Here is a 144,179-nt window from a genome sequence, read left to right on the forward strand (position 1 = left end):
ATACCCAAGTAAGACACACAAATTGCAGAATTGTCAACAGGACAGTTTATTAGTTAAACTCTGGCTTATGAAGTCTGATATATGTCACGTGTTTCTAAATAGCAGTCAGCAAATTAGAAGGCTGTTGTGAAGTAACCCAATAATCCATCCAACCAGCAAAAGTAATTTAACTAAGATGGAGTGAGGGCTTACTACGGAACAATCTATCACTAATGACTGGAACAGGTGCACAAAGTGTCTTAATAAATCAGTAACCTGAAAAGCACATAAATTACTTTGAAGGTTAATGTATTTTCCTCCTTGTTTCCCAAACATCTTGGAGGTATTTTCATGAATATTTCAGACACTGCACAGAAAACCTCTGCGGAATATGCTTGAGGTACTAGATAAAGGAAGAAATAGAAATGATGATACTTTCCTAAGTGAGGATCATTATGGACCATTGCCTTGCAGATCTTCCTAGTAGTGAAACCTACTGAACTATAAACTTTAAAGAAGACTGTTGGATTCACATTATTAACTTCGTTTAAAATCGGATTTTTCAGAACCTTTCGATTGGTAGTCTAGAAATATTTTTTAAAATAAAAATATGCTGAAGTTTAAATGAGGTTCAGCTGAGCACCTTTCTCCCACTCCCCCATGAAGGAACTGGAATATTCTGAGATTGTCTGCATTCACATGTCTGAATGTTAACATTCTGGCGGGATGACATTCCTTTCAACATTTATATTTACCACTTTCTAGTCCACTGCATACATCTGATTAAGTAGGCTGTTTCCTGAAAAACACAAGGCCAAACATAAATTAGTTAGTCTCTTAGGAGCTGCCTGGGCAAAAATGGACAACCTTGGGAACTCTGAAAGGATGTCCCATATGATGAGCTGCAGAACTGTGCACTGGAACATCTGCTTGTGCAATATGGTATTTCCAGGATCTGGCCTGGCCCCCTCCATCCCAACTGCCCATTGAGAGCCAGTGTGGCAATTGTTACATTCTATGCTACATTATAATTAGAGTGAACATTTTTATAGGGGCTTGCTGCATTGATGAGTAATTTTAACTTATGTCTTCCATATTGAACCTATAGCAGCATTATACGCTATGTGGTAAGCCCAAAATTGTATTGAGGTTTAAATGGAAAAGTGGAGAATTATACGTTTTTAGCTTAATAAAAGCCTCTCCTTTTTTGTACTTTTAAGAATATCTAAGTTCACACACAAGCAAGAGCTCTCCAAATAGATGCCACTGAAGAAGACGGAGTCAAAACACATTTGACAAGCCATTTGGAATGCAGCTTTTGTAATCAATGTGTTTCAAGACTTTGGACACAAACAACTTTGTTCGTGTGAGATAATACACCGTGTGTTGCATGTAAATGTTGGAAAGCCACACAAGATTATGCAGTTATTATTGCATATTCTATTGGCTATCAGCCATAGATTGCAATTTGGTATACTTTAGTTTTAAATCCTTGCATATATAGCTTAAAGAAAGATATTATGTTCAACTAGACCTTGACTTCACTTGTTTGTCTCAAATCCCCACTCAGCCATGAAACTAAGTAGGTGACCTAAAATGGAAAGGAGGGGGGAACCACCTATGGCACCTTGAGCTCCTGAGACAACAAAAATAAGAATAAGAAGTAATGGCCTTCTGGAAAAGAAGGGCTATAAAAGCCTTCATGTTTGTGCTGGGATGTTCTTGAGTAACTAGCCTGGTTCTGGTGTGTTCTCATGTGATCTTCAGCTCTGCCCTTTGGTCATCTTCCTTACATCTTGCTTGCCTGCTCGTTCTGGTTCAGGGGTAGGCAACCTAAGGCCCGTGGGCCGGATGCGGCCCAATCGCCTTCTCAATCCGGCCCGCGGACGGTCCAGGAATCAGCATGTTTTTACATGAGTAGAATGTGCCCTTTTATTTAAAATGCATCTCTGGGTTATTTGTGGGGCCTGCCTGGTGTTTTTACATGAGTAGAATGTGTGCTTTTATTCAAAATGCATCTCTGGGTTATTTGTGGGGCATAGGAATTCATTCATTTCCCCCCCCCCAAAAAAAAAAATATAGTCCGGCCCACCACATGGTCTGAGGAACAGCGGACTGGCCCCCTGCTGAAAAAGCTTGCTGACCCCTGTTCTAGTTTCTGCTTGTTCTTCAACTCTGTCACCTACATAGCTGTCAACTCCCCCCCCCCCCCCTTTTAAGGGAAATTCCCTTATTCTGAATAGGATTCCTCGCAAGAAAAGGGAAAAGTTGACAGCTATGGTCACCTAACTGGTTCCTCAGCTTGGATTTCCTGGCTTGTTCCTCAGCTTTAGTTTCCTGCCTCAACTTCTTGCTCCTGGTTCATGACTCCTGAGTCATCTTCTACAGCAGCCCACAACTTACCTCTGACAGACTGCCAGGGGCAATTTCTGTATAGAGCCAGCTTCTTATCAATGAAATAGTAAAAAGAACAAAACTCTAATGGAGAATCTGGGTCAAATATGATGTCAGCAATCATAAGCAGAAGAGCTACAACTGTCTGGCTTTACATATATTATATATATAAGACTGCAAGACCAGTCTTATAAGGAGAAATTAGTCCCAGTGTCCATTTTTGCCTCTAGATGGTTCTGCCTTATTTAGTTTTAACAATAATAAATATATTTCGCCTAGTAAACTTTTCATCTTATCAGAGGTAGGAATACTCTGGAATTCTGTCTTCCCCCAAATATGATGATATATTTAATATTTCTTGAGGGTGCACAAAGTATCCTATGTTAGAAAATATTGAAACGGAGAAAGTCAATTTCCACCCTGCTTTTCACCACTTCTCAAAGTGATATTGTCCGATTATCAATTATTAAGGGACCAAACTTTAAGAAATTGCACATATACTATATTTGCCAATATATTCCTGAGAGGGATTTGCTTATAACAGAAGACAAAAACGTGGGCTCAATTTGTTTTAAACTTATATTACACCAATAAAATACTTATAGCAGAGGATACATTACAATTTTCAATATCTATTCTCTTATTGTCATACCGTAGGAAACTTAATAATGGATGAGCAAATTTCTCTTGTTCAGCAGAAAAAAAACTTTCCTACTTTTCTAAAGTAAACCAATTTGTTATAGCTGATAACTTTATTGCCTAATACTGCAGGAAAATACAACTAGAAGAAGTAGGTAAACCCACTTCGTCATCTGACTTGTGTTTGAATAGGGAGTTTGCCAATGTTCTCAAGGAGTTTACCCTGCCAAATGAACTTCAAAATTTTCTTAAAAGACTCCAGCTCTCTTTGAAGTTATTTGAGTCAGGCCCTAAATTAGTGGGAGGATAAAAGTAAACAATAGGCTCTAAACATAATGAAGCTGTCAATAAAATAATCAGACTAGCCATCCGCAAGAAAAAATAGACATTAAAAGAACATTAAGGTTGTGATGCAAAAACAATAGACGTGGAAAAAAATAGTTAAGGGCGACACTTACCATATGTTTTTGCAATGTATTGTCATGCTGAAGTAAATTTTAAAGGTAGTTAAGGAGAAACCCTGCTGTGCCTAGGTGCAAAGTGCCATTTGTTAATTCTTCTTTCACATCACAATGGGGGTGCCATCTTGTCCTTTGCCTCAGACACGCTGGCCCTGACTGCGCCATAGAGTTGTATAATGGCTTTATAAAACCTTTTGGGTTTTATCTGCCCCTATTAAACAGTGCACATTGATTTTGTTAGGCTCCAGCACTCTCCCTAAATTTTGAGGGCATGTTAAAAAAAAAAAGTGAACGCTTTAAAAGCAAGCTGGTTAAAGATCAATTTGTTTTTCATTCAACTTGTTGCTCAATCTCTCACTGCCTATGGAGATTGTTTGTCTATGTTTAAAATCAAACGGCACAAAGCATGGCTCCACGGAGCCCTCAGGCACAGGAGCCAACTCTTAGGGGCCGAAGGGGTCTTCGCCCCCCACATAAAATATTTTAGGGGGCTGCCCCCCAAGGTTGATGGCTACAGGTCATTATTTTCCATGCAGAAGGTCCAAGGTACAAACGCTGACATTACTGTTACTGATGGGTCCAGGACAATTGCAGCAGAAAGATGAAATTAATCTTACTTTGAATTGCTCACCAAGTGGCCCCCACAGGCTGGACACAGCAGTCTACAGGGCATTGATATTAGAGATGAAATTTTAGTGGCCCTTGAGAGGCCCGGTAAAAGAAGGACATTTGATCAAGACCATGGGTAGGCAAACTAAGTCCTGGGGGCAAGATCCGGCCCAATCGCCTTCTAAATCAAGCCCGTGGACAGTCCTGGAATCAGCGTGATTTTACATGAGTATAATGTGTCCTTTTATTTAAAATGCATGTCTGGGTTATTTGCGGGGCCTGCCTGGTGTTTTTACATGAGCGTTCATTCCCCCCCCAAAAAAAAATAGTCCAGCCCCCCATGAGGTCTGAGGGACAGTGGACCGGCCCCCTGCTGAAAAAGTTTGCTGACCCCTTATCAAGACCATAGGTGCTAACTCCCTGGGTCCCTGAGTACCCAAGCACCCACAAAATTCTTCATGAAGGGGCTGGGCACTCACAAAATTTCTCTCAAAATATGCATTTCCAAATGTATATTCACCACAAATACACATTTTAGAATGCTTTTTTTTAAAAAAAAATTTTATTATTAATATGCATTTTGATACAGTCAAGAACTGTGCTGGACTATCTGATTTCCCAATTCTGATTGTCATATTAGTCCTGAAGACAAGGATCATGTTGGCTCCTATCAGAATCCCCAAAGATCAAATTCCTCAAGCATCCTGTGTTGGAAATCCTTCTTAGCAATACATCTAAAACTTTTGCATTCAAGGTGACTCCTGTTGAGACGAGTTATCATTCACATGCCTACTATCTGACGGAAGGCCCCTTCCATCTTTGCAGCATTTCAGAATTTTGGACCTTTCTGAGCTGCAGTGGAAATATATCTAAGGACTGCTGTTCCACGGCTTTTCTTCTTTCCCATTTCCTCAGAGGGATCAGTGCATCTTCACACAGTAAATATCTTTCTCAGATGTGAAGACACAAAATTTTTAGCAGAGCTGCCAGAACCAAACATCACCTATTTTCTTTTTTATCATTGTGATAACAGACCCTAACAACTCGGTATAGCTTCTGGGTTCTCAACTGCAGCATAAACTTCCAGCTAGGCATTAAAAATAACAATTGTATGGTGTTTGTCTAGCACCTTGTATCCAGTCTGATTAAAAATCATTTGTCTAACCTGAAAATGTGCTTTGTGTTATTGAAGTTTATCTTATTGTATCGTATTTATTAGTTGGTCCCCCCCCCCCCCTAAAAAAAAGCAACTTACAAAAATGATGAGAGCCAATTATAATCATGGATTTATCTGTCATCACCCCACATTCAACAAAGCAACTAGTTGCAAAATGACCCACCATTATTATTTCTCTAACTAAATTAAGAATCTAACCTAGTGGTTACCAGAGCATAGGCAACCTAAGTTAGGGCATAACTCGGCAACCAGTTGAAGGCACTTCATGCCACCAAAATCACTTGAGCCTTCAAGCAAAAATAATCGATCCAGAGGTACTCCTAAGCAATGCATCTGCTCCTTCAGGAAGAGCATAGCTTCCTCCAGAACAGGCCATGTACCACCCATCCAGTGTAGATTAAACTTCAATTTATTGGCTCTCTCATCCATTCCATTACCAAGCTCAGACATTACTCTAATACATTCTATGCCACACCTACAAATGTAAAGGAAAAACAGAGGTGTCTATAATCAGCAAAATGTTGACAATGCACACCAAAACTCATGATGGTCCTAACCATGGGGTAGCGGTTTCCTGCTGATGTTTCCTGTAGATGTTAAAGCCTCTCCTCTTCCCTTGTGTCACTGGAGTCCTATGCCCGCGTCATGCACCCTAGCCAGCCAATCCAGCTGGCTGGTGTGTGTGTGGTTTAGCTGTTTAAAAATGGCCATGGGCACACGAGCGCTGCCTTGTTGTTCCAGTTTCCTCGGATCACCCTCCCTCCCTCCCTCACTCTAGGTTTTGCTTCTGTGCCTGACATTGCTATGGACCTCAGTTGGTGGCCTTGGTTGTCCAAGGGGCCTGGCAGGATTTTTTTTCCCACTTGGCAGATTGGCACCAGCCACTTGGTTTTTCGCCTACCTCGTAGCAAATTGTCACAACTTTGTAAGGTTTGGTGGTTAGGCATTGGAAATGTGTTGTGTGTTGGAGAGGAGATTGTGGCCATCACCTACTCCTCCCCTTGAAGTGTATTCCATTAAAGGAATCCGGCGATCATGGTTCCTGTCTGATGCCCAGGTGGTGGTTAGGGCCATGGCCCGACCCTCCGGTGACTCTAGGGGAAAGCTTCCAGTTGATTTGCATCAACAAGATCCCCCTACAGGTTGTTAACCCTTGTGTGACTCCCTGCAGAGTGGGCAGGAGTCATGTATAGTCTGTTCAGATCCAGTGCCTAAGCCAATACCACTCACATTCTGTAACCAATAAAGTTGTGGCCATTTTTAGCCCATTAACCTAAAATACTTGTGTCCATCTGTCTTAAGGTAAAGGGAGCCCTGACCGTTAGGTCCAGTCACGAACAACTCTGGGGTTGTGGCACTCATCCCGCTTTACTGGCCGAGGGAGCCGACTTTTGTCCGCAGACAGTTTTTCCGGGCCATGTGGCCAGCATGACTAAGCCACTTCTGGCGAAACCAGAGCAGCGCACAGAAATGCCGTTTACCTTCCTGCCGGAGTGGTACCTATTTATCTACTTGCACTTTGATATGCCTTCAAACTGCTAGGTTGGCAGGAGCAGGGACCGAGCAACAGGAGCTAACCCCACCGCGGAGATTCGAACCGCCGACCTTCTGATCAGCAAGCCTACAAGCAGGGCCTCGACTCAAAAACAGCATGGGGAATGTAATCAAACCCTGTGGCACCTTAAACACTGAAGGCTCCACAGGATTGATCAAAACTCCCCAAGCATCATTCAAGTAGGATTGGAACTGCCACAAAGCAGTGGTGCCCACTCTCACCTCAGGCAGCCCCTTCAGAAGACTATCATGGTCAATGGAACTAAAAGTCACTGAGAGACCAAGGAAGATCAACAAGGTCATACTTCTGCCTCCTGTCCATAGGTCATTGTGACCAAGGCAACTTCCATAATATGTGGCTATATATTTAGATGGATCAAAATATTGTAGCTTGGAATTGCAGGAGGAACTTACAGGTCTTCCTTATACAGGTCTTCCTTAGATAACCACGCATCTGCATCAATATTTTTTTTCATAATAAAATAAATAAAATAATTATTTTAAAAAATAAAATAGAATGAATGGGTTGTTTGTGTCCACCACTCCGCTCTTCCACTAATACTGGAATGAGGGTCAAATTAGATGTTAAGTGGAGAGATCCAAAATCTGTCCACATGATTTCCTTTCATCAAAAGCTTCCATGAGGGAATGATGTGAACTGGGGGCAAGGTGCGCAGGGGAGAGGAGGTTACCTTTTGCTCCTGTGCCTTTGTACAAATCCAAATTGTTCCTTCCTGCTGTGAATAGATTTTCTGCCGCACGTCCATTAGAACTTGATATCAATGCACAGAGACCAGATTCAACCAATGCAGGAAAGTTTTCCTATTCAGTAGTCTTGATTAACACATCACACTGCTCTGTATATATATAAAAATTAGTGTTAATAATTTTATTAAAACTATAAACCCTTGGGTTATATTAAATGCAAAAGTTGTGCCCTTTCTTTTATTTTCTAACAAAGATGAAAGAGGAAGTGGCTCTGTAGATATTTTATTAAAAAATATTAACTACCCCTTAATTTGGACTGGAAGCATCATTAATATTCATTTGTATATAATTGTCTTAATTTTTTGTAATAATGACTTCAGTAACCAACTGTTTGATTGATGGAACTCATGTCTTCTCTGTGAAGGAAATAGGTTGTCTTATAAATTAAAAAAAGGCAAGGAAACTGCCATATATTCATGCATGATATTTTTAGCTGCCCTTAATTACAAGCTAGCTAAATACGCATGCAAACAGTGCTGTGATTGATAGGCTCTTTCTGCTGAAGTGATTGTTTGTCATAAAATGGGAAGGTGTGCAAGTCAACTGTGTTCTAAAATAAATTGGACTGGAATCAGCCAGGTCCTCAAATCACCGCCTGCAAAACCAAATGGCACCAGCTAAGATAAGGACACCTGGGGTAGGATCACACAATGCATGGTCTGCCATGCCACATACAACCTACTCAATACATTTTGAAGTCTGCTAGTGTCACAGGGGGGCTGATAGCTCAGGGCTGTGACTTCTACTATTCCTCGCCCCCCTGACTCCCAACTTCCAGTATTTCCCAGCTCTTTTCCTCCTCGGGCGTGTGTCCTGTTTCCCACCACCACGAACCTGGGTCCAGACTACCTTCTTCTGCACTCTCCCTGGAAGCTTCTTGGCAAGGCGGTCTCCACCACTCCATCTCATCTAGCCAGTCCCTGACAGCTAGGTCCTTGACAAACAAATATATGCAGTGCCAGAGGGACAACTGAAATAGGAGATGTATCAAATCCCTGGTGGCGGGTAGCCAAATATGACTAGTGCTCTGACTTCAGCTGGATGTAACCCAAGTGACCATCTGTGACCAATGGGTGAGATGAGTGTCACCTTTGAATACGGGAAGCTCAGATTCAAACTTTTGCTCCATCACTGTACTGACCTTGTGCAAGCCAGCATTGTACCTAAGTCTAATCTACATTTCAGGATTGGTGCAAAGATCAAAAAAAATACCATATATACTTGAGTATAAGCCTAGTTTTTCAGCACACTTTTTGTGCTTTAAAAGCTGCCCTCGGCTTATACTCAAGTCAACAATTCCTTAAGAAGTGTACAAGAACGGTGGTTCTTTACTCTCCCCAGGCAGCTTGTTCCATTCCTGAACTGCTCACATAAATGCAAACTTTAGACCCCAGAAGGCAGAAAGCCTATCAGTTAAGGAAGTATTAAAACCCCACAGGTGCTCACTTTCCATGGCTCCTGCTTAAACAGGACAGGATCCCAGCCTTCTCTGTATAACACAAGGGAACATTGCGCTGTGGGTTAAACCACAGAGCCCTAGGGCTTGCTGATCAGAAGAATGGCGGTTCGAAACCCTGCGACGGGGTGAGCTCCACAGAAGCAAAGGAGGAAGAGGAAGGAGAAGCCCAAAGGGCTACTTTGGGCTGCTCGTTCCTCCTCTACCACAGTGGCAAAGGTGAACCGGCTTATACCTGAGTCAATAAGCTTTCCCACATTTTTGTAGGGGAATTAGGTGCCTCGGCTTATATTTGGGTCGACTTATACTCGAGTATATACAGTAGACAATTCCATGAAACCACCACGAGCTCCTTGAAGAAGGAGGGAGGGATACAAGTGTGAAAAACAATACATAACTCAGCATTGCCATGCTCAGCATTATATCTCCTCTCAATCAATAAGACTAATAAGAATGAAAGGGATAAAATAACACAGAGAGAAAGAAATATGCTATAATGTGTCGCGGTTTAGTTAATGATGCTGGCTGGATAGCTCTGTTGTTTAGAGTGTGGTGCTGATAACTGCCAAGGTTGCAGGTTCGATCCCCATAAGGGGCAGCTGCATAATAATAATAATAATTAATAATAATAATTTATTTATTATTTATACCCAGCCCATCTGGCTGGACTTTCCCAGCCACACTGGGTGGCTTCCAACAAAATATTAAAATACAGTAATCCATCAAACATTAAAAGCTTCCATAAACAGGGCTGCCTTCAGATGTCTTCTAAAAGTCTGATAGTTGTTGTTCTATTTGACATCTGGTAGGAGGCTGTTCCACAGGGCGGGTGCCACTACCAAGAAGGCCCTCTGCCTGGTACCCTGTAACTTGGCTTCTCGCAGTGAGGGAACAGCCAGAAGGCCCTTGGAGCTGGACCTCAGTGTCCGGGTAGAACGATGGGGGTGGAGACGCTCCTTCAGGTATACTGGACCGAGACCGTTTAGGGCTTTAAATGTCAGCACCAACACTTTGAATTGTGCTCGGAATCGTACTAGGAGCCAATGTAGGTCTAGCTGCCACATTCTGGATTAATTGTAGTTCCTGGGTCACCTTCAAAGGTAGCATAGTCCTGCATTGCAGGGGGTTCGAATAGATGATCCTTAGAGTCCCTCCCAACTTTATGATTCTATACTAATAAAGTCTGCAAAGTAGATGTCTGTACCACACATTTTTCTTGGCTCACAGTACTAGATGATGGCGGCGGCGACAAGTTATCTGAGATCTGGAGGTTGTATGTTGCTTCAGTTAATTCTGCAGGTTTTGTGTAATTGGTCTGTAACGACAATAGCAATAGATGATTGGTGTCTACTAGTTTTTATTATGAGTCAGGCATTTGTACTCTGAAACTCTTACTGAATTTATAATGAATAACAAGACATTTCTCAAGCCAGTGCCTGCCATTTGTCCCTGCACATCACAAACCATCAGATCAGATGGCACCATGGCTGGTACATACTCAGTTTTACGCAACCTTGTTGAGAAACTACTATTCCTTCCTCGCAGCTGCATTTTAGTCCAGCTTTAGCAGCCACATTGGGGGGGGGGGGCTTCCCAAACTAATTCAAGGCTCATCTGCATTATACATTTAAAGCAGTATCATTTTGAACAGTTATGGCGTTTTCTAAAGAATCCTGAGAACTTTAGTGTGTTAAGGGTGCTGAAAATTACTGTATTAGAAAACCCTTATTCTCCTCACGAAGCTACAATTCCTAGAGTTCTCTGGGGAGAGGAATTGATTGTTAAACCAGTCTTGACAATACCAGGGTGCCTGCATTCGCCATCGTTACAAGACAGAAAAGAACTACTGGAACCTTCCCCAATGCTAAAAAGTACCACGCTAATTCCATGTCAAGTTAAGAATAGTTTGTGCATCACTATCTCCAAGTCAGAATGGGGTGTATTATGAAATAATGGCCCCTTTTAATTTTCCATTGGTTCTTCTGCGGAACAACGATGAGAAAAGAGTAGTCAAAATGATCAAGAGGCTTGTGAACCTTCTCCATGGCTGAAGGTGCCTGAAGCATTTCCACTGAGGAGAAATGGGAACCAAGGAGGGAAAAGACAAAAGTTTTTGGGTGCCATATCATAAGACTGGAATTTGGGCTCTTAAATTAATTAGGAGCCGTTTAGGAGCAGAAAATGGGAATTATTATGTCAGACAGCATATAGTTAATGTATGGAATCCATTGCCCTAGTTTAGGGGCTCTTTAAATTTTACTCAAGCTGTGCAAAGCAACATTTCCATGAGTGGCTCATCTGTGGGCAGGGGTGATGCTTGAGTGAATCAGCCAACCACATAGCTGAGGGCCAATGGCAAGTCTTACCCATTCTGAATCTATCATTGTATCCCATGTAATCAGTGTGATCCAGCAGGGCTCTTTTTTATGTTCTTGTGCTAGCAAGGAAGCAGAGCCTGAATGTTCTACTAATTTCTATTGGAATTGCAGGAAGTGACTCGCAAGTGTTCTGATGGCCCTGTGTTCATGCCTCCTGGAAAATATCACTTGCAATGCATGAATATGTTATTGAGATCGGTTGGGGGGGGGGATATTCATGCAATCAGGACCTTTGTGGGTGAGGATCCTAGCCTCCCCAGCTGCTTGCTGTTTCTTTCTTCCTCGTCTAAAATATCACATCATCGTGCTTGTGACACCCAAATCAGCTTGTACAAAAGGAGTTGATGATGGATGATGATGAAGGTAGCATATAACTTTATAAGGAGAAGATTACTCAAAAGAACAGGTGAGCACTTTTAAATGTGAGGCTCTGGATCTGTGGAACCTTCCTCTCCTTTGAGTTGTTGTAAAACTTATCAAAACTTCTTCACTTCCTGCGAAATTCTTTGTATTTGTTTGCCTGAGCAGGAATTCCCACTTCTAGGTCATGATTAGTAAAATCCTAGGGATATGCATTATCCACCTGAGAAATTTGGCATAGATGATAGATGATAGATAGATAGATAGATAGATGACAGACAGATAGATAGATAGATAGATGATTGATAGATGATTGATAGATAGTCTAAAGGTGACTTAAAATACCAATTAACAAAATCCAGTCACATATAAAAAAACAAGAGCTATGCTAAATATCTAAACTCACAATCACCACAAAATTATCAACTGAAGAATAAGAAATGCCCCCAACAGCACAAATTAGATGTCAACAATCAAATGTTTGGGAAAGAGAAAAGTCTTCGCTGAAAATATGTCAATAAAGTTATCATAGAGGAAAGATCTCAATGTCTCTCTCATTCTAACTCTTCCTTTCTGTCTTGCAACATTCTCCTTCTTTGTCCCCAAACACAGAAGCGCCACACCAGAGCTTTGATTTACTGCCACCTTACCTCACTCAGTGTCTCTTTCCCTCCCTCCTTGTCTCTCCCCTTCCTTCTCAGATGATTACCAGTAATTACAGTGGTGGCTGCTGCCGATTAGGACTGCTGGGGTGAAAGGCAGGGAGACCATGGTGGAATCTACATCCATATATATATATATATATATAGCTGTGAAAATGCTTTATTTTAAAACGTTTTAAAAATACATTGAATTTTGTCACATTTGTATGTTGCACTTTACAACACCTTTAAAACGTTTTATCTGCATCTGTGCAGCTGAGTCCCAGGAGCAGGTAGAACAAGGGTCAATGACAGGCAAATTCTAATTCTAGTTTAGTTCCCATGCCTCTCACTGCTGAGTCGAGCCAGGGCTGTCTCTTCTAGTCACTGCTGTTCCCAAAGGGCTCATTTTCTGAGTACAGACGAGTAGGTTGCTGTCAGTTGTAGAGATAGTGTGTCCTGAGCAAGTGTTGTTCCAGATTCGTGTAGTGATGTAGGTTTCAATATTAACATCAGAGGTACCCCCTTGATCTTCCTGTGTAAATGAACCTCAAGTGTCTCAAAAAATAATTGTGGTCTGAGTTATGTACAGGCAAGTATGAACTGCTTCTGTGTTTTTAATAGCTCATTATGAGATCTCTAACAAAAACATACAGGACTTTGTTGTTGACTTATCCTTGTTGAATGAAACAGAAGGGGGCATCATCTTTGTATTTGCTTGCAAAGAAACACAGAAAGAGGTCTATAAACCAGAGTCCTCCAAGATATAATTGAGATTAATGCAATTTAAGCCTCTGCAGCCCTCTGAGAATTGAAAACTCTAGCTCAGATCACTTGAAGAAGGCACAGCCTTTCACAGGTCAAATAGTGTGCCACATGGGAAATCCATGTGGGTAATGTCATTAATGGAGGGTATTCACACTGATAAAACTTATGGCTGCAAAAATAAAACAGACACAACAACAACAACAACACCACCACCACCACCACCACCACCACCAACAACAACAACAACATGCAAGCCAGCTTGATACTTTCCCAGTTATTGCTTACATTATTCCAAAAGAGAATGGAGCCATTTATACATTAGTATCACCATCACTAATACTATTGACATTATTGCCCACCATTACTAAAGCTACATACTTGTGTTTTGCACCTAGGATTTGTATCCTCAAGTATAGAATGTCACCTGTGAAGTGCCTCCCATACCTAGGTCCACAGTTATGTTATGATATGATATGCCACACTTTTTCTGATCAGATGCATGAGACTAACATGCAGCATAAGTGACGTCCACGGGCTGATTGTGAAGTGCACCTTGTCACCAATTAACAGCAGAGTTTGATGTAAATATATCACCTAAAGTCAGCACATTACAATGATGAGACAGAGAAATATCAGGCTGAAGGTTACATGAAAAATAAATTTATTATAAAATGTATTAACTCAGCCTTAGGGAAATCCATGTGCAACTAAAACATGTACACATTGGAATTTTACAATAAATGTATCTATATTTCACGTACACCCATTTTTTTCCTTGTGGATAAATGTACTTGCAAAAGCTCTTGCCAATGATTAGTCTTTCTCCTCCAACACTGATTTATTCACCTACACAAGCCCTGTACTTTTGCCTTCCCTTGTATTAGATTTTCTCCGGCAATATTTGTTGGCCTTGCTCTTTGAAACCTCACAAGAATAATAAGGGTCAATATCGCACATTAAGTACCTTGAAAAGTTGGCAGCCATGTTGTCGATTCTCTCTCTGAGTTATGAGAGCGCAGAATGAAACAGATGTGGCTTCATAAAATGTGTGCTACATTACATACCGAAGTCCTGAAGAGCTAAGGTGAAGTCATAAAGATATTCTCCATCACAAAGAATCAAAATATGAGGATAACAGGTATAGGGGTCCAACACAAGGTCTAGGCAAAATTCCAGGTACTCAAAAGTTACAGCTTGCAGTCAAATGGTCAGAGGCAATGGTCGTTGTCCAGGTAAGCAAGGATCAGGTCCTCAAGGCAGAAGCAGCATTGGGGGAGGAGGGGAGAGACCTAGCAAGGTCTTCTCACTAAGAGACAAGTGGCTTAGAGTATGATGCAGGTTCCAGGCTTTATAGCAGTGGCAGTGGAAAACGTGTGGTCCTCCAGTTGTTGTTGGACTCCAGCTCTCATCTGTCCTAGCCAACAAAGCTAATGGTCAAGGATGGTGCTAGCTGGAGTCCAATAACATCTGGAGGGCCACGGGTTACCCTTTCCTGCTTTACAGAGTCAAGTGAAATGACAGTGGTTACCTGACCAGAGGTGAGTTAGCTAGTGTGGTCTAGGCAGTGCCTAGATATCAAGATTCTGCCTTCAATTCCTTTTGATAAACTTGATGACTGAACAGGTAAGGTGTTGAAACTAGAGATGTGTGCAAATTGCCTCTCAAAATTCCCCACCTTATTTGTGGATATCCTATTTTGGGAGTCTATTACAGGCTTCCTCAACCTCAGCCCTCCAAATGTTTTGAAACTTCAATTCCCATCATCCCTGACCACTGGTCCTGCTAGCTAGGGATCATGGGAGTTGTAGGCCAAAATCATTTGGAGGGCCGAGGTTGAGGAAGCCTGGTCTATTATATCAAATTTCCCCAGTTTGTGGGGAGGGGAAGTTTCTTGGCAGTGGGGCTCACCATTGGCAGTGACACCAAAATGGTGACAAAATGGTGACGGCAACAAAAAGTCTGAAGAACATTTGAAGAAATTTATCTAGAGTGGTCTTCTTTTCCTGGGGAAGGGTAAAAAAGGGAAGATATCAGAAATTTTGAGCCAGCTCTTGTCAAAGCATGCTTGAAGCGTATTAAGAGATCCCTGGCACCTCGTTTTTCTCTTCTCGTGACTTCTAGACACTTTGAGCAATAAAACACAGCTTTCATGAAATCTGTTTGAATGTCGAAAACAAATGTAATGCTCAGAATAATCTCCATATTTTTGTGAGCTTTCCCAGTAGGTGTCCTCCACAGGAGTTGCAGTGTTAAGGTATATCATTCAAGGGAGGGAGAGAGAGAGAGAGAAATAGCACACTGCATTACAAAATGGCAGAGAATCTAGTAATATGAAATGCTTGAAAATAGCATCTCTGTTAGCTTTGCCATTTAACAGAGATGCTTGTTGTTGTTGTTCAGTCGTTCAGTCGTGGGGTCACGAAGAGTCGGACACGACTGAACGACTGAACAACAACAACAAGCATCTCTGTTAAATGGCAAAGCTATCAGCTGAAACAGGCTCAGCCGACAAGGATAATTTGAATCCACAATGGCTCTGTACTTTACACCACAGCTCCTGAGGCCATTAGTTCCCCTTGACTGTCCTGCCATAACCATCATGACCAGACCAAAGCTTCAGAAATAAGGAACAATCTGATGAAGAGGTGTTTGCAAAAACAAGCGCTGATTTATATTTATTTTAAGGAAGCTGATGCTTCCTTAAAATAAACATAAATAAATAAATATTCTCCCCGCCAGGAGCTGGAGACTTCTATCCACTGTATCTTTTGAGGCTGGGATGCTAGGGCAGGAGGGCAATGCCGTCAAATGCAAAGCAACTCTTAGAATAGGCAACAAGCAAATGGCAGGGATATGTGACCAGTCATGGAACAAGTTCCACGAGTAGCCATGGGGAGCCTATGTTTGTTTGTTTCATTTATCTACCACTTTCATCTGAGGATCACAGGGCATTTGTGTTTATCCATCGAAGGGTTAGCATTCCCTCATGGGAAATCTACTGGGGGCCACATGCCAGGGGTGAGTAAGGCCAGAGACAAAAAGTGGGTGGGGCCAAGGCTAAAGTGGATGCAACTCTTACTCAGTAGCAATCTGTGGGATGGTCGGGGGGGGGGTTGCCACTGTTTTCCTGGCTTCCAAATGCAGCATGGTGCTGGCTCTCACCCAGAGAAGCAGAGGGGTGAGAAGCAGAGAGGCATATGAACCTCATCCTACTATGGGCACAAAGCAATGTGTGCCATTGGTGTTTCGTCTGGAAATTTATATGACCGGAAGTCTGGTTTAGGCAATCTTTCCCTTCATTTTAAGGAGGAGGACTCACATGAATCAGGTCTGTACATAAATGGCATGGGACACATACAATGTCTCTTAAGGCAAAAGGTAAAGGACCCCTGGACGGTTAAGTCCAGTCAAAGGCGACTATGGGGTTGTGGTGCTCATCTCACTTTCAGGCCAAGGGATCTGGCGTTTGTCCACAGAAGCTTTCTGTGTCATGTGGCCAGCATGACTAAACCGTTTCTGGCGCAACAGAACACCGTGACGGAAACCAGAGTGCACAGGAACGCCGTTTACCTTCCCACCACAGCGGTACCTATTTACCTACTTGCACTGGCATGCTTTCGAACTGCTAGGTTGGCAGAAGCTGGGACAGAGCGACGGGAGCTCACCCCATCATGGGGATCCGAACTGCCGACCTTCCGATCGGCAAGCCCAAGAGGTTTAGTGGTTTAAACCACTGTGCCACCTGTGTCCCCACTGTCAATTACGTTAAGTGTGACAGAGAGGATTGAATTTGTGCTTCTCCACCACACAATAAACAAAATTGGCCATGTAAACATAACTATTTGTTACTGCACTGTTAGAGGCAAAGGAAAGAACGATAAAGGAAAGAACATTGTCAGAGTAACTTCACGTGCATTGCAAAGATGGCAACACTGGTAGTCAATGGCAACAACGGACCACATAATTTATTTTGTTCTGAAGGTGTTTTCATGGGTATACTTGACCATCTTCAATAGGTACAATTGGCGGTACACCAAACTGGGTTCATACTAATTCCCAAATGCCTTCAGTAAAGTCACAGCTTCTGTGTTGTCCTGATCAGTGATAAATTGGCAGGTTACTTAAGTTCCCACAAGCAGTCTTTATGTTGCTTTTTCATCTTCAACAATAGTCCGATCAGTGAGCCTTTTTTCTCTCCCTTACTACCCTATGGTTTTATGTATTATTTCAGGGACACTATTTTCTTCACAGCATGACAGCCATGATTAAGATCAGAGAGAGAAAAGAGATAATTAGATCAAAAACGAGTATCATTTGAAACGAAAAGGGGGATTTGCTTTTTCCCCAGCTAGCCTAGATACCCTTAATGGCTCCCAGAGTTGTTGCTTGATGTTTCCTGAGATTCTTCCTTCTTAAGGCACATGAGCTCCGGGTGCTTGGTTAATTATTTTTACTGGCTCAGAAAGCCTGAGGTGCACATGGATACACATGTATGCATTCATCTCTATTTATAAGATCCAGGCTTAGATGTTAACCAATTCCCCTTGCATACAAATACCTCCAAACAAACTCAAATTACAACACCATCTAAAGACCCAAGGAGCAGATAAACAAACCGCCAACCATATGCAAATCCACCCTTAGCCCTGGGGAATTTGAAGACCAAAAAATGAGCAACATCAGAGGAGGAAGAGCAAGTCTCGGCTTAGGAGGCAGATTGGAATTTTTCAGCAAGATAATGAAAAGCCCGACGAATAAACAGATCATGGAGGGGGGAGAAAAAAACAGAAGGGGGGGAGAGGAGGAGGAGGAAGAAGAAGGGAGTAGAAGCACAAGCAAAATAAATATTCAGCACACAGCTCTATATCTTGCAATCTAGTAAACAGGGGGCAGAATCAGCAGCACTGAAGTCACACTGCACAAAGTAAGAAATCAAATGGGTTAGTGCGTACTGGGAGGCATGCCAAACCACAGTGGAGAGCAATGTGTGAAGTGGCAAGCATCAGGACATCGGGACTAGTTAGCGTGTGAGCAGCCTGAGATGGAGCTTTACCAGCAAGCCTGGGAGTCGGAATTGCAGATTGCAAGCATTTGAAGTCACACTTCAGAGACTTTAAAATGATGTGAGACACTGAGTGAGAACCACCTCTTTCTATGTGCTGCAATACCCTCTCTCGCAATTGGCAGAGGGTCTGCTTCTCCCTGGCCCTGTTGCCAACTGAGCATTCCTTTCTGCCATCTCTTATTTCAGTGTTCAGATTCTTTTGCCATTGATATTGTCACACAGAGACCCAAATAGCTTTTTCACTTCTCCTTTGGGCTTTCATTCCCAGACCTGCCACCATCACATGTTCCACTAAGAATATATCCTCTTTTTTAGCTCTGTTTTCCCAGTGTATTTATTTTGTCAACTCATCCCTTGATTTGATTTCTCCTTCTGGAGCTACTTTTTCATGCACTTAAAATATTGTCATGCCAGTCTACTTTTCCTATAAATTAAAGGTAGCCATCCTAAGGATATTGTTACACACCACCCCAATCTCTAAGCGGTGTGAGAATCTGGTGCTTACTCTGGTGCGAGTTCCAGGCGCTTAATCAGGGTTCATGTTTCCTTTGGAATGAGGAACAGCAAAGACTGTTGTGATTTAGGATCTATGGTTTACTTACACATATATACAACCTGAGCCTATGATGGAGGAGCTCACAGCATTTACAAACCCAAGAGGGTCTTGTTTTTCCCATAGCCACAGCCTTGGATCCCAACAGAAATCAGGTGTGGCTCTAAGTTTGTTCTTGGTATGAGCTTTTGTGTGCATGCACACTTCTTCAGATCTGAAGAAGTGTGCATGCACACGAAAGCTCATACCAAGAACAAACTTAGTTGGTCTCTAAGGTGCCACTGGAAGGAATTTATTTTTATTTTTATTTTGTTTTGACTATGGCAGACCAACACGGCTACCTACCTGTAACAGGCATGGCTCTGTCACCCAGCTGGCCAGCCTACAGCCCTGCTTCTTCATTCTAGCTCAAATAGATCAACTCTCCACTCTGGCCTTTGTCTTTCTAACTACCAGCAAGCTAGGGGAGGAAATCCCAACCATTTGCCATCCGGTGCAGAGCCACTTCCTTTGTTAATCACAAATACTTAGGCCATTGGCTTACCAGGAAGCTAGCCTGGCTATTCCAGGAATTGAATCCATGCAGGATCAGGAATAAGAAGGGGGCTGAAGCTTACACAGCCTAACCCCCTCTCTCTGCCCAACTCTTAACAATATTTAATGAGGATTAAATCCCACTGGACTCAGCAAGGATTGCTTCCACATTAATATGCTGCTAAGATTATGCTGCTAATAAATAATACCCCCTTAAAAGAGAAACGAATCACCTTATTTTTCCATGTATAAGACAAAGCTACTGACTTTGGGTAAATACTAATAGAATGAAGTTTAGGGGTACCCGTACCCCTACGTACCCCCAGGAAAAAAGCACTGACTTTGCTGATAACTTTGGCTAATTTTTAGTGATGATTTTACAACATAATATCAGCTACAGGACTATGCTCAAGATCTTGTCACTAACGCAGTACAGCACTCAACAACCTGGGGCCAGGTGACTGGGAAGGCTTGGTGCAGATCTGTAAGTTCATTTAGACCACCTGAATAAATTTTACTCAACAGTACCCACACTGTATACAATATCACAGGGCAGTGATTTGAAAGCATGTGTTTTCTGCCATTGCCCCGGTGCTGTGGAATGGCCTTCTCTATGCATTAGTGCCTTCCAACAGCTGAGCAGAGACATCGATCCTGTGGGGTGCAGGTGCTATTTCGGGGAGATGCTGCTTTGAGCAGAAGTTGTGTTTGGAGGCTGGTCCTGGTGGCTGCCATTTTTCCCTAGAATCTTCCAGATACTGAGTTGTCTCAGGACATTCTGGAGGGGAAATGACAGTTGCCACTAGAGGACACCCCCCCAAAAAAATAATGCTTTGGAATATTGGACATTGTTGGCAAATACAATGTCAGCATGTTTGAAAAAAGATTTGCTGCAGCAACAAAAAAGAAACAAAATAACAGCAATTTCAAATAATGAAGCAAGTGTAAATTTTACAAGGAATAGTATATATATTTATTGCGTGTGTGTGCGTGTGATTTTTTTAAAAAGAAATGAATAAAATCTGTAGGAATGGAAACCAATAGCATTACAGCATTCCTTGCATACTTCTAGTTTTGGAATGCATATGTTTCATAAGAAATCCACACTTCTTACCCATTTCTGTTTTGTTCCTGTTTACGTGGTGGCCTAAAACTTGCATGTTTTCTAGACAGTTAACTTTTTGTGTTGTAATTCCATACAAGTTACTTATCGCCCCAATGCGAGTGAAATCTCTGCTGAAAATTAATTTGGAGAGCCTGGAAACATATTCTGTCTGTTCACCTGTTTGTAAACGATAAGGCCAATAAACAGCCCTTTAAATCGCTTGGTACGGTACTTAGTTCTCTTACATTTTATGGTCCTAAGCACACCTATGATAATGCATCCCTTTTAATCTAATGCACGCTCCACACTGTGAAGCTCAGTGGGCCATCCTGATTGAATGCAGTTTGTTTCATACGGAATATGTGCAGAGAAAGAGAATCCAAGCTGTGCATTCCGAGTCGCAATAAGTTGACTTGTAATATTAAAATCTGTCTCTCGGGGAACTGGTTTTAAAGAACTGTCCTTGGTCACATTTTCAGACTTTTAGAAAATGTGGCCTACTTGTGGGAAATGGACTATTTAGACCAGCCTTTCTCAGCCTTGGGTCCCCAGGTGTTGTTGGACTACAACTCCCATCATCCTTGACCACTGGTCCTGCTACCTAGGGATGATGGGAGTTGTAGTCCAACAACATCTGGGGACCCAAGGTTGAGAAAGGCTGATTTAGATGAAAGTGATAGGTAGTAAACTAGGTGCACATGAGAGGCATGCTCCAAACGCAATATATGGCTTAGATTCTGCGATATGGAAATCTGTCTAATTTGACTAGAGTTGACTGAGAGGCTTCCCACTTTGCCTCAGGTCAGAACCTCACTGCGGAAAAACCGTAAAAGGCGAAAGATTTGTATGATCTGAAGAGAAACCAGAGTATTTACTGCAGAAAAACCAAAGCTCTGTGTCTCCCTATTTAGTAGTGTGGGTAATTTTTTAAAAAATAAAAATAGCTAAAACCTCTTTACTTTCAGAAAAAAATAATGACTATTGCAGGCCTAGTAGCCAATTCTCAGAAAATACCTGAAGGCAGCCCTTTTCAGGGAAGTTTTTAATGTGTGATATTTTTGTATCTGATTTTTGTTGGAAGCCACCCAGAGGGGCTGGGGAAATCCAGCCAGATGGGCGGGGTACAAATTATTATTATTATTATTATTATTATTATTATTATTATTATTATTATTAGACAACACCTGTAAAAGTTCTGGGAGGTGGGAATGCAGGGAGTTGTACTGCATAGCTTCGAATGTTTAGTTTGTTATAAACTGACAATACCTTTTTTCCTCATTTTTTGGCAGAAATGGATAATTTTTTCAGGAAAATGTGGTGAGTGGGATTTTGGCGCAGTCTTATTTCAAACTCCCAGAGGCAGAATGAAAAGAGAGCAAGGAATGGAGTCAGCCACTATCGGTCCCTGCACTTTGCGCATCTCCTGTGTAGAATACAATACTGAGTTGAGTTGTGATTAATGAATGCGCCCCACACTGTGAATGGCAGAAAAACTAATGGCATCTCTAGACAGGCTATAATAATAGGGGGAAATTCTTGACAAGTTTCATAAGATTTTAAGAAATGCCACATTGGATCAGACTAAAAGTTCCCCTAGTTCGATGTCCACTTTGTCACAGTGGTCCTCCAGATGTTCTCAAGAAGTCCAGAAGCAACAGGTCTTCAGCTGCATTCTGGCTGCTGAACAAAAGTTGACCTACTTACTCATTCAGCATTCATCCTGAATCGTTTGCACAAACTTTACATGGTCGTCTGGTCTTTATTTGGCATTTGTTCCAATCTGTTTACAGGCAGTTACCTGATAACGAGCATTCATCCTGCATTCATCCAAATTTGCTTGCCGGGCATTTGCTTGTCTTCTTGTCAATCATTCATTTGGACCACATTTTGCAATGCATTTCCCTGTCATGTTCCAAAACGCCTTAGTCTGTTTCTCTCTCTCTCTTGCTCTCTTTTTGGAAAGTGCATTTCTTGCCGTAGGATTACAGAGCACTTCAGCTCACTTTTGACACACCAGCTTGGAGTACCTACATGTGCCTGAATCCCTCCTGCAAAATGTTGACTGTCTAGAGTAGCGAAGGCCTGCTTGGTTCTGGTAGGGGTTGCTCTGGCGGCAGTGAGGGCGGGGCTGGCATGGTGAGCTTCATTCACCCTCTGTGCCCAGCCCCCCCCCCAGCGCACCCAGCCACCCCAGCCACTGGCAAACCACGCTATGCCACTGCATAGGGCAGAGTGGTATTGTGTTTGCCCTGCAGCTTTCTCCTGGAAAACTATCTTTTTACCACTGAACCAAATCATATGTCAATCTGCGGGAAATCTGAGTTTACCTGAGGGAAAACGGATCTGTGGACAAGCCCTTCATTTCCCTGATCCTACCTTTTTGGACCCTGATTGAGCTAAGCGACTGACTCTCGTCCTGATATGCATAACTGCATCTTGGTGCACAGATCCACTAAGCCCACATTGTTCATGCCCCAAAAGAGTTTAATGCATTGGACCTGAGACTAAAGGAATTCTTGTAGGTGTGGGCAAAAGAAAGAGAAAGTTGTCTTAAATATGCAAGGTGTAAGTAACAAAATAAATAAGGCTACTTCAGTAAAATGCATACAATCAGACATCAAGTTTAAATTACCTGCATTACGAGGTGTCCATTCCCTCGAGACATTCTGATTATTATTACACTTGGAATTTTTTTAAAGAAAAAGAAGTATTAATCACATTGTTGTGAAATATTAATAATCTTGCTAATGATGTATGGTTTCTCCCTCCGTCCTGAAGTTCTGCTGCAATTGTATTATTTTGCAAGGCTAAACTCAATTAGAAAAATGTATTAAACAATGCATTATGTACCTGTTTTAGGGAAGGATATGTCTCCAGATTTATAAATATTTCACTTTAGAATAAAGGCTAGCATCCTTTGCAGATCCTTTCTTGTCACTGTCCTACTTTTCACATTGTCTGCCTGCCAAAAAAAAAAAAAATTCTGTACCTTCCCTACCTGATTTTATAGCACACCCCACCCCAAAATAAAACCCCTTTTGGGATTAATTAGGATTTTTAGAGCAAAGTAATGAGAGAGATTTTCTATCTCTCCTCCCTGCCACCCGCTTCTCTCTACTGATTTGTGCCTTGGGTTATTCTTAGGGCTCATACAGTCAGTTTCAATTTACAGAACTACATGTGTTGCTCTCTGACATTAATAGAGTGAATAGAACAATAGGGTTTGCAGCATGGATCTCGATAAGATTTCATATTTTTGGTTGTTCTTGAGCGAAACAGCAACAACAACCCAAACTTCCTTTAACGGAGGCTCAGCACAACAATAACTAAAGAGTCTGGCTGATCTTGATTTGTAGTCCTGCTTATTCTGTAGGCCCCAAATGGGTAGGCAGAGGTAGAACATAGCAATCTGCCTTATTATCAGGGCAGGTTATTTTTTTTTGTCTGGTCCAATATCTGTATTCTCCAGAGTACTTAGGTTGAAGTCTTCTTCATCACCCCAAACCTGATATTTTTAACTGGAGATGCCAAGGGTTGCATACTCTCCAACATTTCTCTGATGAAAATAAGAACTTCCTGTTTAACAACAACAACAACAACAACAACAACAACAACAACAACAACAACAACCCATAATAGTAATTTATTGTTTCTACCCCACCCATCTGGCTGGGTTTCCCCAGCCACTCTGGGCCACTTCCAACATATGTAAAAACATAATCTAACATCGAACATTTTTTTAAAAAAAAAACTTCCCTATACAGAGCTGCCTTCAGATGTCTTCTAAAGGTTGTATAGTTACTTATCTCCCTGTCTTGGGGAGGTTGCATAACTCTATACTCACCAACATTTCTCCGATGAAAATAGGGATGTCCTAAGGAAAAGCAGGACATTTTGGGATCAAATCAGAAACAGGGATGACTTCTGTAAGTTCTTGGCTGTCCCTGGAAAATAGGGACACTTGGAAGGTCTGCAGGAAAGAGCATACCCTCCAAATTTTCTCCGATGAAAATAGGGATGTCCCATTCCATAATGATAATTTTACAATTTATACCCCACACATCTTACTGGATTGCCCCAGCTACTCTGGGCAGCTTCCAACATATATAAAAAACATAATAAAACCTTAAACATTTTTTTTAAAAAAACCCTTCCCTATACAGAATTGCCTTCAGATGGCTTAGGGGTTGGATAACTCCATGTCCTCCAACATTTCCTCAATGAAAATAGGGACATCCTATTCCATACTGTACCTTTCAACATTTCTCTGATGCAAATAGGAACATCCTAAGGAAAACCAGGATGTCCCTGGAAAATAGGGACACTTGGAGGGTCTGAGAGAGCAGACCCTTGCTCCCCCTAGAGACTATGCAACAATTTGCAACCAGCTCCTGATGGGATGAAGCTTGCAAGCTGCAAACACGGTCAGAGAGGGAGGGAGGGAGGGAGAGATGGAGAGAGAGAATACATGCAAAAAAAGGACACTCTTACTCACCTGGAGTTCAAGCCCCCATCTGCAACCAGGAGGAAAACAGGCAAACCTAGAGAGTCCAAGTCAGCCCTGGAGGTCTGTCAATTCTACCAGTATAGTCTCCATAGCTTATTCCTGGCCAGCTCACAAACTCAGCCATTCCTGTATCCTCAGACAGCTCTTGACACTACTTGCCTATTTTTAACTTGTCCATTATCAGCTTTCATTCCTCCAGGTCTGTCTGTGCTCTCTCTCTTTTTCTGATTCTCTCATATGTGTGTGCTCCCCTTCGTTTAGCCAAGACTGCAGTGTTAAATCATGTTAAACTGTGGAGATCTTATGATATGAACCAACACCCTGCAGGGAATGAGCTGAGACCCAATAGAGACATTTGCACTTGACATCAGGTTTCCACCAGATACAAGCCATCAAACCCGCTGTGGGAAGCTTCTGCTAATTATGACATCCCCTTTCCAACCACCCCAGCAACTGCTGGTCACAGGCAGGTCACTAAAAATAAACATTAAAAAATTCCTTCCAGTAGCACCTTAGGGATCAACTAAGTTTGTTCTTGGTATGAGCTTTCGTGTGCATGCACACTTCTTCAGATACATAGATATGTGTATCTGAAGAAGTGTGCATGCACACTTCGAAAGCTCATACCAAGAACAAACTTAGTTGATCTCTAAGGTGCTACTGGAAGGATTTTTTTATTTTTTATTTTGTTTTGACTATGGCAGACCAACACGGCTACCTACCTGTAACTAAAAATAAACATGTTTGAAGTCAATTTAATCCTGAGAATACAGTATGCGGAAAAGACACATAGAAAACAATGAAGGACCCCCAGTTTCTTTTAATGGGAAGTTCAGAGTGAACTCCAATGTCCATAACACCTTATGGATAGCTGCATACCTATTAATGCAGAAAAAGACAACTGAAAAGATCAATGGGATTGAGAGACATCCCTATGAGGAAAAGTTTCGGCACGGGGAACTTTTTAGCTTTGAGAAAAGATAAGAAGAAAAGGTGACATGATAGACGTTTATAAAAGTATGCATGGAATAGAAAAAGTGGAGAGAGAAACACACACACATATCTCTCACAGAATCGCAGATCTTGTAGAGCTGGAAGGGACCCAAATGGTCAACAATACTGTAGAATTCAATAGAATTCATGGATGTGAAAGTTTGGGCAGATTTGGGACAGATGAAAGAAAGTATTTCTTTATCCAGTGCATAGTTAAAATATGGAATTTCCACCCATAAAAAACAGCGATGGCTACCAACCTAAAGTAGATGGTTTCAGTAGAGGATTAGAAACAGTGAATTTTTTTTCTAGAAAAAGAGGTACCAGAACTCATCATAAACACGTCCCTCCCTCTCTTATAATGGCCAGAATTGAGTTCCAGTGAGTTCCAGTGGAGGGGGGGGCTCTGATTAGACAAATTTGTGGAGGAGAGGGCTATCAATTGCTACAAGCCTCCACAGTGTAGTCTGGATGGGAGACCACTATAAATCTATGGAATTACAGAGGAAGTTGCCTTATCTGTCCACCTAGCTTTCTTGACTCATTGGTCCTTCAGAAAGTCCTGCAGAGGTACAAAGAAAGGGGTGGGCAAACACTTTCCATAGAAAGTTTTATTACATAAAGAATTATTTTTTATGAAAGCCCATCATGAGTAGGAACCCTTCTTGAGCACTATATTTCACAAGTATTAATTATTTCACCACTTGCTTTTGCATTCGTGCCCATTTTAATATGTTGCATGCAAACGTGAAATTATCTCATCTTCATTCCCAGGGCATCTGATTGCAACACAGGAGAGTCCTTTTCCCGCTGCTGGCACCCCCTCCTACTTCTATGACTGCAACAAATATCAATATGAATCTCATTTAAGCATTAGCTTTGGCCTGAGATGATTGACGCTTGCTAGTACCAGATGGCGACTATGGGAGATTTTGCACTCAAGCCTTGCATATCTACACTAGTTAGTAAATGAAGGGTTAAAAACCACAGAGCTAGAAATTGATAAAGAAGGCTTGACCAGGGCTGGATCTACATTAACCTGTTTAACATGATTAGAACGATATTAGATATATCATTCTAAAACATCACAGGGCATACTTGTAAATTATTATTATTATTTTTTTTAAAACAACCTTTGTTTCTTTCATCAAAATGCTGTATTCCTACTGCTGGTTGCTCTGCAGTAGCCTCTGGTGTCACATTTGAATAACACATTGTGAACTTTAAAAATAGGATGTCTTGTGTCCATATAACCCTTCCTTAACATTAAAAACCATGAGTGCAGATCTGCCCTAGTTTACACCTCCTCAGCTTCGGGAAATGAGGAAATAAGTGTCATTTCCTATTCATTCCTCTTTCTCTCTTCTCTTTGAAGCATGTAACTGAGAAGCCGCAGGATGCAGTGACTCCATCCCCAGACCACATGTTTGAGACTAACTTCTGAATTTTGTAAGCAAGAATGTTGTTGTTGTTCAGTCGTTCAGTCGTGTCCGACTCTTCGTGACCCCATGGACCAGAGCACGCCAGGCACGCCTATCCTACACTGCCTCTCGCAGTTTGGCCAAACTCATGTTAGTAGCTTCGAGAACACTGTCCAACCATCTCATCCTCTGTCGTCCCCTTCTCCTTGTGCCCTCCATCTTTCCCAACATGAAGGTCTTTTCTAGGGAGTCTTCTCTTCTCATGCGGTGGCCAAAGTACTGGAGCCTCAACTTCAGGATCTGTCCTTCTAGTGAGCACTCAGGGCTGATTTCTTTGAGAATGGATAGGTTTGATCTTCTTGCAGTCCATGGGACTCTCGAGAGTCTCCTCCAGCACCATAATTCAAAAGCATCAATTCTTTGGCGATCAGCCTTCTTTATGGTCCAGCTCTCACTTCCAAACTGTGAGAGGCAGTGAAGGATAGGCGTGCCTGGCGTGCTCTGGTCCATGGGGTCACAAAGAGTCGGACACGACTGAACGACTGAACAACAACAACAATGAGTTTCAACACGGCTACCTACCTGTAACTCTCTTTTTTTAAGATTAGCTTAGCACTGTCACCACAGCAGTTTACTCTATATGCTGATAAAGCTTAGTTCCGCTAGTAGGTGTGCAGAAAGCCAGGTTGGAGGAGTCTGCTGTCCTATCTACCAGAGCTACTGGATCTGCTTAAAACAATTCAGCCGGGGGCCATGGTAGAGACGGAGAAATACTTAAACAGGATATTTCCCTGAAGACTTATGTTTCCTGTCTCTCCATTCCACCCCGGACCTAGTTATAGGCTGCATGCATTAGCTAGGTTGGAGGTGCAAATCCACCCCGTAGGAATACTCTTATTTATTTTTCATGGGATAATTGCTAAGTTTGAATAATGCATGCTGCAGCTAGGTTAATGAGTGGGAAAACAATGTCTAAACATGATCTGGTAGCACTTTCTCATTGTTTCTGTGATTTGACAGAAGGAGCAAATTGGAATCGGCGTCACCAGATAAGATACATCTCCCCTTCCCTCCAGTGGATTATTATTATTTTTTTTAAAAAAAGAAAACTTCCCATTTCCCACACTCCCCTCAAAATAATTAATGTAAATATGTGAAAGTCACAATAACAACTTGTTTTCTAAGGTTAAAGACTGTGTCCTTCACAGCTAGATACTGTGATCCAAAATAAGAAAGCAACGTACTAATATACTTAAACTTTGTAAAAATGAGAACATTTGATTAAATGCCAAGTCACCAGTGCTTAATGTAGGCGACTATATCAGTCCTATAATAGCTTTTATTCTCCTGCAGTCCGTCCGTCCGCCCATGCCATAACTAGTTTGATATTGTGTAGGGTTGCCATATTTCAAATAGTGAAAATCCGGACGCAAAAGGTGTTGAGCTTTTTTTATTTTTGAAAAATCTCTCCCTTCCCCCTTCCTGAAAAAGGTTTTTGAGCTATTGGGGGGGATTCACAACAAACAACAACAACAACAACAACAACAACAACAACAACAACAGCACTTTCAATATGGGCTGCCATACGGCTGGATTTTCCTGGACATTTTAACCGATTTCTGAAAATTCTGACTGGATGCTATTTTCGGCGGACGAATCCCGGACACGTCTGGGAAATTCTGGACGTATGGCAGCCCTAATATTGTGCAAATAGTTTGAGTAGAGTCAATGGAGTTCAGAGTAAACACTGCTTTAACAGCTGTGCAGAAAGGGGGATTTTTACAGGTGCCGCTTTATAGTAATTATTATTATTATTAATTAGATTTATGCACCACTCTTCATCATAAGATCTCAGGACGGTTCACTTCTTAAACACCTGTGGAAGCCCCTGTTAAAGGTACAGATGTGTGCCCCCTTCTAAGCATCTACAGTAAGAGTAGCAAACATCACTGGACTCCCATCAACCCCTGCTGGCATGGCTAGGGCAGTGTTTTTCAACCTTTTTTGGGCAAAGGCACACTTGTTTCATGAAAAAAATCACGAGGCACACCACCATTAGAAAATGTTAAAAATTTTAACTCTGTGCCTATATTGACTATATATAAAGTAATTCTCTTGAATTTTTCAATTTTTCCCACGGCACACCAGGCAACATCTCGCGGCACACTAGTGTGCCACGGAACAGTGGTTGAAAAACACTGGGCTAGGGGTCAGGCATGATCAGAGTTGCAATCCAAAGTGTCCAGAGGGCATTCCATTGACTACTCCTGCCCCGTCGTCCAGCCCAGTAACTGGGGTCCACTTCTGAGGGCCTTTTGGCAGTTCCCTCACTGCAAGAAGTGAGGTTACAGGTGACCAGGCAGATTGCCTTCTCGGTAGTGGCTCCCACCCTGTGGGACGCCCTCCTATCAGATGTCAAGGAGATAAACAACCACACAACCTTTAGAAGACATCTGAAGACAGCCCTGTATAGGGAAGCTTTAATGTTTGATGTTTTATTATGCTTTTATATTCGTCGCAAGCAACTCATAGTGGGCGGGGCACTGTTGTCTTGGGTTGGATACCCACAGACGTGCCCAGCTCAGTTTGGGCTTTGGCCAAACTTGGTGCACAGCAAGTCACTTCCCGCATGACCACAGCTCTTTGCAATACATCGAGCTCCCACATGGTGCTCTATAGAGTCTCTTGCATTTTTTTTTTCATTCTTATCAAACCTTTTATTAGGCATTTACATGTAAAATCGCGAGAGCAAGAATCACGTACTGGAACTTTAAAATATATATACACAAAGAAACAACATTTAAACTCATAGGCTGATTGTATGTGTGTGTTAGTAAAATCTAGAATTTCCTCCTGTTAGTACTCCTTGAAGCACTGCTGCCAAAAACTCGGCTACCCCCGCAGTCACCCCTTGGTCAATGTCAGAGAGACAGAATCCAACACTTCCACCATGCTGCGGTTTCAAACCGTCCAAAAGGGGGGACAACACACGTTCACGCAGCGTACTGTGTAGTGGACAATAAAAGAGAATATGCTCCACAGTGTCCGGGACATTCAGGGAACATCTGCAGTATCTCTTGTTTCTGGGAATATTCTGATATCTACCCCTGACAAATGCCGAGGGAAAGATATTCAGTCGGGCGAACATAAATGCCCTATGTTGGGCTGGTATTATTTGTTTAGTAACATAGTTGACCCTGCTATCTAGGATATTTAAATCATAGAATATAGGAGAGCAAATTTTGTTTACTGCTGCCACAATATTTTGTCTCTCAACATGCTTTAGTCTAATTAGGACATTGTGAAAGATGTGTTGCTCGCTTGAATTATACAAGGGCTCCAGCTCGATGCCTATCGATCTGACTTTATTTTCTAGGAGTTGGTACCATCTAGATTTATAGGAGTCCTTAAGCAGGTCAGAGAGCAAGCTTGATGGTGGACAGCGGAAATGGCAGCGCAGCCAGTATTTTATAGCGGTGGTCCAGGCCCAGTATTCCATTGTGTGTATGCCTAATTCTGCACACATTGTTTCATATTTAATAACATTTGGGAGTCCAAGGATACGTCTCAAGAAACTAGAGTGAATCTTTTCTAAGTCACTGTTAAATGCTTGTACCCATAGTGGGATCCCATAAAATATCTGGGATAGCACTTTTGCTTGGTATATCTGGTTGGCCGCAGGGATAAATTGATTTCCCTTCTTGCATGCCCGCAGTGGCAACTGTCAGTTTCGTATGCATGCTTGCAATTACCGCAGGCAGATTCAATCAGCCTCACCTTTCCTAGTATACATGTGTGCTCAATACCACCTGCACATGCTACAGAAATCTTGATAAACGAATGGTCCATGTGCTCATCATCCGGTAGATTTTATCTACACTTTGATCATTTTTATTATGTCTGCTTGTTTTCAACTTTATCGTTGACTTTATCGATATTTTAGCATGAAAAGTTTGTATTCTTTTATGTTAACCACTTATACTGTATAAACATTGTTATATAAATGAAATATTATATATATAGAATGAACTAAAATTACTGTGTGAAAATCCTTTAGGGGGAGCGACGGAAAAGAGATGAGATAGGACTACCTATTTTGTCTGGTGGTCTTCCCCTTCTCTCCCTCTCCAGCCCCTGGCCCCTGGGCAACGGCTCTTTCTGTACCTGTATCTACCTGTACCAGAAGCAGATTCCATTTTTGAAAGCTAGCTTTTGGGATATGAAACCTAACGCTCATTAAAAGTGTGAAATATTCCCCAGGAAAAACATGTGGCAAACATTGTAAGGATTTTAGCTTTTTTAAATTTTAGTTTATGTAGCGCTGTATCAGCGCTAAATCTCTGGTGGATTTTGTGATATGAAATGAATATGCAGTGTGGGAATTCAAAGACACACACACACACAGACACCACCTTAATTTTCAGAAATTGGTACTATATAACACACTATTCCAATTTCATCTGACTACAAGGTTGGGTTGGGGGGGGGAAGGAAGAAATCAACATCAGTATTCACTTAATTGCCAAAGGGAAATAAAATTACAAAGTTTAGTAATCCTATAAAAATCTGCACTGTTAGGTAACAGCTTAAAAAATCCAGGCTCTCCAATGTGAGGTTATTATACTCCGGAGTCTCACAAAAGCTTTCGGAAGAAAGCAATACAATCAAACTGCAAGAAGCTGCGACTTGGGGATGAGCAAAGGAATATCAGGCAACAAAAATGGAATAGCTATCAGGACAAAAGAGGGGAGCACATAATGCTGTTGAGCTACTGTGCTTTGCACTTGATAAGAAGAAATAAAAGGGTTCTGAGATGCACTGGATGAGTTCTTTATATTTTGTTATGCAGATCTATGAATTACATTTGAATGCCTTACGAGCCAGGGTGTCCACCAAATCTCTGACAGCTCAGGGACCCGTTTCTCTCATGGACTAAAAAAAGGAAGCTCCTTTTACTTTTGCACCCCAAACAATTTCCTTTCAACGCCTATTCGTGCATTATTTCGATGTACGCATAAGTGCAGAGAGCCACAGTAGGGAACCTCCAGCCATTTGGCCCACGCAATGGTTTGGCCCCAACCACGCCCACCTGCCAATCACCTAGCACTGCTAAGTGCTTTCCTTTCCAGCCGCTGATATAATTCAGTTGTTGTTTTAATCTGACGCTTTCTTCCTGTCACCCCGCTGTGACAGAAAAAAGTGCCAAATTCGAAAAGCGGCAAATGACAGCTGGAAAGGAACAATTGGCAGTGTACTGAGAGCGCACTCCTGATTCTACCTCTGCATCCATAGCATGGATTCAAGCTGGGCTTGAAAGGGGAACAACAATCACTGGCAGGTACATCTTGAGCTAGGGGCATCTGCAAAGGAAGAAAGTAAGAGGAGGGAGCACTTACTTAAAGTTCAGTAATCTTGGGTTGCCATATTTCAAACAGTGAAAATCCAAACACAAAAGTTGTTTTTGAGCATATGGGTTGCCATACGTCCGGATTTTCCCAGGCATTTTTAGTGATTTCCACCTAGACACTGCTTCCAGCTCCAGTACAGTGGTACCTCGGGTTACATACGCTTCAGGTTACAAACTCCGCTAACCCAGAAATAATGCTTCAGGTTAAGAACTTTGCTTCAGGATAAGAACAGAAATCGTGCTCTGGCGGTGCAGCGGCAGCAGGAGGTCCCATTAGCTAATGTGGTGCTTCAGGTTAAGAACAGTTTCAGGTTAAGAATGGACCTCTGGAATGAATTAAGTACTTAACCAGAGGTACCACTGTATGCCGGATTTGTCTGGGAAATTCTGGACATAGGGCATCCCTAAATAATCTGATGTCAGAAGATGAACAGTTGGGCAGACTCATCCAAGAACTGGCCAGCCCAATCCATTTTCCCATCCCTAGTGCTGAGTAAGGAGCAGGGCTGTGCATGTAATCTCCAACATCACATTTCTTTCTTTCTTTCAGTGACTATGTGTTGTGCACAACTGCGTGCAAAGAAAGCCCAGCACATGAGCCTGAGTGAAGGCATCTTTCTGATTGGGATAGCTTTGTACAACTGATTGGGATTTTCTACAACCAGAGCATCTACTCAAGCAGATGTCACAATCATGTGAGGCCACTGATTGTGAAGCAGGAGCCCACTCGTTGAGTTTTCTTTTCATACAGCTTGTGTGAACAGAACCCCACAGGCGATGTGAGCATACGGTATGATCAAATTTACTTCTAAACACATGTAATTAGCATGAGCAAATTTTATGCAACCCTATGACTTCCTTTGCCATCTTCTTCAGTGAGACATTTCCTCTTTGTTGGCAATGCATAAGTGGGTACCCTAATTCTGCAAGATAATCCAATTTCAGGTGTCCAACTGCCCCTTCCCTTGAACTGAAAAGGAAGGCCCTGTGGGCAGGGCTTTATTTCAGCCAGAACTTTCCAGAACTCAGTTCCGGCACCTCTCTGGTGCCTTTGCCATTCTAAGAGAATGAGGGAGGTGTTCATGGCATGGCTGTCAACCTGTCCCCATTTTTAAGGGAAATTCCCTTATTCTGAATAGGATTCCTCACAAGAAAAGGGAAAAGTTGACAGCTATGGGTCATTGTGAGTTCTGGTACTTCTTTTTATAGAAAAGTAGCACTGTGCATGGATAGTTGTGGGTTGTCAGAGTGCATATTGGAGCATTAATTCTCAAAAGAAACCAGCAGGTTGAGGAGTATGTATGTATCATTCATTGTATTTATATTTGTCCATAACCTTTATTTTCCACCTCTACATTCTGATGTATTACTTTTATTTTAGAGCCCACACTTTGAATACTACAGAGTCGTAAAAATCCATTTATGATGCTGTTGCTTCGCAAGTTTAGTGGACCATCTAATCAGCCATATAAGGCTTTTCAGTAGGTTTCTGAGCCCGGGAATGTATAGCACACATAAAATAGCAGTTCTCAGTAGGGAATATTACAATCTTTAGAATCACACATACTTTTTATTACACCCTTTAAAATTTTATGCTATGTATATACGCCAAGGAAAAAAAATGCAAGAGAATTGTATAGCATTAACCTATTAATTTTTCTTTAAAATTTCTACTTCATGACTTCAATTTTGAAGCTGTGGGGAAAAGAACTCCTTATTCCCCGGACTGAAACCATTCCTACCTTTCAAGATGGTTTTGGGTCATTTAAAAAATAAGTTTGTTGCTACTTGAAATAACAAAGTGAGCTTCCTAGAAATAGGTGGAACTATATATATATATATATATATATATATATATATATATATATATATATATATATATATTTTAAAAAAATGAAGATTCTTTCTTCCCAGGCAGCTGGAGAACATATGAGTGGGGAACCTTCCAGAATTCTCTTCATCAAAAATTTATCCTTGAAGTTTGGAGTTCTGAATTACCTGGGTCTTGGAACCAATTTGTTAAAATCTTCAACTGTTCCTTTAAAAAAATAAATAAAAAATAAAAAAATAAATGTGTTGCACATGTGCTATTTGCCGTAGCTTTCATTTCTTTCATGCCCTTTCCCTCTTTCTATGTAACCAGTGGAGACATGTTCAATGGACTGGCACTTAATTTAGAGTGGTGCAAGAAGTTCTGCCTCACAGGGCGCTGAGCCGAGGGCGTGCAAAATTGAGAAGATCCATAATCGAGAAGATCCATTTAGGGATGTCAAATTTTGGTCTTGCATAGGCCAAAAAGTTACCAAACTTTGCCTCTGAATCTAGAACTAATAATCTAGAACTAACAGCAGGGCTTATGCAGATGCAAGAAGCAAGAAGCAAAGGACAGGGAACAACGGAGAGAACTTGAAGAGGCATATATCCAAAGATGGATGTAAAAGAATAGGGTTGAAAACTGATGATTTGCAGATGCGAAAGACTCATGTCTCTCTGGATTCCTCCCCCACTTTAATGATAGAGATGGAGCAGAAAGTTCTGGAGATGTCTCACATACTGGTGTTTCAGTCCCTAAGAGGCTATCCATGTTGAGACGACCTTGTGTAGCAATAGAGCACACTAGTGGAATTGCCACAGATAGCAGCATCAACACAGTAGGATAGATTTCCTGATCTTTCCTTGTGCCAGATGGCAGCATAATTGCATTGGCTGAGGTCACCCTATGCTCTGATTTGGACGTTCATATCTCCAAGGTTGGGAATACCACTGGTGAAGAAGCATAACTGAAATGCTTGCCTTTACCCTTTCAGGTTTTTCATTTTGGCCAGAGAAAATGCTGAACAGCTGAAAAGCAATTTTGCTTTTGTTCCCTGACTGGCTGCAATAAACTACACACCGAAGGAGGACCTCGAAAAACCAAGGGTTTGATTACTTTAGGAGTTTGAAGGGAGAGAGGAAGAGAGAGAGAGAGAGAGAAGCAAGTTGGCCAGAAAGGCAGGCAGACAGAAACAAGGAATAATGGAATCTTAATATAGCTTTCAGTTTCTTCCCCCACAGGTAAGAACATTACATATAGCTACGGCCCTGGACTTGAAATGAGATGGCCTTTAGACCAGACCATTATAACAGATGGCAGAAAGTTGCATGACAGATTTATCGATCATCTACAATGTTCTCTCGGGTTAATAAGCACAGGTCATGTAGGAGCACTGTGAAGTTGGTGTTTCCCCCCTGGCACTGCCTCTCATTTCCTATGTAACTTCACTGCATTAAAAGATACCTGTCTTCTTTCTAGGGATGCTTGAATAATTCTACCTTTATTTTGCATACTTATTCTGTTTTATTGGGCTTCTGTACCATTCTTCGGGCAAGGCTGGCTCTCAAAGCGATTCACAATAAAATAAACATATAACAATAAAGCATTTAGAACTAGCACGAAGCAAAGCAGGTCAGTTAAAACTGGGACCTAACTTGAGGCATCCTAAATATTTGCGAATTTCATCGTAAACTGACCTGATCTGCAACCCCTCCACCACACCAACCGATCTGTAGGTCAGAACATAGTTATCCTTCAGGGTGTTGTATTTCTCCAAATTTTGTGATGCAGTTTTAAGCTAAAAAAGGGGGGGCATTGCGCTGCATTTTAAAATGTGTATTTGGAGAGAACATATGTTTAGAGATGTTTACAACATTGCGGGTGCAGGGGATATTTGAAGATATGCACTTAAATGAGATTTTTGTGTGTGTGCATTTTTAAAAATAAAACAATCAAGGATTAATGCTGAAAGAGGATGGAATGGACTTATCGGTGAAGACGTGTAAAAGTGACATCATCAAACCGTGCTTTAAGTAGGAACTGAAATTCTTTTTCAATAACCAGCTCTGCAAGAAGATCAAACCTATCCATTCTCAAAGAAATCAGCCCTGAGTGCTCACTAGAAGGACAGATCCTGAAGTTGAGGCTCCAGTACTTTGGCCACCTCATGAGAAGAGAAGACTCCCTAGAAAAGACCCTGATGTTGGGAAAGATGGAGGGCACAAGGAGAAGGGGACGACAGAGGATGAGATGGTTGGACAGTGTTCTCAAAGCTACTAACATGAGTTTGGCCAAACTGCGAGAGGCAGTGAAGGATAGGCGTGCCTGGCGTGCTCTGGTCCATGGGGTCACGAAGAGTCGGACACGACTGAACGACTGAACAACAACAAAGCCTTAGGTGAGAAAATAGCTTTGTTTAAAGGGGCCCATCACTTCTAATAGGTAGAGAAGATTGTGGTGAGCTGGAGTTCTCTGGGTCAGAGGGAGTCAATGAGCCATCCTCAAGCAAGAGAAGCAATGGCAATATGGGTTACTCTAGTGCAAATGTTTCTTGTTGCTTATATACCTCTTCCACTCTGAATCTCTGGCCTCATCCCCTGATGGAGGGGAGTCTGGTCCTGGGGTCATTACAGAAACCAGGATTGTCTTTTTTCTCAATTCTTCCTATCTCCTGGAGCCCAGGTATACCTTACAGTGAGTGGTCAGAGCCATCTGCTAGGTTTGAAGCTTCATGTTGACCACCAATTGGCTCTCACCATTCTCCATTAAATATGCACCCTTGCATTTTACCTTCTAGGTGTGTAAGAAGAAGAGGGAAATGTTGCATCTTTTCCATAGTGCTTTAGTCACAGCTGGAAATGAAAACCTGAAAGATAAACTTTATGATAGCAACTAATATTACAAATTGTAATACCGCCGGGTAATTCATAGAAGCCATGGAAAAGAACATACGGTAAGCCTGTTTTTCGAGCAAATGACTTATTCATGAGTGTTCCTAATTCAAACTCTTTGTCCATGAATATTCATGGATTATGCCTGTGTAACTGGATATTGTAAAGAAATCTGGGTTAATTACAACAGAGGGTCTCTGCTGGCATTTACACAGTGGTCGTTGGGAACAAGTTGGAAAGCCTTCTCCGAGCCCCAGCTGCAAGTGCTTCATGTGATTCGGAAACCGTGCAGAGGTCAACAAAGCAAACATGTGGAAGTGTTTTGATGGCTGCAGATTACTGGCACCCACCCGATCGATTTGTAAAAAGGACATCATTACGCTGCAAATATTGCACAATATTTTTCCCCCCCGTGAGCTGGATAGCAGGCATTTGTGGACAGACAGTCCTAGGTGCACTGAGATCAAAGAGGCCTTACAGCTATGTGCCATTGGAAGCTGAGTCAAATCCTTACCCCTGTAGCCTTGGCGTGACTCCATGAATTTTGTCTGGAGAAAAAGGAAAAAAGAGCCTTTGCTATAAATGTGAGCAGAGGTTGGCACTCTGAAGGCTTGCTGGCCCAATGTTCTCAACCGGAGGCAGGGTTACACAATTAGCAAATGAAAATTTCTAATCAGTTCTCCATCTGTTCTCAATCCTATTAGGACCTCCCATCTCACTTGGGAATATTATGCATTTGGCACTGCTTTCTCTTTGAGTCAGACTGCATGCCCATGCCGTAGATTTGAGCTCCCATGGCTCCAAACCCCACATGACAACTCCCATAATGTTTTTAAGAATAAGAAAAGGTGAGATTTTTTTCCCCCACCCCTATCCCCACACACAGGTGGGAAAGAGACATTTTGGGGCAAAGAACTTTACATTGCAAAAAAAAAAATAAAAAATAACGAGCACTCACACTATATTGTGGGTGCCTTTTGTGGGATCGCGTGCGGTGCTACAGTTCCCAGGGAACTTGCTAGTCGAAGGGGGCTGGCCTGCTTCTCAGTGTATTATTCAGAGGTTCGTGCCCAGCCTCAGCTTTAAGTTTCGTTTCCTGGGAAGTGGGGCCAGACCCATTATAAACAGGGGGAGGAGCCGGTATTAGCCAGGCTCTGGAGATTCACCCTCCCTACCTTCCCTTTGTTAATGTTTTCTTGTTTACAGGTTAACTTTTTCTTCCTGTTTAGCGGGTGCTGCTATGGGCTTTGGCTGGTTGCTGTTGAAGGACCGGGAAGAAATTTTCCTGCATTGGCAGGTTTTGTCTTCCCCGTAGCAATTGGTCACAACTTTGGCGGTTATGGCCTTGGGTGGAATCCTTTAGTCTTTTCTTCCCTATAATGGGGTGTGTGTGTGTGTGTGTGTGTGTGAGTGAAGTGGTGACTCACCCCCCTGTGGAAGCAATTCCAGCGTCCCCTCTTACAGGGGTTACATAAATGGGTGTCACTGGCCATACACTGAAAGGTTATCAGTGAACTACCCTATGTGGGGGGATATGGGCTTAGCTGCCTGCTACACTTACATCTCACAGAGCACCCCCATATCCCATTTACTCTGATGTGCCCCAGTTCCCCGGCTGGGGGGCTGGGAGGGATACACACCCAAGGCCTAAGCCAAGGTCTTCCTACATTCAGAAGTTTAATAAAGTTGTGGCCTAATTTTAATTCCATAACATTGTCAGAGTCTTTATTTCCTTTCCCACGTTCCCTGGGGGCTGGGGCTGTCGCGCCTGGTCACGCAACAACCTTTTAAAGCTGCAGATATTCTGTATTGGGGGGGGAGAGAATCCTTTTGGGGTCATTCAGAAGGTGGTGGACTGAGATTTTCATCCATAGGCATATTTATGGTGCAATCATGTCTACACAGAAGTAAATCAAATTTAATTCCATGAGACTCCAAAGTGAATGCACATAGGACTACAACCTTAGGGGTTCGCCCCTACTAAAAGAAACAAAATGTGCTTTGTGGCCCAATCTTTCACATGTTTACTCACTGTGGCGGTTCGCTCAACCTGCACAGGACCCCCAGACGTTTAACGGTCCGTTGATACCTGCGCTCACCACTTTGTTAATTAACCGCTGCCACCAACCAGTCTGTCTGGTATTTACTTCACTCAGTTCAGTCAAGGAGAATATTGGAACAAAACTGTTTTATTTGAAGTTTGGTACATAAGCATGTGGTTTCTGAATAAACAGTTCTTTCTTGGTTGTGTTCTTGTTAACAACAGTGCCCAACAATTTCTCCCACCCCTGTTCCTACTCCTTCCCTTGCCACCCTCCTTCCAACCTCTCAATGCCCACTACAAGCCCCCAAGACAAAGACCAAGACCCTGACAAAAGACAAGACCCTTTACCTTCCCCGGGAGGGGTTTATATAGCCCACATAACTCCGCCCCCCAAAAGGTTCTTACTGGTTATTCCCTTTTAACTCCTTCTATGCTAATCCTAAATTTGGGTGATCATCACACTCACCCCTGCCCATTTTGAATAAGAGACGTGGTCATTATGCAGATAGTAAACAACTAATTTTGCACTATTTTTGCAGCACACACCCATAGCATAATCACAATCTTTCTTCTTTGTTGTTTACCAGCTTCAACACATCCTGGGATCTATCACAGACTTCCGCTAATCTAGGCCAAATGTTGTGTTAAGTGACAGCAACTTAAAAGCGGGATTATATTTCTAATACGAATATTGAGCCACATGGTTGTTCAGTGCCACCAGTGAGCGACATCTGGCTCATCTAAGGCTTTGCAGAACCTTTATTCTCAGTAGTAAGAGAACTCACAGGTGGGGAATATTTTTCTTTTTACACATCTTCATTACTTGTAAAGGGAATATTTGCATGAGTTAATACTTCATTATCCCTTTGGAGCTGTGCGTTATCTTTGGATGTCCATTCTTCCAGGCTGTGACACTTTGTGACTTATTTTTTCCCCGTTCTTCATTTTCTTTCTTTTCATTATGCTTGCATTTTTTAAAAAAACAAATCAATAAAAAAATTGTTAAAAAATAGGGATTGCTCTTTTGGGGGAAGGGGAAGACTGTGGTCGGAGTGCTAAGAACATCATTCCATGCAGTCTAATTTATGCTACCTGTAGTATAAAGAGTCAACATGTGGATTCCGAGGTTTTTTAAAATGTTAATATATCATTGTTTCCCAAGGGATGCTACAGGAGGTCTTGCATTTCCACTATATGTTCTTGTAACCTAAGACTGTGAAAGCATGAGCAGACTTTGTTATTCAATTTTTGTTTGTTTTGTCAGGTGTGTGTGCTTAAAAAATGAATCAATAGTAAAAGTAGAAGAAATGAGAGAGGACATCCAGTGAGCTGGCTCCAGAGGAGCTATTCCATTCATGGAGTGAGTCCTTTCAAATACAGTGGTGCCTCGCAAGACGAAATTAATTCATTCTGCGAGTGCTGTCGTCTAGCGAAAATTTCGTCTTGCGAAGCACAGATGGGGGAAGAGCGGTTTGACAGGGGGGAATCGCGAATTTTTTTCGTCTTGCGAGTCAGCCTTTTGTTAGCGAATGCCTTTCATCTAGCGAGTTTTGCGTCTAGCGAGGCATTCGTCTTGTGAGGTACCACTGTAAGTGAAGCCCCTTGAATCCAGCAAAGGCCTCCAATCTTTGGAGGGGGTGGGAGAACAAATGCCTCTACCCTTCTGGTTGACTGTGCATATGAACACTTCGTCTGGGGTTGTCAGAATTCACATGTTGCTCTCTGTGCAGTGGAACCTTGGTTCTCGAACTTAATCTGTTCTGGAAGTCTGTTTGACTCACAAAATGGTTCAAAAACCAAGACGCAACTTCCAATTGGCTGCAGGAGCTTCCTGCACTCAAGCAGAAGCCAAGTTGGATGTTCAGCTTCTGAAAAACATTCGAAAAATGAAACACTTACTTTCGGGAGCCAAAATGTATGAGTACCAAGGTGTTCAAGAACCAAGGTACGACTGTATTCTCATTCTGGACTTTCAGTATAACATATTGATGAAAGCCCAGTAGCAGAAAGATTTAAAGTGCCAATTCTACTGTGTTTGTTGATGTGATGCAGTACTTTTATTTCTGAGTGGTTTTATTGAAATGAGGGTTACCACTCATACCAAAAAAAAGTGCCACTGTGTGCTGAAATGAAGTTAAAAATATTCATAAGTGGCTCTTTGCTTGATTGGGTGCCAGTTTTAAAGCCAATTAAGATACTTACTTTGAAATATTTAACTGGGCGTTCAAAACTGAAGTTATCACCAAAAGGCCGTATTGCTTTTCTCATTTTTATCAATGTTTCTGTATAGTCTCTTGCTGTAGCCACGAACAGTCGAAGGCACCGCTCACATTTTGCGCCGTTGGTAAAAGTCGTATGAATTCCTAAGCAGCATATGGCAGATCTATAAATGCTTATAAACAAAACTGTTGTGCATTGAAGTTATTAATAACTGATCAAGTCTGGATGAAGCCTCTCACCAAGCGCAGCCTAGTGGGATTGCAAAACACACTAGAGATGTGTGAAGGACGGCAGTGTTGCCACCACCCAAGAATGTAGTGTGGAACCAGCTGCCTCTCATTGTCCTTGGGGATTTGTATCTCTCATCACGGATTGCTGTCATAACAGACAAGAGTGAAGCCATACAAACTGAACAACTTTATTCATAGGGGTGGGGAGTGGTGGGATCAACTTTGACAGGTGCTTGCTGCCTTCCATTAGAAGATCTCCTGTGTGTCCCATGAAAGAGGGTTATAAAATTATGCATGGTGTATGGAGATAGATAGATAGATAGATAGAGAGAGAGAGAGAGAGAGAGATCCATCCCCCTCCCTTCCTCATAACAGAACAGGTCAGGGTCATAAATGGATTGGAAGTAGATTTGAGACAAACAAAATAATGTACTTCTTCACTCAATGCATCATTCCTTTATAGAATATGAGTAGGGAAAAAAATAAGAGTACCCCTAAACGATAGATGATAGATAGATAGATAGCACTGCATCTATCTGTTACTCTTCCTTGGGTTATGAGAAATACTCAAACACAACATATTCAACCCTACCCCTTCTTACAAATGCAGCTTCTGGCATAAAATAAATTGTGCATCTAAAGCCATTATCAGAACCTTAATGACAGCTCTTGATATCACACATACACACACTTGTAATGAAGATACTGACTCCAGTTTCAAGATGTAGAAGTGGGGTTTTGTGTGGTGTTTTTTTGTTTGTTTTTTGGTATTTGAGCATTCTCTGCAGCCCGCCTAATAATTTCACACACACTCAGTCGTTTTAGGAAACACTTGTAAGTCATTTGACATTTAGTGCACCATACTTCAAGCATCTTTTGATGCTTATTTGCAAAGCTGAAATGCCATGCTGATTGTCGTGGAAGAATAACCAGGAAACATCTGAACTGTACAAGGAGATATCAAGAAATAGGGGTGGAAGCCAACATAGTACTAAGGCAATTGTTTCATCACCAGCATTTCTGCTTCTGCAACAGAATGCTATCCCTGTATCCTCCTGCTGAATGCCCCCACGAATCTATTTAACAGGTACCACCAACCCTCTAGAGCAGATTAGGGGAGGGCGCAAGATGTGTGTGAAATGGGAGGAGATGGGGAAGAGTCTCATTGCACAAGCAGAAAACCAAACACTGGCAGAACTTGTTAGCAGAATGCCATGCTCTTAATTTAAGTATAAGCCTATACCCACTCCCTGTGTTAAAGGTAGATACATCACCTATAAAAGTATCCACACACTCTTCACCTCCCTTTCAGAGCAGGAAGAATCACGAAGGAAAAGCAGAAAAGAAGTCCAACTTTTGTTTACCATTCATGGGCACAAAACCCAGGGAATGGTTCTCAGGGGATGCAGAGCTGTGAATTCAATATTTAATTCTGTGTTTTTAAATTAGTTTCAGCTCCAGCGAAGGCTACTGGGTATTTCCACATTACTGAAAGCAGGGATGCTTCCTGAGAACATTAACATGGAAGCGAGCCCATCGATTCTGAGTCGGTATGCTTAGGACTGTAGCTTTAAACATAATACCTTTATTGCTTCATTGATCCATCGGTCCGAAGTTAAACAAGAAGTTAATTGTCTGAATGCCAGGATCTTTGATAACAAACAAACAAACAAACAAACAAACAGGTAAGTGAAGAGAATCAAAACAGAAATGAAATAAAGTGTGCCAGTAAGGTGCAATGGTGGAAACAAGCCTAATGAATTGTATACATTGATGGATTTGAATTGGCTGGTATAGTCCAGAAAGAAACTTTATGGGCAAGACAGCTTCCAAAGTAGCTGAATTAGTGAACTGCAGTCCTGTTAGTTTGTTCTTCTGTCTCACCGTGTGAGAGGGATAGCATGCATGAACCTGTTGGCCACCCCTCATCAATGGACTGTGAAACTTCACAGTTTTTGATTATTTCTTTAAGTCCATAAAAACTGATGCAATAATAAATTGGTTACTCTTTGTTATAACTTATCCCATGTCTTCTTTTTGGAGGGAAGGAATCTCCAACTTTGGGAACGACATCAGGGAACCCAATCACCATACAATGTATATGGCCTAAAATTTTGCACAAGTTCCTGTTTAGGATATTGACCAAGGCTGAAAGACAAAAGCAACTAGCTCTGTATGTGCTTCTCAAACAGCAGCCTTCCATATTGCATGGCAGACTCTTGCTTGAGGTCTGACTTAATATAAAGCAGATGCCTATGCTCCTAATGATTCACAGCAAGGAAATATCCATTCTCTCTCTCTAAAAAAGAAACAAACTGAGAAATGAAGGATCATCTGCTAAAATGGAAGGCTTAAGGGAAAACACAAAGAAAGACTTTTTCATATGATGTATGCACACTTTTGATGAAGCTCCCTGAAATAGGATAAATGGCAAGCAACGTAAATAGTTTTTCGAAAAGGATTGTTGCAAATATTCCATCTAAGAGGAAAGAAAAAGAAATCCTCCTCTTATTAATGGATTGCTCATTCAGTTACTGTGAAAATGACATCAACACATTACTTCCAGATGATGCAAAACAGAAGCAAGGAAGATAACTTTTTTAAAAGTTAAAAACCCTTTCAGCATTTTTTTTTCTGGGTAGAGAGGCATAAGGTGAATGAGTGGCTGGGCATGTATTTGCTACCATGAGCACGACTCACGTAAGTGATGTAAAAAGGTGAGGTGCTGTATTGTTTATTTCTAACTCTAAATTTTATTTAGTTCTTATAAAGATACATGTCAAGACATACGATTCATGCAGAGAACACAACATTTTGCTGGAGGAATTCAAGTTCATATCAGAAACTTAGGTTCACATGGTCAAAGTGGATTAAAACATTTTGGTGCCCTGGCAGGGGGAAAAAAAACCCTTTTTTTAAAAAATGGACTTTTCTAACTGAGAAGTGAAAGAGTGACAGAGAAATGCCCTGACAAGTGTGGGGTCAATGAACAATTAATGGAAAGATATAAGCAGCCTGCAAATTAGTCGGGATGGAGGCCTGTTCACCTATAAATGTCTCACAGCCAAACCAAAACAAATGCTCACCAAAGACTAAGTATAGCCTAACCACCCCATAAGTGTGAGTGGCAGCTGATAACACACGAGTCCGGTTAATTAAAAAGGGTTGGTTTATTGCCAAACAAACACATCAGCTCAGAGCTCTCTCTCCGAGCAGCTTCCATCACAGTCATGATGACTCGACTGGAGTTTGACTTTCTTTCTTCCTCCGTCTCTACTGGCATGTCTTCAACAGAAAACTGCCTATTCTGCATACTGCTGTCATGTCTTCAACATAAAACTGCTTATTCTGCACTGGGGGTTCTTCTATCCTGACAATAAGCTTTGCACAAGCCCATCAGAATGAATGTTCAATAAACAGGTTACCCAGAGGAGCCCTCAAATAAGCAAATAATCTTCAAACCACAACACAAGCAATTCACATATATAACCCACGGTTATAGGTATATAGTGGTACCTCGGGTTAAGAACTTAATTCGTTCCGTAGGTCCGTTCTTAACCTGAAACTGTTCTTAACCTGAGGTACCACTTTAGCTAATGGGGCCTCCCGCTGCTGCCGCACTGCTGGCGCGTGATTTCTGTTCTCATCCTGAAGCAAAGTTCTTAACCCAAGGTAATATTTCTGGGTTAGCGGAGTCTGTAACCTGAAGTGTCTGTAACCCGAGGTACCACTGTAGTTACAGGTAGGTAGCCATGTTGGTCTGCCATAGTCGAAACAAAATTTAAAAAAATTCCCTCCAGTAGCGGATGTGAGGGCGATCTGGCTGCGACATCTGTCACCCCATTGATCGCCAGGGTTGATTCGGCTGATCTGGCTGGCTAGATCCCTTCCTCCCTCACCGCTCCATGTGCGTCCCTCCCGAAGCTGCGCGCTCGGTGGAAGAGGACGACCATCCCAGATAGAAGGAGTGTACCGTTTTTCGGTCAAGGGTATACGATAGCTGTGTTCCCCTGCTAGAACCTCCAAACAAGCACAAGCTCCCTCCAGTAGCACCTTAGAGACCAACTAAGTTTGTTATTGGTACGAGCTTTCGTGTGCATGCATAGGTATGTAATTGCAAGAAAATGGAAAGTTAGACCAGAAAGAAAATGGAGTTACACCAGATCGCCAGCCAGAAAGATACAATGATCAATAAAGCATTAGTCTCTCTCAGTCAATGCCCTCTCCTACCCCATTACCCATTAGCAAAGACATGCCAGTCTTCTCCAATCCGATGGCCTCCAAAAGTTGATGGAATACAGATCCCATCATCCAAGCCTTATGAGGAATGGTTGGAGGAAGCTGGGCATGTTTAGCCTGGAAAAGAGGAGACTAAGAGGAGATATGATAGTCATCTTCAAATATCTCAAGGACTGGATGCTGTCTTCAACCTATGGTTGTCTTCACCCCATTTCCACTTACCTGGGAATAAGCCTCACTGACCTCTATGGGACAAACTTCTAAATCAACATGGATGGAATAGTGTTGTAAATTTTGTGCCAATGCATCCCAAATTCACATCTCCATCTTCCTTCCTTACATCATAATCTGCATACTTCTAATCAAGTGTCTAGAGATCAAGTCTTATGAAGGATAGTTGAGAGAGTTGGGTATGTTTAGCCTGGAAAAGAGGAGACTGAGAGGGAGATATGAAAGCCGGCTTCAAATATCTCAAGGGCTGTCACATGGAAGAGTGCCTGTTTTCTCCTGCTCTGGAGGGTAGGACTCAATCCAATGGCTTCAAGTTACAAGAAAGGAGATTCTGACTAAACACCAGGAAAAACTTTCTGACTGTAAGAGCTGTTTGACAGTGGAGTGCTCTCCCTTGGGAGGTGGTGGGCTCTCCTTCCTTGGAGGTTTTTAACCAGAGGTTGGATGGCCATCTGTCATGGATGCTTCAGTTGAGATTCCTACATTGCAAGGGGTTGGACTAGATGATCCTTGGGATCCTTTCCAACTCTTCAAATCTATGATTTTATGATCCCTGACCTTTGATCTTCAGAGGCTGATAGGAGTTGGTGTCCAAGAACACCTGGAAAGCCCCGGGTTGCAGGAGATGGGCTCGTGCACTGATATTGCTTTAGTATATTTTCTTTTTCTTCCAGAGACATCACACGGGAAGGCGGAGGAATGTTTCCTTCTTACAAGGAAAAGAATGGATGTGGTTAATTAGAATAAGCCCGTCAGTGGCTACTAGGGATGGCAATCAAAAGTGTAACCTCCATTTTTATTTTTTTATTTTTTGCAGACACTTTACTTCTGAATACTGGATGCTAGGGGTTCGCAGCAGGAGATGCATATCACTGTTCATGCCCTATTTGTGAACCTCCTTGGGACATTTGCCTGGCCATTGTCAGCAGAAGACAGAAAGCTGAGCTAAATGGACCATTGATCCAACCCAGCATGGCAATTTTTATGGTCTTAAAATAGACACATTGTACAGCTTCAGACTACAATTTATAGAGAACATTTGCCAGGGGAGAGGGTAGATGGAGAGGAGGAAAGCTGCCCATAAGAACTGTCACATTTCTGCATACCTTACAAAAATAAAATATTGTTTATTTATTGGTAATAAATCCATCATTGTGTCTTTTGCAGATCATGGTGGCCAGTGCGCCTTTAAACAAATGCATGCATGAGAGACTCAGCTTGCTTGATATTCATGATAAATCCAAAGCATTGTTGGGGTTCCTGGTGTAGCTAATTTCTGTTTCAAATGGAGAAATATAATGGAGAAAAATGCTTGTTTGCTGGAAATGTCATAAGGAACTGCTTGTGTGTATTACACTCTTTCAGCATCTATGATTTATGTGATGGAAGTTAGAGGCATGCTGAGAGAAGTGAAGCCCAGGCATTGAAACAAACATGAAGCCTGAAATACTACTAAGGACTTTTCCATCCAAGTTGCTTGGGGAAATGTTTTTTTTTTTTTTAATTATTATAATTATTATTCCAGGGCCAAGGAAGAGGTGAAGACAGAATAGGTGAAGCTTTGAAACCCAGTTCTGACAAATGTAGATGAGAACGCAATGATAATCAAATCATTTACACACTTTAAGTGATTTTAACATGTGTTCAGGCATATTTTGACTCCTTTGGGTCCTGATATGGGGAAAGTTCAGGAAATGGTGATGGCAGAAATGTTACTAGAAGACACCACCAAAGGTGGGCATGCTTCATGTTACACAATAGTTGGTTTGGAGACAGGACTTTTGATTCATTTTGGAGTTCAGTGTGCATTTTTATATACGATCAGAGATGCTGAGTATGTAAACTCCCCTGTTTCTGCCAATGGAGAAAGAACTGGATACACTCTCAGAGGCGGAGAGTGTATGGCAAGCCCAACAGAATTCTTTTGAGTTTCGTCCTTTATGTGACATCTGTGCTTTATGGGAAAAAAAAGAAAAGAAAAAAAGTTAATTTGCTTTTTCAGGTCAGGACACACTCTTAAGAGAAGCTATGCATATAGTTAGCATACCCCATCACATGGATTCGAACTGCCGACCTTATGATTGGCAAGCCCAAGAGGCTTGATGGTTTAGACCACAGCACCACCTGTGTCCCCGTTGCTTTGTCCCAGCTTCTGCAAACCTAGCAGTTTGAAAGCATACCAGCGTAGGTAGATAAATAGGTACCGCTGCAGTGGGAAGGTAAACAGTGTTTCTGTGTGCTCTGGCTTCCGTCACGGTGTCCCATTGCGCCAGAAGCGGTTTAGTCCTGCTGGCCACGTGACCCAGAAAAATGTCTGTGGACAAATGCCAGCTCCCTTGGCCTGAAAAGCGAGATGAGCACCGTAACCCCATAGTCACCTTTGACTGGACTTAACCATACAGGGGTCTTTTACCTTTAGCTTTTACTACGCATACAGGAAAGCAAGTAGCTTCACTAGCACAGGAGGTTACATGTGGATAAATATTGTTATGTCAAAAGTCTTTTTATATAATACCATTAGAATTTTGATCTATGCAAGCTTCCTGATAATCTCATGGACTTCATATACAAGCACTGTGGTTGGATTAAAATAAAACCATGGCACCATTACGTAGCTGGTCCCAGTTGTGATGGAATGATGGGGTATGACCATTTTCATAAACAAATAAACAAACAAATGCAAAGCCCCTGTGCAAATGGTAAAATGACATTGTTCCTGAGGCTTAAGGCAATAAGAGATTAGATCAGATATACTGTAGATAGACTTCATTTCTGACAGGCAAATTCTCCTCCACACCCTGCCAGTAATATAGCAGCCCAAATGGTAGAGTAGTTTTGGATTGCGTTGATGTGGGTTCAAGGATTCATTTTAATTGGGTTTTTCTTTTTCCACATAAGGACATAATTCTCGGTTATAGCAGTTCTTTGCTTCCTAAGAACCATCTGTGCATATTTGACAAAGCCCATTTCCCACTTGATTGTACCCTGGAGATGCTCAGAACATGCTGGATAGGCAACTAATTTTCTTAACTATCTCACTTTAACACAACTAAACATTCTTAATTATGATATCTTAATTTTATATTTAATATATCGATCATATATTTGTATTGCATTGAAAAGCCCAAAGCTTCTTTTTCAATTCCATTCAATATCCAAAATTTACACATCATACTGGGGGGGGAGGGGGAGAGAAAGGGTTAATAGGCTGACCAATAAGAAAGTCCAGGGGTTTTGGCAGTTAGTTCAGTTGGTTTCTTATGGGTGGGAGGCATAGGAGTCAGAGTGAGTTAGAGACAGAGGGGAGACAAAGAGAGTGAATCGGATTAGAGTTTTTCAAAGTATTTAAGACTGTTTGCCTTCACAATGAACTGGAATCTTTGTTAATACGTTACAACCTGACTGAGTCTGAATATTTTACCGGGGAAACCTGGTTGGTGGCAGTGGAAGAGATAAGACATAGTGGTGCAGGGTCAATAGTCCGTGGAACGACCGGGGGGCTCTGTGCGAACGCCACATTGGTCCATGTTACTTTTGGGAAGGACAAAGTGCAATGAACATCTAAGTTCCAATCCATACATTAGTTGGGAAGTTGCTGTTCAAGCGAGGCCAATTCATGCCAGATTTTGCAAAGACTGAATTCCTCCATTAGCACAATGCTAGAGATACTTCTCCATTTCAAGTTAAAAAGAGAGAGACTACTTTGACTTTCTCATAGGGAGGAAAGGGATAAGGCATTTCCTCTCTTGACAATTGACAGACCAGTATGACCAGTGTGCCCACAGAGGGTACTGTGTGCCATTTCAAATGAGCCGTTTAACTATTGAACCTCTTCCCAAAGCAATATTACACTTTACTAGCATAATTTATCTTACAACAGTTTGTAACATAGTTTGCTTTCGCAATGAAATTGAGGCACGTACAAAAAAAACCAACCCTCTACAGTTAACTCTTTGGGGATGTGGAGATGGTGATTCTAGAAAGATGAAGGATAAATCTACTTCATACCTCCATTGGTTTAATTATAATCCATTTGGAAACCAAACTCCCCCAGACTAATTATTGTAAAAACAGCTTTATGGTATCAATGGTGATATCAATGTCAATAAGTGGAAACAAACGAATCAAAAGTTGGAAATGTATTAATGCCTAAATAGAAAAACAGGAACTTAAAATAAACTTGCTAATTATTTCTGAGCAGCCTTCGAAGCAGACAAAAAAATGCACTTTGATTTTTAACACCACAACGCTGTGGAAACAAGCACATGTAATAATATTTTTCAGTAAGTTTTTTTTTTCCCTTTCCAAATTAGCTGACTTACCCGGCTCCTAAAATATAAGTCCTATTTTAATAATTTGTCTCCCAGTATGAACTCTCAACATACTTTGATATACGGATATTAAAAGCAGTCACATCCTTGGTATAAAATAAAATTCTAATAAATTAAAGGGTGACTGAAAAATCTCATACTACAGCTTGTAATGAAAGCAGAGGTGCCAATTTAAATCTGCTTCAGCAAATATGTTATTTTCACTGAAAATGAAAAATGTACTGTGAGAATAGATCTAGATGTTGGCAATAAACCTGTCTGAACTTAGGGTCCTTGATATTGCTCTGATACATTTCCCCCCATTAAAAATAAGGGACTTTGACCTGGAAATTATGAAAGGGATTAAGATATGCATCGGTAGAAAGATTTATGTCTCATGTTGACAAATTATTCATTAAATTTTTATGTAACTTGCCCAGTGGGATTATTAAATAAGATTATTGTGGCAGTTCCTATCAATGGACTCATCTTGATTGGTGAGAGTCAGAATGGGAGTTTGGACTGTTAATCTAAACTAGTGGAATAATTGAGTGGGGTGGTGGAAGTAAAGACAGATCCTTTTACACTTGGTTAATTTCATAGGTTTTAATCTCTTTATTATCTTCCTTGGTCCTCCGGTAGACAATAACATATTTTCGATGCAAGCTCATTTGCACAGCTGGAACGTGGCTTAGACAATTTCTGTCCATCACAGCCACTTCTGTAATTTGCCTTGTCACTTTTAGTCAAATTCAGTAATCCAAAACACCCCCAGAATGGAGATGTGGGAGATAGTGAGTGGCTTGAATTAGGGGGGTCACGTCTTAATAGCACCCCATTGCTTGATGTGCACCGTAAAAACTAGGTCATAACCACACCATGCATATACAGCAAATTTAAACCATGTGGCTTCTCCAAAGAATGCTGAGAACAGTAGTTTGTTAAAGGTGCTGATAACAGTAGCTCTGTGAATTTCCATGATTCTTTGGGGAAAGCCATGTTTTTAAAAGCTACAGCAAACGTTTCTAGTTCTGTGTGCTGCTAACTGGGTGCAAAGATGAGAGCTGGGGACACAGGCTGCTGCTGCTTCCGTTGTGTGGTTGAACCTACCCCAGATTTAAGAAATGGTTTGTGCTGCAACTGGTCTTGGTTCTTCTCAGTCCATCCAAGACCCAAAACAATTCCCACCCACCCTTTTCTTTTCAAACAGAGACCAAACATGATTTGGCCTTGAATGTGTTTGTGGGAGCAGGGTTATTGGTTTGTTTTTATTTTATTTTGTATTTTGTGTTCCCATTTTGTGTTTTTATGCGATGAACCACCCCTGGGATCCTCGGCTGAAGGGTGGTATACAATTTTAAGAACAAACAGACAGACAGACAGACAGACAGACAAATAATCTAACATATGGATTAGGTATTAGACTATTCTGATAGCATCACTACATACCCTCCAACTCCGATGAAAATAGGGCCGTCCTATTCAATACTAATACTAATACTAATACTAATGCAGTCACATCTTGTAAGTCGAATGGAATCCATTCCGGAAGTCTGTTCGACTTCCAAAACGTTCAGAAACCAAGGCATAGCTTCTGATTGGCTGCAGGAAGCTCCTGCAGCCAATCGGAAGCCGCAGAAGCCCCATTGAACATTCGACTTCCAAAAATATTTCAAAAACCAGAACACTCACTTCTGGGTTTCTATCAATTTGTTCGGGAGGCAAGGCATTTGAGATCCAAGGTATGACTGTACTACTACTACTACTACTACTACTACTACTACTACTACCCTGCCCATCTGCTATGTCCACCCACTACTTAATAGTCCCAGCCACTCTAGATGGCTTCCAACACATATAAAACCATAATAAAACATTGAACATTTAAAAAAAAACTTCCCGAGTTTAGCAATGTCTGCAACTTCTCCCTAGGTTTTCGGTCAACCCTATCTAGTTATACTGGAGATTAAACTTGGGACCTCAGGTGCTCTACCACTGAGCTATGGCTCTACTACTGAGCTACAGAGGGGGAAAAAGCAAGAGAGGGAGCCAACCACTCTTCACTGGGAATCTCTTTCATAGCCTGTGTGCAGCTACTGAAGAGACCTTTCCTCTTGCCCATCCACCCATGCTTCCACCACAATGGGGCACAGAGAAGGACCTCTCTTTATTATCTTAGGGAGCAGGCAGGATGATACAAGATGAGGTCCCTAAACCAGAAATTAATCTGACTTACCCGTTGATTTCAATGGGTTAGTTAGAGGCAGCCCATTGTTACAAATAATAGCAGTAACAAATTATCTCCAGTTTTGAGAGAGAGAGCTATTTCGAGGCCTTCATTTTCAGGTTTTTTTTTAATCGTTGTTGAATTTTCACAATGACTCAAGTAAGACGGAGATAAAGCATTTAACCAGCTTGAACTTAAATATGTGTTCTTAGTAGAACAGGCAACTGGCTTTGAAGGGAAATTTGCAAAAGCAGGCTGGAGCACTAAATGCTTGACCCAAAGCGACAACATAGATGAGCAGAGATAAAACAGATATTCTTAGCCTACTGAGTTGATTGAGGTATTCTCTCTTCCTTTGCATTTATACTCAAACATTTTCCATCACAAAACCTCAGCTTCACACCACATACCGGTACATTTGCAGACTTTCACATTCTCTCAGATGACAACGGAAACTGACAAAGATGTCATTTGCCTTCCACATGGGACATCAGCACAATAGCTGCTTCTCTTACCATCTCTCAACAGGTAGATATATTCTGAGAAAGAGTGCATTGTGGAGCTATAGTTATTTGAATATGAAGACATCAGGTTTCCTGATTAAAAATACACAGATACACACACACAGTCTAGATCTTCATGTCAATATCTTTTCCATTTTTGAATATTCTATGATCTGTGTAATTTAGATCTTACCTTAACTTTTCTTTACTCCTTCACTTCCAGATCCCTCCCTGCACCTGTGATCTCCAAACACAGCCCTTCTTCCACTGATTTGATGGGTTGGGGGTGAGGAAGTCTCTTAGCCTAATAGTGGACCCCTTTTTGTAAGGGTTCCCCAAAAGAATATGGCTATCCTGCCACTGCAGGTTAAACTTACTCTGAAAAACAAAACAAAAACCTTACTTGATCAGATGTATTCAACCTTTTTCAGACCCAGGGTCATTTGAACCCAAACACAAATGTCAGGCTTCAGGGAATCAGTTTCCTTCCCCATGGCAAAAGATAAGCAGAACAAAAAGGAAATTAGTCTTCTTACCAGTTAGAATCTTTAATAATCACAGCGAGAGACAACACAACAGAATGGCGGTGCTCCCAATTAAGGCTGACTCCCCATCTGTCCCTATTAATCTACGTCACTCTTTCATTTTGTAACCTGAGCTTGTGCCCTCTGTGCTTTCTGTTCAGAGACTTTCTGAGCTCTTCTAGATGGGGGGAGGATGGGGGGGAGTAATGCTACCTAGCGACTGTGAATCTGTTAACCCACTCTTGTCCACTTTCTTCTCCTAGCTGCTCCCCATCCAGTATTACCCAGCTTCTGCCTTCTGAACTATGCCCCTCTACAAACCACTGTTCTAAATCTATACTGTTCTCCTGCTCCTGGGGAGATTCAGTGTCAGGGGGAGGAGGTGTCTCCCACCATGCCTCCTCATTGTAGCCCTCCTCAGCACAGTCCCCAACAACACATTAGGAGACTCATTTCCTAATCTTTTACCCTACATTTTCATGGTAGTAGTGCTCCCGTGACCCACCTTGCTCACCATGACCAACTAGTGGGCACCAACTCACCAGCTGAAGACCATTGCTCTAGGTTGTCCAATTATTTGGTGAGGGGTTCAAAGTCTCCTCCCTGAAGTCCGACTCTAGAAATAATTACAAAGAAAGGAGCTTTGCATCCCCTCCGCCCCAAAGTACAGAGGAAGTGAATCTTATAGAACTATATTCAGAATACTGTGCAGCTAACACACATGGGGAAGATTTTAGCAACAAATTCCAGAGAAATATTTTTGTAAGCCAATGGAGCTAAATGCCAAAGTGAATAACATCTACTTGAGGTGGGGATTGGGGGGGGGGGATACAAAACCCAATATTTTTTAATGAAATAAAAAAGTCAACTGAAATTAGGACATTCTATCTTGAGCAGTGTATTCGGTTTCAGAGTGAAGTGTTTTTGATTGTTGGAAACACTTCAAACCAACCTTAGTACACCTTGGAGCCCGGCACGCTTCCTCTGCGCGTGAAGCGTTTTCCTTGCTGCCGTCTCCTGTGCTATTCAGCAGAGTTATCTTCTCTTATCTTCTCTCACGCAGCGGGGTTGTGTATGCCAGCATATTACAGACAACAGAGTCCGGCTTCTTTCTAATCTAGAAGCTTTATTTTACAAGGCATAAATCTACATTCCTGGAGAGTCGCAAGCCATGTTGGTGGCTTCTCCCTTCTCTCCGTTCTCCGGACAACAGAAACAGAAAGTATCACATTACACAGTACAACAGTACACAGAGCATCCGGTGACGCTCTTCCTCCTGTGGGTGGGACAATCTGGTTGAGCTTGTTAACTCTAAAAGCTCCAAACCTCTACACCCCCTCTTGTCCCGCACACAGGGGCGTTGTAAGCTTGCAGCTTACCTCACACAAACCCTCACAGAACTCCCCATGACGTTGGAAGCTCAGGGGCTTCGTGAACCCAACCCTCTGGTTCACCTGACCAGGACAGTACTTCAGCTTCTCCCAGCTGGTCTGAACGCACACGTCTCGAAAGAGAACGTCTAGGTGTTTGGGTCTGGCCTTGACTTGTCCAGACTCTGCCACCAACAAACAAAATTGGTTGTCCTCCCAAACCATCACGGGCAGGCAACTCTGAACGCAGATCTCTTGGACCAAACACCTATAGAACTCCAGTTCCCTGCAAAGCACTGACAACGCACTGTATCTGGCTTCTGCACGAGAACGAGCAATGAGGCTCTGGCACCGGGACTTCAGCCCGCCCAGAGCTCCTCCACACTGTACAACCATTTCAGACACAGATTTCCTGTCCTCGGAATTTGCCCAACCGCCGTTGCACCAGCGCGTGAGCTGGGGCTCACCGGTAGCTGACAACTCCGGGCAAAACTCCTTAGTCTCCTGCAAACTCTGGAGCACTCTCACCATGCCATTCCAGGCATGCATACTGGGATTTGCAGCCTCTTTGCTGAACAGATCCACAGCAACTGCTATGTCAGTTTTGCTCAACTGTGAAGGAAACAACAGCCTCCCAGGAGCTGACCTAAACACCTCGGGGCTCTCGAACTCAGAGCGTTCCCCGGTCTGACTGTCCTCACCTAGACACGTCTCCATGGGTGTTCTGACACTAGCACATTCAGACACTCTGAACTTCTCCAACAACTGCACTACCTCAGCAGTCTGACTGAGCAAGACACTACCATCTTCGGCTCTGTCTACCTGCACACCTAGGTAAACACCAACAGGGCTTAGGTTCCTGAGCTGGAAAGACTGACCAAGCTCCTCTGCGAACCGTTGCACCTGTCCCCTGGTCTCCACCAGGTAAAGCATGTCCGCACCGGACTGCAGAACTAGCTCCTGCTCTGGGCTTACTCCTGCCAGAAACAGGCAGCTATCAGCACAACTCTGGCTGACACCTAGCTTTCTCAAAGCTTCTTGCACGCCTGAGGACCAATCTCTGGCTGACTCCTTCAAGCCAGTGATTGCCTCGTGCAAACTCCACACCTGATTTGGCCCGTTGTCCTCGAACCCTGGCGGAGGTACCTCGTACCTCTCCTCATCCAGGTCGGAATCCAAACAGGCATCCAAACCAAAGTGGCTTGCCTCAAAACTGCTTTGAGTTGCGACCGCTAACAGCATGCGCGTGGTTTCGCTTCTGAGAGAGGACGCGTCCAGTACCTCGTAACAATGGACCTCCTCCTCCTGAGTGAAACCTCTGGCTACTGACCTAGCCTCGCACTGCAACTCGCCAGTTGCTGCCGTCTTGAGTCTGCACGCCCAACGACCTTCTGACAGCGTCGTGGTTGTGCACACACCCAAAGACCTCATTGAGCTTACCTGCTCTACCATGGCATCCTGCCATTTCTGGGCCTCACCTTGAGATACCCATTGAACCTTCACAAGGCTCTCCGGTTCACACTGAACCAAACAAGCACTCACGCTAGTGGCCGTGAACCTTTCGGGCAGAATCCCTTCAGTGGATCGTGCAGACTGCTGTGATACCACTTCAGATTCTCCCTCTGCTCCAGTTGCACTGGATTCCACCTGCACGTCCTTGACGTCAGGCATCTCACCTACAGACTTGCTGCGCCTGTGCATCCTAACTGAACCACCTAAGGATGACATTGGCGCGCCTTTGGGCTCCTGCTTCACTCCCAAAGAACCCCCCTCTTGCCCCAGGACGAGACCTGCGCCAGGCTCTCCTGGAGAAGAGTTGCCACACAAAGAGTCGCCAAGCGTGGCCTGCCTCCTAGTCCGTGACATAGGAGTTGCGGGTGCACTCCCAGGCTGCTGCCTTGGAGTCACCACTAGCTGCGCTGCACCCTGGTGATGACCGGGAACTCGGCCCGAGCCACCAGCAGGTGCTAAAGCCACAGCGATACCCCCTCTTGGGGCTGATCCACCTGGACCACCACCGCCACCAGCAGGTGGCGTATCTGCCTGTCCATCACTGACAGGACCATCCAGAACATCAGGGCTTCTAGGGATGTGTTCCAATCCATTCTGCTCAAAGAATTCAGCACTCCTGCTGACTAGAACCTGGGTCTGGTCACTATCTGGGCTAACTAACCTCCAGCTACGCAAGCTGGGTTCGTACCCACAGAAAAACACTTTCGGAACCTTGGTATCACCCAGTTCCACCCGGAACCCTTGTGGAAGCTCTGCATCCAAGAGTGTGTCTTCAGTGGCAGCATGCAGCATCCTTTGCTGCCTCTCTGCAAGACCACATACCTGTGAAGAAAGCAGGTTAGACACACTGTGCTTACTCCCCCTCTCACTGAGGACCTGGGAACAGTCTACTCCAGTAGAAACCTGCTGTTCCACTGCAACCAGTGGTGCTGCCTCAGTTGCCTCCTTGAGCAATGCAGACCACATGTGGTGAGAGAAAACATCAGCCAAACACTCAGAACAACACGCTCCCCCCAGGTTAGCTTCTGGCATCCCTTCAGAAACAGCCACATGAACCAGGGAAAAGGGACGCGTGGTTTCCCTTTCAGACTTGGGGTAGCAGGATGTCGACTCCTCGACCTTGCAAACCCTGCAATCAAGAAAGCTGTTACATGCCCTTAACTTGCACCCTTCAGAGAACTCAGGCTGCTTCAGCACACTGTCCCAGTGGCGACTTGCCAGCCTTTGGTACCACTGACACAAACATAAGTGGTGCATGGGCACATTGGCGCATTGAGCAAACATTCCATCAGTGCCACCTCCCCCTGTTCTGGATTGAGGCTTCTTAACAGCAAACAGCCCGTCCTGGCTGCATTCCATGCGTAGCAGCATCTTCTGGCCCCTGCAATCAGAACAGGTGATAATCACAAAGCAAACAGCAAAAACATTGGACAGAAGGTTTGACATAAACAAACAATACACAGTTATGTCAACAGCCACAGAAAACGCCAGTTCTGTCCCTTGGATCTGTCCCTTGACTGTTAGCAAAAAGTCAAGCCTTTTCTTGCCTCCAACAGTCAGTTCTCCAAACTGCTCTATAGGAAAAGATATGCAGTTCCTCACAAGTCCACCAGGAGGAACGACGACGACGACGGCAACCATCACACGCAGCCCACCAGGGTTGGCCTCTCTCAGCGTTGCCTCGGTGACTGCATCACAACAGTAGGGCTTATCTTCTTCCGCCTGGGCTGTGGTAGAGCTGTTGCGATTCTCATGGCCAGTACCACACGTCATGTCCTTGGCCTTATCTTCAGCCATGCACGTCAACAAAAGACCAGGTGCAGGCTACGTGCCAAAACACAGATCCACAATCAAGGCCTTTACGCTGGCTTCAGACTTGGAAACAGCCCCTCCCTTTCTGGGAGCAAAGCCCACGGCGATCTGGCCCCCCTCCTGCTTTCCATGGCACTGTTGCTTCTCAACAGCCATAAGCCGAGCTGGGGGCGAGCTTTCCAAAGCCACTGCAGCCAGTCCCTCAGCCCCAGGAAACTGGGCTAGGGTCTTCTTCCAGGCTTCACAAGCACTGGCCAGACCTTCCTCCTCACAGGCGTTGGCCAGAACATCAACGCTCTCAGGGAACAGCCCTCTGCATTGAAGCTGTGAGGCTGGAGGTGCTTGCAAACAAAAGCTTCCCTCCTCCTTGCTGGGAATGCTATGGCTCCCTCCATCTTGCCCAGGGGTAGCGTACTTACGAATCTGTAGCTTCTCACCCGGCTCCACAGATGGGGGTTTCACCAGAGAGGGTACACTGCTTGGGCACACCTCGATCTGGACTTCCCTGCTGCCTTCCAACCTCTGGCAGCAGGTTTTAGGCTCCTGAGCCATTCAGCAGACTGCTGAATGCTCCTGCTGGCAAAGCAAACTTCCCTGGATGCTCCATCACAGTCCAAACCAGGGAGGCACTTCTCAGCTTGGCACACACGTTCTGGATCCTTGGAACTGCTCCAGAATCAATCCAGAATGGGGAAAAGCTTGGATCCATAACCTGAAGTGTTTTTGATTGTTGGAAACACTTCAAACCAACCTTAGTACACCTTGGAGCCCGGCACGCTTCCTCTGCGCGTGAAGCGTTTTCCTTGCTGCCGTCTCCTGTGCTATTCAGCAGAGTTATCTTCTCTTATCTTCTCTCACGCAGCGGGGTTGTGTATGCCAGCATATTACAGACAACAGAGTCCGGCTTCTTTCTAATCTAGAAGCTTTATTTTACAAGGCATAAATCTACATTCCTGGAGAGTCGCAAGCCATGTTGGTGGCTTCTCCCTTCTCTCCGTTCTCCGGACAACAGAAACAGAAAGTATCACATTACACAGTACAACAGTACACAGAGCATCCGGTGACGCTCTTCCTCCTGTGGGTGGGACAATTGGTTGAGCTTGTTAACTCTAAAGCTCCAAACCTCTACACAGAGCATGCATAAAATTCCTTACAAGAAAGAGGTTCCGAGACAATATATTTCCTTTCATAACATCTTTGGTTGCCTGGTTGTATGGATCCAAGCAGACAAGGCAACCGTCATAGACTGGCTGGACACAGAGGATTGGAAGGAAAAATTAGTTGGGGAACTACCAAGGGAAAAAGGCTCAGAGCCTAGGGAATGGTGGTGGAACAATGATGAGTGGTCAAAGGGAGAAGACTAGGAAGAGGAGGTGTTGGAAGCTGAAAGGATAACAGGTCTTAGTGAACTGGGAGAGTCTGTGGCAGAGAGAAGTCCAGAATCAAGGACAGAAGAGGAAGCAGATGAGTGGGAGGAGGGAGGTCAAGAGGCAGAGATGAGTCAGGGTGGTGAAGAGTCACTAGTGTCTTCACCTGCTGCGACCAGCTCCCCCCCCCTTGTCTCCCAGAACCAGAAGTGGGCTGAAATGGGCAGAGGAGTGACAGACTGCACGCGGCCACAGTCTCTGATTGCTTGGGGGAAAGCCTTGGAGAGGAGGGGACTTAGGCAACCATGGGGGTGGGGCAGATTTCAGTTTTGGCATCCTGACAACTGTTTCATAGAGTAAGACCTACCAGGCACGAGCTGCTGTGCTCATTTGGCCCAACACTCAACCAAGTCTGTGAAGACTGTGTTTCTGCAAATAAAGTGTTAAGTCCAGCTTACTAACTGGCACACTCTGTGACAGCAAGTGAGTGAATGCCTCAGTTATGGATGGGAATTTTGGACTATGAATGGGCAGACTGCTCTAAGTCCATTTTGCTTTGGATTCCATCTCATTTATTCAGTTAAAGCATGGACTTTTTTTTAAAGGCAAAATGTTAACTGAAATAGCCTCCCCTATAACAGGTAGTCACTGGGAGTGGCTAGAAAGCATGGATGGGATGTCCCTATCCCTCATGGGAACAATGCCATGCCTGCTCGTTTCCCTCTCCAAAAATTTCCACCAACATGCTGCACAAATCAGTTCCAACTTTCACTGCATTTGATTCTGGCCCATGCGGCGAAAATGGCCTTTTGCCTTCTCTAACTTTCCATGGCTAATCAGCCAGTTGTTTTGAAATAATGGCTCTCCCTGCAACAAAAAAAAGGAGGGGGGAGTGCTGGAGTGTTCAGCACGAGGAAAATGGAATCCTGAGACGAGTAATTCACAAACCCCTGTTAAAAGAACCAGGCTTTCATATTGCTGGCAAATTGCATGATATCCCCAAGGGGCTCAATTTAACAACAGTGATCATCAGCCATTTAGCTCAACCTTCTCTCCCCCCCCCCCCGGAACTTTTCTGGATGCACACACACAGACACATTTCTTCAGCTATATTGCCTTAACTTTGGAGCCCTTGAACTTAACAAGTGCTGCTCAGCATGCCTATGAAATTTTCAGCAGATTTTTCTCCCTTACAATGCCTTGCACTAGCTTCCGTCTTCAACTTTGGCCCCATCTGCACCGTGCATTTAAAGCACAATCATACCACTTTGAACAACCGTGGCTTCCCTAAAGAGTCCTGGAAACTGTAGTTTGTTGAGGCTGCTGTGAATGATTAGGTGACCCCTAGTTCCCTCACAGAGCTACCATTCCCAGAGTGGTTTAACAATCAATCCTTCTTCCCGGGGGAACTGAATGAATGCTCACTAAATAGCCAGTTACAGGTAGGTAGCCGTGTTGGTCTGCCATAGTCCAAACAAAATAAAAAAATAAAAAAATTCCTTCCAGTAGCACCTTAAAGACCAACTAAATTTGTTCTTGGTATGTGCTTTCATGGGCATGCACACTTCACAAAAGCTCATACCAAGAACAAACTTAGTTGGTCTTTAAGGTGCTACTGGAATGATTTTTTTGTTTTTGTTTTTGTTTTAAATAGCCAGTGTAATCCAACCTCGCTGAAAACAAATCGGATTGCATATTCAATAAAGAAGTCTTCTGGAGGCACCCATGATGCTGGAGACAGGTGGAGAAGACCTTATAGAAGCATTTGGATATGCCTTGAAGTCTGACCATTGGACACCTCAGCTTTAGAATAGTTACAACCCCTCTCCAAGTTTCCTGTTCACCCTTTCCTTTTATTCTTTTACCGGTATTCTTAATTTAACTCTTTATGAAATTTATATTTCACCTTCCTCCCAAAGCAGTCATTTGGAGAAGATGACCAAGCAGATCAGCTAACCTTTACTCTTGTTAGGGGCACACCGGCCAACTGGAAACTGGAAATGTGATCTATACAGGGAACCTAGGAAGCTGCCTTATACCAGTGTCCCCTTTTTTTCCAGGGACAGTCCTGGATTTACAGAAGCCATCCCAGTTTCTGATTTGACCCCAGAATGTCCTGCTTTTCCTCAGGACATCCCAGAGAAATGTTGGAGGGTACGGAGTTACGCGACCCCCGAGCCAAGGGGATAAGTAACTATACAACATTTAGAAGACATCTGAAGGCAGCCCTGTATAGGGAAGCTTTAAAAAAATGTTTTATTATGTTTTTATATATGATGGAAGCCGCCCGAGTGGTTGGGGCAACCCTGCCAGATGGACAGGGAATAATAATAATAATAATAATAATAATAATAATAATAATAATAATACAGTGGTACCTCAGGTTAAGAACTTAATTCGTTCTGGGGTCTGCTCTTAACCTGAAACTGTTCTTAACCTGAGGTACCACTTTAGTTAATGGGGCCTCCCGCTGCCGCCGCGCCGCTACCACATGATTTCTGTTCTCATCCTGGGGCAAAGTTCTTAACCCGAGGTACTATTTCTGGGTTAGCAGAGTCTGTAACCTGAAGCGTTTGTAACCTGAAGTGTCTTTAACCTGAGGTACCACTGTAATGATGATGATGATGATAATGATGATGATGATGATGGGACATCCCCGTTTTCATTGAAGAAATATTGGAGAGTATGTTATACTGAATACAGTGGTACCCCCAGTTACAAACTTAATTCGTTCCGGAGGTCCATTCTCAACCCGAAATCGCTTGTAACATGAGGTGCGCTTTCACTAATGGCACCTCCCGCTACTGCCGTGCTGCTGGCGCGCGACTTCCGCTCGCATCCCAGGGCAAAGGTCGCAACAAGTGCGTCTACTTCCGGGTTAGCAGAGTTCGTAACCCACAGCATTTGCAAGGGGGACAGTACATAACACAAAGTTCCACTGTATTGTGTAGAAGGGCCAATGGTCTGGTGGACCTGTAAAAGGGTAAAAGAGTATTGGGAAATGAATTTATTCATAATGAATTTTAAAAAATGTTTAAAAGTACTCCCCTCCCAAAAAAACCAAACAGAGTCCTTTTGTTGGGGATAATTCAGATGGAAATTCTCAGGTGTAAAAAAAAGAAGAAGATTATTTATGTATGCCACTACTGCGGTCCATGTTTTGTTAGCTCAGAAATAGAAAACAAGCAAAGTACCAACTTCAGTGGTACCTCTGGTTACGTACTTAATTCGTTCTGGAGGTCCATTCTTAACCTGAAACTGTTCTTAACCTGAAGCACCACTTTAACTAATGGGACTTCCTGCTGCTGCTGCGCCGCCAGAGCACGATTTCTGTTCTTATCCTGAAGCAAAGTTCTTAACCTGAAGCGTTATTTCTGGGTTAGCAAAGTATGTAACCTGAAGCATATGTAACCTGAAGCGTATGTAACCCGAGATACCACTGTAATGACAACTTAAACTGATGGAATATGCACAGATTGTGGACCTTATATAGAATAAGAGAACGAGAAGAACATAGGTTTAAAGAAGATTGGAAAATGTGGAGGAATTGTGTACATTTGGAAACGTGGGCAGCATTAAGATATATTCAATTGTGTAAATAAGTTTTGATGGATGTAATAATGGAATACTGAATGGCTTAGTTTATAAAAATTATGCAGGGATTTATGTTATGTAAAATGAACCATAGAAAGAGAAGAAGGGACACCATTGATATTTTAAGGTTGTTCAAATGAATATTCTAAAATGTAAAACAGAAAATTTAATATAAATTATAGGGGTGGGGGAACCAGAAAAGCCAATGGTCTGATTCAGTATAACATAATATCCAGTGGTTTTCCAGGATTTTCATCAGAGGACCCTCCTGTTCCTCTGGAGGTGCTGGGGATTAAATCAGGGAACTTTTTGCATGCAAAACAGATGCTCTACCACTGAGCACTGCGCCTGCTCCGCCATCAGCAGGGGAGAGAAAGTTTGTTTCTGTCCTATTCCAGAAGTTAGGCATGTTAACAAGTAGGCCGAGTAGTCAGTAATAAAAGACGAACCTGAAGCAAGACTGAAAGCAATCCCAGGAAGGGCACAGCAGGTGGGCCAGCACACCATCCACTTTCCTCGCTGTTGTGGGACTTTGATAAACCCTCTAATCTTTTAAGCTGAAGGAACTGTTCTTGCCAATTGCCAGCCTCTCATCTAGCTGCTTTTAACATCATTAAAGTAGCAATCCGCTTCCCCGCACCCTCTTCTCCTCCAGTCAGATGGTGTCACTGAGAAATATTATGCCGTTTCCTGTCTGGATCTAAATGCAGCGACGTTTCACCTTGTCGCATTGTCCTGACCCCATTCCCCACCCCACCTCCCAAACACACACACAAGCAACCCACCAGGAACCTCGGGGCATATGCAATTCAGGAGAGGCACAGGCAGGCAAGGCACACTTAGGATTGAAGGCAGAAGCTAGCCTATTTTACTAGCAAAATCAATCCAGGAGTACAAAAGTAATGCACTCCCAGACGTGAGGATGAGAGACCTTCCTCCAGGCTATGGATTATATAGCTCATGTATTTGGGTTACATTAGCATTTCACACTACGAAGTCTGGATTTCAGTCACATCTTCCAGCAGCGTAATAGCACAAAATGGAGAGCCTCCAGAGGCAGAAAGCTCTTCCTGCATGGCACTCGCTTTATACCTTGCTGGTGGACTTGGAGTTTGAAACTTTCGCAATTTGCAGCACTCACCTTCGTTTTGATCAGTCGGCTTGCAGTTCATTTTCTCAGTTACTTTCAGAAAACAAGAAGACCAGCCCAGCTGGGCCAGACAAAAAGTCCATCTTGCACAAGGCTCTTTATGTAGTGGCTGCATAGCTCTGGCATACCCTCCTAACTGGCTTTGAGGTTGGCTCTAAATACCTTTTTATTCCTGTTGGCTTTGGGGTGATTTATGGTGCTTTGTTTTGATAACTGATTTATCTGTTATCATGATTTGCATGTTGTTCCATCAGACCCTCCAAGTGTCCCTATTTTCCACGGACATCCCTGATTTAGAGAAGCTGTCCTGATTTCTGATTTGATCCCGGAATGTGCCAGTTTTCCTTAAGCTGTTCCTATTTTCATTGGAGAAATGTTGGAGGATATGGAGTATGGAGTTATCTGACCCCCGAGCCATCTGAAGGCAATCCTGTATAGAGTATATATATATATATATATATATATATATATATATATATATATATATGTGTGTGTGTGTGTGTGTGTGTGTGTGTGTGTGTGTGTGTATGAATGATTCATGTTTTATTATGTTTTTATATATGTTGGAAGCTGCCCAGAATGGCTGGGGCAACCTAGTATGATATGTGGGGTATAAATAGTAAAATCATTATGGAATGGGATGTCCCTATTTCCATCGTTGGTCCTGTATACCTGAAGGAGCATCTCCACCCCCACCGTTCAGCCCGGACACTGAGATCCAGCACCGAGGGCCTTCTGGCGGTTCCCTCACTGTGAGAAGCAAAGCTACAAGGAACCAGGCAGAGGGCCTTCTCGGTAGTGGCGCCTGCCCTGTGGAACACCCTCCCATCAGGGGTCAGAGAGATAAACAACTACCTGTCATTTAGAAAATACCTGAAGACAGCCCTGTTTAGGGAAGTTTTTAATTTGTGACTTTGTATTGTATTTTAATATTTGTTGGAGGCCGCCCAGAGTGGCCGGGCAGACCCAGCCAGATGGGCGGGGTATAAATAATAAATTATTATTATTATTATTATTATTATTATTATTATTATTATTATTATCATTATCGGAGAAATCTTGGAGGGTATGCTCTATCTGCTGCCAATATTTTGTTTTGTTTGATTGTTTTACAATACTTATCTAATTGATGCTGTTGTCTTAATATTGCTGTTTGTAACTTTATTATTTTGCTTTACTGACTGATGTAAACAGTCTTGAGATGATATTCTATCCTGAAAAACAGTTTTGTGTGTGTGTGTGTGTGTGTGTGTGTGTGTGTAGTTCAACCCAACGCTTTCCATTCTAACAAACAAAGAAGTGGCAACTCTTGCCTCTATACCAGCCAGATGGAACCAATGACCCATGAATTTGATTCTACTATCTGGCCCACAAAGTCTTCTCTTTGCCTCCCCATGCAGACTAACTGATGGCATTTTCAGGGGGGACATTTTCGGGGCGTCTACAGCTGGGGAGGGATGAGTCAACCCCTGCTTCCCTATGTGCTAAATTCCTATCTATTGAAAATAACTCCTTTGCAGCAATTAGGTTGGAAAAAAGGCCTCCCATTGGCTTTAAGAGAAGGCTTTATTCAATCTTAATTCCTACATTTAAGCCTTAACTGAAAACAAATGATCTTATATGAGACCTCCTTATAGTTCAGTCAGTACAGCATGGGTCATGAGTTCAAGTGTCATGAGTTCAAGCCCCAATATTCCTTCATTCCAAGGGGCTGGACCTCATGGTCCCTTCCAACTCTACAATTCTCTGATTCCATGATTGTTTTATTTAAATTGTCTTGAGACATTGGTAAATCAACAGCAGCAACAATAGCAATAATTACTGATGGTGGGGTTGCAGCTCGAAAGGGAGGGTTAACTTGCTGCTATCACCACCGTCGTCACTATTACTACCTTTGTCTTAACCCTTTAACAACTACAGTTTTAGTGGAGGTATAAAGGGGGAGTCATCTGTACTTTGAAAAGAGAGAGATAAAGAAAACCAGATGAGAAACGGGTGATGCTTTATAAGTTTAAAACTTGGCTCTTCAAAACTTTGGACTGTGAACCCCCAAAATGCTAAGTGCGCATCTACAAATGTTGTTGTTGTTGTTTTTCTAGTTTGCCCTAGATAATCACTTTGGCGCTTGAAACAGAATGAAGAGCTGGAGAGAGGGGAAAGAAAGAGAGAGAGAAAAAGAGACTGACAAAGGAAGTCCACATTTCCACCCTGACAACCCACGAGCACAGCCCGCGACACGTTGTGCAACAAAAAATAAACAAACATAGATCAGAGCCTCAGGAATCGCTGGGCCATTAAAACAGTTTACACAGCATCACAGATAATTACAATTATCCACCTCTCAGGGATATTGCAAGTGCCAATTTTCCCCCTGCAAAGGAAAATATATAAATAATCCAGAGCAGATGTTGACAACTCAAACTGGTTTAGGAGGGAGCTTTAGGCAGTGCTGTCAGCAGTCTCTGTGCAAAATGCTGATAGAACTAGAAAATATGCTTGTGATGTTGTGTTTCCTTCATTTTTAAGCAACAAAAATGTGCTTACCAGTGGACGATTCATTTGAGAGAGATACAAAAAGAATAAGGGGGGAATATCCTATCATGTCAGCTTGGATCGTTAAAAGCCTTGGTTTGTGGCCAGGGAAAGGGTGGATGGGGAGAACAGATGAGATGTGGTCACAGATCCAGAAAGCCAGATTTTCTTTTATTTAGTACTGTTATCGTTTGTCTCACTTTACTATAGGCTACCACAGATCTGCACAGCCTGTGTCCCTGTACACACAACTCACCATCCTGTTTCCCTCTTCCCTTGACCTAGGGGTAGGGGTAGGGTTGCCATATGTCCAGATTTTCCTGGACATGTTTGATATTCCAGTGATGGAATTGGAATCCGGGGGTAGTTTTGGGAAATCGGCAAAATGACCAGACTTTTACTTCTTGAAATATGGCAACCCTTCCTAGGGTAGGTACAACTTTTTTGAACCAGTAGGCCTACTTGTAATTTTGAGAAAGTGCCCTGGGCATTGAGTCACAAAATGGCTGCCATGGTGTGCGTGATATAATACAAAATGGCTTCCACATCCGAAAGAACAGGAAAAGAAAATGGAAAGAGAGGTGAACTTAATGAGTAAGTGAGTGAACTGAAATCAACAGAGATAATGAACCAAAATGGGCAAAGTCACCCATCCCTAGATGCAGCCTAAGAGACCTCTCATTTGCATGTCCATCTTTATCTAGTTAAGGGAGCCAGTTGAGGATGGCATGACCAAGGTACCCCAAGATCTCCGAGCCATCACTAGATAGAAAAATGGTTGCTGTTATCTGGTTATACATTGGGGGGGGGATGTCAACACTTAGGCAGAAAAACAAAATTAATATCAGTATTGTTCCCCCAGATTCTTCTAAGAATAGATTAAAGGATGAGACTGAAATATACACAGTCCTTTGGTGACATCTGAAAATGAACACATGAATAAAAAGAGAGGTGTACCTCTGCCCTCCACATATGGATGAAACTGACCTATTGCCCCAGTGCACAAGAAATGAGAAAACTTCTGTCACTGTGTGCTGGGATGCATAGTTAATTGGCTTTTTTTTTTATTTCTGGCGCTTTAAAATGGTTATGAAGCTGGCATCTTTTAAACTGAACCCACATGTCCACATTGTACATGTTTAAAATTCCACTGCGCTTACGAGAGTGAGATAGTTCTTGAGGAACCGATTGTCTATTCCGTTGTGTTTCTCGAAGTCATTACATGGGCATAAAGATCTGTCATTACAGATCCAATTATAGGAAAGAGGTTGTAAATTGCAATGAAGTCAATGGTTCCAATTCAGGATTGTCCTGCAGATTGAGCAGTCATTTATATCACTGTAAACTGCCTACAAAAACAGTAACAAATCGGTTCAGAGGCATTTTACACCTGTTTTGTTCTGGTATTGATCTCTTTCGGAAAGGCTCAAGGTAACAATGAGACAAATCAGGAATTTATATAGGCATATTGTGTTTATGATATGACTGACAAAGAGACAAATTCCAAAGATGTGAAGTGACAAAAAAAGTTGCAACTGAATTTCGAGGTGAAGGGATAAGATTCCTGAATAGATGTTGAATATTGTCATTTCATAAATCCTTTATGGCTTTTTTCCACACTAGCACCCTTTCACACTGCTAAACAGCTGGAGGTGGAATTACAACACTGGTCCATTCGGCACTTAATATATTGTCATAACACCTGTGCAATTCCCCCTGGACAAGATTTAAAGTATCAAGGAGTACTCAGAAGAAAATCCCATTGGGCTTGAATTGAATTTGCTTTCTAGAAAGTGTGCTTCTGATTCCCATCTTCAATCAGAAAAATCATTGTATTTTATGTTAGGTTCTGGATTTAAAATGGAAAATAAGGACCAACCAAAGCAGGCCAGTTTCACTTTACTGGATGAGTGGATGGGCTACATGATATTCCCAGGGGCCAGCATCTTTGATGACCTTGAAGTTTTCCCCTGGTGCCCACGAAGTCTCTGAACCCCCTTGCCCTGCCTTGGTCATGCGGCAATGAGAAGGTCTAGCGATCTCTCCTTCAAAAGGTACAGTCGAGTCACATGCTATGCACATTTAACATATGTGATTTCAACCATAGACACACAGCTGCAGCTCTATTCTAGCCTTTTTCTTCTGCCCACATCTCTCTCTGCTTCTCCCTTCCACCAGTTACCCCACCTTGCCAGCCCCCCACCTCCGTGTGTGTGTGTGTGTTGCCCCTCGGAGGGTGGAACTGATCTGAGGGAAAGAAGTGATCACATACCCCTCAGCTGTCTTGAGAAAACCCATTTCTCCACACAAGAGCATGGTGGCTAATTTGGATGCCGCAATCTCAGCCCCCCAAAAAGCACTTTTTCAGAACCACAATTTCACACAGGTCATGTGACTTTCCTAGCAACATGGTGCAAAAGATGCGTAAACAGCAGGTAAGAGGAATGGTTCCAAGCAAACATTGTGAAATTATGTCCTTTGTTGTTTCTCATTTTTGGGGGTGGAGGTGTTTCTTTTAAAAGGAAAGCATGAATGTCAGCTGCCTCAGACGGTTCTCACAGTGCGTTTCCCCCCTTCTTTTCTCATTTTATTGTTTTTTTTTAAACCTTCCTATTAAATTAAAGTTGAAGGCAGCTTACAAAAATTTGAAACTCAATTTTTTATCTGTAAGCCATCTTGAAAGAGAAAAAGGCCGGGTATAACATATCACTCCAATTCTAACAATACAATGAAACATAAACCATACGGTCATACCTTGGAAGTCGAACGGAATCCATTCCGGAAGTCCATTCGACTTCCAAAACGTTCAAAAACCAAGGTGCAGTTTCTGATTGGCTGCAGGAGCTTCCTTTTAGAAGCCGCGGAAGCCCCGTCAGATGTTTGGCTTCCAAAAGAACATTTGAAAACTGGAGCACTCACTTCTGGGTTTCGATCGGTTGGGAGCCGATTTGTTCGGGAGCCAAGGCGTTCAAGATCCAAGGTACAACTGTACATTGTGCCGGGCAGATTGCAACACACACACACACACACACACACACACACGTTCCTTAAAAGGCTTGGGTGAATAAAAGGTCCTTCACTTGGTGTGACGAAAGATCATAAACGTGGTACTTGGCATACTTCTTTCAGGATACAGGTTTTGTTCTACAACCAAGGTCCTCCATCACTGAGAATGCTGCCTCTCTAGTAACCTTTCTGACCTCTCCTCGCTTTGTGGGGCCATTTGGGGCAGGAGCTCCAATGACGATCTTAGGAAGTAAGTACAGACTGCTTAGTGGAGTTAAATAAAGTAAACGCCTATTATTCTCTTGGCAACAGAAGAGCAATTTGAATGATTATCATTATCATCATTATCACCATCATCAACTGCTAAGATTCACTCCCGAATCCTTGAAAATACAGCAAATTGTTGAAACTCACTTTCAGCTTTCAGATTCAGGGAAAGGGGAAAATGAGTGAGAAATGTTATTTACATATATATATATATATATATATATATATATATATATACATACACACACACACACTACTTTGCAGCCTAGTTAATAAATTATGATCCTTTTTAAAAAATAGCCAGACAAGATTCATTACTAAAAAGGCAATTTCTTATAAGCCAGCTTTCCCCTGCCCTGAAGCCATAAAAATTATTCACTGATCTCCCACTGTGCTGCCACTTCAATTAGAGTTAAATGTTGAACTTTTATGCTATATATCTAGTATTGATAGTTTCAAAGAACGTATCACAACTTGCTTTTTCTTTTTTTAAAAAAATCTAATAAAATGGTGTTTAAAAGGGTATTGAATGTTTCATAAATATACAAGGAGCCACATTTGTTATACTCCACAATTAGATGCAAAAGCTTTAAGCCTGAATATCAATGCATAATTTCCACTAACTTAAAAATTGATCTGCCAGAGTTGCACACCCTCTAGCAGGATTTTAATTAAATGAACTTCACTCACCTTTCCCCACTAAATTCCTCAGATTCATTTTCTATTACAACTGAATGCATTTCCCAGCAAACTTTTAAAACTGTAAAATAATGTTTAGTAAACAATGTTCTTAATAATGCCTATGAAACGAATAAGCATTGATCAATGCTGATTCTTTTGTAACTGTATAAGACTTTGAAACACAAACACACAACACAGACACACTTCATCCATCCAGTCACATGAATATTGTGCACCAAAGCAATTTAAAACATCTCCGAGTATTTCTGAAAGACTACTATTGCACCCACTCCAATCTCCAAATGGTGACTCTGGGAGATCCAGCCCTCAACCAGGGTTTGGTTTCCTTGAAATGAAGGTCAATGGAAACTCTGGTATTTTTTTAGGATATATCATAGAATCATAGAGTTGGAAGCGACCCAAGAGTCATCTAGTCCAACCCCTGCAATAAAAGAAGCTCAGCTAAAGTATCCATGACAGATGGCCATCCAACCTCTGCTTAAAAACCTCAAATGAAGGAGATTCCACAAGCTCCCAAGGGAGACCGTTCCACTGTTGAACAGCTCTTCCTGTCAGAAAGTTCTACCTGATTCTCCTTTCTCGTAACCTGAAGCCATTGGATAGAGTCCTACCCTCCAGAGCAGGAGAAAACAAGCTTGTTCCCTCTTCCACATGGCAGCTCTTGAGATATTTGAAGATGGCTTTCATATCTCACTCTCAGTCTTCTCTTTTCCATGCCAAACATACCCAGCTCCGTCATATGGTTTTATAGTTCTGTTTATACATATCTACAACCTGAGCAAAGGATGGAGGAACTCTCGCCACAATCAGAAGCATGGTTGGGAAATGGTTCCAGAAGAGCCATTTCCATAATGGTGCCAATGCTGTGGATCTCCCTCCTGCTGTAGGATGAAAGCAAAGGAACTCTGGCCCAGAGGGAAGAAACGGGCCTTGTGACTAATATACAGTGGTAACTCGGGTTGCAAACACCTTGGGTTACAAATACTTCAGGTGACAGACTCCGCTAACCCAGAAATAGTACCTCATTACAGTGGTATCTAGGGTTACATACGCTTCAGGTTACATATGCTTCAGGTTACATACTTCACTAACCCAGAAATAACGCTTCAGGTTAAGAACTTTGCTTCAGGATAAGAACAGAAATCGTGTGGCAGCGGCATGGGAGCAGCAGGAAGCCACATTAGCTAAAGTGGTACTGCAGGTTAAGAACAGTTTCAGGTTAAGAACGGACCTCTGGAACGAATTAAGTTCCTAACCAGAGGTACCACTGTATAGCCATTGTGGCTGAGACAATTTGCCCTTACCCAACTGGCTGAGACAATTTGCCCTTACCCAACAGGAATCTTGTGTTGCTCCCAAAACCGTTCTATTGTTTTATTCCCTCAGGGCTTTTTGGCCTTGACTGATGTATTGCTGATCTGGCTCACTAGTATTTATTCCTGTATCATTGTACTGGTCTTTGGGGATGGTAGTCAGCTAAATTTTAATCAGAGTAAACCCACTGAAATGAATTAACAAGGCTAAGGCCAGAATTTACTTAAGAAATCCCATCAGTGGAAGCCCTGTGCAAGAACTTCTTGTACAACAAGACTCTTCCACCTCATGCACCTCCCTGCTATTGGGGGGTATTTTTGTTATTAGCTTATTATTATTATTATCATCATCATCATCATCATCATCATCATTACCTTCCTATCACATCTTTCTTCCAAGGAGCTCAAGGTGGCATATATCCTTCTCTATTTTATCCCCACAACAACCCTGTGAGGTAGGTTAGGCTGAGAAGGTGTGACTGGCTCAAGGTCACCCAATAGGCTTCATGACTGAGTAGTGGTTTGACCCCTGGTTTTCCAGGCCCCAGTCCAACACTCTAACCATCGTCCCACACTGATCACTGAACTGACCCCCCTGAACAGTGCACAGCAAGAGAAGAGAGAATCATTCTGCCTGGAGAACTGAAATGCTTGCAACTGATGGAATGATCAAAAGATTGCAACATTTAATTCCTCCCAAAGTTAGGTCAATTAACTTCAATAAATCTGCTCTCAGTAAACCTTAGTTGAATATCACCCAGAGTTTTCAAGTTTTCTATGTTGTACCATCAGCTTCATTTCATTTCGTGTATTAATCGTTTTCTATGAAGCATCTCAAAGTGATTCCGTAATTCAGTAAAACATGTCGAAACCATTACATATATAAAAACAGCTAAAGCAATTGCTTCTATAGGGAAAAAAAACCAATTTCGAATTCTGTACAGACACTGAGTAGGATAAATGATTGATAATGCCATTGCTTCATTTATCTTATCTTATTTTTTATATTTTTATATTCTTTATTGAAAAATGAGAAATATTTTTTGTACACGATATAAAATTGTAAGTGTACAAGGTGAAATAAAATGTGAAAAGGATAACAATTCTCTCTCCCCCCTTCTTTCTTTTTCTTTTTTTTACTCAGGTGTGTTTTTTATCTTATCTTATCTTATCTTATCTTATCTTATTTTGCAAACCAATTTGAAGGACTTGCATAGTAAGAAAAGCGGCCTATAGATCCAAATTAATAGCTATTACCCAGACAATTGGCTTACCAAGTGACTACATACACATGATGGCAAAAAATAATCACTTGGATATAATGACTGCCCATAGTAGGGGCAGGACATTTGCTCATTGATGGAGAACATGTTGTGGATGCAATTGTTTCCTAGGATTAATCCCTAGACTCTCCATTTACAAAGGACCCAGAGTTGCACAGCTGGGAAAGACCCTTGTCAGAGATTCTGTTGGAGTACGCAGTGCTGGGCTATATGGACTCATGGTCTGACTCAGCACAATGCAGCGTCACATGTAATCACATCCCATAATGACTCGGAGCAAAGCAATTTGCAGCCACCTTGTCTGATACGACTTGGAACATTTTACAACACCTTGTACAGCAATATTATTTTGAAAGAGCAAAAGTAAGCTCTGTTAACAGTCTTGACTGGCAAAAGGCCGTAGCTCATTCCAGTCACAGAAAACATCTGTTAAGAGCCTGGGTAATATAAAACAGTCCTGCACATCAGTATATAATGAACAGGTCAAGCTTGGTTCAACCGTTGGAGCAAATTGAAGATGTAGAGACACACATCTAAATGAAGGGACTGGAACTGTTCCAGCTGGCTTGGGGAGAGATCGACCAGGCCTGTACTCGTGACTAGAATGCATAATAAGCACCTGATCCTAAACACATTTACTTGGAAGCAAGACACTCTGATTTCAGCAGCCTAGATTTCCGACAGTTGCTTCTAGTGGCAGCCAAAGTTGCAAATTGCAGAAGCAGTGCCTAAGTATTTAATAGACCCAAATTTGGCAGAATGCTACAAACATTGCATGTCACTCTGGACCCTCACTGCTAGTCCTCTCCCTACCCTTCCAAGAGTCCAATGTGTTTATCACAAACAGTACCTATTTCAGATGTACAGTACCAATTTTCTCACTATGTGCACAGCTTTCTGATGTGTTCTGAATTTGTACCAAATATCCAAGCTGACCTGCCAAATTTAGTGATTTGGCAAGCGGAAGCCAGGTTTTTTTTTCCTTTCCCTTCTTGAGAAATGGATCTCATGACAACTTTGTTAGCGTGTTTTGAATTTTGAAAGTCTAAACATTTTAGTATTTTGGAAGAGAGTTACAGCATGCAAATTTGAGTTTGTAATCTATGCCCATGCTAAGCATTTTTTTAAAAAAGTACCACAAAGTAGGATGCAGTGTTACAGAGTAATCCTAAATTTATGAAGCCAGTGGAATTTAACCAGCTTCAGTTTAGCCAAGCTAAACTTCATGCCCTTCAACATTTCTTTTGTGAAAATAGGGACATCCTATTCCATAATATTTGTTATTGTTATTTATACCCCACCAATCTAACTGGATTGCCCTAGCTACTGTGGGTGGCCTCCAACACATAGAAAAACATAATTAAACATTAAAAAAAACTTCCCTAGACAGGGCTGCTTTTAGAAGTCTTCTAAAGGTTGTATAGTTCCTTATCTCCTTGGCATAATTCCATACCCTTCAACATTTATCTGATGAAATTAGGGATGTCCTAAGGAAAAGCAGGACATTCCAGGATCAAATCAGAAATGGGGACAGCTTCTGTAGATGTGCATCTGTTCCTGGAAGATAGGGACACTTGGAGGGTCTGAAATTTCCCCTGTTCCAAACTCAGTGCAACTTCTGGTATCAACATGTTTCCTCAAAGAGAAATATCAACACAAGTGGGTGTTGCCATGCCAACCACCAGATTTTTTTGGGGGGGGGGACTGCTTCTCCCATCATGCCTTCCCATTGGCCATGTTGGCTACAATGTGGACTACAATAGTAAACACTGGCTGCAGTTGGATTTACTTCTGCATGTCCATAATATGATTCGCCCTACACCAATCAGATCCGAAGAATAACAAACAATCTTATGGGCATTGCCTCAGATGCATTACAATAAGAGTTACTCCCTGGTAAGTCTATTTAGGATTACAGGTTCAATCCTACTGTGTTCAGTGAATTTTACTTCTTAAATTCTTTCTAAACCTGCAATTTTAAGCAACATTCCTTGGAATCAGGGATGGATGAGAATTTATATGGTGCTCATTTTTATAAGCAACCAAACCTACTTTGCACCTCCCAAACTGATATTTGGGTTGAAACACACTTATCCTTTATTTTCCATTTCTCCGAATTTTGCCATGTACTCCTTGGCTCCCAAGAGTACCAAAATGTGTTTAAATGTGTGGGGTTATTTTTAAAGATATGTTTAGAAATGTGTGAGATAAAAGAATAATTAATTTTTTGTATTTCTTTAATGCAGAATAATGCAAAAAGGAGAAGTGTGAAATGGCTAGAGAACAGAAATGGTCTGCCTGTTCCTATCTATAAATAATATCCTTTGTACTGGGCATTAGATATCTCCAAGCAGTTACATTTAGGACTAGGGAAATATTTCCTTTTTCCCAGGTACTTGAAAATTAAATTAAATTATTACTTGTGTTACGTATTAAATTATCATTGCTTTTCACTTCCCTTTAGAAGAAGTTTGGTCGTTTTCTTAATGGCTCTCTTGTCCTAAAACCAAGAGAGGTACACAGTCTTTTTGGTCCCCCCCCCCTTTTTTTAATGAACTCGACAAATTGCAACTGCAGCCTAGATGTTAACTGACAGCTGTTTGAGGAGAGATGATAATTGCTCTCATACTAAATTAGCCATTGCTGAAATTAAGCATCGCCACAGCAAAACAATTAGAGCAGGCCTAGTTTAAAGGAATATTGGCTGATTCAGAGAGTAACCCCCCCTACAGCACACTACTAATCTCTACATGTTTCCTCTTTAGGATACTGATGTATGAGGGCAAACCTTTAAACAGATTCAGGAACAAGTCAAATATGCCTTATAGGCTTCGTTTAGGGGTGAGGGAGAAATTTAACTCAATTTGCATTTAAAATTGAACCTACCTAATTTGCACTTTCTGAAGCAATGCATGAAGCAAAACACAGCCATACTTGGAGAATTTGCACTTCTCCAAATTTTTGCAGTTAAGTTCTCCTCTAGCCAAATATTTTGGTCAGGGATGAAGTGATGTTTAATTGAGTAATATCTAAAGAGTACCATGTTGGTTGCCCTTGCATTCGAGGTTATGGCTGGATCAAACTTCCATCACAAGAGAGTTGCCATTTCTATTATAATTGGCTCTTTATTTCTATTCTTCAATGTGACAGGAACAATGAAACAAGTAATTGATATTTATAAGAATTGTGCAACAGCTTTGTCTTCTCTTGTTGCAGTGTTATTTAATGTTACTATAAACACTGATTTTTTTTTAAATAAAAAACCCCCACGATTTAAATGATTTTTAAAAATCTGGTACAAAGTGACCTAATTTTCACCAACTGTACTAATGTGTGGATCAGATTTAACGGGGGTTAAATCATGCCGAAAATGCCTTTAAAAAGCTCCAAAATTCAAACGGCAACCCTAATTCCAGATTTCACACTGCTCCAAATATTGCTAAAATCATTGAATCATCTGGTCCATAACAAAAAGAAAGAATTAAAAATGCAAACCGTAAAGCACCACAGCCTGGAAGGACAAAAGTACAAAGATACAGCACAGCTCCACAGGGATAATAAAGTATTAATTCAACAGTGGAGATAGAACATATCCATCAAGGAGTCGCTGCCAATAGCTTTATCTTCCACAAATTTGTCTCGTCCCTTTTTAAAGCCATTCAAAGTGGTGGCCACCATTACATATTTAGAAGAGAATTCAGTAGGCTGTAGGAGGGCATACTTCCCTTTGTCTGCCCTGAATCTCACGTATGCCTTGCGATTATTTAGCTCATATTTGGCAATATTTGGCGTGCCTGCTTTCAAGCTGAGCCTGCGTTTTCAGAACTTGCCAGTAGCAAAATTCAAAGTCAATGTAGTGTTAAATAATTTGTTTAAAGGAAGATTACCAGGAAGTCAGAAAACTGTAATAATCAGGGGATTTATTTGTAATAAAATATTTAATGAAAAAGCAATCACATAATGCCAGAATGATTTTGAGTTGGGTTGCAATGTGATAAGCTTCTTAATAAGCATTACAGGAATATGACATTGTAAAGACACTATAGGAAAAAAGACACACCTTATTCTTCTTTTGACCTCTGTTGTAAAATAGATATAGCCTGTTCTTCTGTTCTGTTGAGGACATGTATAGTCTAGGGAGTGATAGAGAAGAAATAAATAAAAGCTGAAGGTCTATCAGAGCTGACCTCAAACTGGGCAAGTTCAAACATTTATCTGGGTGGAAGATCCTGTCTGCATGTCAACCATGCAAAAGCATATTCAGACAGAAGATGTGCAGAGGTTCTAACTGCATGTTTATCAGAAAAGAAATGAAATTGTGATTCACCTCCTTCCCATTCATTTATGGGCACATGTGACTTAATGAGCATCATGGAGTGGACTTGGCAGCCCACCCCTTTGTCACAGGAATTGAGGCAAGCACCTGTTATCAGGGATTTTGGAGGGAGGGGAGGAGGCAGAAGAAGCTTTTTCTTAGAAGGCTTTAGGGGGAAAGGGCTCTTTCAGGTGGAGTCAGCATTGGGGCAGGAAAGAGGTCTCTTGCAGTGTTGTCCTTTGGGAGACGTTGCAGAGCAGAAGCTGTGCCTGGCTCCTCTAACTTGCAAATGCGGGTGAAAAGCTGAGAGGTGCCACCGCCGCAGCTGCCACCACACTCCGGCTCATCCTACAAAATCGGGAAATTCCCAGATTAAATCAGAAGCCAGAATGGCTTCTATAAATCGGTGAGTGTCATGGGAGAACCATGACTGTTGGACCATTTGTAACCTTCAATAAAGCCATCCAAGTTGGGGGCCATCACTGCCTCGTATGAAGAAGAAGAAGAAGAAGAAGAAGAAGAAGAAGAAGAAGAAGAAGAAGAAGAAGAAGAAGAGTTTGGATTTGATATCCCGCTTTATCACTACCCGAAGGCGTCTCAAAGCGGCTAACATTCTCCTTTCCCTTCCTCCCCCACAACAAACACTCCGTGAATTGAGTGGGGCTGAGAGACTTCAGAGAAGTGTGACTAGCCCGAGGTCACCCAGCAGCTGCATGTGGAGGAGCGGAGACGTGAACCTGGTTCCCCAGATTACGAGTCTACCACTCCTAACCACTACACCACACTGGCTCTCCTATGGGTGCAACTTCCATCGTTTAACTATGCACCTGGACCTGATGAGAATTGTAGTCCAAAACATCAGGAGAGCATGAGGTTGGGGAAGGCTGGAATAGCGTGCAGCAGCCACTGTGCACAGAACTTTTTTCTCTCTCATTGAGTGACTTTGCTTTTGACTTCTAAGTAGGTTGAGTTTTCATCTAAATTTCAATAGCAGTGCAATATGCTTTTTTTATATATATATAAAGCAAGTTTTCCCCATAAGCAGAACAAGATACTTAACATATTTGAATGACCAGCCTGGATGGGCAAGGCTAAGCAAATTGATGAGCCCTCAAATCAGACATCCTTTTCAATTATTAAAAAAAGAAAAAAGACTAGTTGTACCTAGCAGCACGAAGCTGGGAAATGGATCTCGCAAAGAAGATAAAACCTCCAAGCTAGTTTGAAGCGATAATAATCTATCATATAATTAAAAGTGGAAATGCGTTTCAATATTCAAGGAGCTGTGATTTTGTCTGCAGTGGTCTGGGATAGCAACTTAATGAAACTGCTGCAGTATGGCAACCATGTCTTGCGTGTAAATATTTCAAGGGAAAAGGGGTAAAGGGAAAGTGTTGTAAAGAGGTTTTTTTCCCCCATTGTCCAATGATACCCTTTAAGTCTGTACTACTAAACCATTGTGTAGAAAACAGCCTTTCATCATCTTCTTTATTCATTAGACTTTTACAATAAATAGTTTTTCACATGCAGCCTCTTTCTTCCAATTTTCATATTATTATTTTTTGAAAAAGTATTTAGGAACATAGGAAGCTGCCTTTGGACATAGGAAGCTGACTGAACCAGACCATTGGTCCAGCTAGCTCAGTGTTGTCTACACTGACTGGCAGCACCTCTGCAGAGTTTCAGAGAGGGGTCTCTCCCAGTCATACCTGGAGATTCCAAGGACTGAACCTGGGACTTTCTGCATGCAAAACAAAATGCTCTAGTACTAAGCTATGGCCCTAACCTGTCCAACTTTGGTTGCCTTTCACATCACTACACACAACTCACCTAACAGTAATGCAAAGAACAGCCCCCTCCAATGGTCTTAAGATGCTTGGACTACTGCAATGCACTCTGCATGGTGCTACCTTTGAAGGTGACCCAGAAACTACAATTAATCCAGAATGTGGCAGCTAGACAGGTGATTGGGAGTGGCTGTCAATACCATATAACACCGACCCTGAAAGACCTACATTGGCTCCCAGTACGTTTCCAAGCACTATTCAAAGTGTTGATGCTGACATTTAAAGCCCTAAATGGCCCAGTATACCTAAAGGAGCATCTCCACTCCCTCTTTCTGCCCAGACACTGAGGTCCAGAGCCGAGGGCCTTCTGGCGGTTCCCTCCCTGTGAGAAGTGAGGTTACAGGAAACCAGGCAGAGGGCCTTCTTGGTAGTGGCACCCATCAGATGTCAAGGAAATAAACAACTATCTGACTTTTAGGCAGCCCTGTTTAGGGAAGATTTTAATGTTTGGTGTTTTATCGTGTTTTTAATATTTTGTTGGGAGCCGCCTAGAGTGGCTGGGGAGACCCGGCCAGATTGGCAGGATATTAGTAATTATAATAATTATTATATTGGGCAGGTGATGTTTCAGGCTTGATTTTTAGGTACAGACCCTCCAAGTCTCCCTATTTTCCAGGGACAGTCCTAGATTTACAGAAGCCATCCCAGTTTCTGATTTGATCCCAGAATGTTACATTTTCCCTTACAACATCCCTATTTTCATCAGAGAAATGTTGGAAGGTGTGGAGTTATCCAGCCCCCGAGCTATCTGAAGGCAGCCCTGTATAGGGAAGTTTTTTTAATGTTTAAAAAACATTTAAAAGCCAACAATGTTTTGTTATGTTTTTATATAGGTTGGAACTGCCCAGAGTAGCTGGGGCAATCCAGTCAAATGGGTGGGGTATAAACAGTAAAATTATTACTATGAAATAGGACGTCGCTATTTTCATTGGAGAAATGTTGAAGAGTGTGTAGGTAAGCGCCAGAACCTTGAACTGGGCCCAGAAGCAACATCAGTTCATCTGCTGCGAAATAAGTTTGTCACAGATCACAGATCATGTGAATTCTGCCCTATGAAGCGTGTAAAGCACAATGGTTTCCATTAAATAAACATTAAAAGGACGAAGTGAGGAGGAAGGCATATTTTAGCTGAAAACATCATTTAAACACTGTGCATGAAGATGACAGCATATTTGTTTATTTAAAAAATTTGCCTGCTTCAAAACTACAGACATGGGCAGCTGATAACTGAGTTCAAGATTGAACTGGGTTCCTATTCTGAAGCAAGCACAGGGCATCACTAGGTCCAGATTGCATCAACTGCCATCTGATAAACTGCCATCAACTGCCATCTGCCATCTGATAAAGCGTGTTCTCCTTCATGGAGAGCACATGTTGCGGTGGGGGCTAGCAAGTCACCCCTCTGCTGCTGGGTGGGTTTGTATGGATGGCCACTACTGTGATTGGGCTCTGGCTGTCGTTGGGGAGATTCAAATGTTGCAACTTGTTGATGGACAGTCCAGAGCCTATAAATAACCCTGCACTCAGCGTCAGAGCCCTCCTGGCTTCGTGCATCGGATCGCCCGCCCTCCCACCCTGTTATTAGGCCTCTGCATTGACCTTGCTATGCCTGTCATGGGGTCGTCTGCGTTGTAGCAGGGGCCTGGTAGGAATTTTTTCCATTTGGCTGATTGGCTGGTGCCATTTGGTTTTCACCTACTGCGTAGCAATTAGTCACAACTTGTAAGGTTGGCGGTTAGGCATTGGTTATAAATTGGTTTAGGAGGGGCAGAGTTGGCTGTGGTTGCCCCTCCTATGCTGCGAAGGGGCAGGTTGGCTGTGGTTGCCCCTTCAAGGCTGCTGCTGCAAGGGGAATTCCGTTAAAGGAATCCAGGGGCTCACCATGCTTGTCCGTTTCCCCCGGTTGGGGGACAGGGCCCACGCAAGAGCCCCTGGGAGCATTTGGGGAGAATGGGTGCACATTCTCTCCCCAAAGCGTTTTCCCCTATACTGACTCCACAGGCGGGTGGATGTCAGTTCTGTCCCCAGCAGGACAGATAGTCTTAACCAATGCCTAAGCAACCACTCACTTAATTTGTATTCAATAAAGTTGTGGCCAAATTAATGCCAAAAACCTTAAACTTATATCTGGTGTGAAGTGTGTTTTACTTGAGGGGTGGTTTGGGGACCTCAACATGCAAATATTTTTTAAACGTCATTGGGCTGAATTCAACTAACAGGTGCTCTCAGGAGAAAGCCTGGACAAGGACTTCTGCTTGCACAATGGGGCTTTCCCCCTTCTCTCCCTGTCCCTACAAAATTGTGGGGGCAGGGAAAACTCCCAAAACACCACATCGTGGGAGAGGGGCGCAGGTTCATCCTATCTGGCAAGCCAGAACCATTGCCCTGACAGAACAACCAACAAAGTGTGACATTGAATCCCCACCATCACAATTTTAAAAAAAAACCAACCCATATATGAAACCAATATTCAGCAGGAACCAAATCCACTGCTGCTTAAAAATAAACCCTGAGAACGAAGAGAAGAATACTGCGTGCTAAGATGCAGAAATCTCCCTCCCAACCCTCCTTAAAGGTTTGCTGAGATAAAGCTTGATTCCTCTCCGAGTTTCTGCTTGAAATGAGGACATGGCACAAAAGCCTTCTGTCCCTATCCTCACGCCAGAACTACATCCCTAGATTAGTTTATTTCCCAATCCCATTCCACCCTCCACCCCACCCCTCGCATTGGCTCCCTCGGGTGAACTTTAGTGATTATGAGGATAAGGGATTATTTACTTGCACACTGCCTACCCAAGCTCTCCAAATGTTGCCTTTTCTCTATTTTGTAAGCCTGCAAATTCTTTTGTGCCTTCTGTAACCTGAATTAACCCACACTGTGATTATCTGCTTTTATTAACCTGTTGTGTAACAGGGATAATAATAGGCTTGATAATATCAGAAAGGCACTGTGACCGTTTAGCTTGCCATTTTCATTTTCTTTAGCAAACTTTTGTCACGTCAAAAGAAAATCAAGCTATTTATCCGGCATTGGTTACGGCTCCCACCCCCAATCCCAAAATGAAGTTAATTTCTTTTAAAGCCATTGAATCTGGAAGGCAGTGACGTGTATTTTTTCTAAGATTTTAATCCCCACGCCCCTGATTTCCTGATCAGCTTTCAAGATGTCAGATTAAGCAAGACTAGTGCTGTGGAGCAATCGACCATGCTTAATGTGACCTGCCAGCCATGTGGGGTGGCACACCCATGTTCCATAAGCCTCCTGTTAGGTTGCCTGCCTGGGACTGATAAAAACAACAGGAGAATTGTCAAAATGCTGGGCAGGCAGCAACACATGACTGGTGAGTTACATTCTGCTTCATGGGTCATTTGCTTAGCAGGCTTAAAAGCTCCCCGATTAGTAAACCTTGTGGACTCAAGAAATGCTGGATTTGCACACTCGAATGAAGTGCAGCAAATGGGCAAAGGCTACAGAAATAGTGGCACCCATCTCACATATCAGCTGGATAGCTCAGTTGGTTAGAGCCTGGTGCTGATAATGCCAAGGCTGCAGGTTTGATCCCTGTATGGGACAGTGTGCTGGTCCCGAGGGTAATGCTAGAAGTGAGGTCCAAGTCCAGTCCAAAGTCCAAGGAGTCATTGAGGGGTCAGTCCGATGAAGTTGAGGCAGGGTGCAGGGCAGGAATCCAGGCAGGGTCAGGAACAGGAACACAGGCAGGATCTGACAAGCAGCAATGTTGCTCCCGCAACCTGGGGTGGGATCTGACCGTCCTTTTATCTCTGGTGAGGTAATGGCCGGTCCCGATCCCCCGATGACTCAACACCCTGTCTCGCCTGAAGGTGAGCACTCCTCCTGCGAATACTCAGGTCCCTCCTTCTCTCAGCCCTGAGTCTCTGCAGCTCAGGAGACGCCGGAGGGTTACTAGACCCAGGGGCCGCCTCAGCCTCTGATGGCCCAGCTGACGGCAATGAGGTATCCTCAGCACCTGGAGCCAGGACAGGCTCAGGCCCCTGACTCGGCCCAGCTGGTGATTGTTGCAGGGGAACCTGAGCAGACTGAGGCTCTTCAGGAACAGGCCCCATACTAGGTTCAGCTGATGCCTGCAGCAGAGGATCCAACGTGGACTGAGCCTCCTCCGGTTCTGAGTCCGAGCCCAAGTCCCAGGCCATCACAGACAGCTGCATATTCCTGCATTGCAGGGGGTTGGACTAGATCAGGCTTCCTCAACCTCGGCCCTCCAGATGTTTTGAGACTACAATTCCCATCATCCCCGACCACTGGTCCTGCTAGCTAGGGATCATGGGAGTTGTAGGCCAAAAAACATCTGGAGGGTCAAGGTTGAGGAAGCCAAGGCTAGATGATCCTCAGAATCCCTTCCAACTCTACAATTCTATGATTCTATTCACCTTTGATATCCATCAGTGGGGAGTGTTAGTAAGGAATGGGGAAGAAATTTGGCTCGGCTTGCATGTGAATGAGCATCTATTAACAATGTTTCTTTTCTGGGGGCCTTAAAATTTTCAAATTGGAGGACCCCAGCTTTAGCACATAAGGATGCTTGCTTCAGGGAATTGGAGGTCCCAATTCTAAATCATTATAGCCCTCATTTCTCATGCCCCCCCTTCTCTCCCTTAAAAAGGAAGTTTTTTTGAGCATTCCTCCCAGTAAATAAAAGGCATACCTTTCAAAACTGTTACATTGCCTCATGAGTCATTCTCAGGGCTTTCTTTTCAGTCGGAACTCACCAGAACTCAGTTCTGGCACCTCTCAGGTGGGCACCATTGCCATTCTAAGAGAACGAGGGAGGTGTTCGTGGTGAGTTCTGGCACCTCTTTTTCTAGGGAAAAAAATAGCAGTAGTCATTCTATAAGTGTATGATAACTGGATGGTTTAGCACTGAAGTGTAATGCCATCAGAATGATGATGCTTTACTTTTTCAGAAGACATGAGACTCAGTGTGGTGTGGTGTTTAGAGTGCTGGACTGTGACCTGGGAGACCATAGTTGGGATCTCCTCTCTGCCATGAAGTACACTGGGTGACCTTGAGCCAATCGCCATTTCTCAGCCTAACCTACTTCACAGGGTTGTCGTGAGGAGAAAATGGGGAGAAAGAAGACCCACACACACCACCTTGAGCTGCTTGGAGGAAAAAGTGGTATATAAATTTATTTATTTGTATGTTTATTTGTTTATTTGTTTATCTTCTGCCCTGTAATAGTTTGGTACGTCAAAAGATAAACTGTGGAGGGGTGGCCATAAATGTGATTCATTGGATTTTTTTGCTTCTATGCTGCCAATATATAATTGTGGTTTATGAGAACCACTTGAAAAGTATCCTCAATTATGTAATGAAGCCTGCATTTCATTCTCATTTACCAACGCTAAGTTAAGAATAATGCATCCAGGCGTGAGTTATGGAGTTAATAGCATGCTTCATAGCTCCTGCAGGCCATGTGCTGTGCATTATACAGACAAAGACAATATGTTAACAATTTGTGTAGTTTAATTTAAAATCTCTCCAATTTACAAGCAAATTATGAAGAAAATTAGCAATCACTTTTAAGTTTGCCTGAGAAAGCCAAAATCATTTGTACTTGAACATGTCATTAAATTAACTGTGATTGGTACAAAAATGAAGGGAGGAAGACTGATGCTATCATGCGCAACCAGAGATAAAATGGCAACCAGGTGATGGACAGCTGGCTAAGCTCCCACCTAATTTTTTTCCAAAGAGAACATGGCCATCTGTCACTTCTGGATGCAGTCCTTGCCCATAGTAAAGAATCGTAATGGTCCTAATGTTATAATGTTCTCTACAGACCCTCACAGGGGTTAAGATTGTCAGATGGGACTCTCTTGTTAATTTCACCGCCTGCCCTCATCTGTTCCTGAGGGGACAGCCCAGGAAAAGGCATTGTCTGTGGCAACTCCTAAGCTTTGGGCTCAAGATCATTGTTAAGTTTGTGGTTTTAATTTGGATTTCATTGTGCAATTAAATATTGCTACCACCCTCATGAGACCAGATTGGCTCGCACAGTTGGAAACGAGCCAGCAAGTTGGCATACGAGTTTGTCAGGAAGTTTGATTACTGAATTTTTTTCCACGCTACCTAGCTGTGAGAAATCCTAGTTATTTTACCATTTCCACACTCTACCAACATTGACTTCTAAAACTTGTTGGAATGGGTTTTGTTTTTTTAAGAAATATTTAATTGAACGATGTATGTATTGCTTAGCTACAATCATCTCTAAACGATGTACATGAAATTCAATTCAAAAACTGTAAAAAACTAGATAAAACTATTAAATCAGAGTTCAGTTAAAATGCCTTTTAGAATCACCACCACCACCACCACCACCATCATCAAAAACTTCAGTTGGTACCAGAAATTCACTGAGGAGGGGCCCTGTCTAACCTCAGATGGAGGGGCAATCCACAAAATTAGGCCCACAGTACTGAAGACACAGCTTCTATTGGATACAAGATGTGCAAGTGGGTCATGGGAAATCAATAACAGTGACTCCCTCAAAGACCTCAGTAAGTCTTGGTGTAGGCTGACTTCCCATTACTGCCCCTGAATTGCATCGGACAGTCTGAATACAGTGGTGCCTCGCAAGACGAAATTAATTCGTTCCGCGAGTTGTTTCGTATTGCGAAAATTTCGTCTTGCGAAGCGCGGTTTCCCGCAGGAATGCATTGGGGGGGGGGGGTCGCAAAATGTTTTCGTCTTGTGAAGCATGGCCATAGAAAAATTCATCTTGCGAGTCACCTAAATAGCCACAAAACCCTTTCGTCTAGCGAGTTTTTCGTAGCGTGAGGCATTCGTCTTGCGAGGTACCACTGTATATTCATAAATTCTCCTTTGGTACCTCAGGCCCTACAGCAGGGATGCATAATCTGTGGCCTTCTAGAGATTGTTGGACCAACTCCCATCAGCCCTTGCTAGCATGGCCAGTTGTCAGGGGCAATATATGAAGGGCCACAGGTTCCCTTTCCCTGCACTACAATATTAAGATCCGTTCTCCATTCTTTTTATCGTTAAGCATTCTATCAAAGAATTATGGGGATTGTGGTCTGTTGTGCTAAATAAAGTTTGTCATATGGAAGTGCCCCAAGTCACACAAGAATTAAATGGTAATGAAGAGGAGTGAGATCATAAACCACTTTTGGTGTCAGTTGAGCGTTCTCCTTTTGCCTGTAGAAATCATACAAAGCAAGAACCGTCTGTTTGCGCATAGGTTAATTGGCAGATGATTCCAGAATATATACAAGGAACAACCCACGGACATTGCTGTGAGCTAGAGAGCTTTGGTGGCAAGATGACTGGTTGTAAGATGAAAATTGTCAGTTGCGGTATTTAAAAAGCAAAAGAACCGGGGAAAGCACTCAGGAAGCCAGAGAAAGGCAAAGCTCACAAGCTTTATCTGCTGGAAAGCTCATTGGCATGCAGGAGCTAAGTCACTGAAATATGCTGCAATGCTGCCTAGTTAGAGAGTGTCTTCATTGATAAGCAAATTGCATATAATCCGAGCCTGGGTAGTTAAAATCAGCGTGCTCACTTCATTATCAGAGGGAATCATGAAGTACGTGCTCTCTCTGATACGGGACCAAAGAGGTGAAGGGGAACATTCACCACTGCATTTATTATAGCATGGCCCAAGGTTATGGGGTGCAACCAGAGACACCACTGGGATAATTAGCAGATGCAAGAACCCCACCTGCCTCGGTGACTTCTTTGACATCCCACTTCTCTTACTTTCTCATTCACACATCTGTGCCTCCTGGCAAAGGGTTAGCTTATGGAAGAACACATCTTGCTTCCAGTTCCCTTTTATGGATATCATGAAATGCAACTGCCCCTATAAGGCAGGGCTGTGATTTGATTATGTGCTATTTTACCCAGGTGAATAATCTCAAATGCATTTCTGGACTGCTGCAACCGTAAGACCCCCCAGTGCTGAAAATCCGAGCGATCAAATGAGGTTGAACTATATCAGTGGTGAAAGCAACCTATTGTAGTCGTCTGCTAAAGCACTTGCCACATAGGCATAGTTTTATTTGATCCTAACTATTTGCTGCAGAAACCAGGATTAAAATAAAACCGCAACTTACATTTAGGTGCTGCTGAAGGTGTGTCCTAAGATTGAAAAGGCTGGAAGCTACTATTGTCTTGTCCCGCATCCTGTCTCAACCAAGGACAGTCTAAACTGTTCCATCTGTATATCAAATCAGGAAAGAAAATAATGTAGAGATTAATAAACTTAAAAATAGGTAGTTAAATCCCAGATTTATTGTTTTTATTGTTTATGTAGAGAATTATGCAGAAATTCTGGTTAAAATATGCTTGTTGTTTGCCATAATAAATATTGATTGATTGATTGATTGATTGATTGATTCCTTCATAAAATATGCTGGAACTCTAAATCTTCCATGCCAAGCATGCTGGATTCCTATTCCACCATTAGAGCATGGGATCATGGGAACAAGGAGTGGGGGTGCATCTTTGTGAGATGAATGCAACCCTCTGTAATGATGGAGCATTCATTGCTTGACTTCCAGAATCATACACTATCAAGAGACCTAGGCTGCGAAGAAGTGTACAACTGTACAAATAAGTGCTCCCTTGCTACAGATGGTCACACTCTTTGTATGAAGGCTAGAAGGTGAGTTTTTGATTCCTTTTAATTCTACCCTGTCCCTCTTTGTTCTCATGCTGCAGTTTCCTTCAACCATACCTCAGTATTGTCTGAAGAAGAATGTAGTATTGGTCCCCTTCATTTGTGTAACAACAGCTGATCTGATAGAATGTGCAGGAAATCAAGATATGATAGGTTAAAGAGGATCCCTGCATTTATGGAGACTGTATGACCTCAAGGTAAATAAGAACATGTGTTTGAGGGGTGAGGGAAGTAATTCAAATAAATGCCCACGTGATTCTCAAATTATATACGTGGGATGATAAAAGGGATCTAAACTGCTTGGGAAACACTAAAAATAATGATTAAATCTCAAGCAGTAACAGTGTGTAAACTCTCAGCTGCAGCCTTCTACCCAGTCAGGAGTATTATAATGCTTAATTAATGGAAGAAACTCTCTTTGCACACAGTGAAATCACATGTCTTTCCAGAGTTGTTTTACATTCTGTGCAGGAGGCAGTGCAATTTTAGGCATTTCTCCTTCAATGAATTAAAGCATAATGTAATTTTTTCTCTTTTATGCTTAGCACCTGAAGTACATATATTTAAAGAGAGAGAGAGTGTGTGTGTGTGTTTATGCATAAACTCTATTAAAATTTCAAGCTTGGGAAATCAGATCTAAATCAGTACTAAGTTGGCCCTTAGATGGGAGGAAAGAGATATTCAAAAAAATAAATAAATGCCAGTTCGGAAAAGCACGATTCTAAACACATGCTTTTCAGGGATGTTCAGTGGATTTCTCCACATTTGTTAATGTGAACATAATGGCCAGCAACTGATTGTGTGAAATGACAATATTATCACCTCATCAAGCCCCCTTCGGTGAGGACCCCAACTGCCCCCAGAGAGGAACTATCAGAGAAAAGAACTGCAGTGGCAGGTACAGATGAGCCAAGCTGTCCATTTTTTATTTTTCTCAGTTTCTCATTTCCCCAGTTCATTTTTCCACATTTCAGGGGTGGCCTGTCCTATTTCGCCACCTGAGTCAAGATGGAAAGGTGACTGCCTCAGTCTGCCTCATAGCCGGGCTGGCCCTGCCACATCTCCACCTTATTTTGCAAATGGTTGTGTGTGTGTTTTAAGTCCTTGTGTAAATTCATCAACCTTTTAGTGAGAATTTCTGCTAATATACTGTACATAGGAGATGAGAAGGATCCATCCCAATCTGTTGCCCAGCTTGTCTCCTCAGTCTGTTTCCCTACTCACCATTTGTCACAGCAAGAGTTTTGCTGGCCCCTTTTCCAAATTGGTAGGCATTCACACACTAAAGGTAAAGGTAAAGGTCCAGTCGCAGACGACTCTGGGTTGCGGCGCTCATCTTGCTTTACTGGCTGAGGGAGCTGGCCTACAGCTTCCAGGTCATGTGGCCAGCATGACCAAGCTGCTTCTGGAGAACCAGAGCAGCGCACGGAAACGCTGTTTACCTTCCTGCTGGAGCGGTACCTATTTATCTACTTGCACTTTGAAGTGCTTTCGAACTGCTAGGTGGGCAGGAGCAGGGACCGAGCAACGGGAGCTCACGCCGTCACGGGGATTCGAACCACCGACCTTCTGGTCAGCAAGACCTAGGCTCTGTGGTTTAGACCACAGCGCCACCCGCGTCCCTTTATTCACACACTATGTACACCAAATAAGGAATTACCCATACTCACATCTGAAATGGTCCCATCTCTCCTGGACGGCTTACACTTTGGCTTATAAATCAGAGAGGCTTTTCGATGTCCAATACAATCAGCTGTCCAACGTGATATTTCTCACATTTTTGTCTTGCTTTGAGTACTCCTACATACTATTTAATTCTGTTTCTATTTAGAAGTGGGGCAAAAAGTTCCATCCCTTAGAAAAGTCTGTGATGGGATTCCCTCCCCCCCCCTCCTGTTTTCCACCTCAGTCAAAGATTTGAAGACTAGAGAGGAAAAAAGAAAGTGACTTTTAAGGCGCTACCTTTGCTAAAAGCTACATTTGTTTCGGATGAAATGTGTCATATATCTCCCTTGCAGCGCTGCCCTGTCTGATTTGTCTTGTCACATTACTTCTCCTATCATGTGTCACATTACTGGAGGTCGACCCACTTTAGCTAACAATAAGGCTCACGTAAGGGGAGCTGCAGTAGATGATTCCACGGTCATTCAGGCTCTATACTTCACCCTTCGCTCCTGAAATAAAGAGCAAATGCCACCAACCCATCCAGCAGAACTAGCTACCCATAGAAAAGGAAAGTAAATTGTCAAATTCTCTAAGGACAATAGTCTGGAGGACTGATGGAAGTTAATTTAGGGACTTCTGATACATTCCTGCCCGGGCCTGAACTCTTATCACAGCTAAATGGCAGGCCATGAACCCTAGGCATGCACAAGATATTCTTCAAATAACCTACAACATTGGGACCGAATCCAATAGTCCAACAGTCTTGGGAGGAGGAGAGAAAGAAAGAAAGAGATCTTATTCATGGTTCATTGGACTGATTTGATCAGGAGCTGTTCCTTGGAATTGAGAAGGGTAGTTACACCAGCATAGCTGGAATAAGCATCAGGCCAAAGCCTTCATTCTTGTGCAGAGCCAGGCATGCAGCTGGTGCTCAGTAAACAGGAAATAAGGAGAGCAAGGAAACAATAAAGTGATACTCAAGGCAGACAGAAATCACTCCAAGAAGGTCTCATTAAGAGGACAGCTCGTTGTGAATAAATGTCAAGAGAATTCTGTTTCCGCACTAAGTCTGTATAGAGATGCTTAGCGCAATGTTGCCGTGGTACCAAAGAGGGAAAGCCGATTCTTTGCTTTCCCACTTAGGTGAGGATTTTAAACTTCTGTCATGCTAAATGGGTGTCATCAGCTGCCCATCAATTAAATAGTACTGTTTGGAACTGCGTAGCATTACTGTAGCACATGGGGACTAGGGAAAGACCATGGGACACCAGGACTGTATTGGGTATTAGGAGTGTCTCTTGGGATGGCATGTGTGGGACAGCTTCCAATGATGGGCGGATCAGTCCATTTTGGTTTCTCAAGTTTCAACTCTTAAATTACAGAATTTTATCACCATTGTCATGCATTCCTCCTGACATTTACATTCTTGATTGCAAGTTGCCTAATATTTATAGATCCGAAAGCACATTTTTCTCAAAAAAGCAAGCATTTTATACCTTATTTTTTTGCCAAAACATGCATTCTTTCTCCTAATATGCACACTTTTAGACAAAAAAATTTATTGGAGAACTCTACAGCAAAATTCAAAAGGTAGCAGCATTTCAGTTTACATGCTGTTTACGGAAACCACAAATTTAGATAGGTTCTCATTAAAATGTGGACCAGAACTTCTTTTTCCTCCTAGGACCCTAATTTCAGAACCCATGAGCACTGTCCAGGATTGGGCCTAATGTGTAGGAGGCAGCAGTACATTGTACTGGGGGGAAGCCACAAGATAGACATTTTGGTTATTGCCAGAGGGGGGGAAATCAATTAATTGCTGGCTTTGATAGTAGCGTTTGTTTAGGTTTTTTTGTGGCTCTAACCTGAAATCTCTTTGCATAAGGCACAGTTGTACCTGTTTCAGGCTACAATGCTATACTGTACACAAAATAGAAAATTCTTTTCAGTAGCACCTTAGAGACCAACTGTGTTTGTTCTTGGTATAAGCTTTCGTGTGCATGCACACTTCTTCAGATACCATAGTTTCGACTATGGCAGACCAACACAGCTACCCACCTGATACTGTACACAGTTACCCAGGAGTAAGTTCCTTTAAACTCAGTGGAATTTTCATCTGAATGGGCATGCATAGATAGAACTATAAGGCAACAATCTTATCAAGACTTCCAGGGAAGTAAGCATCACTGGATAATTTAAATTAGGACCCTTGCTTTGCAGCAGCTGTGGCTGTCCTTTTGATGGGGGGATGAAGAACCTACATTATGCTTTCCTTTTCAGGTTTTGAAGGCCATGCAGCTGATGAGACTATGAGGATTAATGGGACTCCGTCAGTTGAACTGCCCCATGTCCATTATAGGCAAGCCGCCTGCCTCTGCCGAGCAGAGCAATCAGGTAAGTTGGCAGGGCAGACCCTGGGCTGTGATTCACAGCAATATTTATGAATGTCGTTGGTTCTTTCCTTGAAACATAAATGGCATTTGTAGTGAGACAGGGAATGGTTGTAGAAAGACATAGAATGTTTATTAGCTCCAGAACACTGTTAAGAAAAGAAGCTGTGAATCCCAATGTTGTTAATGATCAATGGAGAGACGCAGTGGATGGGAGGAAAAAAGTTCAGGTGCCGTGCTCCTATTTTGGACACCATTTTTCAATATTGCCTCCAGGAAATACCGACAGGCTTGCTGGGTACAAAATCATTATGTGGAGAAATGGGGTGGCAGATGGCTCCATCAGGAAAAAGCATTTTTGATCACCGTCTGCCTGTGCATTCAATGGCAACCAAGAGAAAGAGGAGGAGGGATGCTTAAGGAAAATGGACATCACTCAACACTAAGGATGTATGAGCTGTCAAATATTCATAACAGACTTTCATCTTTGTTAGTATTCACTTTCCCCTTTCTGAACATCCCAGAAAGTTACGGGAAGCTCTGTGGGCATTCTTAACGCTTAGGCAAGTTCAATATGCATTTGTCAGCAACAGATGGTGGATTAGGAATCAGCAATGAAAAACAGAAAGAGGATACAATGGCATTTATCACACTCCCTGCATCCGCTTTCTCTGCCTCGCCTCTCCATTACCAACCCACTCTGTACAGTCTCCACTCTTCTTTTTTCACTCTAACAAGTGACACACACCTGCAATCTTGTCTGGGCTATGGAGAGCCAATGCAGAGATCAACATCATTATTGCGTCCCTTAAGAGATCTGTACACGCTGCAGAGCTAAGTCCATTAGAGACCAAAAGAGAACATCATTTCCCTCATTTCTTGGTAGTGATGAAGAGCTAGAATTCAAGCCTTCAGCCTGAGTGTCTTCTGCTGCTGGGGTATGTTCCCACCCTTCAAAAGAATAATTTAGTGAAGTGGGAGTTGACAAGTGTCATGTGAACAGTTGGGAAAGAGGTAATGGTGCTAAGCCTAGTCCAAACTTTGATTCAGAATGGGCTCAGAGTTTCCAAATTTCCATAGTTTGCTGCTAGTTCTAAACCTGCTATTACATGGGTGCTACAAGGGGACAGAAAGCATTGGTTGGTTGCACACCTACCTAATTCCTTAAGTCTGGAAGTGGGAAAGAGTCAGGTCTGCACAGCATACCTGCTCAGCATAGTGGAAGATCATCTCCTTCTCCTCGGTAGAGGACTTTATGAGCACTAGAAAGAAAGTGTTCCTTCAATTTCTGGCCTTCAAGCTTGGAGTGCCATTGATTATGTAACCAAAATGTCACCACCTGCACTCGAGAGGGAGACATGCAGAAGGACCAAAAACTCTTTAAGAACAAAACCCCAGAAGCTGGAACCAAGGAGGAAGTGGGTGGCTGACTCAGAGAATGAAGCACTCTAAGAAGCAATATTTTGTTGCCAACCCCACTTAATTTAAAATTGAATTTCTCTTGCAGTCTCGGATGGCATATTTGCACCAATTTATGTGGCAAGAAAACATGAGTGAAAAGGAAAATCTGTTTAGAAACATGTTGGGATTAAAAGTGGTGCTAGGTTGGAAAGTTGTTATAGATTTCTAACTATTGCAAGAAAATATTAAGTGCTCTCTACATTTTCTATTTTTTTCTCCTTGTTGTTGTTGTTCAGTCATTCAGTCGTGTCCGACTTACGTGACCCCATGGACCAGAGCATGCCAGGCACGCCTTTCTTTCACTGCCTTCCACAGTTTGGCCAAACTCATGCTAGTCGCTTCAAGAACACTGTCCAACCACCTCATCCTCTGCCGTCCCCTTCTCCTTGTGCCATCCATCTTTCCCAACATCAGGGTTTTTTCCAAGGAGTCTTCTCTTCTCATGAGGTGGCCAAAGTACTGGAGCCTCAACTTCAGGATCTGTCCTTCCAGTGAGCACTCAGGGCTGATTTCTTTAAGGATGGATAAGTTTGATCTTTTTGCAGTCCACGGGACTCTCAAGAGTCTCCTCCAGCACCATAATTCAAAAGCATCAATTCTTCAGCGATCAGTCTTCTTTATGGTCCAGCTCTCACTTCCATACATTACTACTGGGAAAACCATAGCTTTAACCATAGCTCCCCCCCTCTTACACACCTCCAATTCCATAATTATTTATGATCTTCTTTTTTTTCAGAGAAAGCTTGGAACCAATTATCTCTCTTGTTTTCTTAAAGAGCTCATCAGAGCATATTGTTACAATGGAAGCAGGGGAGAGAAGGAGAAAGCCATTTGCTTTAATAATACAACAGAGCGGCATTCTAATTGAATCTCATCCCACATTTGGAAAAGCTAATACTGAAAAAAAAAATCATCTAAACTTAATATGAAAAAGAAAATATTGTATTGTGATGGCAAACTTCATGAATTTTAAGTTAAATATTGTGTTAATGAGAAAGTTGGCAAAAACGTTTAAAAAGATATTTGATATATTTCTCACTGATTATCCTCGTAGCCTCCACTTATGACGGCAGCGGGAAGCTGAAAATTCTTGAAGGCGACATGGAATTATTAAACACCAAAATATTTTCATTAAGAGATGTTTATGAAGCAAATCTTTCAAGGAAGGTAACTCTCAGTTTGCAATTAAATGGGAAAGATCCAAGCAATGTTAAGGCCATCCCATCTTATGTGGGAAGGGCAAAATGACAGGATAAAGATGAGGAGAGTCCGGTAAAATGGAATACTCCATGATCATGATGTGAGTTTAAATTTGGGAAAATGAGAAACAAAGAGAACCAGAAGTTGACAGATTCATCCATCCCTAGTGCCGGCACCCTCTTGAGTCTAGCAGATTGTGTTAAAGCCTTTGCACAGTCTACTTCTGAGCAACACCAGCTGGGCTTGAGGCACTGTATTGACTAACTTGTCAACATGGACTTTTCTTAATGCTACTCACCAGAAGATGAACAGAGGGGGTCCCTGTTTGCTTTACCCCACTCCCACTGGGAAGTGTTCGATGCGGCTAAATCTCTAGCGGCCGAGGGCAGATTCCTTTCTTCAGCCTCTCCAGCCAGCTAGCAATGAGAGATAGGTTGAGCAAGAAGAAGAAGAAGAAGAGTTTGGATTTGATATCCCGCTTTTCACTACCCGAAGGAGTCTCAAAGCGGCTAACATTCTCCTTTCCCTTCCTCCCCCACAACAAACACTCTGTGAGGTGAGTGGGGCTGAGAGACTTCAGAGAAGTGTGACTAGCCCAAGGTCACCCAGCAGCTGCATGTGGAGGAGCAGAGACGCGAACCCGGTTCCCCAGATTACGAGTCTGCTGCTCTTAACCACTACACCAAACTGGCTCTCCAGCAAATGTTCCATCATTCTACACGTCTCCAGATGCTTACTAGGGCAACCTTTTTCTTTCAGGTTTCTGCATTACCTGCATTCTGTAACCAAATTGTAACAGGTTGTGCGACACAAGGCACCAGGATAAAGGGTGGCGGGCCACGTGGCTTCTAGCATTGGCAGTGAATGCTAATAGGGTTCCAAATTCCACTGTCGAACAGTAAGAGCTGTTCGACAGTGGAATTTGCTGCCAAGGAGTGTGGTGGAGTCTCCTTCTTTGGAGGTCTTTAAGCGGAGGCTTGACAGCCATCTGTCAGGAATGCTTTGATGGTGTTTCCTGCTTGGCAGGGGGTTGGACTGGATGGCTCTTGTGGTCTCTTCCAACTCTATGATTCTATGATTCTATGATAGGACAGACTGAAAGCCAAAGCAAGCAATGGGGTGAAAATGAGTGAGTGTGGTGGAAACACCTGAAAAGGAGAAACTGGGGAGTAAGGATAGAACGACGGGGGGGGGCGTAGCTGAATTGCAAAGCTGGGAAGGTGAATAAAACCCCACCCAGAGGGACTGAGTTTCGGTCATGTGAGCTGGAAGACTGAAGGCTGAGTGTTAGTTATTAGTATTTGAAATGTAAATTGATTCTGAGCAACCAGCTCAGTGGAATCAGGATGCTGTTTTGACTTTTCAGGACCGTCTTTAGAAAGCCAACCCAAGGAGTTCCGTCCGTGATGATACAAGATCCTGGCATCCCAGAAGTAGTGCTGGGCTATGATAGCAAAAAGCAATGGAGTTTCCCCACCTCATCTTTCCTAATGCGTGCTCCATGCCCTCCCCAAATGTTCTGAAGAGGGTTATGGGACCCCTAAAAAAAAAAAAGCATTTTGGAGGGAGATTTCTGTTGTGCAAAGAGAACTGCTTGCACTGATGGGAAGTGTTACTTAGTGCTGCATTTGGAACCCAGAATAGTGGTGCAATGGTGTGGTGTGTGGTGTGGTGTGTCTAGCTGTTAACCAGAAGGTTGGTGGTTCAAGCTCACCCAGGAATGGCTATGGGCAGAATACCTGAACTACAGAAGGTTGGACTTGATGATCCTTGGGGTCCCTTCCAACTCTACATTTCTATGATTCTATTAAATAATTGATGGCCCAATCAGTCAATGGTGTTCCTTATGTTGATCAAGATGGTTTCCTCTATCCATCTTATTTACTTATCAGCTGACAGCACAATCTCACACTTGCTTACTTCAAAGAAAAGGTCCACTGTGTTCAGTGGGACATACTCCCGAGAATGTGCACCTAGAACAGTAGGCGAATATATTGCAGCGAACATTGTAAAGTTTCCCCACACTTGTGGCTTGGTGAAATTGTGAGAATGAAAGATACTGGCTGAAATACCCACTCCGCTCAGAATGATTCTTTCAACATTTTCTGTAAAATAATAAAATGTGACTGGCAGATGCACTGCACCGCGCCGTAGTTCAGCTGTGCTCTGCAGAAATCTCTACTTCTTGGAAGATTGATGGGAAACTGAAATCTTTTAACACTGAATGAATAATGTCCTGGAGTTGGAATCACTGCTCATATGGGACCTCCATTTGCACTAATTGACATAACTATCACAGAGCCCCCCCCCCTGCCAACACATCTAAGTATAGACAAAGGGAGCTGCTTCTTTTCCATCCCCACTACACTTTGCATTACAGAACTGCTCAATCAATTCCCTTCAGTGAAAGCTGACCAATTTCCCACTTCTAGGCTGGGCTCATCAATATTCCTCCCAGCACACCAGCCTTTGAAGAACTTCAGCACATTTTTAGTTCCTTTCTCATCTTCTCAGCTCTATTTAAATGCCATGAACTTTACCTGGGCGAGGCCATCTCACATCAGCTCCACTTCCATCACCCTTCCGCCCTCACCTCCAACTCACTTGCAAACAAAAAAGCAGGTTTAAAATGACAGATACCTTGAGACCACGAAACAAAATCAGGGAAAGCCAGATACAGCATTGAAATAGATCAACAAAGTCCGGTGGACTTGATAAAGTCCTGCTATTACTTTTTTAAGCACTGCAGGGGGGAGGGGGGAGAGAGAAATATTATGCCTTACATATTTCTCAGCAATTTTTTGAAATTCAGTTCTCTTTGTTCAGATTGTAAGTATTGGTGCTGACTAGTGATGGACAAGTTTGTCCATTTTAGTTTCTCATTTTCCAAGCTGAAGTGCAGCTTTCTACATTTTCACATCAGGTTGCAAGAACAACAACAACAACAACAACAACAACAACAACAACAACAACAATGGCCAAAAATTGTTAGCTTTCTGGGACACATTTCTCCTAATATCCAAATTTTTGCTAACCATTTCCTCTCATGCAGTGAATAATGTGCTATTTGTATGTCAACTTTCCTCTGTCATACATTTACCCCATTGGAGAATTGCACCATAACATTTGGAGCATTGCAAATATCTAATAATTAGCTGTGTCAATTTGCATATTGTTCCAGGAAGTGTAAATTACGTGGCCTCTCATGATAATGTGTACCAAACCAAATTTCTTCCCCACCTTTAGTGCTGCTCAATTGGTGACCCACCAAGCTCAAAGCAGCCAAGAAAAACAGGTATGGTGATGCCTCAGGAGCTCACGACACCCTAATGTTTTTGCTTTAACACTGGGCAAGTAGGTTGTGATCGATCTGCAGATTGCAATGTGTGCATGCCTGGAGACCAATCGGCCCCTTTAGTGGAATAGGCTACAAATGAATCTGTGACTTTGTCCCAAGCGAATCATGTGAAGTAAAAGGTAGGTCCACCAGCTGAAGAAAGAACTTATTGTAATTTGTTTGCAACTCTTTAGGCGGATGCACAATGTAGTCTGCACAACTCGAGTCCCAAAGATCTTCCGGTCATTGAGAAGATGGCTATCAATGGCTACTAGTCATGCTGTCCATGTTCCATTTTCACTGGTGGAGGCAATAAGCCTATCAATACCTGTTGCAGAGAAGCATGATTGGTGATAGAACCCTTTTAGCCTGATTTAATGGGGGTATTCTTAAATTTTCAAGTATTCTGAACCAACAGGTATTGCTCCCTTCTTTTTCAGTCTTAGGCATACAGCAAAAACAGGTGTTTTGTGGAGGCCCTGGTAGAACCTATGCATGGATGGTGGACTGCACTCAGTTTAGTGGGTCACAGACAACTGCAGATCCTACTGAAGAGCAGGCAAGGGATGTCAGAAGAGACAATTAAGATTTTATTAGTGCATTGTTTGATGAATGGGCTTCCTCTTCAATATATACCTGAATGTGCCAGCTATGATAAAAAGTGAAGTGGCAGGACTAAAAAAGTTAATTGCCTTTCAGTCAACAGGCATCTAATGTAAGTATGTCAGTGAAACTGAGATAAGGGAGGATATTCTCTCCAAATATCTCTGCCTCTTGGTCTCGTTTCTGTTCTGAATTACTTTTTCAGCATAGAAGAGGCATACCCTGCAGTCGATTAACTGTTGCGTTAGAGAGATAATTGGAGGAACTGGGGCAAAAGAAAACAAACAAGAGCTGAGATATAAAGCAGAATTTTTAGTTTTTGCTGCCTTTGTCTTTGTGTTTTGAAGTAAAGGGAAAACTGAGGGGCAGGGAGGGGAGAGGAGGGGATTGTGAAGCGAATGATGAAATATTCAAAAGCAAACCCCATGCTGTGGGGGGCCAGATTCACCGAACTTGCCTCAGAGAGGCGTAAATTGTGTTTCCACACTCAGAATTGTGAGAAGGATTTGTGTCGAGTAAAGTGACTTCCTGAGGCAAAAGCCATGAAGAAACACATCTCCCCCTATCTTCCACGATTGCTGCCTGAGTAGTTAGAAGCAATGCTTGGAGTTTAAATAGGTTCCTGTACTTGGGGGGGGGGGGGGAAGACCCACCTTGAATCTTAGGGGACTTCACTTGTTCCACAGAAAGTGGAACAGGGAGGGGGGAAAGTAGAATGTGCCCATGTCATTGCTGAAGCTGGAATTTATGGATCTCCCTCACTTGTTGAAAAAGCTCCCTCTGGGCTCCCTCAGCTATTCCATCCACTCCATAGAAACCAAGACAGAATGGGTCAAGTACAGCCTCATTGAAATCAACGCACTGATGACTTAGTTGGCTCTTCCTTGTTATGGGTCGGGTTTAAAATATATCAGTGATTCATAGCGAGGCACCGTGAAAAATGCGAGAACAAAGCTAGTAATACAGCATGATTCACTTTCTCGTAATGATGGATAAACTTTAGCGGTATGTGGACGTCTAAAACTATTGGGGATGAAGCTTTTCCTAAACAAAACTTGGAAGCTTCTTCCCACATGAAATTCAAAGGGCTTTTTTGTGGGGTTGGTTGTTGTTGTTTTTTTGGCTCATCATTAAATGTGTCGAATGCTGTGTTCTTACCTGGGGGAGTATCCAAGACTTGTAATATTTATAAAGCGAACAGCTACTCATCTCAGGGCCATTTCTGTTGTATGTATTATTTATTTCCTGGCCTCGCCCCCCTCCTGTGTTAACGTATCTTTAAGAACGCTGATTAATAAAACATACCAATCTGAACACTGTGGGCCCCGTTCCCAAATATAGTTATTCAGGCCATTTCTATGCAAATGTCACAGGAGAGACGTTCACATCGCCATTTTTATTTTTAATTTTTAAACCCAATCCAACAACCTTAGTCTGGGCGACATCTCTTTATAGTAAGTATATATTTTTGATGAATTTATTTCACTGCCTGCTCTTGCAAGTAATTCCCTAAGGGATTTTGACATCCCTGCATAGAAAGATGCTACAATTAAAAAGACATTATACCTGCCATTTTTAATAAGGAACACACACAAAGCAACTCACTCTCTGCACCCGGTTTTCTCTCTGTGTTCTTGAGTTCTAAACAATGTTATTTCAATATTAATCTATACACAGATAAAGAGGCACAGCTAAAAGAGTATTACAAAACTTTATTTTATTTCATTTAACATTTATATCCTACATTTTGTCCCATTGAAGTGATATACAGGCATTATAAAACACACAATGCTAAAGGGGGGGGGAACAGTTCCAGTGCAATCCTCATGTCAATTTCCTAAGAGGTCTCATTGAATTTATTGGGACTTACCATATTCCCAGGTATATGTGCATACAAGGGTTGCTTATTAAAGATTTCCCCTGACCCACTTCCTGTTATTGTAGGAGGATGAAATTGCAAATGTATAATGATACACCTCTCCATAGGTAACGTGGTAATTTGTAGCTCTGAACTCCCTAGCAGTTTCTCTGCTACAGGTGCTAGCATGGAGTAACATCTGATAATGGAACCAGCTGAATGCAGAGCGGTCATCAGGTTCCTGTACTTGAAAGGGCGCACACCATGGGAGATGTTTGATGAGATGAAAGGGACTTATGGGGAGGATGCCCCACCGCACTGGTAGAGGAACGGGGGTGCGGAGGGAGTGGACCTCCTCGGCACCACTATTCCAGCAGGGTGCCATCGTGGCACACCCCAGAACGCCCCGTTTACCCCCGGGCACCACACCCTCACAGACAGCGCGCCATGCCCCTGTAGGCGGCATGCCACGCCCTTGCGGGTGGCGTACCATGCCCCTGGGATGTGTGCCACGCCCCTGGGATGCGCACCAAGCCCCACGGGGCATGCGGCATGCCCCCCAGGGGTGCCAGTCATGCCCTTGTCTGCTCTCCGTGCCCAGTAGTGGAGCATGCAGCTTTGCCACTGCCCCATCGTATGACGTAGTCAAGCACTGGCATCATCCATTCAAGTGTGGTCGGATTTCGGAGGAAACGACTCCCATTCCTGGGCGACCACAGTCCGCCATTGATTAAGACACCATCCAGCAAGCGGATCGCTGCATAACCATTCGTCAACTAGATGCAGATATCAAGATCAGTGTGGGCTTTGTAGAAAAAAACCATCCATGACCATGTACACATGGGAAAGGTGTATGCATGGTGGTTTCCCCAGCTGCTGACACCTTTCCAGAAGCAGAAATGAGTCACATGCTCACGGGCTCTTTCGGCCCTGTGTCACGAAAACCATGATGACTTCTTTGCCAGACTAATTACTCAAGACAAAACATGGGTCCATCATTATGACCCAGAGACCTTGCTTACAAATTTCATCCAACTGCATCCCAAAATAAAATGGTTAGAGCTTGTTGCTTTTGGTCAAGACCACATTTTAGAGATGTCCATCTAGAGCTGTGAAAGACCCTCCAGAAAGAAACTGGATGGAAAACCCAGGGTTCTTCCTTCCAGTTTTATTTTGATTTTCCCCCATTTTTTTAAAAAAAGAAACAGATATGGAATTTTTTTAAAGCATGAAACTGCCCCCCCCATTTTTCTTCATCACAAAAGCTGCATGGATTATTCCCCTGTCATTTAGTATGCTTTATCTACTCTGGCCTACAAAATTCATACACATAACAAGACATAGCAGCTTTAAAAAAAAAATCCCAATAGTAAATGGAAAGGGGTGGGGGGAGAGAGAGACAGATGGACTAGTCAAATCAGGCAATGCATGGTGAACCTCAGACTGAGATGGTCTGGTTGCAAAGCACCAAATCTGGATCTGAATTGAATCTTCTGATCAATATTCATACTTACATATAACACTACTAAGGACAGGTGAACCCAACAGCCCTCCTGTCTGTTCTAGGCACAATTGCTTTTTAAGAGTATTTTAAGAACATCTGTTGTGAGTATTTTGTTTTGTATGCCTCAAAACCAATGTGATATGTTATCACAAATGGACGAACATTAAGCGGTAAATGTGTTTGCATGCAGCCAATGGGATTTGTGCCTTTAAGCCCTCCCAAATCCAGTCCATCTAGTAACAATAAAGCAATTATTTCCGTGCTGGTGGAACAATGGGTGGGTGGCAGAGTGCGTAGTTTGAAGCTAGTTTAATTTTGCAACTTGTTCAGATTGTGAGCCCTTCAAGACAACGCATATGTTCAGAAAATCCACCTCTGTATACAGGCTACAAAAGTATCTGACTGGGAACTTGTTATTTGAATCCAGCCATGGTTTCATTCATTCAGAGTAGTATATCTTCCGCTACCACGAGGAGGCATTTGTTCCCCTCCAACAACTATTTAGCTAGAAGGAAGCAAGGAATACAATGGGAATTTAATGTGAAAGAATAGCAGTGAGAAGCCTCCAGTTTTATTTCAGAGAGTTACAACAACCGCTAAGCTTTAGGTAGCCTCAGAAGTTCCAGTAGCCCATTTTTATTATTGTTTTGTTTTACTCTGTACATCACCTCCAGAAATCTATACGATATCAATGTGAAAACGGAACCACATTTAATAGAGATCATACAACTCTCTCTGAAAAAGCAGGATGTCATCCCACCAGCCATACATTGTAACCACGCACGCACTTGGCATCCATTTTGTTTTTGCTGTCTCAGAGAGGAAGGAAAAGAAGATATTCCATACAAAGCTAGTTGGCTACAGTTCACTTGGTGGATGGCAAGCAATGTGTGCCCCTTCTGACTTTGAAAAAATGTCTCTCTTGACAATACTTGTGCTTAGAAGTGTGCAACAACTCTGCTGGAGCCAAATAATGAGACAAATTGGAGTAATTCAGTGTGATTTTAACCCTCCCTTGATGAACTATGGTGCAATTCCTACTCCAGAATCAGATTAGGGTCTACACAAAGCATATCAATCTGCTGTTCTGTTTTTCTGTACTGTTCACTTTTTTCTCTGGATTTGAGTGACTCTATGTTTCTCACTTCCCTCTAAGGCACGTGCAGAAACTGCCTTCTTGACCATTGGACCCACTATCGGTCTCGTCCACTCAATATGTCAGAACCTGTCTTTGCATGCAAGGGAAGTCTCTAACTCACCAAAGGTTTGAGACCCACCAGAGGTACTACCCCTACCTGAGAATGAATTCATGCCATCTGGGCAGCCCAGGACCTCCATACACACAGCCCAGGCTTGCAACCCAGGGAGGTCATTTTGGTGCAGCTAATGCAGCAGTTTGGCTTCGCCCTCAAAGGCACACATTGTTTCTCAAGACAGAAGGATGCCAGCAAATGTTTCTCTACTCTGTGTCCATAAGCTTTGCAAGTGAGGATGTCTAAATGGTGTGTGCAGGGCACTGAAGAGCCCTAGATGACTTTGTTGATGTTGTTAAAGCAGAGTAATGGAAATAAAAAAAAGTTAAAAGCTTCATTTTTAAATAATTCTTCACCGCTTGGACTAAAATTCCTTTGGAGATTTTTAACATTTTGCAGGCATTATTAACAGCAGCATAATGCCGATTCAAGGACATCGCAGTACAAGAAGAACCAGTGTAAAGATGTCTCTCTCTCTCTCTCTCTCTCTCTCTCTCTCTCTCTCTCTCTGTGTGTGTGTGTGTGTGTGTGTGTAATGTACAAGCAAGAATACACATCACTCAGCCACCTCTTATTTATTTTATGGTAAGAAAGTGCAAGAGACAAACCCCTGCCCTCCCTCAAAAATATGAAACTAATGTGTATTTTAGGGTTTTAGTGGGCCTAAGAAAAATATTGTCCTGATGGAAGAAAATGAATCTTGCTTTCCCCACAAATAACTCCTGGGCCTATTTGTCTGCAAATGGGCAGGGCTGATCCATTATGAAGGGGCTCCGATGTCTGCAAATTTCAGCTGCTTCTGCCAAAAGAGAAAAAAATATGATTCATTTTTAGATTTCCCCTAAGGGTGAATGGGGAACATTGAACTTAGTTTTATACATAGCCACTCAGAACCCAAATTAAAGATAGAAGTGGACAAAGCACAGAGTAACTCAGAAACTGTTTTGGTTTTTTTCCCCTTGTTGTTGTTGTTTTTTAAAAAACAAACCTAAGGATACAAACCTGAGGTGAATCTTGGTGTGCATGCCTACATATGCACCTTTGAGTTTTGCTTCTAAGAAACATTCAAGAGAACAAACTTTCTGAATCCTAATATGCATGCAAACTGTGATGCATAACGTAATAATCAAAGGCAATCATAGAAATCAGTTGACTGTTTGCTAAATGATTTTCTTCATTCTTGAAACTTGATTGTACAAATTATATTCCTCATCTCAAGCAATAAAAACATGCCAGGTGACCCATGCATATTATTAAAGCAGGTGGGCATTCAATATTCCAAGGAGCTTCTCGAAATTATCAACCTTCTAAGAACTCTATGCAAACATGATGCCGGGGGGGGGGGGGGAAGGAGAGAGAAATAATTGCATTTTTTTAAAAAATAAAAATGTGTTCTGCGTGCCAACACAGATGTTCACCTTGTTAGGAATTGATGTAGTTTACAGCAGCATTAGAAACATATGTTTTGAGCACTTGTTACACCTTGGCCTACCACTGCCTAATGGAATCTTTCATAAGCAATATGTAACAGTAGCAGTAAATTTAATTAAATTCCACAAAACCCTGTCACTTGGATTCAGACTGTGACCGAAATAAAGTTTGACACTGATACTTCACTTGATTCAGATTTTACAGAGTTCTCTAATGGGATACTGTAGTGGGGGAATTGGGGTGGTGACAACCCCTCCTTTCTGCTGCAGCCCTGTGTGCAACTAGAAAAGCTGCAGAGGGGGGCAGTTAAAACAGCATGGTCTTGCTGAGACCCAGCATGGTGTAGTGGTTCAGAGCGGTAGACTCGTAATATGGTGAACCGGGTTCGCTTCCCCACTCCTCCACATGCAGCTGCTGGGTGACCTTGGGCTAGTCACACTTCTCTGAAGTCTCTCAGCCTCACTCACCTCACATAGTGTTTGTTGTGGGGGAGGAAGAAAAAGGAGATTGTTAGCCGCTTTGAGACTCCTTAGAGGGAGTGAAAGGCAGGATATCAAGTCCAAACTCCTCCTCCTCCTCCTCCTCCTCCTCCTCCTCCTCCTCCTCCTCCTCTTCTTCTTCTGCCTGGAAGGAAGGAAGAAGAATTTGCAAAAACCCTTTCCTCCAGCATGGCTCCTTGGTGGGAGTCCAGGGGTTAGGATGAGCCAGCCCAGGATCCGTTGGTTCCTGAACCAATCTGGCTGCACTCCCCTGATGACACTGGACCCAATCTGGACCCAATAGCTATGCCAGGGATTGCACCTGACAGTTAAGTCCTCATTCTGTTGTTGCTGTTATGATCAGCTGGGCTGCAGATGCAGCAGTGGTTCCACAAACCCCTTCCAGCAGGGTTTGGTGGTGGTTTGATTGCACCCTCAATTACCAAATTAAGTTTGGTAACATATTAATATTCATTGTGGCCACTGCCCTGGGATTACTTTGTGACTAAGGGCGACCTATAAATTTCTTTAAATAACTTTAGCAGGATGGTGGAGATATTTTAGGTCAGATTTAAAATGACCCCCATGATGTTTTCTGCACTATGGCCACATCCACAACATAGAGTGGACACTTGGGTTGCGAACATGATCTGTGCGGGAGGTGCGTTTGCAACCCGCAGGGTCCGTAACACACAGCGCCGCACCTGCAGACACGTGGATTGCGATTTGGCGCTTCTGCACATGCGCGAGCACCAGAACTTGGAAGTAACCCGTTCTGGTATTTCCGGGTTCAGTGTGGTGCACAACCCGAAAACCCACAACCTGAAGCAGCCGTAACCCGAGGTATGACTGTACTCTTTTACTGCTTTAATAGCCATGGCTTACACCAATGAATCATGGGAACTGTAGTTTGTTAAGTGTGCTGACCTTACAGAGCTACATCTTCCAGCACCTTTAACAAACTACAGACCCATAAATCTCTGTGACTGTTAAAGTGGTATAAGAGTATTTACATATGTGGTGTTGATGTGAGCGATGTGTGGTGTTATGGAATAGGGGTTGCCAAGTATTCATGGGAGAGAGGTGAAATTTCACTTTGCTTGACTTTGAACAGAACAGTATAGTCAGTTCATATTGGTGGATGGAAGAAGGAAGAGGCCAAAAGAGAAAGGGTGAAAAGATGAGTGAAGTTCATTGCTCACCTCAACAATATCAAAACTGGATTCCAACCAAAATTCATGGATTGGGGAAACTGGGAAGGGTAGGGTTGAAATTATGCAACTCTTTAGATGGAGCTAAAACAAAACAAAGCTTTTCAGAAATTTTCTATCAAAAATTATTTATTGAGGAATTTTGGTTCAGCCCTTAAATATTTTCTTTTGAAGATGACAGCTTCTGGCGCTCAACCAGTTGCGCTGAGCAATGTGACTCTGACATTACAGAGAAACTCATACTCAAAAAAGCAGAACTTCCATAACGCATTGACCCAGAAACTACAAGATTTTTGTAAAATGAAATTGTTTTGGCTGATAGCAGAAGTGCCGAGTAAAATGGAATTAGAAATTGCTTTCATTAAAAGTATACTTTCTGTCTACCCCCTACCATTACAATCACAGTTTCTTTTCATCACACACTCTCTGCAAATTTATTTTTACACTGGCAGGGACTTTTGAAGGCCTTTAAACAGGGAAGACAAAACACTTTCAGAGAGGTGATAGAATAATGGAAATCCATTGAAAAACACTCAGCATCAACTACATTTTATGTGATCCATTGTTCACAGAAGGCAGACACACATCAATTGGCTTTGTTGTTACACTCAAATGTAATGCCCTTTGTTCCAAATGTACATGTTAATTGGTAGCTAACTCACTTTGATGACATGTTTGGTGCACTTGAGGGACATATTTTTCTAAATTGCCATATTTTAAATAGATTGTACCTTGCAAGTCTTAAAATTGTCATTAGAACTTGGCAGAATTCGCCTTGCTCTGTGTAGGCAAATGCTCCCAACTTGCTTACTCATCCTTGCAATAATGTACCTGCATTTTAGACAGAACAAAGTAAACAGACAAAACCTAGGGGTGGGGAGTGGTGGCAGAAGCTGATAAAAGTGGAACAATTGTTGCACAGGTATAGATCAACACTGTAATTCTGAAGGTGTTTTTCACCCTTGCATTTCAAGCAGGTACCCCACAACCACCTCAGTTCTCATTTGGAAATCCTCTCCTCCCAAGAAAAAGTAGTGGACTTTCTGAACCAATGTTTCTAGTTGCATGACTGAGTATATATTTGGTAAGAAATAAATAAATACTGGATCTTTGCCCAAGTACATCTAATGCACAGGTCTCCACTGAATATTGTTATCTAACAGAGCCCAAGTCTTGGGAATTTGAGGGTGGAGAAAGTACCAGATTCAATTCCTTTTTCCTTAACCTAGACATGGGGAGTCCATGGCCCTTCTGAGTTCCCCATCTCTGCCGTAACTTAACAGGACTTTCCCTTACATGGGATTGTTTACAGCAGTGGTTTGTGCAGCCTTATTTTGTACTCCTATGTTTCTGGATCAAAATAAAGGAGTGGGTTGATAAATCTTTTTGTTTTTTTAAAAAAACAACCCACTACCTACCTTATTTTGTTTTTGTTTTGTATTGGTCCGCATCCTTTTAATTAGTCTGCAATGTACATGCATTTTACTAATACCCATCTGCCTGTGTTTTCCTCTGCCTCTATTTTGATCTCCAGCTGGTTTTAATAAAAACATTGTCAGTAGAAGAAATATATATTTTTATTACATATGTTAAAAACACAATTTCATTTAAACTTTTTTTTTTCCTCCTCCAAGAGTGACAAATTGCGAAAGAGATGTATCAATCACACTACCGACGTTTGCAAAGCAAACGTACAAACTTTGGTGGGTAATAATTCATGGGATAGCAAGGGGAAATAGCAGTGTTCTAGTTGACTGTGAGACCTGAGGCCTAAGCACTCTGCAATGCTACATAAAAAGTAAATCCCACAGGTTTTGATGGGTGTTCTACGTAAGTACATAAAGGAATGCAGCCTTTGTGGGAAAGAGGTCTCACTGTTTTCAGTGACTATTCGCATCATGATCAAACACTGATATATTGCTTGGAAATTGCTCCTGTGCTTTCAACAAGTAGATTATGGAACCTTACAGTTAGGAAACTAGGACTGAAAGAAGATATTCATTGTTTCTCTTACTGAAGCAGGTGAACGTCTCTGGTGCTACTTGAAACAGACGCTGTTTCATATAATTTTAAAAATAATGAGGGTGAAAATGATTTCACAAATCCAGTGTTGCCCTCATGTATACCTCTAAGCACTCCCAATCCTCCTGCAAGGACAGCTGCTTACAGAGGAGAAGCTATCTAACCTATGATGCTCATATCTACAATTCCTGGGTAGGAAAGGGATAGAAAGGATATAATAGGGAAGTGGTAGGGGTGGGGTTCTCTCAGTTTCCCATTTTTCCAGTCTTACGTTCAGTTCTCCACATTTCCTCATCCGCTTGCATTTTTTAAAATCACAAAAAACATCATGAAAACTCACCAGCATTTTAGTACGAATGTCTCCTAACACATGGTTGCCTTTCATTTTGCCTAATAAACACATTTTTACATAGTGGTTTCCTCTAATAGAATGTATTTTGTATGCTAATTTGACTAATGCACACAATTCTATGCACCCTAAGATATGCATTGCTGTACACATTACTTGCATTGAAAATTCAGAAATTTACAAAATTCAAAGAATGGTTGCAGTTCAGCTCATGTATTGTTTCAAAAAGTACAGATTAGGTAGAGTCACCTTTAAAGGTAAACTACATCAAATTACTCCCCTACCCCAAGGAAGTGGTCCGTGGCCTGTGTTATTTCATATGGCACTAGAATAGCTTTCAGAACTACTGCTAGTTCAGCAAACAATTTCATTTTCTATTGTATCTATATTTATCTACACATATACACAGGTAGCTAGAGGCAGCTATTTCACACCTTAATTTATTTGATTCTTTGAAACTTTGAGATTAGGAATGTATGCAGATACAGATCCATTATACCTGCATTTTACCTTGCAATGCCAGTGTATGAGAAGAGTAGTCAAATGCTGACAAGACTGAGTGATAATACTTCTATTTGCGCTCTGGAAAAAAAAAATATATTAACTTCTATACTCAGGCTTAAAATACACATATATCTTCATTTAAGAAAACTTCCTGCTAACTTTTAAAGCTTAATATTTCAAATATATAGTTGTGCTATTGGCAACCAATCCTCCATAACTTCTTCCATGAAATTCGAGTATATTTTTACAGACTGCCCTCTGGATTCTCAGTTCCCTTTATTGATTTTTGTACTCCTTGGGGCTGGCTCTGTTGAAACAAGCTGTGCTGTATTTTGGGCTTGCTTTTATTACTTTACCAGGCTCTGTAGCCTGGTTATTGCATTTGTGCGTCATTTTGAAATTTACGTCCTGTTTAATTGCATTTTTTATTTTTCTTCTTAGAATTAAGCCAGGAATATAGCCTCAAAGATGATTTTAGGGAATACATTTTCGTAGTCTTGAAAATACTCCCTGCCCCCAACAAACTAGTATTCTTTTTCTTTTTCTTTTGATCCAGCAGCAGTGGATGAAACAGAAATTATTTCTTCTTTGCCTTTTAACAAGAAGGCAAAAGCAACCTTCACACTGTCTGTTAAATAGAATCCTTGGTACACATAAATGCTCTGATTCACCTAGGGGTGAAGCTGCATATACATTCCAGCCTTTTTTTCCTGCCTGTCTCTGTCTCTGTCTCACGGCTCTGTCTCTGTCTAAATTCTGCTCACCACCTTTTGTGGAGAGCTCTGGGGTTGAGGAGCTGCTTTTGTGGCATGCAAGCAAGCAAGGAGTAGGAGAAGCCATCCTGCCCCCAGCCCTCCAGATTTGCCCAGCTTCTGGTCAGCTTGGCACGGTTCTTTCTCTCTCTGGGAAAATCTCCCAGATAGCTCAGTTGGTTACAGCATATTGCTTATAACACCAAGGTTGCAGATTCAATGCCCATATGGGGCAGTTACATATTCCTGCATTGCAGGGGGTTGGTGCCTTCCATCTCTACAATTCTATGATTCTATTTTTCAGTTTCAAAAAAATACATATAACAAATACTCTCCATAACCCCCACCCTCCCCAAGAAATTGTGAAAATGTTAAGGATAGTAGGAGAGGATATATTGATTAAATATTATCCTTCCTTCACTCATTCTAGTGAGTCATGTAGCAGAGGAGATTCCCCTCAATACAACAGGAAGGAACAGCTGAAACTCGAAAAATTAGAATATCGTGGAAAAGTCCATTTATGTAAGCAATTGTTTTCATTAGCTACTGGAGTTTAATATATGAGATAGACTCATGACATGCAAAGCGAGCTATGTCAAGCCTTGGCTTGTTATAATTGTGATGATTATGGCGTGCAGCTGATGAAAACCCCAAAGTTGAAATTGTTAATTTGGGGTTCTCATCAGCTGTCCGCCATAATCATCACAATTATAACAAATAAAGGCTTGACATAGCCCGCTTTGCATGTCATGAGTCTATCTCATATATTAGTTTCACCTTTTATGTTGAATTACTGAAAGAAATGAACCTTTCCACGATATTCTAATTTTTCAAGTTTCACCTGTAGTTTGCAGATTTGTTTGAATCTCTTTAGTTAAGCAATCCAGTCTGGCTTGATCAGACTGGATTATTCCTGGTGTCTCCTTTGATGCCTCTGAAAATAAAGAGACAAGAGTCTTTCCTTAAAAGTAACAAGAAGTTTACTCACATTCATCTCCCGGTGTGATCCCTGAAGGCAGACTTTAGCTTGTAGTTACAGAACATAGTATGAGTTTATCCCTTATGAGGATTGAGCCCATGTGCTGCTGGGTGAGAGCCAGCAGACAGCAAAACACATTAAGAGAACAGCATCAAGAGAACAAAATGGCTGCAGGAGAGCAGCATGGCATCAAGCGAGAGAGATGGCTGCTTGACTTGGCTCTTTTATGGAGTCAGCCAGGGTCACACCCATCTCTCTGGTCACATGCAGGGGGAGGACGCTCCAGACCAGTGGAACAGGAAGTTATACTGGCTGGAGTAACATCCCCCTGCCTGTGTCCACTCTAGGGGAAAAAAAGGAATGTTGTATTTGACTGTTCCAATGGATTACATCCAACAGAAACATCCCATGGCTATCCAAATACAATCAAAGATTAAGCGGATTTGTGCAACAGTTTAGTGTTGATAATAGCACTTAAAGGCATTCTACTCTCCTTCTTTACAGATTGTCCCGGAATGGTTGGATTCCCAGACCCATCCACTCCCTTCAATGAAGCCCCCAGCCAGGTAATCAAGCAAGAGTAGTTGGGGAACCAACATAAGGAACCTTGATAGTTCTGAGGGGTCTAGTTTTCAGCTGGCCCTGTTATCATAAAATTGTTGGGTCCATTTTAGAGGACAAATCTTTATTATTATTTTTAAAAAAATAAAAGGGCTTTTAAAAAGGATAAAGAATAAAAAAATGTTGAGTCACCTTTAAGAATTCCTATTCAGTCAGTAATTGACATTTCTGGCCCACCTCTCTATAGTATAGAACAAATCTGAGAAACGGGCTATAGTAGCTATAATAAGTATTATGAATACATGTAATAAGTATTATGAATAAGTATAATAAGTATTATGGATGTCGGTTTCAAGTGAAATGATTGCAGCCTGGATTCAATCGCCAACAAAATTAGAAAGAGTTGCTATATCAAAGGAATTGCTTTAGATTTCCTCAGCTGACAGCCTCGGCCTATAAGAGTGGTAATCAGTCATTTTTGTCTGCAATTAGCACTGTTAAAGCAGTTTGAACATAGGCATCCTAATCTCATAAATCCTAGAAGCACTACATATATTCCCCCATGTGGAGATGCTGGTTCACATAAATAGCCCTTTCTTCGCAAACCTTTGAGGCTCACAGCATGGTGGCCACTGGCAAGAGGGAACCAGCCCTATCATCTGTGCATCTGACTGGCAACAGTTTAACGCACCTATAAGCTCAAGTGACAGCATGAGAAAGCAGAAGGGGGAATAACCACATAAAAAATGCCTCGTGCGCAAAAACATTTCACTCTCTTCAACAGCCAGGATCCAAGGAATCTTGAAACTGTGGTGGGCCACGTATAGAGATTTATTGATGGAGGTAGGAAGCCAGTTAAAATTAAAAACATTTGAAGAAACAAAAGCGTTATTGACAGATTGGTTGCGATACCACCAGGTAAATGGTGCGTTTAAGGAAGATAAAAAGAAAAATGGTTTTGATACCGTAAGATCTAGGCTGGAGATGGATTTATTGGCTGTAAGGAGGGAAATATTATCAAAAATGTACAAATTACTTTTGGAGTAGCATACTAAAAATGAAGAGGTTAAAAGGGTGATGATACAATGGGCTAAAGATTCTAGATATACTATTCAGTTAGAATCTTGGGGAAAGCTGTGGAATGAAGGTATTAATTTTACTGCATGCAGTGCACTTAAAGCAAATGTGATGAAAATGATGTATAGATGGTATTTAACACCATCAAAACTTGCTAAAATGTATAAGACAAGATCTAATGAGTGTTGGAAATGCAAAGAAAAGGAAGATATCTTATACCATATGTGGTGGACTTGTAAAGAGGTAAAGGCTTTCTGGGAAATGATATATAATGAGTTAAAGAAAATGTTCAAAAACACCTTTGTTAAAAAAAGAAGAAGCCTTTTTACTGGGTATAGCAGGTGAAGAGATACCAAAAAAAAGGATAAAAGATAAAAGACTGTCCATGTATGAGACAACAGTGGCAAGAAACCTTTTAGCTCCCAAATGGAAACAACAAGAAGTACTAATGAAAGAAGAGTGGCAGGTGAAAATGATGGATTTTGCGGAATTGGCAAAGCTGACCGGGGGGGGGGGGATCCGAAACCAGCACAATCAAGTATTCCAAAAAGACTGGAGTAAATTTACACAGTATTTGAAAGATCACTGTAAGCAACTAACAACATTAGAAGGGTTATCTGAAGACTTGTAATGATAAAAAAAATTTCTACCTTTAATGATGTGACTATATATGTTTAAATGAAAAATTAATAAAAAATATTTATATATTAAAAAAGGAACTGCGAGCCCATGAAGACTTTAAACTCTGCCCCTGCCACTCCAGGAACAGCCACATTCCTTTCACACACCACATGAGAAGAGGTCCGCCTCTGAGGGCCTTCCGACAGTTCCCTCACCGCAAGAAGTGAGGTTACAGGGAACCAGGCAGAGGGTCTTCTCGGCAGGGGCGCCCTCCCTGTGGAACGCCCTCCCATCAGATGTCAAGGAGATAAAGAGCTGCACAACTTTTAGAAGACATCTGAAGGCAGCCCTGTATCAGGAAACTGTTAATGTTTGACGTTACTTTATGTTTTCATATGAGTTGGAAGCTGCCCAGAGCTGCCCAGGAAATTTGAGTTAGCTCTGCTGGACATTTGCACTGTGTCAGATTCTTTGCCACCAGACTTCCATCCCTCTCCATCACAGTATGCTGCAGTCACTCAGCCAGACGGAGGTCAGCCGATGGATGCAGTCTGCTGCTGTCACAACATCCAAGCAGATGCTTATTGGAAGTGTACAAGCAGGACCTGAGTGCAACAGCACCTTCTTGTGATCCCCAGCAACTGGTAGTCAAAGGCATGCAACCTCCCGCAGTGGAAGCGTGACATAACATCATTGCTGATACTCATTGATAGCCAGTCCTCTATGCCATTCAAGTTGGTGGCCATTGCGACATCTTGCAGGTGTCAATTCCACAGTTTTACAATGTGAAAAAGTACTTGCTGTTGTCTCTCCTGAATCTTCTAGTATTCACCTGACTGAATGGCCCCAGTGAAGTTCTAGTATTACGAGAAAGGGTTTTCTTTCCTTCCTATCCATTTTCTGCTCAGCTAAAATCTACTCAGAGTTTAGTGGGGCTTAATCCCAGCTAAATGCGTGTAAGATTGCAGCCGAAGGAGATATTTGGATCTTGCTCCATTTTCTGCGACCACTGCCTATGTCCAAATCAAATATATATTTCCCCAAAAGTAATTTTAGACCAACATGGTTTTTTTTTTAAAGCACCATTGCATCATAAAGCTGTGATGTATTGTTTGTTTGTCCCGTGTTGAAATAATTAAATCTGAAAGGTGATGATTGCTTTTGAACATCTGTCTTTCGCTTTCGGATTCTTCACACTCTGTTGATTGGGTTATGCTTTGTATTATTTCAATACCCACAACTGTCAAGAGAAATGGGGGTGGGGGGGGGGAGTTCTCATACAAAGTGATGATCCAAAGTCAGAAGCTGTAGTTCATTTTTAAAATAAATGGTAATAGAGTATGACAGCTACAGCTCTGAACGAATTGTTTGCTGCAGTTTTGAAAGGCTGAATTTGTTGCAAATTGGAAAGTCGTCTATTCTTTCCTGCATTTGAAAAATAAAGATGGTGAGAAGGTCTGGGTTTTGTTTTGTTTTGTTTTTTTGCTAATTTAATGTCAATAAAATGTCTTTAAGCCTTTTGGAAACTGCCATGCATTGGTTGTTGAGAGAAAACAAAACAAAGCAAGAGTTAATAATTTGCATCAGCAGTGTAGAACAATATGATGTTGTGATCTTGCCACTGCACATCACTCTTAAGAAAATAAGACTTTGAAGAGCATCTAGCTTGGTGCATGAACATATATTTATTTGGGGGGGACAGGGTTTCCTCTGTTTCTTAACCTGGTCTCAGGAATCAACTTCAGCCAAAAAAAATCTAGTCAAGCCATAGTTCTACTGAAAACATTTGTTTGTTTACTCTAAACTGCATATACTGCCTGCTAGCTAACAATGGCTTTTGTGAGAGTTAGCAAATACATAAATACATTGAAAATACATAAAACGACTTCCGGCGAGGACGCCATTGCGGGTGGTCGTGGGTCGTTTCGGCAGCGAAGCGACCCAGGCCGGCCCGGGGGTAGGAGCCCCGCTACCGCGCAGCGGGGCTCCGCTAAACCGCGGGTCGAGCGTCCCGCGGCATGGGCTCTCCAGTGAGCCCGCTATGGCGCTGAACCCTTCTCCCGTTCCCCCTGTAAAGGGGGAGCGGGAGTGAAGGGACAATGGCGCCGGGCTGTGGAGGCATGCCCCAACCGGGTCGGTGAAGTGGCGGCCGCCGCCTGCGATGAGCGAGATCGTTCTACCTGATTTAGAAGGAAAAAAAGAAGAAACCCGCAGGCCGTGAGTACTGGAATAATTGGACCTTAATTTTCTGACATTTGGCGCTCCGGGAGGTACGTTAAAAAGGAAGCCCGTTCCTCCCTTTGTTTAAAGAAAAAATAACTGTTTCTGACTGTGACTGCTGCTGCAGTAGTGGATACAAAGTTTCGACGCAGTGTTTCTTTTGACAAGTGAGACTGGCTGAACCCCTTTTAGGGGAGCTATATTGGTGGAAATATCTCTTCTGGAAGTTGTTGGAATGCAATCTTTTCACCCTGACTCTGGGGAAAATGGCTGCTGAAACTTACGGTTAAAGATGGAAAAATACTGAAACCTGATACCCTATGCCCATTTCTACCATGTTTGGTTTTGTTTTTAAATTGGCTCTAGACTCAGGACTGACCCACGAACAAAGGATTATTCTTTTGAAGTTAGAATTGTTAAATCAGAAATTAAATCTGCTGAACCAGGATGTCGAGGAAAAGTTATATCCCACAGGAAAGACTCTTGAGAACTTTGTTAAACTGGAAGAAAACCTTGGTAGGGAACTTAAGGAAATTTTTGAAAAGCAAATACAGTGTCTATGCAACTCCGAGAAGATAAAAAATCCTGTTGGGGTGAGAGACCCAGGATTAGAAGACAACTTATATCCAATTTCCGGGGTGAGAGCCCAGAAATGATGGGAAGAAGATTTGTGAATCTACAACCAGAAGATGATTGGAACTTTGAAATGGAGATGCTGGAAGGTGATGATTTGTGTATCCCGAAGTTCCCTGCAAGGACATTTATGGACTGCGTCTGGACCTGTGGATTTATAGAAAAAGAGGACATTCTGGACAATGGTGTTGGAGGGAGATGGAGAAATGTCTGGGGAGAGACCCCGAGATGGCGAAGGAAAATGGTTAGAAAAGGGATAGGGTGAAATATTTAAAATATAATTAGGATGGTTTATTATGGTACCCTGAAGTCAGTGTGTTAAGAATTTAAGATTTTGAACTAGTGAAGAGATATGTTAATTTTCTTTATTAGCAGCAGTTTAAGTGAAATAAGATGTATGATGTGAGTTAAGAAGTAATAGGTTAGCTTGAAGTAAAAATAAATATTAAGAAGTATGTTTAGACTTTTTGGATGATTTAAATTTTAGAGATGAGAAGTTATTAAAGTAAATTGGAAGTGGAACCAAAGGAGAGAAAACGGGGGAAGTCACCCAGTACAGATTCAAACAAGAATTTTTTTATTATTTTTTTTTGTTCTAAACAAGAAAAAGAATTATTGGTGTTTTAGTGGTGGTTCGTATTGTTTTTCATTGTGCTTTGATTGTTGTGTTTGTGTTGTTGTATGTGTTTTGTTGTTCTTTGTTTTGAATAAAACCAATAAAATTCTTATAAAAAAAAAGAAAATACATAAAACATGTTCATTTCCCCAGACTTCATTGGGGCAAAGAGCAGGTTTCCCTTCTGTTATTGTGTGGGCAGGGTACAAAATAACAACAACAACAACAACAACAACAACAACAACAACAATTGCCTGTGCGTGTGCATGCATGCACAAATGCCCAGGTGCCCCTCTGACACATATATTTGGAGCGGAGATTGAGATTAAAGCCATTGTACCCCAATGAGGCATTTGCTACCTATACCAGAAGGAATTAGGAACCAGACAATTAGCGAGAGCTCAGAAAAAGAATTTGTGTTTGCTTTTTAATTGCCAAATAGGAAAATGTTCATTAGTGTTCAAACAGTTATTAAAAAGAAAGAGAGGCTGGCTGTACAGAGAGTATTGAAACAGGGCCGTTAACTTAGAGGTTAATGTCAATGTCAATGACAGAAGATGTAGGAGATATGTGATCTCAGATGAAAAGGTGTGGTCTTCCCCCAGCCAAGTTAACTCTGATAGTTGACTCTTTGTTGACACGAAAATCACAGCAGCTTCCACAATGTTCCAGATACAAATGCACACACACACCTCTAGCCTCCAGGCAGCTGCACACAGGTCTAAGCCCTGTTAGCTTATATACCCTTCCCTGACATGTTGTGCGCCTGTAACCTGAGATGTTTCCTGCACAGAAGTCACCGCTTCTCTTCCTGCTTCAAACTCCTTCTTGTTCTAGGAGACGGTGGGGCAGGGGAAGGTGGGGAGTCTAAGAATGCTGTAAAGTCCAGATTATTATTTTAACCCCCCCCCCCAGGATGTATCATTTTAAAAAGATGAATAAACTTGGATTCCTGCTACAGGAGAAGTCTATCATTGTTCTTCCCGTGAAAGCGAGCTTGAGGTAACTTCCATATTACAAAAAATAAAAAATCATCCTCTGTATGTTTGTACTGAGTGTAATGCTCAACTAGTGGTGCCTCCATGACGTGATTTCGGATTCTAGAGCGATGTTCACTTATTCTGAACATTGCTTAAGTGAACATCACTCTAGAATCTGCTCTAGAATCTGGACTTTACAGCATTCTTATGATTGGCTCTATGTCGTAGTGCATCTTTAAACTATACCTTGGTACTGTATCTTTAAACTGATACTGCATGATTCCGCATCTATAGATGTAGTACTGCTTTTTTAATCACTAAATGGACCACACCTTACTTTCCCTTTAAATACTACAAACAGTGTGAACAAGTTAGGCATACAGAGAATTGGTACACCTTGACCATGAAAATCTAGGTAAGCTGTTTTTGTCAGTTATATATTGTGCGGCCAGGCGGAGTCCCCCGAACCCCGGGGCAGCCCCTGAGGGAAATAACGACGCGTGACAACATTCTATGGGATTAAATTGGCCACAACTTTATTAATATTCAGATGTAGGAAGACCTTGGCTCAGGCATTGGGCATTTATCCTTCCCAGCCCCCCAGCCGGAGTTCTGGGTAACTTCAGGGTTATCCAGCATGAGTGGGTAGTGGGCTAGTCTGGAGAACATATGTTCAAGCAAATAGCCTGCCTCCCCATGTTCACCGCCGCTGGAGGGGGAGGGCAGTGACGACCCTGGGCGTATGGTCAATGCCTCCCCCTAAGACCCCTTTAACGGTAACCCTGTTATCGCCACCGCAATGGTGATGCCAGGACCAACTGCCAGGAGCTGCCCGTGATCCAATGGGGCTACTCGCGACCACGCAAAAGGCGCACCCCATTTGATGTGGGGGAACGCTCATTGTGTACATTATGGACTGAGTTTAGTATAAACTGTATAACTAATGATTTCATGAAAGGGTATTATGTATATAAGCACTTATAAATATTATAAGATTTATTTCTAACATAGGATTTCTTAATATTCCAGCTGACGAAGAATTATCGAAACACGGCCTTGTCCTGGAATTTATTTCAACTGGAATTTGTTCCAATACCACAATAATAAAACTGTTTGAAGACTTTAAAACTGATCTCCTGCCTGGCCAGAGTTCTTGGATTCTTTATTTTTGACTTCTGGATATCACCAAATCCCTGACAGAAGGCAACAGCAACAAAGATAATAATTCTTGCTGGAAGCAGCATACCTACCCTGCCACAGAATTAGAGGGGAGGGAAGAAGGGAACAGAAAAAGGGAGTGCATATATTACCACTCCTAGAGCAAAAAAAGGGGGGAAGGGGGCTTATTTCGCAGGGAGGTGCTTGTGAATTGTGGATTGTCTTAGAGGCTAACCAGCTGAGATGCTTTTTGACAGAGACAACAATGGATTCACATCCCAGTCATCAAGGGTACAGCAATGAAGCGCCGAGCTGTCACATAAAGCATATGCAAACTAGGCTAATGGATGAACCAGGTGATGAAGGATGCCAGCAAAAGAGCATTTTATCAGAAATACCTTGATCAGGGAGGCTGTTCCTGATCTGTGGTCAGCTGGTGGATGCAATGGGTTTATCTAACTTTTTCATACTCACAGTAAACCCACTGAAATCAGGTCCATTGGTTTCAATGAGTCAGTTCTGAGTCTGAGTTAACTGAATACAGCCTGATCTAGTTAGGTATATAAGCACATACCCATTAATAGTCTTAGGAACCCACATAGCAAGTAATGTAAGGTGTAGTTCTGGTTGCAAGACCTTGTGCTTGAATCCTAAGATAACTTAAGAAGGAAAGTTTCTCACTCTTGCAGCCCTTGTCCCGTGCCTTTTCCCACTTTGTTTAGGAGGGTCTCCTGAAACATCTGAACAGAAATGTCAGGGGTAGGGATGGAAGGATCTGTCACTTTCTCATTTTCTCAATATTAAATTTACTTTTCCATATTCTTCAGCAACTTCTGGGTTTTTTAATCCTCATGAAAATTGCAAAATTCAAAAAAATATATAGGATAAGTACAATTTTCAAAGGAAAGCTGTGTTTCGGTTTACATACAATATTGCTTTGGAAAATGTGAATTTGATAGATTTATAAAATATCTACTGGTGGATGCCAACCCCTTGGTTTCACGTGGAGTGGTCATCTACATATTACGGGCCCTGAAACTCAGGACCACCTTTTTGGCCAACTTCCCTTAGCCTTAGTCTTATGTATATTCCCAACATGGAGACTGTCATCACGCCTGCTAGTGCTTTTTATTTTTATTTTATTTGTTTTAACCTGTTCGATTTTACTTCCAATTGTTTTAACTGTTGTATTGTCTGCATAATCGTGTCAGGCTACTGCCTGGTCTTTTACTATGTGCTATGGCCATAGGGCTAATGCAATAAATAAATTGATTGATTGATTGATTTGGCTTTGAATGCATGGTGAATTGAATTTCTCCTCCTTCCCTACTGGAGGTGGGGTTATCTAGGTTTGTGCTGGGGGAAAGAGATAGAAAACTTTTCTTCCATGAACCTTCTTTACTTATCTCAAGATGCAAGCCATGGTTATTTGCAGATAGACTCCAATATGACTTCTTCTTCTTCTTCTTCTTCTTCTTCTTCTTCTTCTTCTTCCTCCTCCTCCTCCTCCTGTGCCTCTTGCTAACAAGTGGGTAGCTTATTGAGATTTTATAAGATGCCTTCTATGGTTTCCAGCCAAATTTCTTTATTGAAATATACATTGAGGCAGCAGCGGCATTAAAGTTCACCTCAAGGTAAAGTTATATTAAGCTATAATTAACCATTTTATAACAAATCATAATTGTGTTTCCATGCAGGGAGAAAATATTTTGATTTCTGCAATAATTATAGGAAAGCAATGCAGTTAGCAGCAGCAGTGAGCTTATGCGGTGTGTAGGGGTTTCAATCAAAGTGGAACTACTTGTAGTTAACTCTGTTTTATCCCTTATGTTTTTTTAATGATTTGTGGCAATCAAGAGTACTCACATGAGGGAAAATAATCAATGAGCAGATTCACAACTTCTGAGAATGTTAGTCTCCTGCATTTATAGCCTCCTTGCTTCTATTGCTTCCTTTTAAAAATAGTAACATAATGATTTGAAATGGATGTGATTGTGAGTAGTCACTGATAAAAATAGGGGCAAGCATCTCTCCTGAGAAGGAGCTTGCCCCTCCCACTGTTGTTGTTGTTGCTGCTGTTCAATTTATATACTACTGTTTATCAAAAGATCCCAGGATGGTGTACAACATTAAGAACATATTTCATGGTGGCCCAGAGAGGGAAAGAAGACCAAGTCCTGACCAGAGACGAATGGTTGATGAAGATGATAGACTATGCCGAAATGGCGAAACTGACTGGAAAAATCAGAAACCAGGAAGAGCAGAACTTGAAGAAGGAATGGGAAAATTTTACAGTGTATTTAAGAGAACACTGTAAACAACTAAAAACTTTGGCAGCATTTGAGTACTAAAAATTATGGTAAAAATGGATTGTTTAAGAAAAACAGAGAAAATAAGATTGGAAAAAGATTGATAATGGTAACCATGGAGTCAAAAGGATTCAGGGAAACCTAAATGATGATGTTGATGTTTAATGTTTAAATTTAAATTTGCAATGTAAAACCTAATACGAAAGAATTGACATAAAAGTCAAACAATAAAAAGGACTTATTTTATGGAGCATAATAATAAAGACATAACACAGAGCATAAAAATAGACAGCATGCTATTAAATTATCATAACAGTTCCCACCAACACACATTTAACAGGCAATGGGTAAAGACCTGGGTAAACAGGAATGTTTTTTGCCTAAAGACATGTAATGATGGCGCCAGGCGAGCCTCTCTGGGGAAAGCATTCCTCAGTCAAGGGAAGGGTGTCCTTTGTGGGTTTCAAGATGGCCTACATTGCCAAAGAGAAAATGAGGGGGTAGAAGAGCCAGAGAATAGCACTGGAGGTATTGGACTTATTTGTTTCTTTTTAAACAACTACGAAATCTCTTATGCATACTTTTAAAAAAATATGCTTAAATTACCCTGTATCATTTATGGGGCTTAAGCATCTATAAATATTATCAAGTACAGGATAGGAAAATTAGCTCAAGAACCCATAAGCAGAAGTGGTTGTTTTCCCCCTCCTTGTTTCTGAAGCAGAACAAAGGAAATTAAAATTATATACAAATGCAGAATAAATGTTTGGTATTTGCATACAAATGAAACAGCGAAGTATCCCACTTTGATTTTAAGAACTGCATACTCCTTTAGAAGTAAAATGCATAGCTATTTTGAAATGGAGCAAAGGAACTCTTGGGGAAAAAAAACCTAATTATAGATTTGGAAATTGGGAGAAAGGACTGCTGCTTCAACCAGGAGAGTGCATGCGACAGAACAAATGGTGCTGTTTCCAAATAACCAATTCTTGTAGGAAATAATGACCTATTGGCTAAGAGAGAGAAAAGAGAGGAACCGGTAATGTGGTCCGAGCATATGAGCTAGTACAATACCATGCAGTTTAATTTTATTAATTGACATTGATTCCTAGCATTTGCATCTCACAGCAGACAGAATGAATACGTTGCTTTCTCAGAATGGAAATATTTGCTCACTGCTTGTATTCAAATAGGATGTGCCTGTGTGATTTCTTCACATACGGAAAAGAAGAAGAAGAAAAATAATTATGCTGCAGCAAAAACACTCAGGTGGGTAGTTATGCAGATGTGAGAGCGTTTCCAGAAATTGGAATCTATTCATCTTTATATTTGTGAAAAAACCCGTAAACATACAAACCTTGTACGAGTGATTGGCTGCTAGCTCTATATGAACACTGCTTACCCTCCAACATTTCTCCAATGAAAATAGGGACACCCTGTTCCAGGTATAGGCAAACTCGGCCCTCCAGATGTTTTGGGACCACAATTCCCATCATCCCTGATCACTGGTCCTGATCACGGGGTGCCCCGCCCCCATCACCCCTCCCTTGCTACACCAGTGCTTAGCTGTAACCTGCACAATGCCAATCATAAAACTCAGTTGAGAGTAGTGTTGAGAGTAGTGTCAGTTCAGTGCTGGTGGTTGCTAGGTTGCGGAGGTCCTTGTGACACGCCCTTCATTGTGACACCTCCCTCTGCTGGCTCCTTGGTCGCTAGGGCTCTAGAGGCATAGAGATCTCCTTTGGGTTGATCATTCAGCCAGTGAGAGAGACAGTGGATGGAGATGTGAGTAGACTTTCTCATCAGCATCTGCATTCTGGGCTCATAATGCTCCATGAGAGTCTTAGGGAACATTTAAAATAGGGAGGTCCTAAGGAAAAGCAGGACATTCCAGGAGCAAATCAGAAACTGGGACAGCTTCTGAAAATCTGGGACTGTCCCTGAGAAACAGGGGCACTTGGGGGGGGGGGTCTGTTAACCTGGCCTTTGACACCAGAGAGTTGCGTTTTCAAGATTCGCCCTGTTGACATCCAATGCCCTTTTGTGTTGGGTGTGTGTGTGTGTGTGTGATTGGGTTGTTTTTGTTTTTATTATATATTTTGCATTTTTTTATTGTGATCTTATCCTGTGAACTGCCCTGAAACCTGTGGGTATAGGGAGGTATACAAATTTAATTAACAACAACAACAATAATTTTATATGGTTGGGACCTGAGACCTGCTGGTGAAAGAGGGTAATAAAATAAATAAACACGCAAGGGGTGATTTCTGGTTTTCCCCTGTTCAGCAATATAGGACCAAAGAGTCAGATAGGTAGATTAGACAGCTAATGCTCAGTAGGTGCAGGAACAACAGAAGCTTGAAGGTAAAGGAATACATTTCATTTTACATATTTGTAAAAAAAACTGAATATGGATGAAAACTTAGCAACTTAGTAGTGTCAGTTGAGAGTAGTGCCAGTTCCGTGCTGGTGGTTGCTAGGCTGCGGAGGTCCTTGTGACACGCCCTTCATTGTGACACCTCCCTCTGCAGGCTCCTTGGTCTCTGGGGCTCTAGAGGCATAGAGATCTCCTTTGGTTTGATCATTCAGCCAGTGAGAGAGAAAGTGGATGGAGATGTAAGTAGACTTTCTCATCAGCATCTGCATTCTGTGCTGATAATGCTCCCTGACAGTCTTTGTTGTTCAGTCGTTCAGTCGTGTCCGCCTCTTCGTGACCCCATGGACCAGAGCACGCCAGGCACACCTATCCTTCACTGCCTCCCGCAGTTTGGCCAAACTCATGCCAGTCGCTTCAAGAACACTGTCCAACCATCTCATCCTCTGTCGTCCCCTTCTCCTTGTGCCCTCCATCTTTCCCAACATCAGGGTCTTTTCTAGGGAGTCTTCTCTTCTCATGAGGTGGCCAAAGTACTGGAGCCTCAGCTTCAGGATCTGTCCTTCTAGTGAGTACTCAGGGCTGATTTTTTTGAGAATGGATAGGTTTGATCTTCTTGCAGTCCATGGGACTCTCAAGAGTCTCCTCCAGCACCATAATTAAAAAGCATCAATTCTTCGGCGATCAGCCTTCTTGATGGTCCAGCTCTCACTTCCGTACATTACTACTGGGAAAACCATAGCCTTAACTATACGGACCTTTGTCGGCAAGGTGATGTCTTTGCTTTTTAAGATGCTGTCTAGGTTTGTCATTGCTTTCCTCCCAAGAAGCAGGTGTCTTCTAATTTCGTGACTGCTGTCACCATCTGCAGTGATCATGGAACCCAAGAAAGTGAAATCTGTCACTGCCTCCATTTCTTCCCCTTCTATTTGCCAGGAGGTGATGGGACCAGTGGCCATGATCTTAGTTTTTTTGATGTTGAGCTTCAGACCATATTTTGCGCTCTCCTCTTTCACCCTCATTAAAAGGTTCTTTAATTGTCTTAGGGAACATTTAAAATAGGGACCCTGATTGGGATGTGTGGCAGAATGAGTGTCCCACCACCTGCTGGACTTGCCAACCAAACCTCTGGGAAAAACCTGGCCTCTGATGGCAGGTGCTGCACTGCTCAAGCTCCCTCCATTGGCGTTGGCTGTCTAGTCATCTTCTCCATGGATAGCCCAACACACTGCTGAGCCAGGCAAAAACCATTCCTGCACCATGGATGGACACCGTTGCAGAGCACCATTGGAGTGTATCACTTTCACTTCTGGATGAAGTGTAGCACCTGCCACACTTCAAAGAGAAGAGAAAGGAGCTTGCCAACACTGGGAGCATCTCACTGGCCCCCAAACTGAGGCTGAGTCACATGGGGAGAGGCCTCCCCAAAGTTATGCCCAGCCAAGTCTCGTGAGATGTCAGCAAGTGCTGTAAGTGTCACAAGCTTTTTCCAAGTCTTGTTGACATTTTGTGAGATTATGCTAAGTCTCGCGAGACTTGGCACAGAGTAAAAGCTGGCAGCAGTGTATGGGGGGTGGCAGGTCTCTGCCTCACATAGTGAAATGGCTTGGACCAGCCCAGTATCACCCTTTTGCAGCTGTCTGCACTCAAAATGTGGATGTGAAGGGATGCTGTGGGGAAGGAATGAGGAGTAATGTTGGGAATGGGGCAACAGTTCAGAGTCACTTCTTGCACACAACACATGGTGGCGGGGAGCTAATTTCTTTGCCATAAAAATAATAATTGTGGCATTTTTTAATGGTGACATCCAGCAATGCAAGTCATTTTCTGAGTAGAGGTAGGAGCCTAATTAAAGATGCAATTGATGACTTCTCAGTTTTTGATATAAATTTATCAGCAGATGCTTCTACTTGAAGGGCCATACTAAAAAGCAAAAGTTAGATTGCTGGCATGGCGTGCATACTATCCCATTAAAGGAACTTGTTTCATTTGCTCAGCCTGCAAGAAAACTAATTAAGTCAAATGCAGTTCCAACCACATCATCTGATCTGTAAACAAAATTGAGGGCTACAAATCGAGGGTAGGCTTCAGAGTAGCACTAAGAAGACAGGAGCTCTCTCTCTCTCTCTCTCTCTCTCTGTGTGTGTGTGTGTGTGTGTGTGTGTGTGTGTGTGTTTATGTAGTGTGGGAGAATAGCAGTGCTTCAGACCATGTAACAATTAACTAGAAAAAACCATAGAGCTGTGTGCCTAGGAGGCACCAGAGCATCATGTGACCCTGACAAGACAGCATCTCCTGTACCCCAAAAAACCCTTAAGTGATCATAGCTTGCCAAAAACAGGGGTGTGTATGATGGGAGCTACAGGACTGTGTACAAGTCCTGTTGGTCTGTGATGAAGCAGTGGTGTGAATGCTGGAGGAAGGTCTTGAGACAGCTATTGGAAATGGTGGGTGTCGTGCTGAGTGTCCTTGGCATTCACCCAGTCAACTGGAATTCACCATAGAAAGCCTTTCATAACCGACTACCTCCTTCCAAAAGCAAGTCTGTGCCTAGCAAAGGAGGCTTAACCATAGCTGCCAGGAAAGACAAATCCTTGACACCAATTCTAGCTCAAGATTTAGAGCAGGGGTCAGCAAGGTTTACCGGCCATGGGCTGGATCACTCCTACGGAGATTGTCCGTGGGCCAGACTGGCGCAGCGCAATCCGGAAATTGCTTCTGAGCATGTCTGCGACGCCGAAAATCGTTCCTGCGCAGAAGCGATTTTTGGCGTCTGGACATGCACAGATGTGACTTCCAGTATCTGCGCTTGTGCAGACGCAATTGCTGGCACCGCTCAGCAAGTCCCCGGTTTAGTGCAGCACGCAGAGGGCTCACCGAGTGGGCAGCTCGGTTCAGGGGTGGCTCATGGGCCAGTAAAAGGGTCTTCGTGAGCTGCATCCGGCCCATGGGCCGCACATTGCCGACCCCTGATTTAGAGGAAAGAGAGGGAGAACTAGTTCCCCAATACATTTTTTCTTTTCTTTTCTTTTAGTAGGATGGAGGTGTTTTAAAATAGATTAGATTCAGAAAGTACAGGATGGGAGAAAGATGGCCTGAAAGCATTAATACTGCTGTTACAGTACATTTAAAAATAAAATAAAATACAAAGTGGATCACATTACAAAACAGGACTGGGAACAATACCCTTTGACAACAATACAGAACACCAATTCATATACTACCAAGAACAATTACAGGATGTCATCTCTTCTTCCTTTCTTCATTTAAAACAATAGACCACCAACGAGCCCACTCATTAGAAACACTGCTCCAAATGTCAGCTATTCAACAGGGACTCATTATAACATGTAATGTTATCATTACACTGTTTATTTTTGCTCTGATTCAATCACTTGTTGGCTAGGCAAGGTTCTTGGTGGATCTGCAAACATATTAATCCTGCTGCCATTTCCCACACGACACAAGTCGGTCAGGAGCTCGTCCGAAACAGCCAGCATAAATGATGTGCCATCCTTACAGTAATGATAGATTCCTGGATCCCTTTGTTGTTTGGGTTTTTTTTTTTGGGGGGGGGGTGTTCAATATAATTCCTTATGTTATTTAAAGAGTGCAGAAACACACACAGAGAGAGACCATTTTAAAAGGTTTTAATAAAAGTTTTCCAAAGAACCCCCCCCCAACTTTATATATTTATTTAGTTGAGTGGTGAACAACACTCAAAGAAGCAAGAATGATAATAATTAAAAAAATCAAGCTCCCCCCACCCCGCCCATCCCACTGTGAGAGTTTGGCATGTCGCCTACACCAAGGAGCTCACAAACTAATGAGAGAAACGAAGGGAACGGGAAGAGAGGTGTGAGAGGAGAACAGCTTCTCAGTTACACTTACAGATCCTGCCCACTTAGGAAGGCCATTAGGGAGCAGCATAAGTATCACTCACCTGGTGGAGAGAGAGGTCCACTGGTGGGGTGGCATGCAGTGAGAGCCTGCCATAAAGTTCTGCTGGTGTTGTCATGAGCCCTACAATGCTGTCAGGGCTGAGCATGAATTGGCAGCCCCTGTTGAAAGAGGAGGAAGAGGAAGAAGAAATAGAGGGGTGCAGCTGAATGGTGGGGACTTCGGTTTCTATCCTGACTTTTTGGATGGGGAATTGGGGGTGCCAGATCTCCCCCAACCCTTTTCCTGTGCAGTAGAGTGCCTGTCAGGAGTCCCAGTTCCCATCTTGATAACATAGCAAGCCTAGTTAATTTAAAAGGAAGATTTATGGCAAAAACAAACAGTGCTCTAACAAGCCGCCATCCTCATCAATCATGATGACCCTTCTGAAGACTGCTTCCTGCGAGACCAGAAGCAACTGAACTTTCACTTCGGAAGTCTCTTGTTTTGCTTCCTGTCTTGGAGCCCTCCCATTCGCTGAGACCTTGGACTGAGAGGGTCAGCTCCCACCTCTTCCCCATTCTCTGAGGGGCTGTCTCTTAGCTCTTTCCTGCCTGATAAACTGCTTCCTTCTCTGTTTGCGGCATTTTGCACTTCTTGAGAATGCTGGCAGGGTTCTGGCTCACTCTCAGTCATTCTCTTATCAATCCAAATTCCAAGGGCTGGGGGAGTTGGCACTCGCAGATGCTCATCCTGCCTGCCAGTTAACCCTCTCTGTCCATGGCTGCTTCCTTCAGCTGATTGCCAACCTTCCCTGAGATCTGGCTGCAAACCATCCCTGGGAGTTGACTCATTCACGACATTGCCTCAGTGCAGGCTAGAAAGGTCTTGGAGCAGTCAAGTGGGGCAGGTGGAGCCACAGGCAGCTACAAATGAACAGGAGCTGCCTTAGAACAAGGTGTCACCTTCACAGAGAGTTGGAAGCTGCCTCCAGCATGGCTGCATACAGCATATTACATAGATGTATTTAGGAATTTGCCCTTGCTGAGTACTTATTAATCGTTTTACGGTGATACATTTCCATCAGATGTTCTAATGCAAACCTAGGCTCTTGAGGATATCATCTTCTTCTTTTAAAAAATATGTTAAAAATCTCTCAGGAGAGCTTAAAATTCAAAAGCGGAGATAGCATCACTTACTCATGTTCTTCACATCTCCAGAGATGACACTCTCTAGTTCTCAGTAGCTGCTCCAGGGACTTTGAAGATTTGCAAAATGATATTGCGAACAAGAACATAATCTAGTCCACTCCTTCTACAAAAGAAACACGATTTCTTGGATTTGAAAATGATTACATGTGGGGAAGAGGAGGGGTTATTGTTTCGTTTTCGTTCTTGTGTATTTTGTGGTTTTATCTTGTATTTTTATGCTGTGAACCACCCTGATTAATTGTGTGTTTAGACCTTTTAACCACCCACATAAATAAATTAGGACGCGGGTGGCGCTGTGGGTTAAACCACAGAGCCTAGGGCTTGCTGATCAGAATGTCGGCGGTTTGAATCCCCGCGACGGGGTGAGCTCCCGTTGCTCGGTCCCAGCTCCTACCCACCTAGCAGTTCGAAAGCATGTCAAAGTGGAAGTAGATAAATAGATACCACTCCGGCAGGAAGGTAAACAGCGTTTCCATGTGCTGCTCTGGTTCTCCAGAAGCAGTTTCGTCATGCTGGCCACATGACCCAGAAGCTGTATGCCAGCTCCCTCGGCCAGTAACGTGAGATGAGCGCCGCAACCCCAGAGTCGGACACGACTGGACCTAGTGGTCAGGGGTCCCTTTACCTTTACCTTTTATAAATAAATTCAGACAAGACTCAAATTTTGGTTTGGTTTTTGGCAGAATTTAGGCCACCACTTTAATTACAATCAAGTAAGTAGCTGCATAGGCTCTGGTTCGACTAGCTCCTTGCACCCTTGCAGGTAGCGCTGACCCAGAGCTCTATCGTAGGTCAGCCAAGGGTGAACACCAGGGACAGCAGAAAGTGGATTCAGGCCAGTCCACCACCCAGATGTCCCCTGGACCTGGGCATGGGCAAACCCCTCTCAGGGTTGACCAAACCATTGAGTCCCTAGAATATTCTTTACCGGAATACCCTTTGCATAGGGATAGCTAGAGCGTTCTGCCACCCCTATTACCTGAACCAGAGCCTATCCGTAACCTTACAAGTTGTGATGATTTGCTATGTGGCAGGCGAAACCCAAATGGCACCAGCCAATCAGCCAAGTGGGGAAAATTCCTGCTGTGCCCCTGTCCCAATGGCAAGCAACACACAACGGCATAGCAAGATCAAGCACAAGCCCTAAATATAGGAAGAGGTGGGTGGGTATTCCGATGCACTAGCCCCAAAAGGAAGCTCAGGTACATGTGCATGGGCTTAAATAGGTCCCTCAATGTCCTTTATCTCGCGTCCCATTGGTCTGATTGCACCCAGCATTGAGGGACTTACCAATAGGGTGTTGTGGCTATCCAAATGATCCCACCCACAACACAGGGTTTGGTTGCCAGGTCGCACAGTAACACGTGCCCTCTTTGAGGAAGGACCCGATTAATAATAACAATAAACACACACACTGTAGGCCTCAAATAGCTGATACCATTCCTACTTATGAATTAATACATTTCTGAGCAGCTGTGTTTCCAGTTGCCTGTAGTCTACAAACATGAGGTATGTAGGTTGATAAAAGCTTTCTCTTTGAGGCAGAGCTGAATCGCAGAGGGGCTCTCTTACCTTTATCCAGAGAAAATGTTGGTGCTCTGCCACATTTTGTGCAATATACTGCAGAGGCATCTCATTGGCCAATGTGGAAAACAGGATGCCACAGTAGATAGACCATTGCAACCATTGCAGCAGATTGCTTGTGATGGGTGCAAAAAAAGGAAAAAAAGACACACTATTGGGGGGGGGGATACTCCATTGATAACCACTTCCCTGTTTAATTCACAGCATTCCCACTGGAACCATCCTTGACCAAATTAAACTCTTCATAACAGGCATGGAATAAGTCTCCTAAAAGATTTAATATGAAAAGCAGTTTTCAGGAAGATGATAATTTGGTTGGAGGAGGTGCTGCCTCACTCTTTCTCCACACATTTGTCCCCCACCAGAGCAAAGTACTTGCACAGCAACAGGGGGGAGGGTTAAACAACAATTTTGCTGTTCCTCTCTCAGATCTGCAACCCATCAGGGCTACATTACACTAAAAATAAAAGAGAATAGCGCCCATCAGGAGACTGTCACACAAAGCTGCCTTGCGACCTCAAGTTTGGCTCCTAATCAAGAGCTGTTTGGGAATGTAATTTGGCTTTAAGTCAGCCTGCCCTCGTCTCGTATGGTGTGTAAGTTCAGCACTGCACGTTAACTGAAAAATCTTCTCTGCAGCTGATCTTCCTTTCATTTAACGTCACAACTCTTCATCAATTCCATTCTTTTAAAATAGATGCAATTACGGTAAATATAAGGCTCCCAAAGTCATGTTCTGAACATGGGGGTTGTAAAAATTATTTCCACACAGCGCCACTTGTTTCCCTTACCTTTTTTTATGCAGTGTATCTGAGTGGGAAAAAAAAATAGTGCCATGTCTAGATAAATTTGTCCTTTTGACATTTGCTTAGGGCAAAAGCAACTCATGTTTCTTTGTTGCAAGCTTCTTCAGATCACTGGAGGCCTGACTCAAACGTCCAACACATTTTCAATACAGCTAGTCCTTTTTCGTGTGTGTGTGTGTGTGTGTGTGTGTAACTATAAATATAAAAGAAATGAGGAAATGGATACTGGGCAGAAAAATGATTCTTTAGGCAGTGTAAAGGGAACAAGAGCTACCTTCATCTAGACATGAATACTAAAGCTCTGATAGCAGTGAACTGGCCTGAGATTTCTAAACGCAGCGCTTTCAGAATAAAGGAACCATCTTTCATCACAGTCCCAAATATAGCAGGCCTGCAAGATTTAATCCATTAATCAGCATGGCTAATCAATTCAAAGTTACTCCATGCAATCAGATTCCCACAGATGCCGAAGGTCATGTCTTTTATTATCTTTAAACAGGGATAGACAAATCTATTTCTGCTCTGTGTTACTTGTGCATGATTTTAGTCATAATTCTCTTCTGTCCCATTTCCACATGAATCTGTGATTCTTCTTTTTAAAAAAGGCATACATATTTTAACAAGCATATTTTAGAATATATAATGTTTTTAAAATGATGATGATGATTCTTGATTACATTTCTGTACAGTGGTTCCTCGGGTTAAGAACTTAATTCGTTCTGGAGGTCCGTTCTTAACCTGAAACTGTTCTTAACCTGAGGTACCACTTTAGCTAATGGGGCCTCCTGCTGCCGCCGCACCGCTGGAGCACGATTTCTGTTCTCATCCTGAAGCAAAGTTCTTAAGTCGAGTCTGTAACCTGAAGCAGAGTCTGTAACCTGAAGCGCCTGTAACCTGAAGCGCCTGTAACCCGAGGTACAACTGTACTGCCCTTCGTCTAAGGATCATATTTCCTCCCTCCCTTTCCAACAGGTGGGTGGGGTTTATGACACTGAGTGGGCTTACCTGGTCTGGTGCCTCACACCTGGGTCAGGGTGGCCATTGTCCCACCCCCGGCCTGGGAGGGCAATGGACAGCCGGCTGAGGGTGGGGCGAAGGCCAAGGGAAAGAGGACGACCCCTTCAGCCAAACCTCACTTTATATTTACAATATAAAAACGTGCCATAGTAGCAAACGAATACAATACTGCCCCACAGTTTAAAAGGCTGTAGATTGTGATAATTAGCCTTGATAGAGTTTGAACTGCTGAGAATTGCACCAAGACTTCTGGGGAAGTGCAGTGTCTGGTAGATAATACAGGTATGCACCAACCACTAGATTTGATCTTAGTCAGATCTTGGACTACAGCAATGTGCTCTATGCAGGGCTACCTTTGAAGGTGACTCAGAAACTACAACTAATCCAGAATGCAGCTGTCAGACTGTGACTGGGTAGCAGTCACCGGGGTCATATACACAGGCCTTAAAGATCTACATATGGCTCTCAATGTGTTTCCGAGCACAATTCAAACTGTTGGTGCTGACCTTTAAAGCCCTAAATGACTTCTGCCCAGTATACCTGAAGGAGCATCTCCATCCCCATCATTCAGCCCAGACACTGAGGTCCAGCTCCGAGGGCCTTCTGGCGGTTCCCTCACTGTGAAAGTGCAGTTACAGGGAACCAGGCCATAGCTGTCAACTTTTTCCTTTTTTTAAGGGAAATTCCCTTATTCCAAATAGGATTCCTCACAAGAAAAGGGGAAAGTTGACAGCTATGAACCAGGCAGAGGGTCCTCTCGGTAGTCGTGCCCATCCTGCTAAATGCCTTCCCATCAGATGCCAAGGAAATAAATAACTATATTAGTTTTAGAAGACATCTGAAGGCAGTCCTGTATAATGTTTGATGTTTTACTGTGGTTTTATAATTTGTTGGATGCTGCTTAGAATGGCTGGGGCTACCCAGTCAGATGGGCAGCATATGAAAAATAAATTATAGTTATATTAGTATTAGTATTATCATCTCTGTAGCTGTTGGGAAGACAGGTTTATCTATTATAGAACCACTTGATATCTTTCCAATTGAATGGTTGTTCAGGACTGCATTACATCTGTTAAAAATGAAGCTCTGCTCCCCTCCCCAGTAATATGGAGTTTCCTTTAATGAATGTACATCTTTTCTGGGTTTTGCTAAATAGTATAGCCATTTTGCTTGATGAAATGTATTTTCAGGCAGGCAGCAGCTCAATTAACAAGAATAATAAAGTTGGTTGGTCATCTTTCAGTGAACACAACCCATTTAAAAGACCTGCAGCTATTAAATAGCCTCTGTGATTGTCCACTCGCCATTGATCACTTTGGAAGAAACCTGTGCATGCTAATTGCTTATTAGGAAAGCAAATACAATAAATAAAATAAAATAAAATCTTGAGGAAGTGGGGACAAGGTTTGGGTGGCACGCCTATTTGATTGACAAAAAAGTAAAGGTGCACAAAGGGTTTTTAGAACATATACAGTGGTACCTCGGGTTACATACACTTCAGGTTACATACTCCGCTAACCCAGAAATAACGCTTCAGGTTAAGAACTTTGCTTCAGGATAAGAACAGAAATCGTGCTCTGGCGGCACAGCGGCAGTGGGAGGCCCCATTACCTAAAGTGGTGCTTCAGGTTAAGGACAGTTTCAGGTTAAGGACGGACCTCTGGAATGAATTAAGTACTTAACCAGAGGTACCACTGTAATTAGAAAATCATTATATAAAATTTGGGGAAAATATAAAAAGATATGAGAACCAAAAATACCCTGGTGGGCCTCTCCATTAGAGATGGTAACAGTGAAAAATTAAATATAAAATTTTATTGCAAGAATTGAATGGGGAATTAAAATTAAAGGATTATTTGGAGATAAAAATTTATACAAATGATTGGTTTCAATATACCCAAATTAAGTATAGATTGGCAAAAGATAAACAGATAGGATTTGAAAAGGAAAATGATTAGCAGAAGGTGAGAAAAGAATATGAAATACATAATAACAGTTAGTTTTTCATAGTTTTTATAGTAATGAAGTATAGAGCGATAAGAAATGTAAAAAGTCAACAATATGCAAAGGAAATTATCGGAGATCAAATATATTACAACTTATGTGATTGGAAGTCTATTTCACAAGGAGTGAAGGGTGTAGGGTGGTGGTGGGTCTGAGTTAGTGTGGATGTGTATAATGTGTTTAATCAATCTTTTAACATGGTCAGATGTAAATTTTTAATGTAATTGTGTATGCATGAGGAAATGTATGTAATGTTTTCTAGGTACTATTGTTATTTTTCTTCTCTAATAAAATTTAACAATTTTTTTTTTAAAAGGAAGAAACCTGTGCATGCTAATTGCTTACTAGGAAAGCATAAAATAAAATAAAATAAAATAACCCTTCTGTCAACCAAGTATTCTCTCCTTTAATTCAGACCTAGACAAATAGACCATTTAATTTTTGACAATGTAATTTCAAGAAAATATGCGGCCAGCAGACTGTACATTTTCTATGTTCACCTGAAGGGATCTGCAAAATGCAAGACCAGTAAAGACCACGGATTTACATCTCTGCCCACCCTTGAAATGGTTTGCTAGGGTTGCAATGCCATCCTGATAAATAATGCAGGTTGCCTGCAGTCATTCTGTTTGCTCCTTGACAGCTGAAAAGCCAGTCGGCAACTCTGTCAGTCTTGGCCTTTTTCAGCAGTTGGTGTTTGAGCGCTGGCAGGCAAAGGAGTATGTGAGCTTTCGGACTCGCCTCTGTTGAGAGAATAAACAAACATCAGGCGGCCAATGCTCTGCCGCTCAGATGGCAGGTAGCCAATAGGAAAGTAGCTGGCAGTTACTTGTTGAGCAACTGATAAAAACATGGTCCTCCACTAGCATCTCTTGCTTTTACAACTGCTTGGCTATACCTTAGGAAATGGCTTCATCAACACTAAAAGCAGGCTTTCCAAACAGTAGGTGAAATTCAGTAACATTGGAGCAAGCTTCCACCCCAGCAGTGGGTCTCTTCCTCTCCACTGAAGCCTCCCATACGTCCCAAAAACTTGCTCTCAAGACTCTGAGTGGATTTGAGAGGGGTACAAGAGGCTGCAGGGAGAAGGAAAGGAAGGTGAAGTCTTGTTTCACTCACAGAAGTCCATTCCACTCACTGGATATCACCCAGTGTTTTATCCATTCTTCCCATTCTCAGTCCTTGGTGCTCCATACTCCTCCTTCCCACCCAGTGCTCTGCAGCTTGAGAATCATGGATCATTCCAGGTGGCTCAACCTGAGGCAATCCATGGCTGTCTTCTATCCAACTCACCTAAAGTTCAAATCCTCCCGAATCGGTGCAATTCAGTGCAGGATTTGGGGTTGGGCTAAACCCCGTGCACAGCCTTAGTAAAAAGAGCCAGTCTCCGAGATGCTCAGAGGGATAAGGATGGTTACAGGTGAATCCAAAGCTGTGACAAGGAAATCCTGCTATTAAAAGAAACATCTGTTCTTCCCTGAGAAATAGGTACCACTTTGACTACATGGCAGTTATCCTCCTGAGGGTCATTTTACACTGAGCAAGTAAGTATGCTAAAAACAGTAGGTAGATATGAATGGGTAATTAAAAACCCACAAACTACTATTTTATAGTAGGTAATATTAATAAAGCACCTTTCATTGAAAAATTGCCTTTATGTCCAGGATTTGAAATCAAACTAATGGGCTGTTCAAGCACCTTCCACATATTATTCTCTTGTGAACGACACCCTCAACAGCTGGAGTTCAAGTCATTTGCGTAATCATTCCCAGTGTTATTCTTCTCCCATCTCCCATTCTTTAGATTGCTATTTTAACGCTGAGATCAGGTGCCTTTTCCTAACCAGGCAACAGAATTTCTGGTAAATTTTTCTTAAAACTGTTCAAAGAAGAAAGGGCACACAGCCTTAATAAGCAGGTGGTACAAAATCCTGGGTGGGTGGGAAGAAAGTGGGTTTTGAGCAATCAGCAAGTTGCGTTTTGTTTGTTTGTGTTTACTGAGCTCTTTTACTTAAGGTAATACTTATCTATACTGTAGCTATGTTGTTGTTTTATCCTTTATATATTTCTCTATATCAACAATGCATCGGCCAACCTCCACAGAATTTTAGGCCTCTCTGAATATCAGCAGTGCTGGGTAGAATTTGGCTGTTAGTTTTATCTTTGACACTTAGCGGGGAATACATTAAACGGTCTGTCACATGGCTTATTTTATCTTTGCCAATCTTTGAAACATGGCCAGGTAAAACACCCTGTCCCCATGTGGAGAGCAAGGTGAATACCAATCATATAGCATGCCCAGGCGATCCTGTTCATAGCACTGTTTGCAGATGATGAAAAGACAGTATCATTTACAATGTTATATTGACCTGGCACACTGTGAAAGTAACTCCTGAAGGAAGGGCTTGGAGGCCTGCACCTCATTATACTGAGGTATGCAGAGCAGGTTCCCTCTATATTGCAACATGTTGTGTGTGTGTGTGTGTGTGTGTGTGTGTGTGTGTGTGTGTTTTAACCATAGCATGGATTTTAGATGCTTAAAAAAGGGTCACAATTATCAAACAATGGTAGCCACAACTGTGAGGTATAGTTGGAAAAGTCTTCTCTGGCTCAGATTTTAATGAGCGCAGAAAATTTTTTGGGGGTATTTCTCTGAGGTAAACATATGACATCAGCAGCACCTTTGCTGTCAAACTGTTAGAGCCTTCTAAATATATTGATTTAAACACAAATGCTAGCCTCTGTGCACTGTGCCGATGAATTTTCTCTTATTTCCTAGCAAATATAAAGGCAATGGCCTGTGATGACTCATGATGTGGTAGTTCATGAAATCAGTTATGAAATGTTGTGTGCTTCCCACATTGAAATTGACCTATGGAAAATATCATTTGAATCCAAGAAACACGTTATCGCTTATTAGATCCCAAACCCAAGAGAACTTGTTCTGAGTTCCTGTCTTGATTAAAGAGGGAGCTGTGTTCTCCAACTGGGACTTCCTCCTCAAGAGAGCTTGCCAAGCTTGCTCTGTCCGGTTGGTCATTCCTGGGAGAAACTATGACAAGGAGGGACAGCTGCAATTTTGCAGGAGAAGATTGATCTCTCCTCTTTCCTGACAGGCCTCTCCTCTTTACTGTCACCTAAAGCAGCACTACAGACGATTGGTCCTCCCATATAACAGCTAGTAAACAAGAGGATTTGTTCTGGGTGGTGCTGGTCACCTGTCCTTCATGAATGGCATCCCTGAAGGAGCAGCACATATTGATTTGTTCACATATTGATTTCAGATGTGTGAATAAGGTAGTTTCTAATTAAACACCCGTCTTCTCAACCCCAGTTTGGCCCATAGATTTGTGCTACAGACACTCTGCCATCCTGGGGACAATCAGCCCCAACCTGGATCCATAGCAAAAGCAAGTTTAATTAGAAACTACCTTATTCACACATCTCAAATCAATATGTGAACAAAACACAGCTATTTTTTGAAATTCACAGCTCTTTGCTCTACAGGGAACTGATGAAGTTATCCAACCAACCAGAGATTTGAAAAATACATATGTTATGGAAAATGTGCAGTAAAATGCATGTTGTTTTGTTGTTGTTTAGTCGTTTAGTCGTGTCCAATTCTTTGTGACCCCATGGACCAGAGCATGCCAGGCACCTGTCTTCTACTGCCTCCCACAGTTTGGTCAAACTCATGTTAGTAGGAGCCTCAGCTTCAGGATCTGTCCTTCCAGTGAGCACTCAGGGCTGATTTCCTTTAAAATGGATAGGTTTGATCTTGTGGGAAGCTCCTGCAGCCAATCAGAAGCCACAGAAACTTGTCAGGTGTTTGGCTTCCAAAAAATGTTTGAAAACAGTCACTTCTGGGTTTCAGTTGTAGCCAAAACATTAAGAACTAGACTGCTTGACTTCTAAGTACGACTGTACAAAAAATGCATTGTGTTAAGGAAAATAGCAAAAAAAAGGTGATTCATCAAAACTGCATACAATAATATGTTTATTAGGAGAAAATTGCACTAAATTGCTGTTGAAATTGCATGATGTTGTTTTTTTTTTAATAATGATTACAGAGCAGTTTGAAATTGGGAAAATGAGAAATGGAGAGAAACCAAACTGGACAGACTCATCCATTCCTATTCTAATCGAATAATTCTGTAATGATGACTCAATATACTTGCTAGCAAAGTTTCTATCTTTTACCTCTGGGTTTTAAAAGAGTACTTGAGATGCCCTGGGAAATATTAGATTCCTTATTCCCATGGCATCTTCTGCACTGCTTCCCTCTCCAGTTTTTATATTAACTGGTATTTTAAATGGAGGCAGCTGACTTTACTCCTTTTGCGATGAGGCTATTCGCAAGTAAATTAAATGCTGGATCCCAGCTCTTACTGCATCCCCTTTGCTGCTTGAGGACGTCACCTCTGTAACCAGGTACAAGCATTTTCCTTGACTGGAGACTTTAAACGTTTATTTCGTGTATCAATTTTGTTAGTTAATTCACTTTCTCTCTTGCTCTCATTTTACGCACAAGGACTCTCAGCTCAGGTAGAAAGACGAGGAAAGAATTAACTTTGGATTTACCACCCACTCAGGTCACTTTACAAGCTATTTAGTTTATTTGCTTTCCTCTGGTTCTCTCCAGTGAGTCCCAAAACAGCTGAGGAGATTAGAAGAAACTGAGATTCTTATTTGTTGCACAATTATATTTTATTTTTTGCTTTGGACTGCATTTTTTAATATCAGTTCTCTCCGAGTGGTGCCCTTAGCTTAATCCTGCTCAGTTACTACTACAAAGTTGGCTTTGTTGTTTGTAATTATTATCTTACTGTTCCGCCATTGTTGATGAAGAACAAAATATTTATTTTAAGAGGGTCTAATTGGCTGGCCTATAATTATCAAGAGTTCTGAGCAACACAAACAAAGGCCAGGCCATGCCACTGATGATGTTCACTGGGAGTGAAACAGGATCCATTCTCTCTCCTAGACTCTCCACCTGTCCTGTGAGCCTTCAAACCTTCCACTACATTTCCCAGTGGTTGGTGCAGATTCAATGCAGACAGGAAGCTAGGGATGAGAGAAATGGGAGGTGAAGAGAGCTTGTCAAGCTTTCTCTGTCCCTCACCAACCCACAATGTATAAACTAGTCACCATGAGGGATCAATAACACTTGAAGGGCAAGATATACATAAAATAAGTAAAATTCAGATTTCTCATTTTTTTAAAAAAGCAGCAGATTTCACTAAAGTAGCTATGAAATCAGGACAAACCTAGTGGGCCATGCCTTTATCCTGATCAGAAGATGCTATGGGGTCAGAAGATGCTAATGGTGACCTGAGGTTCTTGTTCCTGCTTTGTTCCCATGCTGTAGCCACTGAAATCTTGCCTATTATTTTATTTAATATGATTTTCAAAGGGACTTACAAGTACAGGTAATAATTATCTGTCACATGCACATGCACACATACACCGGCAGCCTTTAGATCTGGCTGGTGCATGGTACCAAAGCATATTCCCCTTCAGTGCCAAAGTCCCAGGGCAACTGGCGTTTTGAGTTCCAACCTGCAGGTGGAAGCCAGCTCTCTGCAGCTGCTCTTTTTTCTGGCCAATGGATGAGGCCAGGTTGGTCTCCCCCTTGCTGTGATGTTCTCCAGAGCAAAGAGATTCACCAGTCAGTGCTGCCTGAAGGCAGAAAGTCTGAAAGTGCTGCTTTATCACATCGAGATGTGGGCGAGGCCTCAGCGACAACCAAGGAAGATATTTCATTTCCTCAGTTGCATTATATTGAATGGAACGTAGAGAGTGATCTGGTGATTTCAGAGTCTCTATGAATATCTCAACCTGGAGGTCCACTTCACCTGTTTCTTGTTCTTTTAAAAGAAGAACAAGTTGTAGTCTAGGACATCTAGAGAGCAAAAGGTAAAAGGACCCCTGGATGGTAAGTCCAGTCAAAGGAAACTATGGGGTTGCGGCGCTCATCTCTCTTTCAGGCCAAGGGAGCCGGCATTTGTCCACAGACAGCATTCCCAGTCATGTGGCCAGCATGACTAAACTGCTTCTGGTGCAACAGGGCACTGTGGCGGAAGCCAGAGCGCACGGAAATGCTGTTTACCTTCCCGCGACAGCAGTATTTATCTACTTGCACTGGCATGCTTTCGAACTTCTAGGTTGGCAGGAGCTGGGACAGAGCAACGGGAACTCACCGCTGTAGAGTGGATTGGAACCGCTGACCTAGAGAGCACCAGGTTGGTGAAGGCGGACTTAAAAAGACATGCCAGAAACCTGTTTGTGAATTAAGGTATATTTCCCCTGAACTGGATTGTATTTGATTTTAAGTGAACAAGAAAACCAATGCTGATTCTAAACGAAACAGACACAATAATCTACTGGCATAGATTCTTTTGAAAAAATATTGGCTTGGCAAGCAAGGGGGTTGACTGCCTTACTGCATTTGGCCTCGGGATATCCGTCTTAGGCAGGGAGTTTGAAATGAAACCAGACATCAAGCCTGGATTTAATAAATAAGGGAGGCAAGAAGGTCACACTTGAGTTCAGGACAGCATAATTACCTCCCATAGGATAGTAACGATTCGAGTCACCCTCTCCATCAATGAAGAATCTACAGGCAATGCTGATCTTATTTATATTCACACACTTCCACCCTATAGCCAATCACCACAGCCTTGTAGCATCCTTTACTGTAAAGGTTTAGAGATATCAATAGAGGAGTACTTACACAGTGGCTGCATTCCAGGAAAAAAAAAATCAGATGCACATAAGAGGGGAAACTGCCAAGGTAACCCCTGCTTTGATGTTTTGCTGAGCATCTCCCCTTGAAAAATTCTCGCTATTAGTCACCAATGTTTATCTTCCTCCAGGTGGTCATATATCAGACCTCCATTACAGATGGGATTCTTTGGAAGATCATTTATTGGCATGCTATGTTATGCACCCTAATATTCCATCGATAATGGGAGGTGACTTTAATGCACGTACAGCCACCAACTGGGATGGGATAATTAAGGCCAAGTGGTGGGTATCCCCCCCCCTATCCAAAATCTGATTTAATCTCTTTTACATCAAGAAGATCAAAGGATAACAGAGTGAATGAGGCGGGAGTCCTTCTTTATCAATTGGCCATTCGTATGAATTTGAATTTGAAGCATCTCCCATTGCCTTAGAGGCACAATACAGGTTTAGCTTTAAATGTGCAATCTCATGTGACACGTAATTTCAGATATGGGGGTGGAGGAGAAGCAAGCTTGCACGATTCTCTTCTGAATTTTTGCTAATGGGAGAGATGCGTTATGTCACTGGGAAATATTTTCCCCGTCCACTCCCCCCCCCCATGTTTCCATCCACTTAGATGTACATTTTGACATTATACGACAAGCTCATTTCACAGCTGTATTTACGTGAATGCAGAAGGAAAATGGATCTTACTTTTTAAAAAATTATATTTATTAAGTATTTTATACACAACTACATGATAACACAAACTAACCAATACATACAATACAAACAAACAAACAAATAACAAATATATTTATCTCTCATCTGTTACTCCTTCCTCACATTGTAATGGCACTTCCTCCTGTCTCCATTTCCTGCGTCCCTTGTCTAAATCATCTTTAGTACCTTCTAAACAAATTAAATTTCTTACCAATCTTTAAATTTTCTAAATATATTGAATTCCTACACATATTAATCACATTTTAAAACTTATTGCCTTAATTATTTAATCTTATCTATTTATCTTATTCTTCCTCATCGTCTAACTTAACCACTTATCTTCTTGAAAACAGATCTTACATCCCATAAATGAATAAATAAGCAAGCAAGCAAGTGCCCCATCTCTTAAGTCCTCATGTTTCAATGAAATGGAAACTTTTGCACTTTGGGGGTCATTTCATAGCAGGGATGGAGAACTTGTGACCAGTGGATTTTGTTGCACTCCAACGCCTATCAACCTCAGCTAATATGGCCAATAGCAAGGATGATGGGGCTGAAGGTCCAACAACATCTCAACACTTCTCCAGCCTGACTTTAAAATTTTACATTTCATATTTTTAATTATTCTGCTCCACATTTGCATGGCTGGATATTGCATATTGAAGAAATATTCATCTGTAATCAAATGTATAAATAAAATAAAATAAAATAAAATAAAAATTTATTTATTTATACCCCGCCCATCTGATTGGGTTTCCCCTGCCACTCTGGGTGGCTTCCAGCAAAATATTATAATACAGTAATTCATCAAATATTAAAAGCTTTCCTAAACAGGGCTGCCTTCAGATGTCAGAGATCTAGTGTGGTGTAGTGGTTAAGAGCAGTAGACTCATAATGGTGAACCGGATTTGCCTTTCCGCTCCTCCACATGCAGCTGCTGGGTGACCTTGAGCTAGTCACACTTCTTTGAAGTCTCTCAGCCCCACTCACCTCACAGAGTGTGTTTGTTGTGGGGGAGGAAGGGAAAGGAGAATGTTAGCCGCTTTGAGACTCCTTCATGTAGTGATAAAGCAGGATATCAAATCCAAACTCTTCTTCTTCTAAAGTCAGATAGTGTTTATTTCTTTGAAATCTGGTGGGAGGCATTCCACAGGGCGGGCACCACTATTGAGGAGGTCCTATGCCTGGTTCCCTATAGCTTCGCTTCTTGCAGTGAGGGAACTGCCAGAAGGCCCTCGACGCTGGACCTCAGTGTCATTGCAGGATGATGAGGGTGGAGATGCTCCTTCAGGTATACTTGGCCCAGGTCAGTATCTGAAGGAGGGAAAATCTCAGAGCTCAAGCCAGTTGATAAAAGGAGAGAATGAGCCTCTACAGCTGTGATCATGTATTAGACTCCAACAGCACATGGAACTGCAAAGCAGGGGGAACCACCAAATGGCAATAGATTCTGTGTTCAGGATATTAACTTCTCCTGAAAATGTACTTATTTATTTCCTGATATTGTACCCTGCCTTTCATCATAAAACAATCCCAAGGCAGGTCACATCATAGTATGCAACTGAATCAATACACATTAAAGAATCAAACCAGATTTAAAATTGGAATGTAATATTCAACAAACAAGTCCCATTTGGGTAGACAGGCCCACTGCTATTCAGAAAGCCTGGAAGAATAAGGACATTGCTGGTGAATGCAGAAAAACAAACGAACACTGGACAACATTGGCAGTGACCTAATGTTTTTGTATTCAACTGCTAGGGTGCCATCACAGAGAAGGCCTATTGTTGAGTCCAGGCAAATATCAAAAGAACTTCTGGTGGATTTGAACCCATGGTCTGGATGGCACAGAGAGAGGCTCTCCTTCAGTTAGCTAGGTCCTAAGTTGTTTAGAGCCTTACACCGTAATACCAAATGCTTTTTTTTCCTAATT

The sequence above is a fragment of the Lacerta agilis genome, chromosome 3 (genome assembly GCF_009819535.1).
Source record: "Lacerta agilis isolate rLacAgi1 chromosome 3, rLacAgi1.pri, whole genome shotgun sequence".
NCBI lineage: Eukaryota > Metazoa > Chordata > Lepidosauria > Squamata > Lacertidae > Lacerta > Lacerta agilis.